This window comes from Pinus tabuliformis, chromosome J (genome assembly GCF_031772625.1).
Source record: "Pinus tabuliformis cultivar Carrire ecotype Pingquan chromosome J, CPIR1, whole genome shotgun sequence".
Lineage (NCBI taxonomy): Eukaryota > Viridiplantae > Streptophyta > Pinopsida > Pinales > Pinaceae > Pinus > Pinus tabuliformis.
Window position 1 is genome coordinate 945,043,537 of NC_142295.1, and position 144,179 is coordinate 945,187,715.

The 144,179-nt window shown below is 39.3% G+C and overlaps 1 protein-coding gene across 2 annotated transcripts; it reads right to left on the minus strand.

The window, feature by feature from the left end:
- Positions 1–6,367: 6,367 nt before the first annotated feature.
- Positions 6,368–104,893, minus strand: LOC149229906 (uncharacterized). Of its 2 annotated transcripts, none has more exons than XM_089378783.1 (6): positions 104,156–104,893; positions 96,599–96,746; positions 83,205–83,381; positions 83,033–83,116; positions 7,470–7,551; positions 6,368–7,347 (listed from the first exon to the last, which is right to left on the minus strand). In XM_089378783.1, the coding sequence occupies exons 1-6, from the start codon at positions 104,515–104,517 to the stop codon at positions 6,926–6,928; spliced, it is 1,275 nt and encodes a 424-aa protein (XP_089234909.1). In that variant the 5' UTR covers positions 104,518–104,893; the 3' UTR covers positions 6,368–6,925. The 2 variants fall into 2 exon arrangements, with proteins under 2 accessions (XP_089234909.1, XP_089234908.1); XM_089378782.1 differs by having other exon boundaries at positions 96,599–96,758.
- Between the last annotated feature and the right edge of the window lie 39,286 nt (positions 104,894–144,179).

Genomic DNA, 144,179 nt, shown 5'->3' on the forward strand with positions numbered 1-144,179 from the left:
TAACAATCAAATCCCATGGAACACCCAAAACACCATAGGAGAAATTCTTTACAAATGGAAAAAAAACTACCCCTGGCAGCACAAGAAAAATAACACAGTGAAGAGAGTCTGAGATATTCTTCCCCACAATATGCTATGGAATATTTGGCTGGCACGAAATCAAAAGGTTTTTAAGGATAAGGACTCGACTGTTAGAAGCCTTTGCACCAAGGCAAGGAGTCTTGCCCTTGAGATCATCTCAATTAAGAATCCAAGAAGTATAAATGCAAGTGAACTCAGCATAGAAGAACGCATTTTCATTGGACACCTGTTAGACCAAAACACCAGCAATCAGAAGGGCAACGCTGCTAGAAACAAAAACAACAATGTTTCCCCTAACTGGAAGATCAGGCTAAAAGAGGAAGAATTTGCAAGTTGGCTTAAAAACAACAATAAGCATTATCTCTCTTTCGATGGGGCCTCAAAGTCGAATCCCGGGGCAGCAGGGGCGGGAGGAGTTATTTTTAATGCTAATGGGGATAACATACTCTCATACGAGTGGGGTCTTGGCCACACTTCCAATAACAGAGCAGAAGCCCTGGCCCTTTACCAAGGTCTTATCCAACTTGGGAGGCTTGGTATAGACACAGTCACGATATTAGGAGACTCGACAATAGTCGTCAATGCAATGGTTCAGAACAGGGATCTTCCCAATGCTCTCCTTCAACAGATTATCAGACGGTGCCAAATCTTAGGACACACCATGAAAGATGTGCGCTACTATCATGTTTTGCGATCGCTCAATAAAATTGCTGACAGTCAAGCCAACAAAGCTTGTGCCAGATCACTTGGATGCCTTATCTGCAATGCGTGGAATCATTTCAGCATATACCATAATGAAGAGACCTCCTGGATCTGAACAACATCTCAACTCATCCGATATGATAGCCTGGTCAAAGATTGTCCTCATTCCCCCTGTGACTAAGATCCGCATAGATCTAAAGGAATAACACCTTTGGTTTCTGTTGTTCCTTTTTCCCGAAGGAACAGCAGAAAAAACGGAACAGCAGAAAAGAAAAACGCAGCTCCAACAAGTTCGTCAAGCTTGAAGCAAGTCGGCGCCGACAACAAACGTGAAGAGTCCACTGCTCGACACATCAGCCACAGTGATATAGATTGATATGCTTTGTAAATGTTGTTATTTATTACTGTAGTTTGTTAGGATTTACCTTTGGTCTTTGGTTTTTAGAAGCCCAAAAGGCAGGATTAAGGAGGAATTTTGTTTAAGCTGTAACGTCTTCTTCCCTAGCTCTTCTTGGCACCTCAGCATGTATTTCAGGAGCTCAATCTCCCTCTTTTTTTCAGATTTATAAAAGCAACCGAATTTGTCAAAAAAAAAGAGGGAATATTAATGGATCTTGGGACCTGGTAGATTTTGGAGCAAAATGAAGCTTACAATGCTTTATATAATCATCCATTGATGGAAAAGTCTCTAGGGGACTGATTTTCATTATGGTTTACTTCGCTTATGTTCATTTCACATAGTGTCTTTATTGTCTACAACATGCTTTTTCGTTGCTCTCTTTTAGAACTATCAATGAGATGAATCTACATGCTATATAACATTGTTAAGCTTATATGTTACTCTTTGGTCTTTTTTCTAAAAGTTGGTGATGCCATAGGCTATTTTTTTCTTAGAACAGTAAATATATGCAAAGGTTATAGATCATCCATGTAAGATCTTTCTTGGGATCCATATACCAGAATGCATGCATGCCATGTATAAAAATATGTAATTTATATCCTCATGATAATGAAATTACAATTTTTTTTCCCGAGAGGAAAAAAAGCAACAATGGCAATGGATGTTATTCCTTATGCGTGTGCGAACAATTAAAAAACAACTCCCTCCTATTGCATTAATTAACTAACCCAAAATGGAGTTGTGTAGTTAAAAATGGAGCTAGTCAATAATGGAGTTGACTAAGGGTAACATGAGTTATAAATAAGTGAACTCAAGAAAAAACCCACAAATGCAGCTCCTAAATATAGAAATACAAATAAACCCCAAAAACATGACTAAAACTTGGGAGATAAGATTTCTAAGAATAAAAAGATAAGTGGATAAAATAGATGAATAATGTTTGCGCCGAGAAGCACTCTACACCCCAGTGTAGGAGATATGTTGTTACTTAACATTACATTTAAAAATAATAAAATAGTACTTATATTAACAATTAAAAATAGTAGAAACAAAAAAAAATTAATATCAACCATAAATAAAATACTCCAATTTCACTTTAATTTTACATCAATTTTATAGAGAAATAAAGTAATTGAAAGTTTAAAAAACAAAGTTAAGTTTTAGTATAAGACGGATATGGAGTTGACATAAAATAATACTATTGATATTACATGTGTAACTATGGAGTTGGCATAAAATAATACTATTGATATTACATGTGTAACTCATTCTATGTTCAGTTTATATGTAATATTTAAAACAAAAAATATTTTAATGTTAACCATAAGTAAAATATTTCAATGTCCATATTAAACAAGTATTGTAGGTAGCTTAATCCATGTCACTCAAGTTAGCCCCTATCACTCAAGTTAGAAATTATGTTTTATGAAAAATTGCATAAAAAATATAACCTACATTGGTAAATGTTAAATTAATAATAGTCAATAAGAAAATCAAATCCTATGGGTTTGCTTTGGCGAGAACTAATAAATTTTGATGGGTACCAACTACTAGTAAAACTACACATTTACAATTTTACTCCTACATAAGTGTTGAGGAAAACATGAATAATGGTGGAAAGTAACTCTTGGAAGTATATTTATTTGGATGGTTTTCTTGCAGAACTGAAGCATAAAACTCCAAAAATATTTAAAACTAATGCATAAAAAAGAGAGAATATTAACAATAAAAAATTGCTTATAGTTGAAATATTGTATTTGTGTGTTGATCAAAACTAGCATAGATCCATCTACCTCTAGTCTATCTACCAGCAACTGAGAGGAATCAAATCTATCAAGGTGAAAACCTTTCCTCAAGTTTTGCACTCAAAAAGATATTTGCATTTTGAGATATTTGATCTCTCTCAGCGCTTGATAAACCCAGAGATAGATCCATCTAGGCCGATATATCCTAAAATAGGAAAGGAAGCATGCACTTGTGTAGGAGTAAGATAAAGATAATGAAATACATTGTAGGCATCATGTCACTACCACATGTCATCCTACATAACAAATGTTAAAAATAAATAATACTACAAATAAAATAAGTTATAAATATCATTCCTCCGTAAGGGTAAATATAATTGTCGCAGGAACAAAACAAAAAACAAAAAAACATTTTTATCATATTTTCAACTCATCTCCTTACAAGTTTACTCTATTTTTAGTGTAGGCACTCAGTGGACACAGAATTAAACTCGGATCCATTGTGTCTCCACTTTGCATGCATTTTATGAAGTGAAATGAACTAGAAATATATGAAAAGTATTAGAAACATGTTTTTTCATATAATTCTAGTTTATCTCATTGTGGATCTATCAAACGTATGTGAAGTGGATATTCATTGGATGTGAAATTTAAATATGAGATCCCCAAAGTGCCTACACTTGAAATTTGTGTAGATTTATAAAGGAGTAGTCAAAAATACGACTAAAATATTAGTGTTTTTTTTTTTAGATTTTATTATCCTTAATTTATAATTTTAACTATTATTTTATTATTTTCCTTGGGAGATTTTTGTTAAGTCTTAAAATCTCTTTAAGAATCTTCCTCATAGAAGCAAGTCTTTAACCCATTGAGAGCATGGCTATAACTCTATACATAACATGCAAAAATAAATAAACAACATCGAAGACTACACTTACTAAGGTTTCATCAAAATCTAGTCAAACTCGCTTATAGTCTTGCATAAAGATGCCACGTCTTGGCTAAACCACAAGGGATGAAAAAGATGTCTTTATGCAAAATAACAATAATATAAAAATCTTATTGTATCTAAATTTGGAAAAAATTGTGGGTTGATAAAGAATGAGAATAAGAGAATATTAAAATACAACAAATACATAATAAACTCTAATTTGGAAAATCAAAACTATCTCTGTTTTAACAAGAATAAAAAAGAAAATCAATGTTACTTAAATGAGAACAAAACTAACAAGCTCCATAGTAGGGCATTTAACAATTCTTTAAACGTGTGAATGGAAAGAATGTCATTTTCATGATACTAACAAGGTTGAAGATAAGAAGTACTTTCTCTTCCAATGTCCTCCATATACCTATGCTAAATCTCAATTTCAAACATTTGTTATGATACATTTTTTAACCTTTTACTTTATCAGAACTATAATGATTTAAGAATGTTTTTATTACTTTTTGAACACAAAAGTAAATGTTTAAAGCAAACCAAGTAAGTCTTCACCAATGTTGATTTTAGTGGATATAAATAACATCTTCATTGAAACTTTAAATTCCAAATCATTGATTTTTTAACTCAAACAAATTATATATATATTAAACTTTAAATGTAGATTCTATGGCATCTTCCTAAAATTTGGAAGTCGAAGGAATACCATTTCAAATTTTAAAAAAAAAACAAGTTGCATCTCCAAATTGTTTACGTTATATCAATAGCTCTGAATAGTTTATATATATTGTTTTGAATTCGCTCAATCCAAACTTAATACCAATGTGCTAGTCCCAGTATTTCTCACAGATAATGAATGGAAAAGTTGAAGCAATTAACGGGTAATGATAAAGTAATTAATGAACAATCAATGGATACCAACAAGAAAATTTAGTTTAAGAAATTTTTTCACTTTGCGCCAACAAAGGTTTTGCTAAGCACTATATTAAGACATCTACCCAATTAAGAGATGTTCCAATTGATCTAGAAGAAATGAAGTATCTTATTCTTGAGATCTCTCAAAGATATATTTGTCTCCACCTAGGAATATATTAAAAATAAGAGATGTGTTTCATCATTCAAAACAAGTTATATTAAAAATGGATTTTTTAATGAAAATTTTGGACAATTTCAGTGGACTTAATGATTAAGAGCGTGTTTTTTCCTAAAAAATCACAAGTTCAAATCCAGCGGTGGATAGAATATGTATGCCTTTGTAGACTTTAGCAGTCAAATTGCCCTGTGAAAGTGGGTCCCTTGTCCCACAAACAAGGTGGTCTCATACACTAATTTGGTGTCTGACTTGGTTGTGACCTTAAAATTGGATTATTATTAGTACAACTTGAGTGGGCGTAATGGTTAATAACATGTGTTTCCTTGTAAGAAGTCGCACGTTCAAATCCAAAGGGAATTAAAATATGTACACCTCCATAAACTTTAGCAGTCAAACCATTGTGTGGACCACAAACAAGAGAATCTCATACACTAATTTGGTGTATGGCTTGGCCGTGACTTTAAAACTAGATTATTATTTTTCTCGATAAATAAGAATGCTGAGGATTTTGTATATTGATTCATAAATGGCAAAGTTACAAATTAGTTGTCTCCATGTACCTTTCAATTTAAAAAAAAAAATGAAAATATACCTAATAATACAAAATGTAAAATGCTTTAAATGAAATATAAAACATCTCATGGAAATCCACAAACACAGATTTTCTCTATTTGGCAAGTTTCAAGAAAATTGTAATTGTAGGCTATATGATATGTAAATGCAGTAAATGAAATATGAAGCTTTTCACCAAAAAAAGCAACTTTATTATTAATTTGTGTAATGCCATGGGGGTGTATCTCTAACATGTATCATATTCACAACAATGTAAAATTTCAAGAGGAGTGGTTGGTTGACTAGTGAAATTGGAGGTTACGGGTTTACAGAACACACATGGCATGAGTTTCAAAGGAATGAGATTGGGTACAACTTATGCAAAGCTTTTTTTTTAACTTTGTAGTTATCAAGAACAACAAATTTCAGGAAAATAGTCATACCTTCACGATCAATGGTACTTGAAGCACAAACAAAAAATACCATATTATAGCAGAAGTCCAGAACACCCAAAGGAAGATGGACACTACATATATCCTGGACAGTTTTGAATATAAGAATCATCTGGAAATCATAAAAAACAATTTACAGGTACCTTTCCATACTGTGTTGTGAGATAAGGACTCTTGTAATCCAAATGATGGTGATGTAAATTGGAAAGGCAGCCTGGCTGGTAATGAATATCATGTACATGCATGATACACATGACAACTCTTTGAGTTTTAAGACACTTGAAACTACAAATAGCCTTTCAGGTGCTTAAAAAATCCAAGGACTAGAGAGGAAAATCTTTAACCACAGAGCATCTGAAATGTGAAACTCTCTACTCTCAACTAGTGATACTCGGGGCTCAAACGTAACCCTCCAACAAAAATAACAGATATTTTCTAATTATAGATGTATGCACACGATTCTACAATAGTAGAACATCAAATAGGTTATTTCTAATAATACCTCCCATGTTGCTGACAACTAGAATCAATTGTCATCAGAAAAAACGAATGCCAAGAGACTTAGGTCTTCAACCATTTAAAAATCTTTGCCAACTCTGCTTTACACAATGGGAATTTTTACAAGTATCACGATTCACAATGGAGCAATCGTGCAACAGCCTGATAACTCGCTAACCATTGCTGCTGAACAGAGTCAATTTAAGACTTTGTACTATTACCAAATTGGTTTGTGCAAATACGAGGCACAAGCAACCAAGTTATCTGTGGAAAGAATCAAACTTCTCCATAAGAGATAGAAAATAATGTCACTTTCATAGACTTAGTACATGTCAAAATTAGCAAATCGGTGAGAGACTTGCACTTGAAATGATGGCTTCCTTAAATGCAGAAACAATGCCAATGCTGCTTCCTTTGTACCAGAGTCAAAGGCCATTAGTGCAAACAATTTTTTAAATGAAATTATCAATGCCGCCTTTTCCCAAGATTTCCAAACCTTCTTGCCACTCCAAATATCAATGCTTTGCTCACTACACCCCTATCAAGTCCACATGCAAGAGCCACAGCTCCACCAACAATAACCCATCTCCAAGGAAAACCTCCTTGTGTTTTTGTAGCCACTTCCTCTGCATCCGATGGAATTTCCAAGCTTCCTAAGTCACTTACAGGCGTGTTAATCCGCGCCATGAGTGCACTTCGTGATAATGGAGCATCTGATTTGCGTGCCATCTGATAGGCACGTACTCCAGGCTCTATTTTCTTGACTGCTCCCCACATTCCTTGACGAACTCCAATTTTGGCAATCTCTCTTGGGATCCCCATATCTTCATAATGAAACAGCACCACCTCAACAGCAGTCATTTGTCCATCTCCTTTTCTTGATTCCACTTTTTTTATTTTAATTTCAAAAACAGAAAACAAGAACACATTAACATAATTTTCAGGAAATTAATGGCAGATGCTAACTAAAAGCAATCCTACCGAGAAAATAGTTGGTAATATTGCCAACCTGGTCGTATACGCCAACTAGAATGGTAGAGATCAACACGCCTCGGCTTACTGTGCCTTGGGACTGAGGGATATGGAATGCCCTGAAAACACAACCCACAATAGCCACGAAAATGAACAAATAACATAAATGATATTTATGTAGTTTAGTAATTAAATGCCCAGTTTATATGAAAGATACTCCTATATTTAGTAGTTGAACCAATCCAATACCCTTAAATACAGAATATAATTTAAGAGTCTTTTAACGCAAAGAATTGGCAAATAAACTATTAAATATGAATCGTAAAATAGTTGATTGCACAATAAGATGTTAATCTTGAAATAAAAATTAAAAATCTCTTAGAAGTCTCCAGAATTCCCCATGTCGCTTTGACAGCCTATGAAAAACTACAAAACAGAATGAGATATGCACTTAGTGTAAATGTAAGAGCAGCATACTTCTGTTCCTTTGATATTTCCAATATAGGCTCACTAGAGGCCCCTACATTAAGACTGCATCACTACATTTTGAAATTCGGATAAAATTTCATGTCATCTATAAGAGTTGAAGAATTTAACAGAAATTGTGATTTGCAGTATCATGGAAATGTATGGATTACTGAGATCGCATAAGCAAATTCTGTAGTAAAACGGGACATGCAGTTACCTTGGGATAGTGTCAAATCTTGAAGAAATACTAGTAAATATCTACGTACCTGTTGCATGATATTAAAATGTGAAAGAGGATATAAGTTGCCACGACTTTGACTTCAAATGCTGCTTTAAAGTGATGCCAATGAGCAATATTTTTCAGACAATCCATACTAATCTCCACATTCATATTTACTCGTGCTATAATTATCATAGTCTGCAAAGTATTATTTTGTCCTTCTTTAGATATCCATCTAGAATTCTATTTCTCACATCTCACAGTTTATATAATCATGCTTAAGCTTCATAACCTCATATGAAGCTACCTACATTAACTCAGGACAAGGTTAAGGGTAATAACTTCTTGGATGGGGACTGGCCTCTGATTTATCCTCTTTAAGCATAGGATCAAACCTTTACCCATAAAGGTCACTGCTAAGGCTTGGGGTAAACTGGCCTCGGATTTACCCTTTTTATTCTCAAGGATGAACGTTTGCCCATAGAGGTAAGCAAACAAAAGAGATTACAAGCAAAAAATATAAATGCCTTTCCTTGAGTCAGCTCTTTCAGAAAAACTTAGGACTTGGGTGTACTTATGTAGAATTCCTAAAGCCCATTTACATTCTTTTCTTCAGGTATGGGTTTGCTAGTCTCTTCAACTTCTTTGTTACCAAATTCAATTCTATATCCATGACATGCTTACTGGATAAATTTCACTACATAAGCACATATTCTCTGAGCCACAAATTGTCTAAATTTTCTCAAATACAACACTCTAGAGTCTAAACTACCAGTTCATAGATTCTTTCTTGAAGAATCAAGGAACTGACTAGGACTAAGTTTCCCGGCCTCTCATAAGCTTCCATGACAACTCTCAAAACCTTCCACTCATATCAAGTTAAATAAAACCTGTTCTTGACAAATTCTCAAACCTGTTCTTGACACGGTAAATTCTCAAACCTGTTCTACATATGTCATATCAAGTTAAATAAAACTAAAGTTCTTGACAAATGTCTGCTCCATCCATTTCTGCTGTCAGTTAATAAGGTTTGATAAATGCCATTAATTTCAAGGATTCGATTGAAGTACAACCTGGTATTAATAACCCATTCTTATATGCCATAAGTCAAGAAGTGATGATACCTAGGGATTAACAACCCATAAACGTGACCTCTAGTTATTTCAACGTGTTCCTCAAATGCCCTTGAATCCCAACAAAACATTAAAATTTACTCTACATGTTTAATCTTATAGTGTACCTGTTGAATTTTGTAGCTATGGTCGGTCTTCATAATTTACATTTTAGCCCTTGTATAATGTAAATGTAAGACATGTTCTTCATGTCATTTTCATTGTTTAGCCCTTGTATAATGTAAATGTAAGACATGTTCTTCATGTCATTTTCATTGTTTAGCCCTTGAAAGAATTATTATAAGACATGTTATTCATGTGGGATTTATGAGAGAAATTTTGAAATTTGAATTTTGAATTTTTGGCTCCACACTAGTCAAGTCAGCCTTCCATCAAGTCAAGTCGGCTCCAGTGAAGAGACGCACCCATATGTGAAGACAGAACACTATATAAAGGCATTCGACCTCCTCCACAAAGGCACCATTCAATCTCACACAAGCAAGATAAGTTTTGGGCATCCAAGCGAAGGACGAATGAGGAGGACGAAGATCATCTCTCTCTCTCTCTCTCTCTCTCTCTCTAAATCGCTCTCTCTTCTGGCTCGCATGTGTGTTTCTCGGCAGGCCAAGTTTTCTGGGCATATTCTAGAGGCCGAAATTTGGCCTAGGACAGAGCAGAGAGGGCCGAAGTTTGAAAGACAGAAGTTTGACTTGACTTGACTAGAGGGTTGTTTGACCAAATTTGACCATAGATTGTTGATCAATTTGATCTCATAGTTGACTAGCAGCATTAGATGTATCTCTTGTTGAACTAAAGAATTTCATTAAGGAAAAGGTTGTTGGTTTTCCCCCAAGTGGGTTTTTCCAGGGTAAATCTTGTGTTCTCTTTGTGCATTGTGATCTCTACTATCCTTATAATTTTATGGTTGAATTTCTGAAGTGTAATTGCTTAATGATAAACTGAAATTGTTAAAAGAAGATCTATATCATTAAAAATAATTATCAGTACGTTAGAAATTTGTGCTTGTATCTATTGGACTTGAAAAATCAACATGGTATTAGAGCTTTGGTAGCAAAAAGGACATTGAGATCACTCTTGAAGAAGACCTATATCTACAATCTACTTGTTTATCTGTGATCATGGGTTCCTCCATGAAATCTGAGAACAAATTGGAAGGAGTTACAAATTCAGGGCATGGAAGACAAGGATTGATTTTATCCTTGCAAAGAATGATCTATTGGGTATTGTGAAGGGCAAGGTCACTGAACCCGAAAAAGATGAAGAAAAAAAAAATTGAGAAAGATGATATTACAGCTAGAAGCATCATTGTAGATTCCACTAGAGATCATTTGATCGCATATGTAGCAAATCTTGACTCTTCAAAGAAGTTTTATGATGCCCTAATTGGATTATATAATATACACTATCGCAATATTGGTCAAGCAATGAGTTTGAAGAATCAGCTTCGTGATGTTAGAATAACAAGAAATGACACTATAGCCTCATATTTCACGACAACTTATCAATTGAGAGATCAACTTCAAGAGATTGATGGAATCATCTCTGAAAGAAAACTAGTGACTACAACACTTAATGGTTTACCTAAATCATGGGACTCATTTGCATCAGGGTAATTTGCTAGAAAAGAAGCTCCAAAGTGTGATGAACTATGGACTGCAGGTACTCAAGAAGAATCAAGGCTCAGGTCTAAAGGAAAGATTCAGAGATCCGATGAAGGTGACTCTCAAACTTATGCAGGGCATTTCAAGAAGGCTGGAAGAAGAAAGAAGTTTGGATTCCATAGAAGAAATGAAGGAAGAAGACCTGAAAGAAGTCATTCCACTCCTCAAGTTCAATGCTATCATTATCATAGATTTGGTCATTATGGAAGCGATTGTCCTAAAATATTGAATGATAGAAAAAGAAAGGGAAAGCAACATGCTACCACAGTAGACATGGATGAACTTCCAAAGAAACCTAACACTAAAGATCCAGGTACCAAATATTTCTTTTATTTCTCTGCTCTTACAGGTTCTATTGCAGACATCTTTGTGGCTAGTAGATAGTGGTGCCCCAAGACACACAATGGGAGATCATGACAACCTCACAAGCCTAATGGAAAGAGGACTACCTGAAAAAGTAGAAAAATTAGAACTTTGAGACAATAACAGTTATGTAGTAAAAGGCAATGGGAAGACCTCTATTGAGCTGGAATCAGGGGAAAATGTTCATCTCAACAACATACTATATGTACCAGGTTTGAAAAAGAATTTGTTTCCATTTCATGCTTAGGAGATAGAGTAGTATTTGTTGATGGCAAAGTTCTTGTATGGCCTAAGGGCTATAGATTCTGCAAGAGTAATTGGAGTTTGTGAAGGAAGGTTGTATAGACTTTTGAAACAACCTGCTCAAGCACTTGCACATAATGAAATTAATCCATGTGAGCTTTGGCATAGGCAATAAGCACATCTTCACTATAGAGTTTTGCCTGCTTTTAAACAAATGGTTTCAGGTGTTCCAGATTTGCAGGTAGAACATGAAGAAGTTTGTAAAGGATGTGCACTTAGGAAGAATGTCAAGAAACCTTTTCCAAGCAGCAAAAGTAGATCTAAGGAAATCCTAGATCTAGTCCATTCTGATGTATGTGGTTTGATGCCAATAAAATCTCTTGGAGGCTCTTTGTATTATGTAAATTACACTGATAATTTCTCTCGCAAGACGTGGATTTACTTCATGAAGACAAAAGATGAAGTCTTTGACAAGTTCCAGGAATTTAAGATTGAAGTAGAAAACTTGAAGGGAAAGAAGATCAAGATTCTAAGATCTGCTAATGGAGGAGAATATACCTCCAAGGAGCTCGTTGTCTTTTGTAAAGAAGCTGGGAATAAGAGGGAGTTGATAGTCCCTTACAATCCACAACAAAATGGAGTTGTTGAAAGAAAGAAAAGAACCATCAAAGAATTCATTAAGGCAATAAGGCGCGATCAAGACTTGCATATGTTTTTATGGAGTGAAGCATCTATGACAGTTGTCTACATTCAAAATAGAAGTCCTAAAGAAGCTTTCACCAAACAAAACCTCAAGTTGGTCATTTGTGAATATTTGGTTGTCTTGTTTATATTCATGTACCTAAAGATAAAATAAGGAAGCTAGAGCCTTCAAGAAAGGAAGGAATATTTGTTGGATATAGTGAGTCTTCAAAGGCCTATGGAATCTATGTTCCTAGACAAAAACAGGTTAAACACCCTGATGATCATCAAGAAGAGACAAAAGGACCTAGAGATCCAGTGGACCTAGTTGTTGTTCCTGAAGATAGGAAGAGGCCAGCCTGGCTGAGATCCCTTTGCAGGTAGCAAAAGGACATGCAGCACCACATGGCACCTTTAGGGAAAGCAAGAGACAAAAGAGGTATTTTGGATATACAACGTTAATGACTAATCTTGTTGATTCTGAACCTTCCACCTATGAAGAAGCAATTAGCTAGCAAGTTTGGAAGGATGCGATGTTGGAAGAATACTAATCGATTATGAAGAATGATGTATGGGAGATTGTGTCGAGACCTGAAGAAAAATCAGTGGTGGCCTCCAAATGGGTATGCAAGATAAAGCATGCAATGGATGGCAATATTGACAAATATAAGGCTAGATTTGTGACTAGAGAGTTCTGTCAAAAACAGGGAGAAGAATATGATGAGACCTTTGCTCCAATTACCAAGTACACTACTATTAGATCTATTATTTATATTTCTTCTTCTATGGGTTGGAATTTACATCAGATGGATGTAAAGACTGCTTTTCTTGATGGCATAATTGAGGAAAAAGTGTACATTAAACAACCTCAAGGTTTTGAGGTTCATGGAAGAGTTCAAGACAGTGTCACAAGAAAGCTTTGTATGGACTTAAACAAGCACCGAGAGCCTGGTATTCGTGAATTGATAGTTATCTAACCAGCCTTGGCTTCTCCAAAAGTGTTGTTGATCCAAACTTGTAGTTCAGGTTTGAGAAGAATTAACTTGTGATCCTACTATTATATGTTGATGACTTATTTCTAATAGGCGTGGAGCATCTCATTATTCGATGTAAGAGAGAGTCAGCTTATGAATTTGATATGAAGGATCTTGGGTTAATGCACTACTATTTGGGGCTAGAAGTATGGCAGAAGCCCAATGAAGTCTTTCTTGGTCAAGGAAAATATATTATCAAAATCCTACAGAAGTTTGGAAAGATGGACTGTAAGTCAATGTTGACTCCCATGGTGACAAATCTAAGAACGCTGAGAGACTCTGAGTCTGATTTGGTAGATCCACCCATATACAGAAAGTTGATTGGCTCGTTGATGTATTTGGTTAATACCAAGCCAGACATTTGCTTTGCAGCAAACACGTTGAGTTAGTTCTAGATGGAAAGGAGACATGATCATTGGATTGCAGCAAAGCACATATTGAGATATTTGCTTGGTACAATTGACTATGGTTTGAGATATGTCTCACCCAGTGATATACAAATGCAGATTGGGTAGGGAGTGTTAAAGACAAAAAGAGTACCTCCGGAGGTTGCTTCAGTTTGGGCTCCGCTATGATTTCAGGGATGAGCAAGAAGCAAACATTTCCTGCACTCAGTACTGGCAAGGCAGAATATATTGCAGCAACTTAGCGAGTTGTGAACCAGTATGGCTTCGAAAGCTACTCGCAGGACTGTTTGATCATGTGCTAGAGCCCATTGTGATATATTTTGATAATCAAACTTGTGTGAAGCTGATAGCGAACCCAGTGTTCCATGACAAGTCGAAGCACATCGAGATCAAGTACCACTACATCCATGACATGGTGCAGAAAAGAGCAGTAAATCTCCAGTATGTCTCTATTGATGAGCAGATTGATGATATTCTTACAAAGCCTCTATCCAGAGTGAGTTAATCTGATGATATTCTTACAAAGCCTCTATCCAGAGTGAGTTTGTATACTTCAAGGACAAGATTGGACTTGTTGAAAATGCCTCCCTAATTGAGAGGGAGTGCAATGAGATAGCATCATGGACTAACATTCTCCTTGTGTCATATATGACCAAAATTAGGGAGAATGGTCCAGCAGAGGACAACCATTCTTCTTGTGTAAAGTATATTGACCAAAATTAGGAAGAATGGTCCTACAAGCCCAGAATTATTCAGAAGAGTGTAGCCTTTCAGCATCAAGTTCATTACCATCAAGCCCATAATTACTCAAATAGAATGTGGCCTTTGGGGATTCACCATGTGTTAGGTACCAACCACAACGATGGTGAACCAAGACTAGTCTATGTATTATGTGACAGATAGACCAAAATTGTGGTGACTAGTTGATGCTAATGATGTGCCACATGTTAGAGGTGCCAACCATAATTATGGTAGTCTGTTGATGGTGTTGATCTACCATGTGTCAAAGTTATTTGGCCGGAATTATGATCGCTGAATGATGTTGATACTATTGATGATTTGTTATAACCTTTTCTTAGAGAAATTCGTCAACATGAAGAAAATTTGTCTAGTCATTATGAATACCTACCTAACTAAGAGGGAGTGTTGAATTTTGTAGCTATGGTCGGCCTTCATAATTTATATTTTAGCCATTGTAATGTATAATGTAAATGTAAGGCATGTTCTTCATGTCAATTTCATTGTTTAGCCCTTGAAAGAATTATTATAAGACATGCTCTTCATGTCAGAATTAAAAGAGAATTTTGAAATTTGAATTTTGACTTTTTGGCTCCAAGCTAGTCAAATCAGCTCTAATGAAGAGACACCCATTCGTGAAGAGTGAACACTATATAAAGGCATTCGACCTCCTCCTCAAATGCACCATTCGATCTCACAAAGGCATCACAGTTTCTAGGCATCCAAGTGAAGAACAAGAAGGACAAAGATCATCTCTCTCTCTCTCTCTAACTCGCTTTCTCTCTCTTGTAGCTCACACGTGTGTTTTTGTGCAGTTTCTAGGCGGCATATTTTGGAGACCAAAATTCAGCCTAGGAAAATCAGAGAGGACCAAAGTTTGAAGGGCAGAGTTTGGCTTGACTTGACTAGAGGGTTGCTTGACCAGGTTTGATCATAGCTTGTTGATCAATTTGATCTCATAGTTGACTAGCAGCATTAGATGTATCTCTTGTTGAACTAAAGAATTTCTCTAAGGAAAAGGTTGTTGAGTTTTTCCCCCAAGTGCGTTTTTCCAGGGTAAATCTTGTGCTCTTTGTGCATTGTGATCTCTACTATCCTTATGGATTTATGGTTGAATTGTGATCTCTACTATCCTTATGGATTTATGGTTGAATTGTGATCTCTACTATCCTTATGGATTTATGGTTGAATTTCTGAAGTGTAATTGCTTAATGATATACTGGAATTGTTAAAAGATCTATATCATTAGAAGTAATAATCAGTACTTCAGAAATTTGTGCTTGTATCTACTGCACTCAAAAAATCAACAGTACTTATACCTCCTTTTCACAAGATAATGTTTGCAACTTTGCCTCATAAGAAGCAAATCAAATAAAAATTAAAATGTATCACAAACTATATATTAGCTCAAATATCAGTATAGGCAAAGTCATTGTAATATAAGATTTAAAATAGGTTGCTTCCTATAGCCATTTGGCAGTTATGGTGTTATACTACAAATACTTCTGACAATTTAAACATAAGCAAATCTAGAGGAAAATCAAAGACAGCATCCAGTTAAAATTCGCAGCAAGGGAGAAATTCCGCTGGCCTCCTCGCACTTGCAAATAATCATTATTTTCAATTAATGAGAAATTCCAATGTCGGATAAAGAAAATTACCCTGGATAAATGAAATACTAATTACATCAAGTCGGCCTCAAATTCTTGGAAAGAAAACATAAATTTGATTTTGGTTTTCATTTAGATCATGTCGGCTCAAATATTACAAGTTGGCTCTCAAAATGGACGTGCCCCTTCACACCCATCATCCACTATAAATTGGCACCAAACCTCATTTGTTTATATACAAGAATTTGGTGATCTTTCTGAGATGATTTCGGAGGCTCTATGGCAGATCCAAGAGGCCCTCTTCTGTGTATAGGCAAGGCAATTTCGAAGGACCTTTCTGTGATTTACTGAGGCAAAAACACGAGTCTTCTAGTGATGGAATGCGAGATTTCTGGGTGGTTGAAACGAGTCTTCTTGGCACAATACAAGCTCTAGACATGGATGTAATGCTCCTTGGACTAGGATCATGATACAAGGTTCCTATTGGCATCCGAGTTGATGACCATCCAAAGTTCCACAAGCAAGTTTCTTCTGTACTTGATGCAAGTTATTCTTGGCATGCCCTGGATGGTAAAGAAGATGGTAATATACATTGGATGTGGATCTCCTCCACAGTAATGTCATTTGAATGCTAGTAACTAAGGCATGCGTAAAGCATGACTGTAGTACATATATATGCAAAGTTACTTGGGTTAACAACAGTATATAACATCAGTCTGAATGCCTACTGTGATGTGAGTTGTTCTGAGCTAAGTTACCAGGATTCGGATACGGATACGGATACGGATAAGGATCCGGATCCGGATTCGCTAGTTTTTTGAAAATCCAGGATCCGGATACGGCAAGGATACGGCAAGTACAAAAAATATAATAATATTAAAAATATAATAAAATTAATAATAGACACAAAATCATCCATTTATATATATATATTAAAGCTAAATCATTGTCATTCATTTTGTGCTTTTACCATATATTCAAGTTCATCTTTAATTATCTCTTCAAATTAACAAATTGTTGTTTTTTAAGTTTGCATTCATAAAACACCATCATTAGTTTATGCCCACACACCATACAAGAGCCATTAAATTCAAATATATATATAATTATAATTATTAAATTTGTAATCCTTTATATACACATAAACATTATTATATTTAACATAAAATTTAATTGAACTTAATATGCATATTAATATGATATTTTTTAATATATATAAATAAAGAAAATAAATTATTTATAAAACAATTTTAATGAGAAAATATATTCAAATAAAATTTAATATATAATTCGTTATTATGAATATATTATTGTTTTTAATATGTATAAAAGAATATGTATCTCAAAGAAAATTATAAAACCATATGAATTAAAAGAAAATTATAAAACCATATGAATTCAAATTAAAAAAAAGGGGTAAAAATGAAAAAGTTAAAAGCTTGTTGACTGAATTACCATCGTGTCTTTCGAGGGCATAACCTACCGAAGTTTGCAGTGGCGTCTCTATGCGACTGTAGTTCCGTCAATCATAGTTTTTACATTTTTGATCTACAAATCGTCAAAGGCCAATACATTGAAGGCTCTCTTATGATAGCCAGCATTTTTTGGGAAAACCGCCCGATGGCTTCTGAAACTGCCGGAGTTTTTTGGGAAAACCGCCCGATGGCTTCTGAAAACCGCCCGATGGCTTCTGAAACTGGCTTAGATGTATGCGCACATTTTACGCGGATTCGAATGACGCGGATATATGCGATGTATGCGATGTATGCGCACATGTTCCCGGTTCTTGGGCGTATTTACGCGGATCCGGATCCGAATCCGGATCAGATCCGTGGATCCGTGGATCCTGTACCCCAGAGGGCCGGATCCGGTAACTTAGGTTCTGAGTCATGGCATCACTATAATATGAATTTTCTTGGGAATATATAATACGAGTTACAAACCTTGTTATGAACATATTACAGTATAGCATGTGATCTGAGTCATAGGTAGCATGTATTCCGAGCTACAGTATAGCATGCAGCATAGTATGTATGGGATGCGAGTGGTATGCATATAATACGAGCCATCTCCTAAGGTATGACAATATATGATGTGAAGTATGCTAGAGTATGTATGTAAGTATGTTGTAGCATTGTACATGATCCAAAGTTGCTATTGTATGGTTGATTTATATGGTCCGAGTTGCTACAACAATTGCTAAGTAATGATGCGAGTATGTGTACACCCTTATAGTATGTATGTCAATGACAGTGATTCGTATAGCAGACATGGCAGACACCCTTAATGTATGTATGTTTGTGACATGGTATAGTATGTATGTCTACGAAAGTGATTCGTATTGTAGACATGGCAAACACCCTTAATGTATGTATTTCTATGACATGGTATAATATGTATGTCAATGAGAGTGATTCGTATAACAGACATGGCAGACACCCTTAATGTATGTAAGTCAGTGACATGGTATAGTAGACAAGGCAGACATTTTGATGTATCACAGTGATATGATATGGCTTGGACCTTGATCTATGGCAGTGATGATATCGCAATGGCTTGGTATGACTGTGATCTCATGTGGCAGTACCTTCAATATGGTGGTGACTTTGATACAACAATGATGGATGGCTCATCTCCTTGACAACATGATATACTTGATATATGCTTGGCCCTAGGGGCTCTGATGTACTTGATGCTGGTGAGACTATGTCTCTGTGTAATTGATCATTGTATCTCTTTTTGCTAAACAATGATGACAATCTAATGGAAGAAGAATTTTGGTTGGATTTTCCCCCTTGTGAGGTTTTGCCTTGGTCTCCGACCTAAATAATGATGTCTCTATTTGTGCATATTTTTCTTCTGTTGATCCTTATTGTTCCGTTGCATTGTTTATGTTATTGTTCTCTCTATATAATTGTCGATGTTGATAAGATGATATGGGGTGAAAATAGTGTAATGGAATTATTGTAAAATGTCTAAAATGCAATTATCTACAGCAGAGAACAATCTAAGCCCAAAAATTAACATATCCCAATAGCCAATTTTATCGAGATTTTATTTGTCTTGTGAAACTGGCAAAATTGATGTGCTTTTTCCCACCTAGATTTTGCATGTACAAGACTTGCCAAGTTGAAGCATCCAAGCTAACTAAATAGGTGGTAGAAACATAAATGTAAAGAAGTGGGCAGATATCAAGCAATGATGAAAATGGTGTGAGTCAACTGGGCTTAATATGATTGCACCATATACTCCAATGTTGTGTCTCAAATTTTAAAGAGCATAAAGTTGTTAGTTTGACCTAAGATTTTAAAGAGCACAAAGCAGCTAGTTTATCCTGATCTTTATCGCATCTCTCTCAAGGTTAATTGCTAAATTGCACGTTTTTTAAGGTTTCACATTTGATTTCAAAACCTTATTATATAAATATGGGTAGCTCAAGTTTCTAGTTGTCGCTTCTACATTCAAAACATCCAACAATAATTATTTTCTTCTGTCTAACTCAAAAAAGTAGTCATCAAGGTTGTGAAGAAATATTGATAGGCTTGGAGATTTATCCCACCCCTTGTAGCATCCAAAACCTTTCATGTTTTTTGTTTTATAAGGAATGATCCCAGTCTTGAAAGGTAAAAATATAGTAAAGTTCAATACTTCTCTACTGTTTAACAATAGTTCTCTATTGTTTAACAATGGAAAAGCATTAAAATTTAACATATATTATAATATTTTTTGTGACTAGTGGAATCGACAAGTGGGGCAATCTCATACTCGGGTGACATGGGGTTAATTCCACCCACTATCACTATAACCACTAGGTACACCACATCTACCCCTAGCGTGAACACGAGTTAATCGAGGGATTGATCAAAGGGCCTCACAATATTTTGTTAGATTTTACATGAACCCAACAGCCGATATTTAATTCCAAGTAATTAATTACTGAACAAATACACGATTAAGTTCCTAACACATAAAAATTCAGTAAAAGCAAAATTACTTTATTTGAATCACAAGACAAACAAATTTATGCCCAACAAATCAGTTCATCATTAATAAAACTGAGAACCTAATTGGACTCCCATCTTCACATAATGACCCAACCAAGGAATTACATATACAACAATAAACCTGGATTATCCAATTGATCAAGCCCTAGATCTGTCCTTAAATCTCCCTCGGTTGATATGGATTTGTCTCCCTCATTGTTCCTTGCACCTTCCTTGGACCTGGCATACTAGAGTATCACACTCCTTCTAAGGCTAGTGTCGTTGTTGTGTACTTGGGCTCTCGTCCTGGGATAATGGCCAACTGAGGAATTACATATACAGCAATAAACCTAGTGTTATCCCGCTGATCAAGCCCTAGATCTGCCCTTCAATCTTCCTCAGCTAATCTAGATCTGTCCCCCTCGCTGCTCCTTGCACCTTCCTCGGACCCAACACACTAGAGTATCACACTCCTCCCAAGGCTAATGTCGTTGTTGTGTACTTGGGCTCTCGTCCTAGGATAATCGGCCAATTGACAAATTACATATACAATGATAAACCTGGAGTTATCTAGCTGATCAAGCCCTAGATCTATACGTTGATCTTCATCGACTTATCAGGATCTGTCTCCCTCACTGCTCGTTGCACCTTCTTCGGATCTGGCACACTGGAGTATCACACTCCTCCTCCTCCTGAGGCTAGTGTCATTGTTGTGTCTCTACCTCAACCCTTAGGTTCAATTTATAACTTTTCTAAGCTAAGATCAACGGCCAAAATTAACTCGTCAAGTTAACTGAAGATAGGTTACTTAACTTTAGTTAACTTTCTTATCTTTAGCTTTATTTACCTTAACTCAAGCGTCAGCCATAAATTTCACTTGCATTACATGCATGTCACATGCAACTCATCTGCATGCATGCAATTCACTTGCACACTCCGCATCTCGCATGCAACTCACACACATGCCTTGCATGTCACATGCAATCTCTGCATGTCGCATGCAACTCACATGCATGTCACATGCAAGCTCCTAAAGAGGCAAAACAAGGTCCTTCTAGTCAAGACACAAGACTAGACGTACCTACTCAAGCTACAAAAATCAACACTCCCTCTTAGCAAGGGAGGTACTTCTAGATGAATCTCCTCTACCTAGATCTATCTCCAACACCACCACGTCATCCGTTGTTGTAGTTGCTCCATCTAAATTGGAAGACTTCTCTACTACCTCCTTCGGAATCTGATCTGAAGACATGTTCCTTCCAATCATGCTCCTAGGATCCTGCTCCTGAGCATCCATTAATGTTAGATCATACCATCTGGTCCTAACTGATTTGGAAGAGGCCTCCTGCCCATCTTCCAAATTAGAACGTTGAATTCCCGGTATCAATTCAATCTTCAAAACTTTCTGCTCAATCTTTGTCACTAACATTGATCCTATGTTGAGTCCTTCTAGCACTGCCATGGGTTTGTCTCGGTCCTTTGAAACACCCACGAACACTATTGCCAATCCCCCAACTAGTACAGTCTCCCTCTCTCCCTCTGAGAGCTGACCTTTGTCAATCCTTCTGGCTATTGGTATTGTCCTTTGTACCTGTTGTTGGCTACTACCAACTCTACCAGCAACTACTGAACAATGGCTATTGCGGCAGATCCTTTTCCCAATGACTCTGCACCCTCTCCCAGTTGCTTGATCATGCCCAACGTGACACTCTACCCACAATATGATCCTCCTTACTACTATGATACCATGTTAGATTTTACACGAACCCAGCACCTGGTATTTAATTCCAAGTACTTAATTACTGAACAAATACACAACTAAGTTCCTAACACAAAAATTCAATGGAAGCAAAATTACTCGATCTGAAATCACAACGAGACACAAACAAATTTTTTCCCAACAAATCAATTAATTATTAATAAAGCTAAAAACCTATGAACAATGGGCCAACTAAGGAATTACATATGCATCAATAAACTTGGAGCTAGCTAGTTGATCAAGCTCTACATCAGTCCTTCAATCTTCCTTGACTAATCGGGATCTATCTCCCTCGTTGTTCCTTGCACCTTCCTTGGACCTAGCACACTAGAGTATCACACTCCTCCTCCTAAGGCTAACGTCATTGTTGTGTACTTGGGTTCCCATCTTGGGATAATGGCCCACTCAGGAATTACATATATAGCAATAAACCTGGAGTTATCTAGCTAATGAAGCCCTAGATCTTTCCTCCGATCTTCCTCAGTTGATCTGGATCTATCTCCCTTGCTACTCCTTGCACCTTCCTCAGACCCAGAAGCGGGGAGCAGAAGTGGAAGCGAGAGCGAGGAACAACAAATTTCAAAAGCTTCCAAGTTAGGAGCGAATCAGGAGCAAATTTTATATAATATATATTTTTATATATTTTGATGCATATATGTCAACAAAAGCATGTAGAATGATGAAATAGTTATAGAGAGCATAAAAACATGGAGTAAACCATACAACATCAATCATCTAGTAGTTAGAATATTCATCAACCACAGGTCCACAAATTACAGGTTCTCATTTATATAGCATGTAAGGGTGCACATAACCAAAATAGCATCGAGTGCAATCCATCTTTGAACCGAAAATACATTACAAACAGGCTCTAGATGGCCTCTAGCATCCAAAAAAATCATGCTACAACAAATACCTACATATCATCAAAATCATTGCCTATTTTGGGATCTTTGTCATTAATATCACCCTCTAAGCATTAACATAAGATAGAAAAAAAATAGCATGTCAAGTCAAGAATTTTTTTCAGTGATGGGTACATTTTTATAGGGCCATGATAGAGGAGTTTGACAACCAATGTCACTAACATCAAGGTACATAGAGGGCCTAGTGCTCTTGATTAAATACGGGTTCCATACCCTAGTACATGACAAATTCCAATGGGAACATTGCAATCCCCCCAATCCTGAAACCTTGAAAAATTGTTACATTTAATGGATTTTGAATGAGATCTAAAATTCTAGTTTCTCCATATGAAGTGCAATGAGATCGAAACCACTCCCAAACATCCTGAGTCATTTCATGGTAATGTTAAAAATTTAAGTAAAAGGATGAAAATGAAAGATAAAGGAGAATGTCACTTTTACATTATGAATTTAACATTACCATGAATTGCATGTCAATACTAGGGCTATGGGCTTGAATATTAGGCTGCCCCACTCAAAAATTCTTGTTTCCTTGACAATAAGTTGCGTTTGGAAAATCTTTGCGATTTTTTTTTTGCGAAGAAAAGCCAAGTAGAAATTTTTTTGCAGAAGCGATTCGAGAGCACGCTCCCTGAGTGCTTTCGTCTAAAGCACACTTCAAGAGCGAGAGCGAGGAGGGGTGCTCCACCTCAGCACTGGTCCTTTGATCTTTATCAACTTATCTAGATCTAAATCCCTCGCTACTCCCTGCACCTTCCTTGGACTCAGCGCACTACAGTATCACACTCCTCCTCTTAAGGCTAGTGCCATTATCTGTCTCCCTTGCTGCTCCTTACATCTCCCTCGGACTCGGCACACTATAATATCACACTCCTCCTCCTCCTCCTCCTAAGGCTAGTGCCACTGTTGTGTCTTTGCCTCAACCCTTAGGCTTAATTTATAACTTTTCTAAGCTAAGATCAATGGCCAAAATTAGCTCGTCAAGTTAACTGAAGATTGTTGAAATTCTAGTGTAGCTAGGACTAGAATAGTTTTTCACAATTGGGAACTACTTCTATTGATGCAATCAGCTTTAATCAACAAGTATCTATACATGAAAAACTTCAACCATTCAAATCTTCAACAAGAGAAGTAAATAGAGATCACAATGAACAATAAATAATAAGAGACGAGACACCAAGGCAAAACCCACAAGGGGAATACCCAAAATTCTTTCCATAAGAGAGAGATTTTGTCCATCAAAAATACATCAAAATGTTCCAATAAATCCAAATTACTCTTCAATGAGAAATACCAATCAACCTCTGTCTATGTAGACTGAGAGTCAACTTCAAATCAGATGCACTAGACTTCACAACTAGGTCAAATATCAGTCCTATAATCACTGTAACAAGAGGCCGAAATGTAGTCCTTAAGCCACCACAGAAAACTCATCGAACAGTCACAAAAACTCAGCCCAAAACCCACAGTCAACTCAAGTCAACATCACATCAAAAGAGCAAAATTACAGTCAGCGAAAGTCAAGGTCCTTTTGAAGTCTTCGGCCTCCAAAATGAACAAAACATAAGCCAATTCGATGCCCAAGTCAACTGTAATCAACAAGCCTTAAAGAGGTAGACAACGTAGCCAAAAGAGAATCCTTTTCTGAACTTCGCATGTGTGAATAAGCTCTGAAGTAGTAGACCAAACTTGTTGAGTTGTGTTAATGAAAATGAGAGCCAACGAGCACATATTTATATGAGTCATGTGTGGGCTAATTAGCCCTAATGGAGCCGACGTGTAGGTTTCTTGAAGCCGACTTGTAGGAGACAACAAATTAAATTCTTCATGTTTCAGAATGAAAAAAGCTCACCATAGCTACAATTTTTTTCAACAAAGATAAGTTACTTAAATTTAGTTAACTTTCTTATCTTTAGCTTTCTTTACTTGAATTCAAGTACCAGTCATAAATTTAGCTTGCATTACATGCATGTCACATGCAACTCATCCACATGCATGCAACTCACTTGCACACTCCGCTTGTCATGCAAACTCCACATGTCAAATGCAACTCACATGCATGCCTTGCATGTCAAACACAATCGACATGCAAACTCTGCATGTCACAAGCAACTCACATGCATGCCTTGCATGTCACATGCAAGATCCTAAACAAGCAAAATAAGGTCCTTCTAGTCAAGACACAGGCTGAAGGAACCTACCTAAGCTACAATAATCAACATATTACATAACGTGTTTACATGCTTTTCCAAGTGAGCTACCCCCGGTGACTGACATATATTATAATATTAGGAATTCTTTGATATTCGCAATCTTGTATTAATGCCTTTCACTTAATTTGCATTCAAACAAAATGGTTTTAGTTTGAGGAAGTTTTCCAGCATTATGAATAACTGCACCAATGTCAACTCTGGACCAAATGCAGACAGAAATAAAATCAGATATAGATTAGTGAAGAAACCTCAAAGAGATTGCAGGAATTTTTCAAGGTGTCACATGGCCAGACTCACACAAGCTTTATGGCAAGACCTATGGCATTTGGATTATCAATGTTAGAAAGATTCTCAAGGTGATAAAGCTTTGGAGCATTGTAGATGGAAAGGAGCAGAGGCCAATAAATGTGAATAAACAAGCAGCTTATGAAAACAGAGAATAAAGCATTTGCAATCATTTGTACGGCAGTCTCAGACATCATACCACATGTGCAAGATGCGGAAACCTATAAAGAAACATGGAATAAAATGAAAGCTTTTAACAAGGCATATGATGGACAGAAGGTGATTTAGTCATACACATAGTAGTCAGACTCAAAAGACTCAATAAATCCTCTGACTCAAAGTCTACTTGGCAAAATTAAAAAATATACATACATACCTACATACCTTAGAAACAGGAGCTGTCCTCCCCCATCCCCTCGTGTCACGTATCTCACGTGTTGGAAACAATGTGTGCATGACACATGTCCAACATGAGTTTGAATCGTACCATGTTTGCAGGACACAAGTCAAACTCGCATCGGACGAGCCCTACTTGTGTCCTGAAATTCGAACACGTGTCCAGTGAAAAAAGAAGCACATGGCTTCTTAAAATAGATTTTTTGCCTCATTCTCGCGCAATTCAGTCACAGGTTTGGAGCTCTCAAAGGATATGGACTACAGCGAAGGGCGATTAAGCAAAATGTTAGAAGGGATTCCAAGTGCTAGAAAGAGGACTTGTCCATGCCCTACTAAAGCTATGTAATTAATGGTAACGTTAAATTCTTAAAGTAAAATATTTTAATCCTTTTAATTATTATTTTTTAAATTACCATTAATTGTTTCAAGATGTTTGAGAATGGTTCCAACCTCATTGTATTTCAGATGGAGAAAGCCACTCAAAATCCAATGGGCTTAACAATTTTCAGGATTTTAGGATGTGGGGAGAATCGGGATTACAATGTTTCCATTCGATTATGTCAGGTATGAGGGTATGGTGTTAGAAAATCAGAAAGACAGAAAGATTTTCTCTAGATAATTACTTGCGATATCCTTGAATTCTTATTAATTTTCTTATGTTCCTTTTTATCTTAGTTTATCAAGCAATTACCAAAACAAAAAGCACAAAGATCAGGGACACCAGATATAGGCACTCAGCCAGGGCTAAAACCCCTATATAAGGGAAAACCTAGTCAAGAAGTCTTCCTTCAATAATTCAAATTGAGATGGACCAAGACCCTAGACCAGTAGACTTTCCTCCTCCACCAAGTCAACCTTCTAAAATGATATAGTAGTTTCTTCTTATCTAGTAGCTTCAATCCAATAATTAGACTTCCCAGTGGTAGAATTTGACCCCCAGCAGTAGAATTTCAGTCTCCCACTTACTGCAAAATTGCGGCCTGCTTCCAACAACGGCACAGCTTCAAACGTGTGGGTAAGAGAGAAAATTTTGACTTTTGTGCTTGAAAGAGTCCTCCTTCGCTATCCTTCTTCTCCTTCTTCCTTCAAATTCGCACTTTTTCTCAGCCCAAACACTACAAATCGAACTTCTTGTAAGTGGGTGACAAATGAGGTCGAGTTGTTGCCTTCATATAGTGATTTTGTTGCCCAGTTTTAGGCCGACTTGGTGGAGGAGGCCTAGAAGACTATTTCAATATAAAATAAATTTCTTTATTGATAAATAATTCCCAAGAAGGGTTCTTTACATTATGACATGGACAAGGACACTTGACACAAACCCTAGAAGCCTACAATGGAGGCTTTGACCTAAAAATAATTGACCCAAGCATGAAGCCCATGCTTTAATAAGTCAACTTTAATAATAATAAAATTTCATTTTTTTTTCTTTTGACAAATACATTATATTGTGACTTAAATACATTTATGAAGACCGAACCTAGTTACATTTTTCAACACTCCCTCTTAACTAGGGAGGTATTCATAATTACAACTATATAGAGGTACATGGAAGATCTCCAATATGAACTACAAAGAGTTCAGGCACACTCAGCGCCACAGAGTAGATACCTGACCAAGGTTATCTATACAGGTGGGACTAAGATGGACTAAAGCTTTCAGTCAATTTAGGTACCATCAGGCTTACTAACTAACCATCACCCAAGGATATAGGTGTGTATCCAAGGTCAAAGCTCCAAGACCAACACCACCCTCCCCCTTTGGGATCTAGACATCAACACACAAGCCAACCAGATGTCCTCCCAAGCATCCGCCATTAGATGCTTCAACTTTCCCTAATAAACTAGATATATCCATTTGTCCAAGCATGCTTCTCAAGTGATCATCCTTCTTCATGGAGAGATTTACCTATACAAACCCCAATCAACAATAAACTTTCAAATATATATACAAGTAAACACAAACCTTCGGGGTCCTCAATAATCTTGATCCTCCTTTCATCATCAAGTTATTCATATATAATTTGTCGGAAGCTTTCTTCTTCTTTCACTTCTTCAGTAGCACCAAATACACCCTTAGATCTTCTCAAGTCTTTTGTTTGCAACTTCATATTCATCAATAGCGCTTTTGCTTACTTTGAGGTATTCATTGTCATAATATGCCCTCCCTCTTAACTAGGGAGATATACCTTTTCTTCTATCTTGGCTCCCTCTCAACTTAGGGAGATCAACTGCTTCCTTCTTCTATAACATCAAAGAACGATATCAAGGTCATCTTGATCATCATCATCCTTATAGCTTTCTTCATCAAGCTTATACGGACATCTTCATTATCTTGAAGATTGTGTACCTGCAAAACTTTAATAGCAAGTACAACCAAATACATATACATATACAATGAGCATGAAGTTTAACTATATCAAAGTTATGTCAATATAATGAAAGCATCAAAATAATCAAATACTTTGGACATCAAATACCTAAACCTAGATAGGTTCATAAGGGACACATACTAGACTTCAACTTCTTGCTAGGGTTTTATCACAAACCCTAGACTATGTTATAAAGCAACTTAATTAAGAAATCAGTCTCATTCTATCTAGGGCCTCATTATTAATTTCAAAGATATATTGACATATTCTACTATGATCCAATACAAGCCCTAGGTTCCATCTTAACGACACAGAGCCTTAGATATCAATAATTTAATCGAATAACAATTCTACTATACATTTTAGACGCTACTAGGGTTTGTTGCAAACCCTAAATTTTATCCACAAAACTAAATCATATTGGAAACAATATCATTATATCCTAGAATATCAATATTCTACTAAAGTTTTGTTACAAATCCTAGAATCCACAAACTATGAGCATCAATAATTAGGTTAGCATACTCACATATACATATCTAGGATTTCATAATCATGTACTAGCATATCATAGCAATATTTACTAGGTAAACCCAAGACACAAACATCAAAATTAGGTGTGTAACAATTACATTCAAACTAGGGTTTCGACAGACTAAAATGCATCTAGAATCTTACTTACAAGGAGTTTGTTCATAAACCCTAATTCACCAAACCATAAAGATCTAGGATTTCATAGAATAGACATTAACAGCAAACCCTAAAGGGCTAGGGTTTTTATCATAACAATACCAAAACATCAAAAGAATAAGAATTCTAGATTTCATCAACAACCCTAAGTAGACTAGGGTTTCAATATTAGCATACCCTTAGGTTAGGGTTTTACTATAAACCTTTGTAGGGTTCCACAAGAATGATAATATAATGAGGGTATATTTAATCTAATGATTAATCTACCTAACAAGAATCTTTGTGATTCAAAACCCTAGACATAACGATGTCAGTAATGTAAAGAAAATTTAAAATAGAATGAACATACCTTTTATGAAGAGAACTTTATAACAAAGTTTATAGTCTAAGGCTTACCTTTGAGTTGTTCCTCAACAAACTTTGTAGGACATCAAATCTTGACGGACTTCAGTAGAAATTCTTTCATGCTTCGAGTCTATCCTTTGAAGTCTTCTTCATAGCCAGGATAAATATTAAAAAAAAAAATTATTAGCTTACAATACAAGCATATTTTGAGGAGAGAGAAACCAAACATAAAGAGGAGACAAGGAATAAGATAATTATCTTTTGGTAAAATGATGAAGGCTCCCTCTTAATCCAATCTTCGAGGAATACCTACAACTTATCAAAAATAGTTCAAAAATATCCTAACACAACATGTTAAACCTACAAATTTAGAAATCAAAAAGGAAAATCAGAACTTAGAATAACAGACCAAGGGAGGATATGTGAAAGGGCGGACTTAGTAGTATAAGTCCTTTACTTCTGATTCTTCTTTAATCTTGTTTTTCTTAGATGGAGCTTCATCGGTGACATTTTCTTAATCCCTATTTCTCTTCTTATTTCTTGGATTCTCAGGACAATGACTCTTGTAATGTCCCTTCTTGTGGCAACTGTAACATTCAACCTTGGATAGGTCCATTTTCTTCTTTGGTCCTTTGAACTTCTTGAAGGTTCCCTTCTTCTTGTGATGAGCAGAATAAGCATTTGAGGCGTTTTCTTCTTCATTCTCCTTCTTGTTGTTTACCATCGATATTTTGGCTTCTTTTTTGCTACATGCATTTCACATTTGTTCAAATGTTGGCGTATTCTTCCAACTGTTAAGTGTTGACGCAAAAGCATTCCATGATTTAGGTAGTCCTAGAAGGGTAGTAATTACAAGCTCATTTTATCAAACAACTTCATCTATTGCTTGGAGTTCATCCCTGATTCTAGATATCCTTATAAATTATGATGAAACAATATCATCATTTGTCATCTTAACAATTCTTAGTTCATCCTTGAGGCTTGCTATTTGACCAATATTCTTGATTGTAAATAACTTGGAGAGAGTCATACATTTCTTGAGCAGAATTTATGTTGGATATGGAATTAAGTTATCCTTAACTCCATCCACTATTAGTTTCATAGGGCAACATTGTTCTTTGCTTTGATAATTGCATTCCATCATTAATACATTAAGTTCACCCCATATCATCATTACATTATTCAGATCTACACCATTATACATCAGTGTATGCAATTATACAAAAAGAAACAACATCATCATCATCATCAATGCAGCAGAAAAGGAATAGTAGAAGAAAGCATGCACACATATAAAGACACCAGGATTGGTCTGAGACCAAGGTAACACCCACTATGGGGAAAACCTTTGCAAATCTTCTTCTTCTTAGATCGTCATCAAATGATGCAGCAAAAGAGAGTACAATGATCCATAACTTTATCTATGCAGCAAAACAATAACGATATCTATGAAACAGATCTAATCATGTTAGGAATAAAAACCCTTATACTGATGGTTGTAATGTGTTGTCACAAACTGATGTCAACTGTTGTATACCGTTGTCATGGTGTCGAACACTGCTAAACATTGTTGTCATTGAGCAGAAACTTCAGAATACTGAAATCTCATCTCTGAGTCTCAGACGCAAGGAGAAAGAACTGTGCAAGCGACTATAGCAGCCTTAGACGCTCTCTAAGAACTGTGTGCCAGCGACTGTGGCAGCCTAAACACTCCCATACCATTCTATGCATGCGTCCGGGGACCAACTCATCAGATCTACTCAAAAACCCTTGGTTGCTCCCTTGAAGTTACTGTGTGTGCATCCGGGACAGCCTGGACGCTCTCAGGGCCACTCTGTGCGAGCATCCGGGGACCGACACCTCCAGATCTGCCTTTGAGGCCTGGACGCTCCCATAAGCCTTTATGCCAACGTCCAAGGATCTCTAGATGCTCTCATGACCACTGTATGCTAGCATCCAAGGACCAGAATGCCCTGTTCTGTGACAGCGTCCAGAAACCAGAAAACCCTAACTTAGAGCGAACCTCATGCCTGTGATTTCGGACCCTTGCGCAAACTCCTTCTGTTGAACCTATGCGAACCAAGACAAAAGAGAAGAGAAGATGTGTCCAAATGATCTTGAGGTCTCTTCTATTTATAGGCTTTCCTGAGGGTTCACTTGGTGTTAAGGTTGACCCAAGCAGTTACTCATGTGGTTAGGTCCGACCCATTCCATAATACATGTATGAATAAATAATTCATAGCTCAACTTCCACTTGACGAAACTGGGTGATCTTGGTCCTCTCGAAAAGAGGAATCTAATGCAATCATTATCTCAGACACTTGAGTTGTCCAAAGTGGAATTTTACCGCAATTGCAAAAATTAACACTCCCTCTCAACTAGGGAGAATTCCACCTACCAATATTTGTCCATCAATCAATATGCCATTCTAGAATCTTCAAGTGTCATCATGTATCATAACGGATCATCTTTGTCATGTAGTCATCGTTCCATGTCCATCTCAAGTGTCTCATCATCACAAATCATCATTGTACATCTCGATCTATCCTTTGCTTATTCTTGCTTATCTCTTGATTGTTCATGCTCGTATGCTAAACATTCTCGGATCTAGAAGAAGAAGAATTTGTTATCGGAGGGGAGCTCAAGCTACCACCCTCTATCCATTAGGCTATTACCTGGAATCTCTTCCAGCAGGCTACTAGCCGAAATATCATCATCAATCGTCATCGAAAAGCATATCATCAAGGAGCACATCTCAACCTGGAACCACATTGGGGAGCAATGGCTTCCACCCATACCGTGCAATAGGATAACTCATCACACATGGGAGTACACCCTCAACCCTAGAATTTCATCGAGGAGCTTACCCTCAACCCGGAATCATATCGAGTTATCTCAACCCATCCTATTGCCTGCTAATCTTCCCATCAATGACCCTGAATAGTCATGTGGTAGAACACCTGCATCAAATCGACTTGGGTTGTACACCCCAAGTACACTCTCAACTCGTTGACCAAACAAGTAGTGGTACTTCCGACAAGCTGGCCTACTTGTGGTTATGATGCCAACTGGGGTATACTCTGCAAAGACCAAACGGAGGAGCAGCATTCTCTGACCCTATGAAGATAGGGGAGCAGCATTCTCCAACCCTATGGATAACAGATAGGGGTAACACCTATTGTCAAAGTTCCCTCAACTCCAGGAGCCCTTCTCCCTTAATTCCTCACCCTGGGAGCTCAAACAGGGGGGAAGAGTTGGCTCAGTGTCCTCGATCAGTGTTGCTCTCATCATACTCGAATCTGGTATCTGCTTGTCTTAATAGCAGTTGTTTCCTATTCATACAGAACATCAAATCAAATGTCATGTTAGATCATATATAATCATATAAATCACAAAAGGATACCATAATCATCCTCCCTCTCAAGGAGGTGCCAACCACAAGCCTGAGCTTGTTTCAAATAGCTGCACTGTCTCAATATATGAGAGTATTTCAGTGTCAACTATATATATGGGATTCTTAGTCATCGTAATGTAACCATGTCATATCTAGATCATGTTCAAACAGCTCTCTAAGGAGCTTATGTATCCTTCCTCACAACTAGCCATATTAGCAGCATCATGATCAACCTCGGTCATGTTATGGACCTCTCATCCAAGATATCATGGCAGATCTCATACTAAAGCAACATCCAAATGTGCTTATCAACGATAATCTCAAATATCAACAATACATCTATGTAGACACATATCATAGGAGAAATATCTCATTCTCAAAAATAGAACTCCTCATGCAGATATTTCAAAGCATGTTTGGTGGCGACTCTATGTGAGTGAAGCAACTCAATCATGAATTCATTCAGGTTCTATGCACATCATATATATACAGATGGATGTTCAAAACGGAACATCAATACAACTGTCGGATGCCATGTCAAGTTCAACATCTTGAACTGCAAATCGAAGTATCCAAGGATTTACATTTTCATTATTCAAAAACATTTTCCAATAGCTTTGCAATATGGAATTTCTTTCCCAAATTCCAGAAATCGATTCATCATGTCATGATACATCATTTCGAGCTTCAGAATTCATCTCCCTCTTGTTTAGATCATCAAAGGCTCATCACCTGTCAAGAGTAGTCCACCAAGATATAAACCAAAACCAAAATCAATATTAAAGCCATACATCGGAACTCATCATCCTGACTTCATTAGATAGTTGTCAAATATAGACATATCAGGATCAGGAAGCTTGCTTCATGCAATGCTCTAAGCATAATGTCTTGCTCAGCCTTACGTAAATCAAATGTTGTACCATCACATCAACAAAGTCAGCTTATCGGAGTTTAGAAGTCAGATAACAACCATAATCAAAGTCATCAGTGTCACATTATCAATTCTTTCAACCAGGAGACAAGTAGAGCTCATATCAAGTCTAAATTCAATTATTATCATGTCAACAAGTTGCAATCAACCATGCAATATAAGTTTGAGGCTTCATCAAGTCATTCTCATAATCATAACATGTCATTTCTGTCGCTAGGTGCAAATGCATACACCAAGGATGAGTCATGCAGGTTCCATTTTCATGTTGAATCATAGTTATCAATACCTCAACCATTATGCTAGGAATGAGGAGGCTAATACAAACATCATTTTTCTGAATACCCACATAAGTCATTATGCCCACATAGCATAGACATCAGGGCAAATCAACAATCGCCAAATCAGTGTATTAGACATCGGGTCAAGTCCAAATTTGCTATCATAGAGAGATCTATAGTCAAAGCATATCTCAATGTCCAATTCAAAAATCATGACACAACACTAAAGATTGCTCATCTATATCAATCCACCAAACCGTGCCAACCTCTTGTAGCACAAACATAGTGACATATCTATATGTATGTCCCAGTTACCTGCAAACACAAGTTCAATCTACATGCTCATGTTATGGGAAACATTCGAGCTTTTCTTGCTAGTAGATCTTGTTGTTATCGGTAATACATCTATGGTACTGACATCTTCTAAGTGACCATCTAATTTCATGCACAATGCTTCATTATATGATCAGCAATTTAACTCAACAACTTTAGAAATCAGTTAACAGTTGCAGAATATATCAAGGACATCATTATTCGAAGTTCAGACAGTTTCAGAAAGCTTCAAATGATGGTCCATTGTAGTCAAACCTCTAGACACTCCCTTCAAGTTAGCATGGGAGCATCTTTAGCTGCCTAGATGTTCTCTAGGCCTTAGCATGCATGCGTCCAGGGATGAGATCTCCCAGATCTATGACTACGTCCGGAGAAAAAACCCTAATTTACGTATGGGCTTCAGATCTTAGATTCTACTGCATATCAATACTGTCAGGATGTACATAAATCATACTTCAGCGACACAGAATGCAAATAATAGTATGAGTAAAAGTTTTGAAAATAGATTCTCCCTCTGACTGGAGATCTACATCATTCATCTTCATTCATGTCCTCAGCCTGTCCCTACTAGGGTCAAGCAACAACAGATCTATTAGGACATATATCTATCATGGCTATTAGCATCATGACATCAATCTTTCATCAAAGGGTTATACTCAAAGCAACAGATAGATACAATATCATATCTCAAATATTATGAACACAATAGCACTTTCTATCACATCACTTCATCAAGTTAGGACATTCAGTTTAACCATATACCATCAAGACAATACCACAGGCAGTAAGAGATCTGGAATATCAATCTTACACTTATACCTCTCACATCAAGGTTATCATGCTCTTCATGACCAATGAGATCAAATTAGGTCATTCAATAAAGTTTTATCAAAACAACAAGAGTGTCAATAACTCTTTCCATATGCTTTCATCATGCTTATCGCAAGCATTACTAGCAAACTCATGTATAAGGGTCAATGAGCTATCCTTCTATATATGAAATCCATCATGACAAGTATCAACAGTATCATTTACTAGAGTCAAGGTGCTAACCTTCTTTATAGGATCAAGATATCCAACAGATAGATCATAGATGTTAGCCAAACATCAAGTGTATCAATGTATCAACATTAGATAGCCTCATAGAATTCAAGAAGATCAAAAAGTTCAACACCAGGTGCATCATTTCATCATAGGAAACATAAATCCAAGTCACTTTCATATAAATCTATGAGCCATTGAAGAAAGAGACATTATCATCATACCTTAGGGCTTACCGAGCCAATAGCTGAAGCATACCATGCATACCTTGTGATATTCAAATACTCCTGCACATTCTCATTAGACATAGGGCGCTTGAAGCACTTTGTCATATTTTCATCGAGTGACTCTTTCCAGATTTGCATCTTAAAATGATCCTCAAGAAGGATCTACTCATCACATCTCGTCAAGGAGGTTAGAAACATCCATATACTCAAATACGTATGTAGGAAGTACAAGCAATAAACATAATCATCAGATCTATAAGTTTAACAAGTAAGAAGCATCATAAGAAATACTTACCTTCAAATAGAGGTGATCCTCTCCCTCTTGAACCAATCTTCAAGAGCCATCAATGTCCATGGTCCATATACCAATGTTGCCTTCAAGTATCCAACCAAATCTGCTAGGGATTATCCCATCTATGGCTTCATTGAATCTTCGTCAAGTGCTTCACATAGACCATGCTAGAGTTTCATACATCAAATCTCAAGCCTTAGCCATAAACCAGGGTTTTCTCTCCAACCCTAACCTCATATAATCCATCAAACCAATGTTGCACTAATCGTTATCAGGATAATATCAACGCAAGGAAAAAATCGGAAAAAATCGTAATAATCGGGAAAAAATCGGTAATCATCGGGAAAAAATCGTTTGGTACAAAAATATTCATTTTTTTCAATTTTTTTAATATCTAAACCATCTACAACATAAAATAAATACATTGACACAAATATGATAAAGAACTAATATATAAGATGTTTAATATCATTTCTAGTGCTAAAATCACACACAACAATGAATCATGTCCTGAATAGTAAGTCCTGACTCCCAAGTCCCAACTCAACCTCAAAATATCAACAAAAAATATAATAATGTATCTCATATCATGAGTCATAATGTCATATACAATGAAATGAACCAAATAACTAAAGTCTAATACTACTGATTTCCTTTGCCCCTCTAGATGTAGATGTCGGTGGAGTTGGTAGGCCGCAGTAGACTATAGAGTCTGCTATGTTCTAGAAGCTGAAGAACTAGGAGCTACAGGAGGTAGACCACGTCCTCTACGTGTGACAGGGGTAGCTTGGGTCACCTCCTCCAAAAAAAAAAAAAAAAAAAAAAAAATTCCCCATGGATTTTTCCCAAAAAATCGCGATTTTTTCGAAAAAATCAGGCAAAAAAAATTCCGAGTACTACTCGCGATATTCTCATTCTGATGAAAAACTCGCGATAAAACGATAAAATCGCGATAATATCGCGATTTTCACAACACTGCATCAAACCCTAATCATCAAGATGCCTAAGGTTTTCTTCAAACCCTAGAATTCTTTTAGGTCTCCACCATCCTCTTCTTGCTTCCATCAAAGGTGTCATCATCGGGGTGATCTCCATGACTTTTCTTCAGCTCAGCTCTGATACCATGTTAATTTTTCATAGGGCGACAATGTTCTTTACTTTGATAATTGCATTTCATCATTAATACATTAAGTTCACCCCATATCATCATTACATTACCCAAATCTACACCATTATATATCAGTGTATGCAATTATACAGAAAGAAACAACATCATCATCATCATCAATGAAGCGAAAAAGGAACAGCAGAAGAAAGCATGCACACATATAGAGACACCAGGATTCGTCCGAGACTAGGGCAAAACCCACCATGGGGAAAACCCTTGCAAATTTTCTTCTTCTTAGATCATCATCAAATGATGTAGCAAAAGAGAGTGCAATGATCCATAACTTTATCTATGCAGCAAAACAATAATGATATCTATGAAACAGATCTAATCATGTTAGGAATCAAAACCCTTACACTGATGGTTGTAATGTGTTGTCACAAACTGATGTCAACTGTCGTATATTATTGTCATTGTGTTGAACACTAATTGAGGATGAATTGGTGAAGGAGACCTAGAAGACTAATTTCAATATAAAATAAATTTCTTTCTTGACAATAATTCCCAAGGGTTGTTTACATTATGACATGGACAAAGACACTTAACACAAACCCTAGAAGCCTACAATGGAGGCTTTTACCTAAAAATAATTGAACCAAGTATGAAACCCATGCTTTAATAAGTCAATTTTAATAATAATAAAATTTCATTATCTTTATTTTGACAAAAACATTATATTGTGACTTAAATACATTTATGAAGATCGAACTTAGTTACATTTTTCAGCATATGGAACTAGCATTTAATCAAGAGCACCAAGCCATCAGTATACCTCAATGTTGGTGGCAGTGAGTGTTGAATGTCCTTAGTTAAAATGTACTATCCATCACTCAAACAAAATCTCAATTTGACATGTTAAGCTTTTTCTATCTTATTTTAATGCTTAGAGGGTGATATTGATGATGAAGATTCCAACATAGGCAATGATTTTAACGATATGTAGTACTAGTTATTTGTTGTAACATGATTTTTTGGGCTCTAGAGGCCATTTAAAGCCTCTTTGTTAATGTATTTTTGGTTCAAATATGGATTGCACTAGTTGGTATTTTGGTTAATGTGCTAGTTGTATGATTGAATTTGTATCATCATCATGAAAAATAGTAAATGTTTTAGTTTCTAAATTCTAAATAGATTTGAATCTTTGTCTATATTTAATTTTTTTGCATGTGTGATATTTCACTAATTTGTTCTACACACACACATAATGTGTCCTCCGTGTCATGTTTCCAGGCTAGTTGGGTCCCATGTCGGACACCCCTTGTTCTGTGTCCTCCATGTCTCATGTCATCATATCAGGTGACTTAGATACATACATATATAAATAGATAGTCCATCGGGCTAGCAACTTCGAGAAGTTGTTGTAACTTCTGACAATAACCCAGGTTCAGATCCTAACAGGCATGCTCCTCCCCTGTGTGGGGTTTTTTGGATGTGGCTATTGATTATATTGAATATTGTTGATGTAGCCTTTGGGCAGAGTAATGTATGGCATTGGCAAGGTACCATCAAACCCTATTCTTTGGTCAATTGTGTGAGAGTGGATCTAGCTTATTTCCAGGTTTACTATCTGTTAGAAAATCGGAAAGGCAGAAAGATTTTCTTATTATAATAATTACTTGTGATGTTCTTGATTTGTTATTACGATTCTTTATATCTTCTTTCTTTTAGTTCATCAAGCAATTACCAAAGCGAAAGCACATAAAACAATGGACACCAAATGTAAGCACTATGTCAGGGCAAAACCCCCCTCCAGGGGAAAACCCAGTCAAGAAAATTCTTCCTTTCAATAGTATTATTTGAGACTCTTCACCCTAGACAAAGACCAGACCTTCCCTCCACACCAAGTCAGCCTCCAAGAACTTTGACCTCTTTAAAGCAACTCCAACTAGGCAGCGGCTTCCGACATCACCGAAACTTGGAAGACTTTGATCTCCCAATCTAGGACAAGAAACAGAGAAAGAGAGGCACCAAAATTTCATTTTTCTTCTTCTCCTTAGACTCCACCAACCCGCACTTATTTTGGCTTCCCGACTTCAGACTTCGCACTACCCAGCTTCCTTAGAGATATCAGCCTTGTGTGTGATGAAGTGCTCAAAATGAATTTGACTTGCTTGTATTTATAGGCTTCATGTGAGGTCGAATTAGTGTCCTTAGGCTGACTTGATCTCTTCTAGACCGACTTGATGTGGAGGATACATAAATTATATTTGATTCAATACTTAATCTTTTTACATGATTCAAAAGTAAAAGTACAATGACTCTATAGACTCAGAATAAATCCTAGAAGTCCTCAATGGGGACTTTGACCTAAAACATGGTGACCCACGCATGAAACCCATGCTTCAATAAGTCACAATAATAATAATAAAAATTATTTTCTTTATTCTTTTGACAAGTACATTACACGATGACTCAAATACATTAAATGAAGCCCGAACCTAGTTACATTTTCCAACACTGTCCAGGTTTCCATTTCAAAATTAAACTTACACAAAAAAATTAGACACCAATAGGCAAATAGGCAAAGCCATATTGAGATACATTAATAATAAGTTCTGAGATACATAAAAATAAAGTTTTGAAAAAGTAGCTGATATACTATTACTAACATAAGGCATAAACATTGAAGCTCTAAATGACATCCAGAGACTGAAACTCATCAAATTCTAATCTGATAAATAACCACCCAGCTGATTCGTAACTCATCAAGACCATCATCATACAATGAATCCCCATGAATCTCTTATGGATCAGCCTCTGCATCTGTTTCACTCCCCTCTTGAGGCACTGCCCCTTAACATAGGCAGATTTAGTAAGGCAACTTTTAAGGTTCAAGTAGTTCAGGGTCCTTCATGAAAAACTGCTTCTTATATTAAGAAAAAAAACAAAGTACAGATCAGCTTGCATCTCTGCCTAAAGGGCAGCAAACAGGTTCCTCGGATAGATTGAACCTGAGAATCACAAATCTTTACATCTTTCATAATGAGAGTACCCTCGGCTGTAAGTTGGGCCTCAAGTTCAACATAAATCAACCCACAAAAAGATTAAAGAAAAACTGAGTTGTTTACTGCCTTAATCTCATCCTCTGGATGGATTACAACCAAACTATTCTAATGCAATGCCAGACTACTCAGAGGTAGAGCAACAGCATCAAAATTCCCTAATAGGGCATCCTTCCAAAAAACAAATACGTGGATAAGATATGGTTCCAGGAGGTCCAAAACAGATCCCAGCATACTCTTAGCACATCTACACTTCAAAAAATGTGCCAGCCTGTCCCAGTGACACCACAACCAGAACAGAGTGTGTACGTAAAACAAGACTTAGCAAGTCTTAACTTTCAAAGGTAAAATCGCCATGAAACACCATCCATTCAAAAGCCCTAAAGTAGTAAGATGCTCTCTGTTCCCAGACTTTGTTCAAAATTTAAATAATCAATTCACTTCCTTTCCTCATACTCAGTGCCCCTTCTATTGTTGACAACCTCCTTGAAAGGATGTCGCACATGAAGAATCTAATATAACTAAAGCATCTTGTAAATCCAAATTGATCTATAATGGCAAAATGGCTAATCCCTCCAGTTAGAACCCATGTCACCTTACACACCTCCAGGGGGTCATGTGTCATAAATCCCATGTGTCGGACACAGATTCGTGAGGGCACATGTCATATACTAGTTTGGCACATGTCCTTTTAACAGAAAATGTGCCCTACACATGTCCCAGATTTAGGACACATCTCCTGTCAAAAAACAGAGGTGGGATGTGTTCACAAGAAGAGGGTGTTTCAAGTGTCATGAACTGTTACAGGATATTGATGATTGAATACAGACCCACTCCACTAGCTTCATGATCTGAATTTGAAAGCAAAAGAAATCATGTTTTGATATTTATCACTGCTATTCTGATCATGCACAGGGGTTGAGTTCAGGTTTGTTGAAATGGTAGTTGAAGGGGCACTCATAAATTTACAGTGAAGAAGAGGCCGAGTTCCTCATCAGTTTTTGGAGACCGAACTTCTCTTGTGAAAGCCAAGTCATTTTCAGAACTGAAGAATTTTCTCACATTGACCAGCAGTTTGACTGAGTTTTCTGTGGAGCAGTTTGAACGAATTTCAGAGAATGTTTGACCACAGGTCCGAGGCATAGTTTGACCGAACTTTGGAGGGTGTTTGACTGCAGGCCTGAGGCAGTTTGACCGCAGTTGACTAGGGTATCTGAGGCAGTTGCAGGAGGCTGTAATTCAGCCTATCTGACCTGAGTTGACCAGCTATTACAGGAGGCTGAAAATATCTCTGTTTGACCAGGTTTGACCTGGCGTTTTTGCTGGTCAGTTTGACTTTATTTGACTGGAAAAATCAGATTGTATCTCTTGTTGAATTGGACAATTTCTCTAAGAAAAGGTTGCTGGGTTTTTCCCTAGTTAGGGTTTTCCCAGGTAAAAATGTGTCTCTTGCATTTGGCTGTCTCTTCATGATACTACTGTCATTATTGTTTTACTATTGAGATTTTCTATGTATAATTGCTTAATGATGAATGTGCCATGAGATGAATTGGTTAAAGAATCAACGGAAAGTAATTATCAGATTAAGAAATCATGAAAAATCAACAACGGGATAGAACCAGGAATATTGTTATTCAATTTGAATTCATGTTCTACATGGATAAGGCTTCGTAAGCTTGGAAACTTGGAAGAAAGTAGAGCACCTCATCTTTTATGGCAAGATTTGCAACACAAAAAAGGCCATGATGTGACTAGCCAAACAATTTGGTGATCGAATATCCAAGAGCTACACTGGTCAATTGCACAAAAATTGGAAACAGGTATGTGTTTCAGAAATGGGAATGTTGTGGAAACATAAACCCTGCAAATGGATATGTTGAGGGAAATGCAGTGTACAAAAAATAAAAATAAAAAGGAAAATAAATAAATAAATAAAATATATATATATATAGAAAGAGAGAGAGAGAGAGAAAGAGAGATTTAAATAACACATTAAAAGGGTATGCCACAAGAATGAAGAGCCCTTGTCACTCTTGTCTCAGTTTGTTCTCACTCTTGAACATTGAGCATTCCAACCAATCTACCATATTGATCTGTGCAGCTGAAGCCTTTGATGACTCTTCCCGAATTTCTTCCGCTCCCCTCATCCTTGCTTTGTGGGTAATCCTAACTCCTTCCCCACAGCCAAGTGAGTATTGGTACCAATAGCAAGATTCTTTCTTCAATCTTTCAACTTTTGAGCACAGTTAACCTCTTTCTCATATTTGGTCCTCACTGTCGAATCAGATGTATGTTTACATATATTAATGAACTGAGTGTTTTCTTGCATTATATGAGTCCTTACTCTTGTGTAAGAGCCCTTGAAAATCTTATCTATTTTGCATAGACCACCACTTCATTCACATGAACCCCCTGTTGAAATGTAACTAGTGTTGGTCTTCATAAATTGTACTTGAGTCATGACTTGATGTAATTATTGGTGTACTTGTCAAAAGAAAAGAAAAGAAAAAAATTTGTAAAAGAAAATTATTATTATTGAAATGGGTTTCTTGCCCATCATGTTGTGGTCCTAGGTCAAAGCACCCATTGAGTGCTCTAGGGGTCTTGTTGACAAGTCAAAAGGTCAAGGTCATGATGTACTAGCCCTTGGATGGATCATGTAACAAGAAATAAAAATAATAAATGTAAATTGTATTCTCTAGAAGCCTCCAGGTGATGGGTCGGTCAGCCCTCTGCAAGTCGGCCCAAGGTTGCCCAATTCATCCTCAAGCAAAGCCCATATAAAGGAATTCAGTCTCCTCATTTGGAGAGATAATTATCAAGTAATATATCTCTGATCCAGCAAGAAAATTAGAAGAGATCTGATCCAGCGAAGAAGGGAAGGAGGAATGAATTTCTGTGGAGGACAGCTAAGGACGAAAGGAAGAAAAATCAGTATCTGCAAGTTCACATGTGCGAGTTCTGGAGGAACTAGGGTTTCCTCAGTCTTGTTGTGCATAGATATTCTTTGAGGTTTTGGCTGGCTCGTCACTTGGGATTTGGTCAAGGTCAAGGTCAAGGTCTTGGAAGTCTTCATTGAAATTCTATAAGAAGAGATTTTTGTGGGTTTCCCTCTCTGGGAGAGGTTTTGGCCTTGGCTAGCGCTTACATCTGCTGTTCTTGTGTTTGTATTGTGATTTTCTTATTGGCATTTTTCTTGATGATAAAACAGAACTAAAAGATAATAATAATGTCACAAGAAAACGTCATAAATTAAAAAGAAATCAAATTTAAAATAACCCTGACTCCTATGCCCTAGATTTTTCAATATCATATCAGAGCTAGGACTTTGAACAGAGGGCACAAAGAAGATCAGTTTGGCATCATTTCATCTCAAGGAAATCATATACCATAGACCGAATTTGTGGAGGAAAATAGATCAAAGTTCTGGGCATGATTACCAACTCTAACTGTAGATACAAGGCTGCAGACCCATCAAGAAGAGCAAGGGCCTAAAGAGGCCTATTCATAAAGATCCAAAAGGCTAGACTAACAGATCAAGGGATGCTGCACTTCTTGGTGGAGGAGCGAAGGTAGAAAGAGACTTCACAAGGTCTGCAATCTCTGAATTTTCTGAACATCTCCTATCTCTGGTATGTTTGAGCTTTATTGAAGGTATGTTTTGAGTTTTGTAAGGCATTTAAGGCCTATCGATTATCAACTTCAACAACCCTATAAAGGCACCAAGCCTTCTATCAAAAGTGTGAAATTCTGGAGTATTGTTCTAGGCATAAATGTCACTTAATAGCCCTGTAAAGACAGTCAATAAAGGAATCAAAATTATTGCCCTACATCTGTGCATAAGTAGTAGATCCAAGACAAAATTGATTAAGGGTTCTCGTACCGAACTTCTGAAGCAAAGTCTCATCGAAAACGAAATTCATACCCTACTTCTGTATATTCAAAGAATGTTCTGAGCACGGTTTGCAAAGTCAAATCCGAATTAAAGAAGCCAAGATTCTGAAGTCTCAAATCTATCATTTTTAAAAGAAATCAAAATTGTGAGCATGTTTGTGAAGAAGCCGAAAGCACTATTGAAAGAAGACCTACCTGTGCATAAGACCAAATTCATTAAAGGTTTCGTTAGAAGGCTACAAGAAGGAAGCCGAGATTTTCTTCACTTATGATATAAGCATGCCTACAGTAGTATAGATCCACATAGAATTGACAACTCTATGTATAGAAAATGAGTTTTTTGATCCACTGTTCTGAGTATACAGATACAGGATTTGAGCCTAGTCAATCAAAGGATGAACCGACCTGAGGAGTGGCAAAGAACCTGTGGTACGAGATCCACAAAGGTATAAAGGATCTGTGCATGCATGAGTGACAAAATAAGCATATGTAATCAATCCAAGTCTACAAAAGTCAGTAAGCCAACCTACAGTAAAAAGGTACATTCATTTATCTTTGAAACACACTGTGCAATTCTTTCGGGTATCAGTTTTGAGTATGGATCTATATTAAAATTCTGGCCCTAAGGTATAGACATCAGTGAGGAAGTCACATATAGACCAGACATATAAGCTATAGGCAGTAAGTAGTGCCACAGTGACGAGGATGCCTCGTAAGTAGTGCCACAGTGACGAGGATGCCTCGTAAGTAGTGCCACAGTGACGAGGATGCCTCCTTGGAGTCAGTGAAGTTCTGACAAGAAATATTCGAAGTCGACATTTTTATTTTTGAAGACTTTATAGTAGCAGTCAGTTCTGTGACAAAATTGAAGAGATAACAGTCCACTTTGAAGAGATAACAGTCCAGAAGCAGTAAGTAGGGTCATGAAATTTTGACAAGCCATCTCTTTGAAGGAAGGTTCTGATCAAAGGACTATTGTTTTGTCAGTAGCTCACAACAAGATAAGTTGTGTTGACAGTCATTGTCAACATATTGGAAACTTCTAGAAGTTCTTGGGAAAATGATATATCGTTACAAACAGGTCTCTAGATCTGTGCATCACTGTTAAACAAGCAATAGAGCAGTAGCATACTGATCCTGGAGCAAGAAGAGGTCAGCAGATAAATACATTGAACAATATCTTGAGCTGATGCACATCTGAAGGAAAAATGATGAAGAGACCATGGCATCCGGAATAACAGGTCACTACGACAAAGGTAGTAACTTTGAGGTATATATGAAGGATTCAACATAAAATATTGTAGGGTTAGGTTCTAGGGTCTGTTGTTAAATTGTTAATATAGGTAAATCCCTAGACATATGAAAACCCTAACCCTGTTCCCTCATAGAAACCCTAACCTTTGGTCCTTAGGGTTTATGCTTTGTATACTTTGCTTGGATGTACTTGTCAATGAATGCTGCAGGTACAGGAAGAAGGATGAGCAGATCCTCTATTTTGGCAAGCATTGTTGATTTTTAATGTACCTTGGACAAATGGTTTCCCATGGGTTAGTCTCTACCTAGGGAAAAATCTCCAAAATAATTATTTTCCTAAGTGTGAATTTATAAAGTGAAAGTGACTTTATAAGTGGTAAAGTCAATGTTAAATTATAAAGTGAAAAGTGACTTTAGACATAAAGTACAATGTGGGTACTTTATTTAATGGGTGAGTTAAAAAATAGAAAGTGAGAATTAAATGCACGTTGATTCTCATCCCTTGATCTAAATGGATCTAAGCCATTAGATCTTAGGGTTGCCCAAAAGTCGCTTAGGGGAACAAAAGGGGGAAAAGAAAAGAGAGACTGCATTCATTTCTTCATGAGCAGATTGGAGAAAGGAGGCTGATTTTTCTTTGATTAACTGCTCAGGGTTGAAGGGATAAGAGCATGATGTGTAAGGTATAGCAATGGATACCCCCTTTAGGGTAGGGCGGTTCATTGCCCACCAGGGGTTAGGACAATCATGGGTGCCTGAATGATAAAGGAGGTTCATCTAGGGCCTGTAAGAACCAAGGTGATGGCCATGATTGTTGATTTGGGGTAGCATCAGATGTGCTCTAAGCCTCAAATTTTGCAAGGAGGTTTGGGCACAAGTATTCCAAAGAACCCAGAAAGTGTTTTGGTAAATTCCACCCAAAAGTGATTTTATTAAAATAAATAATATTTTTAATGGGGTTCTTAAGTCTAAACTTAAAATATTAATGGGTATTAATCTAATCATGGGTGAAACTTCTAGAAAAAGCCAAGGATCAAGCCAAAACGATCTGAGCCTTTAATTATGTTTTAATCTAGGTCGTTGGTTGTCCAACAGGAAGATATAAGAAAGGGCTTCAGGGTCATTGGGAAAACACACCGAGAGATCAAGAAAATTGATTTTTCTGAAGTGAGAAGTTCTCAGGAGGAAGACTGATTGAGGAGAACTTGCAGCACAAGGGCAGTGAAAATCCGAGAGAAAGAATTTCCGAAGAGTACTAGGCAGAGGGAGAAGAGAAAGATGTCCAGAGGAACGCTGACACTGGCCCATGCAGTTCTGACGCAGAGGCGGTGCAGTGCTTGAGGGGAAGTCGAGCTCCTGCTCAGGGAAGTCGAAATTCAGTTGCCAGAAGCCAAGGTGTGAGTCTAGGAGGCAGAAAGTTGATTTCTCAACCAGCAGAAGATCCAGAGGAGAGGCAGTGTAATACCTAGGAGGGGTGACGCAGTTCTGCGCATAGGCCACGCAGAGGATGACACAAATCCTCTAGAGCAACAGGATCAGTCACTGACTCTCCAGTGACAGGATGAGATCATTTCACCAGTGTTAAAATTGGACAACTAGGTCCAAACTCCATGTTCTGATGCTCAGATTAAGAGGCTAATATTTTTGTTGGATTCCTCTTTCTGAGAGGTGTAAAATCCATATAAAAATAGTCTTAATCCGATGAGCAGAACCTATATTTTGAATTTATTATTCTTAATAAATTATATGTGCAAGGTCAGCCAGTTTTGTAATGTAGGCTCACATGCCCAACAGATGTGTCACACACCCTCATTGATGGATATATATACAGGAAAAGTTGGAGAGAATTTAACACACATCTTCCTCTCTCAACTGACTTGGGTTGACTCATCTACTGGTTGGAGGGTTGTTGTGACACATGCTGGGCTGGCTGACCAAAGGAGACTTTGCTGGTTGAAGCATCCTGTTGACCGCCGAAACGAACACATTCATCTTTCTTGTTTCTGATTTGTCTTCTGTAAGATCTGCTTATATGTTCTATCTGCATTTTGCTTATCTACTTGTATGATTGCTGTGAGAAAAGTGAAATTGCTCTTAGCATAGAACATCTACAAAACTTTACATGGTATCGGAGCCTAGGTGAAGACAAACTCTATCTATAGCAATCATCATCGAAGAAAATGGATTCCTCTAAGCTTGAATTCAGGGAGAATGACAAGCTGACTGGAAGTGATGACTTCCATGCTCATAAGCTGGACGCGTCTTTTGGAGGAATGATGCGTGTATATATATGGCATAACGATATGCCATTCGATCATCAACGAATCGGCAAGGTCTCTTAACTGTATTTCTAAACAGTTGATGGCGCAGTTCTAATGCGCATGATTCGTGCGGTGAATGCGCAGATTAATGTTTGGGATCGGTCGGTTGCACAAGGCGGTTCGGGGATATCTACAGCTGTTCTTTCAAGCGCTCAAGGCAGCAGACGACGGTGCAGATTGAGGGTTGAAAGGCGGACTGAAAGGAACAGGATTCGGGCAGTGGATCGAGTATATGAATGCGCAGTGAGATATATGGTCACGGGCTGCTAAGTTCTGGTTCGACGAAGGTATAATCAGAGTGAACTCGCGTGGGTATTAGCTCTTGATACGGCGTAGAGACTAACGGGTTGTTGGATCGATTAAGCTGTTGGTAGAAGAGTTGTCACGCGGACTGCGAAGGCATATCTGAAGACTGTTACGCTGTCGGGTCTTGGTGAAACGGTCAGGCGTTACCAAGCGGGCTGACGCGTGGACAGAGTTCTGTCATATAACGCCGGATTATATAAGTGTTTTAAAACGCTTAGATAATAGCGTTGGAAGATCATATCTACGCGGTAGACTGTGTCGATTCTCAGTGTTCGAGCAGCGACCGAGGATATGAATGCGTAAATGTATCCGAGCGCTGGAAGTTATAGATACAGTCGATTGTCGAATTGGATCAAGCAGATCATCAAACGGGTTGACACGTAGGCAGAGATATCTGATACGTGGACAGCAGTGGATGTGTTTATGTGCAGGGTTATGAGAGCGTGGAACGCTCGAATAAACTGCACGAAGATTATGTGACAGATGTCGATGGACTGACAGAGGTCATAAAATAGCGCAGATATACAGAAGACTGCCGCGTGGGTTCCAACCCTCAGTGGAGGCGCAGGAGATTACAAGTGGCAGCGGACTGTTAGATCTCTCCGGAGGGCTGTTACGTGGTGCTGATCTACCAGAGATCAACACGTAGACAGAGGAGTACAACATAACTGCGCCGGAATTACATAAGTGCTGGGGCGCTTAGTCAATCACGCAGAAGTTGTACACGTGCCGGGTTTCAGTTTTATGAATTCGGGCAGCTAGTGACGACAACAACAACAACCGAAGGAATGGGAATCGAAGAAATGACAAATCCAAAGGAAAGAGGAAAAGGGACCTCGGTGATGCTCTTAAGTTCTTCGCCTCGTGCAAGAGTATGCCCCAGCAGAGGTTTCTGTGTGATGTCTATAGTCTTAGAATCGCTAGAGAGGTCCTTGATCTGCCGTCTGGCCTCCCTGTTCCTGATGGGCCAGGAGCCTGCCGAATAAAGAATTATAATGAAGATGCCACAGCTGGGTCGTGGCTTCGAGCATTCGGCATTAAGAAAAAGACGGGATTGAAGTCTTCTCTGGAGTCTGTTATGTGGGAATTCTATGATGCAGTCGGTCGTGGAGAGTTGCTGCCTGAGGATCTGCCGTACCTCACAGCGCGTGTCGGGTTCCGCACCAAGCTGTTGGAGCGGAAGAGTGCTATGGAGAAGCTTAGTCAAGGTGAGGCAATGGGTCGGGCGGTTGTGATGCTCGATGCTCTTGAACAGGCGGCCTCTTCTCCTCTCTATAATGTCATGTCTGGTCTAGCTGCTCATAACCATGAGAAGGAACGCGGTGTGTTCCGGAATTATGTGGTGAGAGCTTCTTCGCAGTGGCGCAAGTTGTGGGATGAGATCAATTCTTGTCCAGTGATGGTTGAGCTGGATTGGAAGAAGTGCGATAGGGAGCGGCCTCCCGAGGACCTTCTTTTCATGATAGATCTGGTTTGTTCGTGTTTTAAGCCTCGTTCTCCGCGCGAGGAGAGGCTCCGTGCTGGTTATAAGGTATGCATGAGGAGGGCCCTTGTTGAACGAAAGTTCATATTGGACTCTGGGTCAGTGTTTTCTGTTCGAGGTATGGTGCCGAGTGGGAGCCTTTGGACTGGATGGATCGATACAGGGCTCAATGCCTTGTACTTGACTCATGTCTTCCAGGACTTGGGTATTCCTCGCTCTCTCTTCTGTCCGAAGTGCGCTGGAGATGATAATCTCGCCCCTTTCTTTAGGGACTATGATGACAAGTTTCTTCTGAAAGGGAGGGAGCTGATGAACGAATATTTCAATGCTGGAATCGAGGAAGAAGAATTTCTGATTCATCGTCCGTCGTTCCATGTGGGCACTGAGCAGGCAGTGTTCCCCCCGGGTCTCGACTTGTCGAAGGGCACGTCGAAAATCATTGGTCAAGCTAAATGGGTGGCTTTTGAGGGGGCGGTCCAAATTAATGAATCCAAGGGATTCTCCCACCGGTGGGAGTATCGCTTCAAGGGGCGTCCCAAGTTTCTGTCTTGTTATTGGTTGAAGGATGGGAGGCCCATACGCCCCACATCTGATTGTCAGGAAAGGTTGTTGTATCCCGAGGGTATCCATAAGAGCTTTGATGAGTATATGGAAGCTGTGATGGCCATGGTGGTCGATAATCCCTTCAATTCCCACACAGTAAATCACATAATGCACAGGTTCCATATCGCAAATGAAATGAAGAGGCAGGTCGCTGGCGGCTGTTCTGCAGAGCAGGTGCTCTTCTATAGTGGTCTACAGGGTGAGTCTGATGAAGTAGCGCCATTTCCTTCGGTGGGTTTTTTTTTGGAGGCGGAGGGAGGAATATATCCCTCTAGAGGAGGTCCATCCTGAGAAATTCTGGCTCCAGGATTTCTTGCATTTTGCCAGCGGTGTGAGTACACTGTACGTCAGGGACAGTGGGGGGCACATGGATGCATGAATGTTCATGGAGATTTTGCGGGGTGAGCGGACTCTCCATCCTGATCAGGTGGGCAGTGATGTAAATGTGTGGCTCTACAAGATTAAACATGGATCTGATGGGAGTGCTGAAAAGTTTAAGGCAAGATTTGTTGCCCGTGGCTTCTCTCAAAAGGAAGGAATTGACTATGACGATATATTTGCACCTGTGGCTCGATATACCACCATCCGATCCATCATAGCCCTTGCTACTACGCAAGGATGGAGTCTTCATCAGATGGATGTCAAGACCACTTTTCTGCATGGTGCAATAAAGGAAGAGGTGTATGTAGAACAACCTCTGGGATTTGAAGTTCAAGATCGAGACACTTATGTCTGCAGGTTGAAGAAAGCCCTCTATGGGTTAAAGCAAGCACCCAGAGCTTGGTATGAGAGGATGGATAGTTACTTGATGAAGCTGGGCTTCACTCGAAGCAATGCTGATCCAAACCTTTACTTTAAGGTTGAGGAAGGAAAGCCTCTCATTCTAGTGCTGTATGTGGACGACCTCTTCCTGACAGGTGATGACCCTCTCATTCATGAATGTAAGAGGGAGCTTGTTGCTGAGTTCGAGATGAAAGACCTAGGACTGATGCACTATTTCCTAGGCCTGGAGGTCTGGCAGAGACCTGGAGAGATTTTCCTTTCTCAAGGAAAGTATATTGTGAAGCTTCTGGAAAGATTTGGGATGGTGGACTGTAAGTCCGTGTCGACACCAATGGAACTCAACTTTAAGAAGTTGAGTGGCAGCGCTGCAGGGCCTATCTTGGCCAATCCTACTGAGTATCGTCAACTCATAGGAGCTTTGATGTTCTTAGTGAACACCCGTCCGGACATATGTTTTGCAGTGAATACTTTGGGTCAACAGATGGTTGAGCCTCATCATTTTCACTGGGTTGGTGCCAAGAATCTTTTGAGATATCTTCGGGGCACGATAAACCATGGGCTGAGATACACTGCCGGGAGTGTGATACTCCGGGGATATACTGATGCCGATTGGGCTGGCAGTGTGGTGGATCGTAAGAGCACATCTGGATGCTGTTTCAATCTTGGTTCTGCTTCGATCTCATGGATGAGCAGGAAGCAGAAGTCGGTGGCTTTGAGCACCGCGGAGGCCGAATACATTGCTGCTAGTATGGCCTGTTGTGAAGCAGTTTGGTTGAGGAAGCTCTTTAGTGAGTTGTTCCAACATGTGCTAGATACCACTGTAATACTCTGTGATAATCAGAGTGGGATTCGTATGACTGAGAATCCTGTGTTCCACGACCGATCCAAGCATATTGATATCAGGTACCACTTTATCCGGGATATGGTACAGCGAGGCGCCGTAAGGCTCGATCATATAGGAATTGATGAGCAGGTCGCGGATATTCTCACTAAGCCCCTGGGGAAGGTCAAGTTCCTAACCTTCCGTGAGAGTCTTGGTGTCGTGGAAAGACCCTATGATGTGGGTCCTGTTGGACGATGAGCTCTGGGAGCTCTGGGGGGCTTTGGGGATAGCTTCTCGGAGCTATAAGCACTCATAATGCTTCTACCCCACCCTTGTGATTATTGAGCTGGTTCGCCACTCATTTAATCTGTGCCCCGTATGCATCCTACCCATTGAGTTCAGGGCTCATGGGAAGTACCTCTCATTTGGCCAATGAGGTGTGGAAAAGCTAGAGACTATTAGCAAAGACTGATGGACGCATCAGAGATTGCCGTACTCTCTATCTAGGATGGCATGGTCCAACCACTTGATCTGGGATCAAGATTTGTGAGGTCTGGGACCTCTGGACTGATTATGTCAGTCGGGGAATGATGTCTTTGTGACTGACCCACTTCTGTTCTGAAATAAAGAAGCCAGCAAAGCAAGTTTCGGCGGGATGACTCACGATGTTAATTGCACTAATAGATGGAGTTCTCCCTAGTTGAGAGGGAGTGTTAAAATTGGACAACTAGGTCCAAACTCCATGTTCTGATGCTCAGATTAAGAGGCTAATATTTTTGTTGGATTCCTCTTTCTGAGAGGTGTAAAATCCATATAAAAATAGTCTTAATCCGATGAGCAGAACCTATATTTTGAATTTATTATTCTTAATAAATTATATGTGCAAGGTCAGCCAGTTTTGTAATGTAGGCTCACATGCCCAACAGATGTGTCACACACCCTCATTGATGGATATATATACAGGAAAAGTTGGAGAGAATTTAACACACATCTTCCTCTCTCAACTGACTTGGGTTGACTCATCTACTGGTTGGAGGGTTGTTGTGACACATGCTGGGCTGGCTGACCAAAAGAGACTTTGCTGGTTGAAGCATCCTGTTGACCGCCGAAACGAACACATACATTTTTCTTGTTTCTGATTTGTCTTCTGTAAGATCTGCTTATATGTTCTATCTGCATTGTGAGAAAAGTGAAATTGCTTTTAGCATAGAACATCTTCAAAACTTTACAACCAGTCTTTTGTTTAGTATTCTCTCTAAATCGGATTGCTAGTTGAGCATCCTAGAACTGTACTTAGATTTTCTCCTGCATAATAATAAAACCCTCAGAGTTGTTGCACCAGTTTCCAACGTTGGATTTTTCCGGGCACTATTTGTCCAAAAATAACTGTCCTATGTGATGTATTTTTCTTTCTTGCTCAGTATTTTGTTTACACATATATGTTAATTAAGTGAAGGCTGCAAATGTATTTGCTTCGATATCTACATAGAGCACAGTAAATAAGTTGCATGAATTAACAAGTAGGATAAGTAACATCAGTTTGCTGCAGTAGGGGTTCCTCTTGTGGAATTTTCACATGGTATCAGAGCTAGTGCAGGTGAAACAAGAAGAGCAGAACCAGAAACCCCAGCGTTGAGCAAAAGGGGAAATCGAAAAGTTGCAAGAGGCAGCAAGTCAAACCCCCAGAGGGTTCGCGCAGTTCTAGCCGGAGGGTTGAAAATTCGAGGTAATCTCTCTCCGAGTGATTTGACGAAGAGAAAGGGATTCCAATTTGAATTTTGTCGTGGCAGAGGGAGCAGCGTTGAGCCTCAGCGTAAGGAGCAGTTGGTACGACGCATATTTTTCAGTGGGCAGTTTTGTCGAGCTGAAAGCTGTCAAAAGAAAGAAGAAGAGAATAGTGAGGCAATACTTCCTCAATGATTTCTTGCCAAGTAAATCAACATTTCTCAATTGCTGAGTAGCAGCGGAGCAGCAACTTACCAGCTTCATCAGGGAGTGCATAAGTTAGCCTAGGAACTACGCAATAGGGAGAAAGAGGGAGTTGTTCGACAGTTTTCGGAGGAGATGGCAACCAGTGGCTTGAGGGTTCAGGACAGGTTGGACTGGGCTTCCAATTATGCCATCTGGAAGGCAAGGATGACTTTCCTTCTAGATGAGTATGCCCTCAAGATATATGTTGATAATGTGGTCGTTGTCCTAGTGGATGCAGACCCGCTAAAGAAGTACAGAGCTGAGATGGCTAAGGCGAAGAGAATGATCTTGGATGGAGTCAAGGATCACGTGGTGTGCCACATTGCTCGCAAAGGGACCGCTAAGGAGATGTGTGATGCCTTGGCCACATTGTATCAAGGATCTTCTGAGCAACGGAAGAAGATTTACTTACAGCAGAAGCTGAGATCTGCTCAAATGCAGAAGGGAGAACGTGTGGATCTGTTCCTCACGAAACTGAAGAAGACCCGTGATGAGTTGTCAGCTGCGAGACATACACCTCAAGACTTGGAGTTAGTGAGACTATCTCTGAACTCCATCTCAGATGATTAGCAAATCTTTGTCCAAAGCATCTTGGGCAGAGCAACATTACCAAATTAGGACGATATGTGGGCAACTCTGAAACAAGAAGAGCTAAGGAGAGACCTGCTCAAGGTCAAACTTGACGGGAGCAACAGCAGCAATGGGTCGAAGCCCAAAGTGGAGGAAGAGGATAACGCAACCCTTGCATTGAAGGGACAACAGGGGCAACAGAGACGAAAGAAGGATGTCTCCAAGGTGAAGTGCTTCAGATGTGGCGAGATGGGCCACTATGCATCCCAATGTCCTTTGAAGAAAAAGGACAAGGATGAGAAGCATGATCCTAAGGTTGCAACCGCAAAGATCGACGAGGAGGAGTTCACCATGACAGCCGAGATACCTCCAGGAGGGAGGTGGGCTGATATAGAGTTGTAGTCAGGAGGACTGCAAATGGGCAAGATCCTTGAGGAGCCCACCTCTTGGATCATCACCTTGCTACGAGAGCCCATGATCAGGAGTAGCAGGATGGTGGAGTTTCAGTTGGTGCCATGGAGTGTTGATTCGACAGATGCAGTGGCTAGAAGAGCCAGAGACTAAGCAGCGCAGAGCAGAGAGGCAGCAATGCAAGGAGGCACAATGTAGAGCTTCAGCAGCGCAGTGGCTTCAGAGGCAGCATGGGACTAGCAGCAGTCAGGATTTCAGCACCGAGGTGTATCCACTGGATACTTGTCCAGTTTTGGATGTTTTCAGTTGCTTCTCTCAGCAACTGAGATGCGATGCAGATGCAGCGTTGGGAGGAAGGACCGGCAGTAGCACGGATGCTGAGGGAGTTGCAAGACAAATGTAGCATTGACAGTGGCAGTGTCAAAGGCAGCAGTACAGTAGTAGCAGCAGCGCAGTGGTTGATGGACAGCATTTCAGGCATCAACAGCGCAAGCACGATGCTTCAGAGTTAGAGCAGTATGTAGAGAGGCAGTGTATTGCTAGAGCACATTCCTTGCTAAGAGGGAGTGTTGATTTGGGGTAGCATCAGATGTGCTCTAAGCCTCAAATTTTGCAGGGAGGTTTGGGCACAGGTATTCAAAAGAACCCAGAAAGCGTTTTGGGAAATTCCACCCAGAAGTGATTTTATTAAAATAATTGATATTTTTAATGGGGTTCCTAAGTCTAAACTTAGGAATATTAAAATACTAATGGGTATTAATCCAATCAGGGGTGAAACTTCTAGAAAAAGCCACGGATCAAGCCAAAACGATCTGAGCCTTTGATTATGTTTTAATCTAGGCCATTGGTTGTCCAACAGGAAGATATAAGAAGGGGCTTGAGGATCATTTGGAAAACACATCGAGAGATCAAATTTTCTCTGAAGTGAGAAGTTCTCGGGAGGAAAATCGATTGAGGAGATCTTACAGCAGAGGGGCAATGAGAATCTAGGAGAAGGAATTTCCGGAGAGTACCAGGCAAAGGGAGAACAGAAAGACGTCTAGAGGAAGGCTGACGCTGGCCCACGCAATGCTGACGCAGAGGCAACGCAACCCTTGAGGGGAAGTTGAGTTCCTATTGAGGGAAGTAGAAATTTAGTTGACAGAAGCCAGGGTGTGAGTCTGGGAGGTAGAAAGTCGATTTCTCAGCCAGCGGAAGATCCAGAGGAGAGGCAACATCATACCCAAGAGGGGTGACGCAATTCTGCACAGAGGCCACGCAAAGGGTGACACAGAGCCTCTAGAGCAGTAGGATTAGTCACTGATTCTCCAATGAAAGGGTGAGATCATTTCACTAGTCTTTTGTTTAGTATTCTCTCTGTATCGAATTGCTAGTTGAGCATCCTAGAATTGTACTCAGGTTTTCTCCTGCATAATAATAAAACCCTCGGAGCTGCTGCACCGGTTTTTCCACATTGGGTTTTTCCGGGGACTATTTGTCCGATTTTCCCACACTGGGTTTTTCTTTCTTACTCGGTATTTTGTTTCCGCATATATGTTAATTAAGTGAAGGTTGCAAATGTATTTGCTTCGATATTTATCGCAAAGCACAGTAAATAACTTGCATGAATTAACAAGTAGGAGAAGTAACATCAGTTTGCTACATAGGGGTTCCTCTTATGGAATTTTCAAAATGATAATGGGGTGGAGCTCATGTATTGGCTTTTTCCCACGTGCTAAATGTGTTTGTCCCGACCATCTTTTGCATTTTGTGGTACATTTTCCTGTTGAATGTGGCCAATTATGCTTTTACTTTTCCTTTTAGCTGCATCAACCTCTAGGGCATAGTTCCAGGCCCGACCCAAGGTGCGGGCAAGGTGAAGGGGAAGGCTAACCCTATGTGGGCCTAGTGGAGGAATGTGGACCCAGGTGGGAGGATGATGAATTGATCTGAAATTGATCTAAGACAATTAATAAGGTATTACAAACTCATGTGCATGGATGTGTCTATGTTATTTTATGCAACAGATCGATAAGATTGCGAAATACACAGACACTGAAGAAGTTAAAGAAAACACAACAGGCAAACATATAAACACAATAAATTTAATAAGGAGTTCACCCAATACTCCTAGGCTAAGTCTCCTGGTCCAACCTTCAGTGGTGGCCTCTCTATTATGTTTTCAAAGAAGAATTTTTACAGCAGTGAGCTCAATTTGAGTCTCACACAACAGATATAAATCAGCAAGACTGTACTTGGATCCCCCAAGTCTCTGGAGTACACAGAATCTCTTTACTAATTCTGAACCTATATTGGTCACAGTAGTATAGCCCAATCTGAGACTCATACATGACAGACGTTACAGAGGAGTGCGCTTGAATCTCTCAAGCCTTGTCTGGAGTACACAAACTCTGACTCTCTCTGTCTCTGTCTCTAGCTCGATGTTGCCTTTGCTTCTGCAGGTTAGCTCGGCTTCTTCTCTCTGTTCTCTACTCTCTGCTCTAACTCACTGCTTGCTTCTCTCTCTGTCAGTTCGTGGCTTTAAAGTCAATCTGCTTCTTGACTGTTCGTTTCCGCTTCTCGGCTTTCCGGTTCCCTGCCTCTGTCCGTTTGAATCCCTCTGTCCTGTGTCATCAATCACTGCACAACGCCTCATAGGGAGGTGGCCACCTATTTCATAACGGATGAGTGTCAATTCTCTTGGACATACTCGAAACGACCGTTTTTACCGTTAACTCCAAGAATGCCTGCGAAACACGACCTTTTGCCAATGCATCATCCATATCAGACTTCAAATCCTATACAACTCTGCCTGTTAACCTCGTCAAATCTGGTCATCCATCGGAACGCGTCTCCGTCATTGATCTAGAGCCTCCAAATCCTACGGTCATCATCCATATCGGGCGAATAAGTAACATGATGTTTATCCGTTCGATGTGAGTGGTTTTCTCTCTCTTCTGTCGGATGCGTGGCAACCATTGTGTGGCATCGAGCGGGACTCGGTTGAAACCGCTTACCGCTCGAAGCCCTTCCGATATCCTGCCGGTTTTTGTGGGACCCCGCATGTGATAGAATCGGAACGATATCCGTTGCATTTTATGATTTTTCGAGTCCAGGTGCTTGCGGCGTTTCCTTCTTTGAAGGGTTTGCCCTGCGATATGCGATTAGCGACTTGGTTTCTAATCGCATATCAAAAACTACCCCCGTTTCTCAAAATGGCCTTTGGTTTTGCTAATTTGCGATAGCGCACATTACCATGGACCGACGGTCTACGCGCTTGACCGACGGTCCTCATTGCTCTACGCAGATCACAAATTGCAACTGTTACGAGGATATCTCTGATAAGCTTGATCTTTATAAGACTTTGAAACTTTGGCATGATTTTTAAAGAGTTCATGAAAACTTAGAGAGTGTTCTAGGATCCAATTTGGATCATGAATGGGGTTATAATGAGCGAAAGGGGAGTGATATATGTGGGTGAGGGAGCGGGACCATGCAACCAAAATCAGGGTTTCCCATGAAATACCATCCCTAAAGTCCAAAGGTCAGTAAAAGCGATCCCACGAGACTAGTGTCCATGGTTAACATCCAACATAGGTCTAGGGGACAAGAGCACAAACCTATCCCACTCTTTCTGCTAAATCCCCCCATTAATCCATGCCCAAAAGTTTCCATGATAAAATAAACTACAATACTCAATTACCAAATGACAAGGCATAACTTCAGGTTTGGGAGGCCCAACTTCAAACATACAACCATGACAGATGGGTGAGGGAGCACATGGTTGGCTCAGGTGGCAGAGAAATGGCACAACGAGCTAGTTGGTGTCTGCAAGGGGTTGTTGATTGTCGGTTGACGAGCATCTTCTAGAAAAAAAATCTAGGGATATCACCCACAAAATGGTGGGTAACACTACCCATATGTAATATCCAAAGGTGAAGTTGGTAAATAACCAAAACAAATTTCAAATGGGGACTTAAAAATATAAGTGTGGACTGATTTGTTATAAGAGTGTTGTATCTACACCAGATTTTCATCAATAATCTTCAAATGGCTTTGATTGTAACCCTTCAAAAGTTGCACCAAATTCATGTTCGCTACTTCTGCTTACCCCATCTGTTTGTGGATGGAATGTTGTAGACCTTCTCAACTTTATGTCCGTTTTATCTCACAATGTAGTCCAAAATGCACTGAGAAATCGTGTGTCCCTGTTTGAAACGATGCTCCTTGGTATCCCAAAGTGCACCCAAACATGTCCAAAGAATAAGTTTGTTGCTTCTTGCCATTGATGGTCTTTTTACAGGGCATTAGAACACACATCTTGTTGAACATGTTAACTACCATGAATAGGTAGTCATGTCCCTTCCTAGTTGTTGATAAACTTCCCACAAAGCCCATGGAAATGCCTTCCCAAGGACGAGTGTGTACAAACAAGGGAACTATAGTGGTTGGTGATCAGTGTGGATTACTGTCTCATTTCCCATCAAATAGTATTCCCACTTCTTAATAGCTTGTACCAGGGGCATAGAGCTCCTTGTCATAGGTAAGGTAGTTAAGAACCGCCCCCATCAAATACTTCAGAATGGTAGCCAACAAGCCTTCCTCCCTGCATCAAGACTACACCAATAGATACCCACCCATATTTGTCTCCACTTCGAAGGGATATTGCAAGTTTGATAATGCCAAAACCAGTGCTTGACATATCTTCTTTAACTCCTCAATAACCCTTTGTTGACCCTTTCCCAGTGGAAACTCTTGCCACTACCTATTATGTCATGGAGAGGTGCTACTACTGGCTAGGCTATGAATTTCATTAGGTATTGTGCTACCCCAACAAATTCCTAACCTAAGAAACATTAGTAAGCATCAGCCACCTTATGATGGCATCCATCTTGGCTAAATATATCTTCAACTCTCCTCCACCTATCATATACCCCAGATACACCAAAGATTGTTGTGCAAACTCACACTTACTGAGATTTTCCAAAAGTTGGTGCTTATTTAATGTCTCTAGCACCTGCATCAATGTGAGATGTGCTCCTCCTAGGTAGCATTGTATACCAGTATATCATCCAAATAAATAATAACAAATGATTCTATAAAACGGCGCAATATATCATTCATTAACCTCATAAATTTAGTTGGTGCATTGCATAGGCCAAACAACATGACTAACCACTCAGACAAACCTTTCCTAGTTTTGAAGGCGGTCTTCCAGGTATCTTCTTCTCTAACCCAAACCTAGTGATATCCTAACTTTAGGTCCAGCTTGGTGAAGTATTTTGCTAGTTGCCCCTGATCCAACAAATGATCTATCTTGGGCAAAGGCTACCTATTCTTAAGCATAGTTTCGTTTAATGCATTGTAATCAATGCACATTCACAAAGTCCCATCCTTCGTAGGTACAATTATAATGGGTGACCCACATGGTGAGGTACTTGGTCAAATGACACCCTACTCCAATAGTTGTTGCAATTGTTTCTTCACCTCATTTGCCTCTATAACAAATTGCTTGTCTAGCCCAATGTTTGCCAATGGAGAGTCCGAAAACAGTTGGATCTCATGCTCCACTTCCCTCCTAAATAGAGCCTTTTAAGTGCCTGGAACACACCCCTATATGCTTGGAGCAACTCTTCTACTTGTTTCTATTCCTTAGTACACCCCACCAGGGATGACATAGCTCTCATAGACTCTTCTAAAGACTGATTTTCTCTTAAAAATAACAAAACAAAACATATTTCTTGCTAGAACTAATCAATTGTTTGGCCTGGTTGGCATTTACTAGGGAGATCTTTGACTTGCCCTTGCACGCATTAATGATGATGGATTTTCCATCCTTGATGAATCGGTACAATTGCCTCTCTGCAAGAAGAGCACCCACATGTACATATAGGGGCACCCAAACACAACTCCACATACATCAAGCGGAACTACATCCAATTCTAGTTCATCAATAAATTCAGCACTAATAGCAAATTTGATTTTGCATTGTTTGTTTACCTTTATCTATGCATCTCATTGTTGACCCATCGCAATGGATATGGGTTAGGATGGTCATGAGTCTCCAGTCTCAGCACTAATAGCAAATTTGATTTTGCATGGTTTGTTTACCTTTATCTATGCATCTCCTTGTTGACCCATCGCAATGGATATGGGTTGGGATGGTCATGAGTCTCCAGTCTCAGTTTCTTGACCAGATCTATTGCTATGAGATTTGCCTTTGATCATGAGTCGAAGAGAGCATCAATTTTCATCTTCTTGACCTATATCTTTATATGGAAGAGTTTGGTAATTTCATCTTCTTTGACCTATATCTTCTTGACCAAGATGTGCTTTGCATCGAAATATATGTGTGTGTACATACTGGGTGTTTTATCCCCACATTAAGGATATATCCAATTAAAATGTCTGTGTAAGGATATATGTGTATGTTCATGTTGTTGGTGGTGTTATTATTGATGTTGTTACCATTATCTAAATGAATCACCTCGATTTGCATACCATTTAGTGCCAATGGGCAATTTTGACTTACCCATTGGAGATAGATCAAAGCTCATTGTTGCCTCAAAATCTAGCAAGCCTTGTGAGGCAAAATCCAAACTAAGATACAACAATGAGGTGGATGTTGTAGTCACCTCCACCTCCTGGCCTTTAGTGGAATTTCACTACACAAGAGGCTTCCCAGTATAGATCACCTAAAGATATTTTAAGTCGATAGGATCAAGGTGGTAACTTCAAGAGGCTAGATAAAGGTACTCAATATTAGGAACAAGGCACAATTCTTTGTAGCAAGGAACAACGTACCTATGAAGAAGCATATGGAATAGGGCTCGTGGCTTAGGGTTTCAAGATGTATCTCAACATGGCACATCTAAGCATACAAGCATAAGGAAAAGGTTTGTTTACAAGATATGATCAACCAATGGAGTGACAAACCTTCAAATAGCCCTAAGTTGAAGCTTTTATATAGAATTAGGGTTTTGCAAGACCTAGAATTACCTAGGGTTGATGACATCAAACCTATTGAAACTCTGTGAACCATGCAAATTGCTAGATTTTGATGTTTTGAGGTCAAGCAAGGTTGGAGAGTGTCTCATCAGCACCAACATTCAAGCCCTAGTTGAATTTGGCATAAACCCTAGCCCTGGCGGCTTTCCTTGAAGGGATGAAATTGTAGAAAAGGAGGAAAAAGGTAAGATTTTGAAGCTTTTGATCATTAAGATGGTTGTCAATGCCTTTTCTCTACTTGGGTAATGGAGTCTTAGGAACATTAACCATGGAAATATCAAAACTTTGAAGGGGGTAACGATAAAAAACCTAGTTTTCACTTGCTAACCCTAACTATCATTTTATGAGGGGAGAAATTCACTAGAAAAAATGCTCTCTTGGAGGTTTTCTAGGAATTTCAAGGATACAAGATTAAAGCATTTCAAGTAAAACATATGGCAATTCTGACTTACCCATTGGAGATAGATCTAGGGTCATTGTTGCCTCAAAATCTAGAAGGCCTTGTGAGAGGCCTCACAAGGCAAAATCCATACTAAGACACAACAATGAGGTGCATACGATTGTCACCTCAACACTCCACCTCCTGCACTTTAGTGGAATTTCACCACATGGATGGCTTCCCAATATAGATCACCTAAATATAATCTAATTTGGTAGGATTAAGGTGATAGCTTCGGGAGCCTAGATCAAGGTACTCCACATTAGGAACAAGGCACAATCCTTTGGAATAAATGAAGAAGCCTATGGAATAGGGCTTGTAGCCTAAGGTTTCAAGATATAGCTCAAAAATGGCGCATCTAAGCATACAAGCAAAGGGAAAAGGTTTGTTTACAAGATATGATCAACCCATGGAGTGACAAACCTTCAAATAGCCATATGTTTAAGCTTTTATGTAGAATTAGGGTTTTGCAATATTAGAATTACCTATGGTTGATGACACCAAACATATTGAGATACTATGTAGTATGAGCCATGCAAATTGCTAGATTTTGATGTTATGAGGTCAGGCAAGGTTGAAAAGTGTCAAATCAACTCCAACGTCCAAGCCCTAGTTGAATTCAGCTTAAACCCTAGCCCTAGCTATTGAAGTATGTAACTAGGTTCGATCTTAATAAGTATGAAATGTACTCTTGATTCTTGTATATTGTAAAAAGAAAGAAAATTTATTACTATTATTCTTGTAGCACGGGTTTCATGCTCAAGGTCAATTTATTTATAGGTCAAGCACCCATGTGTGCTTCTAGGGTTTGTCATAGAGTCAAGAAGTCAATAGAGTCATTATCATATATAAAAGACCCCATTGGGCATCTTGTAATAAGTCAAAAGAATTTATTTGAGTCAAAATTATGTCAAAAGACCCTCCAAGATCAAGTCGGCCTACGAGAGATCAAGTCGGCCTAATGAAGGCAATTTGTACCCCTGGGAATCCTATATATAAGAGGCATTCAACCTCATTTGAAGCACACATCCAAGACATTCATTCAACAAAGAGAAACAGTTCGATCATAAGGAGAAGAAATCTAAGAAGCAAGCGAAGTTCAAGAAAGAAGCTAGAATTAAAGTTTTTGGGTCTCTGTCTCTCTCTCACATGCAAAGAAGTTGCTAGGTCAAGATGAAGCTGCAAGATCGAAGTAAAGCTGCAAGTGAAGCTGCTAGGTCGAAATTCTGAAGCTGCATCAAGGTCAAAGCTATGAATCTGCATCAAGGTCGAAGCTATGAAGCTACATCAAGGTCGAAGCTATGAATCTGCATCAAGGTCGAAGCTATGAAGTTGCATCAAGGTCGAAGTTGTGAAGCTGCTAAGTTGAAGTTGTTGAAGCTGCTAGGTCGAAGTTGCAGAAATTGTTGTTGGGGGTCGAAGTTGTTGGAGAAGTTGTTGGAAGGTCAAAGTTTGTTGTTGGAAGTTGTGTAAGGAAAGCTCATCAAGAAGGAAGGTTGACTTGGTCTTGGAGGGGTCTTTGTCAAGGGTCTTAGGTCTTGGAATTCGTCATTTGAAGATTCTATGAGAAGAGAAGAATTCTTATGAATTTTCCTCTCAAGAGCAGAGGTTTTGGCCCTGGCTAGAAGCCTACATTTTGTGTCCTCTTGTCTCATTGATCTTCATAGTTTGGTAGTTGTTTGATTATAAGAACACAATAATAATCAAGAGAAAGAAGAATTTAATTATAAGAAGATCAAGTTAATTAATATCACAAGCAGTTATCAAAGTAAGAGAAATCACCCTAATCTAGCTGCCCTAGATTTCTCAACATGGACTTAGAGCTAAGGTAACAACAACAAGGAGAGGCAGCTTGAAGATCTTTGATTGAATAAGGATACATAAGGGTCGAGCATAAGAGAAGCCTCAAGGAGGACTATCCATCTCATCACAAGGATCATATCATCTAAAAGGAACAACACTTTGAAGAAGAAGAAGACCTCGAGACCCTACCTCCACTCTAAAAGAAAAGGACTCTACAGTCTTGAAGCATCCTTGTGGAAGCTTACACATTCTACAATCATCAACCAAAGAAAGCAAAAAGAATACTCCTATCGTCATATAAGGAGCATCTTCACTTGACAAGTATTCTATATTTTATGTCTCAATCTACAATAACTTCTTTCTGCAAGGAGAACAACAAACTTGTTGGGTCACTAAATTACCTTGCATGGAAGAAGAGAATAGATTTGATCCTCATAGAAAATGAAGTTAGTGAATATGTCACGGGCTCAATTACCAAACCTTCTCAAGAGCAATCTCAAGCACTATCAAAGTATATGAAAGGAGAAGTAAGAGCTCAAAGAATCCTTATTGAGTCAATCAAGGATTCCCTCATTCCCTATGTAGCAAAGTTGAAGACAACGAAAGAGATCTATGAAAAATTGGTGGAATTGTTCTTTGTAAGTACTGTAGGAGAAATTATATCATTAAGAACCGAACTATACAAGATGAAGGTATCAAAGGAAGAAGGGGTAGCCTCATACCTTATGAGGGTATCTCAAATAAGAGATCAACTACAAGAGCTAGGAGAAGTAATGTTTGATCGAGAGATGACCACCATTGTGCTCAATGCACTACCTGATGAATGGGGCAACTTTGTGTCAAGTATCTATGGGAAGAAGGAAACTACCCCATTCAATGATCTATAGTCATCATGCAAGATTGAAGAAACCAGATTGAAGGCAAAGAATGATGTTGGATCAAGTGAACAAACTCAAGCATATGCAGCAATGGCAAAGAAGAAAGGAAAATCTCGAAAAAGATTTCAAAAGGAGATTGATATGTCAAAGATTCAATGTTATAAATGTAATGAATATTTGCATTTCAAAAGGAATTGTCCTAAACTCAAGAAGGATAACAAGAAGAGAAAGGAAAGAAATGGAGCTCATATCACTAAAGAAGTAGAAGAACCAAAAAAGAAGAAGTTGAAGAAGGAAGAAGTGCTAGACCTCCACTATTAGAAGGTCTCTCACACACTTAATCTATTTTTCAAATGCATGGAAGTTAGCATGTCAAAGTAGGAAGAATCTCAAGTATGATAGGATGCATTATAGCCGAGATTGAGATGACATCTTCATAGAGGCATCAAAGGATAACTGAAGTAGAAGTTTACATGGTTGAATCAGTCATAGTACATAATGGAAAGGAAGTAGCTCATGGCATCTTCATTGGAAACATATAAGGACAACCAAAGTAGCAGTTTATATGGTTGAAGCATGGCATCTAGCAAGATAGGAAGATAAGAAGTTATCACACATCATCATCATTAGAGAGAAGCATTCGCAAAATGAGGATCATCAAGATCCTCCATTGGAATCTTTGTTAAAAGGTTCACCTCTACTTAAGCAAGTGTCTCGCAGATAGTCTACATTCCACTTTCTGTGGGATCCACTGGTTAGAAGGATGATGGTATGATGACAAAGATGTGCAGCATGTCAAGTTGGTTGAAGTATTTTCATCTTCAAGCAAGGAAAGGAAGTCGCTAAAAGAAAATCTAGATGACCACATGAAGGAAGAGGTATGTATATATTTGATTAAAGATAAATAAATTCATGTCATCATATAGTTGCAAATAGAATGGTTGAGTACTCTATCTCATGAGCATGATGAGAGAAAAAGAAACTCTTCCATTATAATGATGCATGAAGGCATGTCGACAATGTGCCTTGAACACTTCTATATATTAACATGATATGACTTCATGGAGAATATGAGGTGGTTGGCAACTATGGTTCCTATAATGAAGGAGCCATGTATGGAAGATCCTGAGAAAGAAATATGTGAAGAAGGTGAAAGAGGAGTTGTTGAGAGATGTATCTATAGTCACGTAAAATGAGATGAGTGATCAACATCCAATAAAAAGAAGGATTAGCTATGACATCTCCACGAAGAAGGTATGAAGACCTTGATATGTATGAGAAGAAGAACCTTGGTAATGTATGTCTTGGAGATGGATCCATACGGTATGTGAAAGGATGTTGATGTTGCAAGAAGCAAATGTCATGACAAAGGACCATCAGAAAGAGGTAACATTTATTTAATATTCATTTTGATTTTGAGAAAGCATTTGGTTGGATTGAAACAGGGCTACCCAAAAGAGGGTTGTAGAAAGTCACCTACAACTAGTACTCATGAGATTCAATGGAACATCTTGAAAGAAACATGACTTGGTAGAGGTAGTTGTATGAAGAATAATCAGATGTGGACTAGAAGATCACTTTTCAATGAAGAGAAAGATGACATGACTATTGGTTCAACACTATGTTTCGTTGAAGGGAAGTGATGGAGATGGTTGAAGCCCTACAAAGAAGTTCTAGAAGAAGAGGGCTTCATGATGAACAAGTTGAAGTTCATCCATGACATGACACAGAAAGGAGGAGCTCTACAAGCAACTGATAGAAACATGATCTCCACCAAAGAACAGATAATTGCTACTAGTAACAAGTCCATAGTTAAAAGAGAGTTTGGGTAGGTCCCTTGTTAAGAGGGAGCTTGGGTATATTCCTTTTATAGGAATGAGCTGATCCTCCCTAGTTGAGAGGGAGAGATAGACACATCTTTCTTGTCTTTTTTATGAAGAAAGAATGGAGGATTGGGTAAGCATCAAAATTCCGATACTCTTTGGGGATGAGGTAGGGCATCCAATAGGTAAGAGTAATTGAAGAGGAAATTCCATGAGGATGTGTTAATCCAAGATAGGAATGGTCCTAGAAGGACATACCTTGTGAACATGCGAATGGGGTACGTGCCTTGAGAGACAATGATGAAGGTGTCTATTAGTCATTGTCTCCCCAGCATTGTGCTCTAATCTAGTGGAGAGAAGTCAAGGCCTTGCTATGTGACAATGTTGGTTGATATGATGAGATGCATTGATATAAGCTGATATGATAGCTTATAATATGGCTTACTAATCTGACCCTTCTTATGAGAATTCTTCAGTATGAGAATGTCCAAGTATGTTGTATGTATTATGAATACCTCCCTAGTTAAGAGGTGTTAAACACAATAATGGCAGGGACAGAATATGAAAGATAAGCATTGAATTACCTCTATTATTCACATGATATACCTTTATAATACATTTTGATGACCCTTGGTTTCCATATACCAGGTCTTGGACTCCCTTTCACTGTTTACATTCCACACCAACCCTTAGAGGATTAGGTGTCCAACATTCCCCCCCTTAATCCAAAGGGGTATGTATGAGTCCAAGAAGAGAATTGTAATACAAAATGTACAAAAATGCATGGCAGCACTAGGCTGAATGTGCTCTCTGAAATGTTGGCATAAGGTGGTGGTTTAAGGATGACCACCAACACTGGAACGCTTAGTGCAGTTCCCGGAACTCTTCCAAGTCTAGCAAGAAGTTGAAATCTTCTGCTAGAGGAAGTGTCCCTAATGCTTTGGAGAGGGAGACCTTCAACCTGAAAAAGGGAGGTCTACAACCTACGGTGGTTTAAGGATGACCACCAACTTTGGAATGCTTAATGCAATTCCTGGAACTCTTCCAAAACTGGCAAGAGGCTGAAGTCTTCTGCTAGAGGAAGTGTCCCCAATTCTTTGAAGGGAGGTCTCAACCCCACATAGATGGTTTAAGGCTGACCACCAACCGAAGGCATGTTCAGTGGCATCTCTGTCTCTGACTACAACTCTAAATCTGGTATGGCAGGATGTGGCTCAGGCTTGCCTGATGTGACTTTGAGACTTGTAGATGGCCATCATTTCCCCCCTGTCAAATACAAGGTGAGAAGATGGCGAAAACTCAGCTGCAAGACTTTTCATTATTTGAGAAGAAATCTCGGTGTATGAACGAAATATCTTTTTGGTTGTTGAAGCCCATTGCCAAGAAGCAATCCATCCAAGATGAATCTTTGTCCTTGCAGGAGGCTTGTTTTTGAAGCATCTGTGCAAAGAATGAGTACGCTGACCACAATGCTTGCACAGATGAAGATCAAAACAATGATCTTTCATATGGCCAACTCGGTCATAGTGTTGGCATTTAACAACTTTTCGCTGTGAATGTGGAGGATCAAAGTCTGGAACAGGTGAAGGTGTACCGCCATGAAGATATCCAACACTTTGAAATTGAATGGGCTTGGAATAGTCTGGAATATGAAAGGACGCCTCCTTATCATATCCAAGACATGTTCTATGCTTGTTGTGGACAAACTCTTCCCAAGGTCTGATGATTTGCTTGGGAAGTGCAAGCTGAATTTTTGCTTCTGCATGCAATTATGTTGCTTCATTGGGCATTGGATTTGAATCAGCTTGTTGCTTATGGGAGTCTGTTTCAATGTTCTGAACAGAAACAGGTTCAGAATGATGACTCCACTGCTGTAATTCTTCTTGCTAGAGTTGAGATTCAAACTGCGAAAAATCATTCTGTTCTTGTGCATTTTGCAGAGAGGTTTGAATATCTGTGAGAGTGTCTTTGCTGACTTTAGCGGTACCAAACTCAGCAGTGGAAAGTATGAGTGTATCTAGAACCTTTAATAACTCACTAATTCCAACCATTTAGTAGAAACCAAATGTACAGTGTTGTTGCAAATCGGCATCAGAACAATAGGCCAATCAACAATAGTTTCCAACCACCAATTGTTGCAGTACAAAATGATAATGCTCATGGGAAAGTGGTAATGAATCTTCTAAGAATTGTTCTTCAATAATAGACTCAAGCTACAAAAGCGCTTATCAGATTGATAGTTTTAATAGGAAATACTATCTCCAAAAATATGAGTGTCCTTCACCTATGAGAAACTCAACTATGAATATGATGTTAAGGACAACTTTAACATGCCCTTCTACCAAGGATTGCTAGGGCCTTTTCTCCACTCGAATAACCTTTCCCTCTAAGTTCAGTCGACACTGCAACTCTTATGTGTGTTGGCAGCTCCATTGTTTGACCCAGCTTAACGATATCAGAACCGAGCAAGTGTCATTGTAGTGGAAAATAAATCTTACAATAAACAGTATGGACACTGCGTAGAGGATCTTCAGCGACAGGTCCAAAAAAATACAAAACCATTCAAGATTCTAGATCATACGCTGCTCACCAAAAAACGACCACCAGAGTTGACCACGCTGATCCAAATCTCATATGTGCAGTGGAGAATTCTGTGAAGCATCTTGAACCATTTGACACAACACTGGTAGAGTACACAAGCTATGCCGATACACATCAACAATACCTGGTCACAACGTGTTGTATTGGGAACTTGGTTTCAACAACTACAGCAAAGAAGTTGCAATCTCAATTCGTGCATCTGTGTTTGAAGATTGTTGTTTAGGTTGCTACATTACACTGCGAGCCTTTCATTCACAGTGAACGACCAAGAGTGCACCTATGAGAATGTCGAATACGAAGGAGATAGCGTCTCTGGCAATTTCATCGTTGTCGATCACGAGATCTTTTGGTCCTCCAATCACCCTAGAAATGACTTCATAGTAACAGCACCAAACCAAAAGTACTGGAATGCTTCTTCCTCCGTCAAGAGATAGGTAGTCGTGGGAAGTGCCTGAATCCAGTGCTTTTGACAGAAGGGGTGCTCTCCTTCTCCCGGAAAAACAACCACCAGCGCAAGCACTGCTGAAACAACTATCCTCACTCAAGAAAGTGATTTCTCTAGTATATTATTATGGTGCTATGAATTTATGTGTTGGGGCCTTGTCGTCTTATTTGGAGGCACTGCATTTTTCTTAAGGCACAAGGCAGTTGTCATTCTTGATGAAGGTGAACATTATGGCAACCTCACAGTCATGAAGGGAGTGGAGAGAGGTAATTTGCAACAGTCACGGAGCCACGATCACTATGTGCCACCAATAATCTTAATGTCCAAAAGAGATATAAACATATATAACAGCACCGCCCATACTAACCCTATATAAATATCAGCGATAATCCCAGGGTTCTTAACTTACAGATAATAGCACTTAAGAGTCACTTAAAGAATAATGGTGTCGTGAGTGCAGTAGAATACAGATTGCCAAAATTCGTTGTAAACAGAGAAGCAAATTCTAATATTTACACTACAATCTTCACAATGCCAAAATATTATTAATAAGGGCCAAAGCTACTCGACTTTGAGCATCAATCCATCTCACAGTCCACAAAATCCTCTGGAATCGATTTGAATAATGAATAATCAACACTCACTGGAATCCATTTGAAATGTGCTGACGAGCTGCAACCGATTTGAGATGAGATGCACCACGGGCAGTCTCAAATTTTCCCATATACTTCCTCAAAGCCTCCAACTGTGAAGAGTTCGATCCTCCTTATGACGAGCCACAGCTCCACTCATACAATTCCTTGTTTTTTTTTTGCTAGCTTCCCCAAGCTTCACGTTGGGTAAGAGGAGAGTGTCCCTTTTTTTTTGCTATTTCAGGACTGTGGACAATGCTGACATGCACAGAAGTCAAACAATCATTTGAGAGAGGAGTCGAAATAGGAGCATTAGGTAGAGGACTGATAAAACAATGAATTGCAGAGAAGTTGTAGTGGAGCAGTGGAAGGAAAATGACAAAGGCATTACAGTCAGGCAGCAGAAGGAGAATTTAATTTGTCACAGTGGAAACGGTTTTACAAGTCAGGTAATGTCAGAGAAACAATCATAAATCAAAGGAACTACACCAAATCTAACAAGTTCAGAATAGCATAGGTATATTGAACCAATCTGGCTCTGATACCATGTTAAACACAATAATGGCAGGGAGAGAATATGAAAGATAAGCATAGAATTACCTCTATTATTCACATGATATACTTTTATAATACATTCTGATGACCCTTGGTTTCCATATACCAAGTGGTCTCTTGGACTCCCTTTCACTGTTTACATTCCACAGCAACCCTTAGAGGATTAGGTGTCCAACAAGAGGGAGTGTTGAAGTATGTAACTAGGTTTTATCTTCATAAGTATGAAATGTACTCTTGATTCTTATATATTGTAAAAATAAAGAAATATTGTTATTATTATTATTTTCGTAGCATGGGTTTCATGCTCAAGGTCAATTTATTTATAGGTCAAACACCCATTGTGTGCTTCTAGGTTTGTCACAGAGTCACGAAGTCAATAGAGTCATTGTCATATATAAAATACCCCCATTGGGCATCGTGTAACAAGTCAAAAGAATTTATTTGAGCCAAAATTATATCAAAAGACCCTCCAATATAAGTCGGTGTACGAGAGATCAAGTCAGCCTCATGAAGGCAATTTGTACCCCTGGGAAGCCTATATGAGGCGTTTGACCTCATTCGAAGCACACACCTAAGACATTCGTTCAAGAAAGAGAAGTTGATAAATCATAAGGAGAAGAAATGTAAGAAGCAAGCGAAGTTCAAGAAAGAAGTTGGAATTAAAGTTTTTGTCTCTCTCTCTCTCTCACTCTCTCACGTGCAAAAAATCTGCTAGGACAAGGTGAAGCTAGAAGGTCGAAATGAAGTTGTAAGTGACGCTGGTAGGTCGAAATTCTAAAGCCACATCCAGGTCGAAGTTATGAAGTTGCATCCAGGTCAAAGTTATGAAGCTACATCAAGGTCAAAGTTGTGAAGCTGCTAAGTCCAAGTTGCAGAAATTGTTGCCGGGGGTCAAAGTTGTTAGAGAAGTTGTTGGAAGGTCAAAGTTTGTTGTTGGAAGCTAAGGAAAGCTCATCAAGAAAGAAGGTTGACTTGGTCTTGGAGGGGTCTTTGTCAAGGGTCTTAGGTCTTGGAAGTCGTCATTTGAAGATTCTATAAGAAGAGAAGAATTCCTGTGGGTTTTCCTCTCAAGAGGAGAGGATTTAGCCCTGGCTAGCAACCAACATTTTGTGTCCTCTTGTCTCATTGATCTTCATAGTTTGGTAGTTGTTTGATGAAAAGAACACAATAATAATCAAGAGAAAGAAGAAGTTAATTATAAGTACATCAAGTTAATTAAAAGAACATCACAAACAATTATCAAAGTAAGAGAAATCATCCTAATATAGCTGCCATAGATTTCTGAACACTAGAGACTTTCCTTGAAGGGCCGAAATTGTAGAAAAGGAGGAAAAAGGTAAGATTTTGAAGCTTTTGTTCATTAAGATGATTGCCAATGCCTTTTCTCTACTTGGGTGATAGAGTCTTCGGAATTTTAACCATGGAAAATATCAAAACTTTGAAGTAGGGGGGAAAACCTAGTTTTCCCTTGCTAACCCTAACTATCATTGTATAAGGGGATAAATTCACTAGAAAATATGCTCTCTAGGAGGTTTTCTAGGGAGTTCAAGGATACAAGATTAAAGCAATGCAAAATTACCAATCATTTCATGTAAACATATGCATTTAGACAAGGAAAATAGAAACCCTAGCAATATTTCATTACATGCAATAACCATAAAAGATATTCAATAAAAATACACACAATATATCCAATAGAATACTTTCTTTCAATCCCAAAATGACGTCTCCACAACAAAAATTAGTTTCCAATAGCCAAAATCCACATAAGATCACATCTCCACAAGTAGCAAAGTACAAAGAGCAAAGTCTAGCCTTTTTAAGAGAGGTTGAATTCCACGCAAGTGATGATGATAAAATGAGATAGGTGATCCTCTGCTTAAATGAGTCCTAACACCTCTAATTTATGACTAAAAGCTCCTACACAAGTTTGATTTTTGAGTAGACATGAAGTAAAATTGGGTTATCGGCCAACCCATTAGCTCAACAAAACCCACGTGTGTGAGCCATAAGCCTAAAAGGGTGATGACATCATGCCCTTTTAGGGCTCCAAATACTCCATCAATGCAAAGGAAGGGCTAAGAGTGTCTCCAAGCATCAGGATCATCTTCCATTTGGGGATCAATCCTTAAATCAAGCCTCAAAGCAACTCCATGTCTCTAAAATCTAGCTACAAGTTCCACATGTCATCTTCATGAGAGCCACATAGATAACGTGGTGCCTTCTCTCTCCAACATCAGGGCACCATCGGGTGCAACAAGCCATACTCAATCATCCCAAGGGATGACCATCCTCATTTGGGTTCTGGATCAAGGCATGCTCATCAAGTAGTGTCAAGGTCAGCGTAGGGGCATGGTGGGTCCACTAGTACATCATTAAGAATCCTCTATGCTAAGCAAGAGAAGCTTAGTGTTCTAGCTTCTAGGGGTGGTCTGAAATGTGCATCAACTGCTTAGTCATCAAAGTGTTTAACGCTCTGCAATAAATGAACAACGAGGCATCTGCCAAGTCATCACACTCTCTGAAAGTGTATTGTATAGCCTAGGAAACATGTGAGTAGGGTGCCCTCAAGGCCTCTGCTACTCTGGACCACCCGGAAAACACAACTCAAACCATTAGAGACTAAGATCATAAATGCATCTACTTGGACCATACTTAAGTGTTAAGGGTATATTAATACTTCAAACCAATATCACCTTCAAATATCTAACTAGATCAAGTCCTGTGAAGGTGTTCCCTACCTTTGTAGGGGTGCTAAGTAGTCAACCCTATTATGTGCTTCCACCCGGCAAGGGGAGGTGGCATTTCCAAGGTCAACACTTCAATACATAGGTATTGATGAGAGCAGGTGGCAATGGAGGGGAAAGGGCACCATGTCCAAGTGCCATGGTTAAGGGGCCGGCTAATGGGAGTTCCACATCCTCAGTGTATAGATGTAATGGAGGGAGCAATCGTGGAGGCATGAGTGACCCTTCTCGGCCTACTTTTCCCACCCCTCTAGTGTGACTTTTACTTCTTTTTTATAATACTTTTTATTTTGCACATAGCTCAAGGGTAAAAGCTTTCTCTTTATGATATAGCATTTGTTTTACCCCTTAAGATGAGGCAGTTTACCCCCTTTGATGGGTGGAGCATCAAGTGCTCAGGTTAGGCTTTTTCCCACACGCTAAATTATGTCCCGACCATCTTTTGCATTTTAACTTTTATTTTTATTTCATTGTGGCCATCTTATGCTTTATCATTTTTTTAGCTGCATCAACCTCCAGGGCAATGTTTTCCAACCCCATACAAGGATATGGATAAGAGAGTGCCAAATCCCAAATGAACCAATAATAGTTAGCCAAAGAATGGAGATGATATCAAAGGATAATAATGTGACATGGAAAATGTTAAGTATGGTAAACGGGAACAGGCATGTTATTTCAATCTAGGTCTTCCAAGTAGTGCCCCTCCTATAACCCTAAGTCCTTGGGGGAAGTCCCACTAGACTAGAGCTAAAGATGACCCACCTAATAAGGTGAGAGAACAAGTTTACAATCAATATCAGTCAAATCATCCAGATCACCCCTTTATCCATACTAAATGCCCAAAACATTAAGTAAAAGCACTTTATTGCAAAATAATCAAAGTATCAATTGAGTGGTAGTCCACTTTCATTCGAGAGGAATGTCAGATGGTGAGAGGTGTGTGACTAGTGCAGATGGCGAAGGAACTAGCGTATCATCATCAATGAGCAAATCTGTAGGGAAACTAGCTAGTTTGCTATCCAAGATGGGAGTAAAAGTTTTCTCTTATAGGGTTACCTATTTTGGTGGGTAATAATCATTAGGGAAGATGCTTTTAGGAGATGGGTTAGGATGAATGAACTTGAATACATAGTTAATCCTGAAAATGATATTTCATAATAGACCAATGGCATCAAAGCATTGTTCCACTAAATCGTGACGGTGTTTTAACAAGTCACCCTTGAGTAAAGCTTTGAAAAGAGAGAGACTCCAAGAGTCGCAAGATAAAAATCAACAAATTGAAGTTGAATTCAAGATGGGAATCAAGAACTAAGAATATTAGTTGAGCACTTGGGGGAAGAAAATGAAATGTTGCGAAAGCAATTGGTCAACAAAGCCAAACTCCTCACTATTGTCATGGACAAGATTATGACATCTTGTGGTTTTTCCACAATACTGGTGTCTACTATAGAATCTTAAATCATTGACGCTACCAAACCAAGTATCACAACAAGTCTACTTTGCACAATGGAATTATAAACAATAGTAAATCTACTAGTGCACAAAATATACACAACTTTTTACACAAATATGTACAATAACCCGACTCGGCTATATTAATCCAACTGATATAATACAACAGTCTAGGGCTCCCATACCAAGGATAATGGCCCTCAAATATCCACTAGTACAAGAACACAAAATACAAGATAAACTGACGGCCTAGCTGATGTAGCATGCAATCACAACTTCTTTGTCGTATCCTGTAAACTGCGGGTCCTCCGCTTCCGTTCTGCAGCACTTGCCTCTATGTTAATTTTAGGTATGTTCTACACTTAGAGCAATTTATTTCAATTTTCACAGTTAGCTCAATATCTTTTCCAGATTAGCAATCACATCAACATTAAAGTAAATTGCAGGTAGAACATAAACATAAATCGCAGAAGACAAACCAAGACAAGAGGACACAAGATGTGTCACTAGCCAGGGACAAACCCCAATGTGGGGAAACCCTTGATCAATTCTTCTTATATGTTCTTTAATAGTTCAGCACAGAGAGAGAGAGAGATAGTACATCTACAACAGAAGTCAACACTTTGACTTATCTAAATAAGAGCATAGATCATCTCTAAGAAGATGATACATGAGATCAATTGAAGACATACTGCTTCAACTGATTCTCCAAGGTGACTCCTTCACCTATCATTGTGTTGCATCTCGTCATCATGTTGCACCCATCATCACAATGCTGGACCTCATGACCATGTTGTAAACATCATATTGTTGCACCTATGTTGCATTGTTGTCCCATGTGCCATTGTTGCACCATGCTGCCACAGTTGTCCCATGTGCCATACTGCACCTTGCTATTGTCCATTGAGTTTGCAGCACCATGCTTTTGTTGTTGTCCCATTGTAGCCTTTGCTGCCATGTCATAGTTGTTGTCCCAATTGTGCCTTTGCTGCCATGTCTTAGCAGTTGTCCCAAATGTGCCTTTGTTGCCATGTCTTAGCCGTCCATTGTTGCTCCTATGAGTGCTTGTTGTCCCATTGTTTGTTGCACCAAGCACCATGCATAGTTGTCCCATTTATCTTAGCATATCTCACTGTCCCATTTATTATACAGTTGTCCCTTGCCACTGCTGCCTAGATATATATGTTGTAGCTGCTGTCCCTAACAATCATACTATACCTCGTTGTTGTCCCCTTAGCCTTGCCATACCTTGTTGTTGTCCCATGTGTCTTAGCAACACCATGTAGCCCAATTGTACCATTTACTAGCACTGTTGTCATGGGCATGTTTGAGACCTCAAACTCTCCTCAAACAGTCCTCCTTTTCAGCCACATTAGGCTTGTGTCTAGGGCACCTTATGCCTATGGCTAGGGCATCATTGGTGTGTTTAGGACAGCATCTATCTTCATCTTAACAACGGCTAGGATACCCTTGAGATAGCGTAGGTTAGGGTTGCCTTAGGATAGCGTTAGGGATGCCTTCTTGGATGCATTAGGGTTGCCTTTAGGACAACGTTTAGGGCAGCCTTTAAGACTGTGTTAGGGCAGCCTTTAGGTCTGCATCTAGGGCTTCCATTTACAGATATAGAAACCTGCGTAGAGCCTTCCTTTTGATTGCGTCTAGGGCTAGCGCATCTCCTCTAGGGCAGCTCCCTTAGTCTTCTTTCCTCCTACATCTAGGGCTTCCACTCCTAGATTTTTCTTCCACTAAAACCCAAGACAAGTGGAGAGAAATCAAGATAGAAGTGTGTGTGAAATGACTCTCAAGTCATCTCCTTTTATACTAAAACATTGAGCACACATGGGGTTTATTTGGTTGCTAGCCGACCTTGACGAATTGTCTTATATCACAAATAAATTCATAACTCCATGAATACTTATCGGAATCGGATGATCTTTAGATCAATCCTACACCTCTCGATGAGAGGGATCCAAGAAAAATATCAGTTGCCATAAATAAGATGACCCACAAGGAGTCTGGCCCTAGTTGCGAATTTTAACACTCTATCAATGCTCCAACTCCTTTAGGCCACTGAACTCGGTCTTCACAATCTGCACTCTAGTTAATCATAAGTCCATCTATCATCAACAAATAGGGTCTTCACGCTCACTAGTTGCTCCTTCATCCTTCAAGGCAACAACACATTGAAATTTGAGACTTATGCCCACTGTCACTCCTCAGCTCTTTTGGGACTTGTCTTCCCACTAAAGTCTTCTAGATTTTCTCCAATGAAGACTGACATAGGGTGGGAGGGTTGCCACCTATCATCATCGAATGTCGCTTCAACAATGAGCTCCTTCAACTTTGCCTCCTTTAGTAGCCACTAGGCTCTTCTTGCTCCACTCTCACGCTGCCCTCCAACAGTCCACAAGCATCCAATACCAAGTCCTCTCCTAGGACCTACTCATCCACTAGCATCAACCAAGATGACATTTGCAACTCACTATTGTTGCCTCTTGCCTAGGAATTCATGCATGTATAAGTCTGGTTAGGGCACACCTACAGACATAAACCAGTACCCTAAACTTCTCCAATTAGGTCACTTCCTTCAACTATTGTTTCCTAGGCATCCATGATGTTGTTGTAGGCCTTGGGCACCTCCGCAGGGCTCTCTACAACACTCATATCAAATCAGAATTAATATGCCCACACCAGCACTACAAATAATCCCAAGACACTAGGAGAATATCCTTGTTATCCTTCGATGTTCCAAGAGATGACTACCTGGTTAGGAGGACCTTTTTATGGCTCTTCGCCCTCTCAACTTCACCTCCCACACACTGTTGTAGCAGCCCCTCTCTACAGTCCTGTAAATAGAGGTATGCACACCAAAAACATGCACAAAACAACACCCAACTCCCCTGAAATTTGCAGCCTGGTCTGCAAGGTAAGTCTGCTCCATAACAGTGATATAAACCGCCCTTAAGCCTCCTCACTAGCTGCCTAAAGGTTGCAGCTCCTCCTCCAAAGAAACTCGCACCCAAACAGAGATCTTCCTTGACCAAACTCGAATCCCTACCTGAGACTTCCTTACCACAGGTTCGTACTAAATTTCAGAGTTGCTTTTGATGATTGAATGCACTTGGATGGTGTTAAATGATCCTCAACTCACCTTGTATTTATATCCAATATAAGGGATTCAACAAATCATCCAAGAGGGCTTGACAACCTGTCATTAGGCCTCCAAACACTAGGCCGACTTGAACCAAGCCCATACATATACTTCAAAAATTAATATCTTAAGTTATACGACTCAGGTTTGAGTGATTTTTTATGCCTCTTTCTTCTCTCAAGGTCCTCTATCATCTCAAATCATCACATACCAAAATCTCCTTGTTGTTTCATACGCACAAGCTTGGGTGCAAAGCCCACACCTTGGGTTCCATGCCCACAAAGTGCTTTTGTGGAGTACCTCTCAAGCTACCAAATCTCAACACTCCCTCTTAGCGAGGGAGGTACTTCTAAGACTAGGAAGTAGCTCGCCATCATCACTGTCACTTCTTGCAACACTCACCCAATTCCTGGTGCCCAAAACTGCAACAAATCCTATAGCATGGACTACACCTCTCTTGAAAGTGTCACTGTCATTGGAAGCATCCTGCTTCTTCTTCTTCTTCTTCTTGAATGTCTTCCACTCTCTCCATTATTCCTTCTTAGTAGATGTAGAAGCATCCTTGCTCCCCATTGACCATGCACTCTTCTTGGGTTGCACAATCTCCCTCTGAACCTACAAACTGCCTCTGAGCCTCTGGAACTTGTACATGCTCCTTCGAAGCTTGCACCTACTTCTCTGGAACCTGCACCTAGTCCTCCTCCTTTTTCCCATGATCTATAGGCTTGCCCGTCAGCCTGTATAGACCATGCTCTCTAACTCCAATCACCACACTTGTGGAGTTAGAGTCTATAGGCCTGAGCCTTACCTTCCCATCCTTAAACAAGACCTCAAGCCCCTTCTGCTCGATCGTTGAGACAAACATCACGTTATATCTGAGTCTTGGTACCAACAGTACATCTTGAACTCGCATCACCTGACCTAACTTCATCCTGAATGGCACAACTCTCGATCCTCTGATCTTTTTCTTACTCTTTTTGCCCAATACCATGTGCAACTTTGAGTCCCACTCAGCTAGAGTCTCGAATACATCTTGTGACCCTGTCATATGCTTCAACACTCCAATGTCCACGTACCATGCAGTCTCGTCGATGGTACCCTACATGATATGAGAGAGATCATCTATCTCGGCAGAAGTGGCGACACCTACAACCTGTTTCCATTTCTTCTTCACATCATCTCCCTTCTTCTTCATTGGACATCTTGTCGAAAGATGACCTATCTCGACACAATTGAAACACTTGATCTTACTCAAGTCCTTCTTCTGCTTGCCCTTCACTCATGCGGCAAGTGCCACGTCGTCATCAGAAGCCCTCTTCTTCGAATGAAGATCCTCGTCTCGCAACTCTTCCTCAATAAATTCATCCCATAGCCTATTCCAGTATGGCAACTTGTCCCTGGCAACAATCCCCTTGATGAATGGCTTCGAGTCTGGAGTAAACCCCTTCAAGGCAATCCTTACCATCTAAGGATCTGAAATAGTCACACCGACGACGGCAAGCTCATCTTTGACCTGAGACAACCTCATTAGATACGAAGTCACCCCTTCACCTTGTATCATCTTGGTGGAATTCAACTTATCCACTAATACCAACACCCTATTCTCATTCTTATTTTGGAACAAATTCTGAAGAGCTACCCAGTCCCACATTTCATGTGTAGTGTTCTTCCCGGACAAACAAGGTATGAAGGAGTCCTTTACACCATCTAGGATGATTAACTTCACCTTCGTATCCAACTCTTCGTACACTTCCAGCTCCTTAGGGTCAGTTGGCTTCTTGATTGCTTTCTCAGCAAATTCCCAGATCCTGTTGACTTGCAAGACCAACTTGATCCTTTCCTTCCATGGACTATAGTTGGATAGCCCTTCCAACCTGTCCTCATACCGAAGACCAACCTGCAACTTCGACATTATTGTGAGCCCTTCACCAACAATGTGACCAACTCCCTCTTAAGTTGTACTTCGTTGTGCACACTCTGATTCACTGACCCTTCAAAGTAGCTCTGATACCATGTTGTTTTTCCACGATACTGGTGTCTAGGATAGAATCTTAAATCACTAACGCTACCAAACCAAGTATCACAACGAGTCTACTCTACACATCGAAATTATAAATAGTTGTAAAATCTACTAGTGCACAAAATATATACAACTTTGTACACACATATGTACAATAACCCAACTTCGTTATATTAATCCAACTGATATAATACAACAGTCTAGGGCTCCCGTACCAAGGATAATGGCCCTCAAATATGCACTAGTACAAGAATACAAAATACACGATACAGTATGGTCTAGCTCATGTAGCATACAATCACAACTTCTTTGTCGTGTCCTATACACTACGGGCTCTTTGTTTCCGTTCTGCAGCACTTGCCTCTATCAATGCACCAACTCCTTTAGGCCATTGAACTTGGTCTCCACAATCTGCCCTCTAGCTGATCATAAGTCCATCTATCATCAACACATAGGGTCTTCACGCTCACTAGCTGCTCCTTTGTCCTTCAAGGCAACAACACTTTGAGACTTCTGCCCACTGCTGCTCCTCAACTCTTTTGGGACTTGTCTTCCCACTATAGTCTTCTTGCGCTGCTCCAATGAAGACTGGCATAGGGCAGGAGGGCTGCCACCTATCTTCATCAAATGTCGCTTCTCCAACAATGAACACGAGCTACAACAAACTGCTCCTCTAGATGGCCAGCCCCAAACCTTGAGCTCCTTCAACTTTGCCTCCTCTAGCAGCCACCTTAGTCCATCAAGGTGCTGCACTAGGCTCTTCTTGGTCCACTCTCACGCTGCCCTCCAACAGTCCACGAGCGTCCAATACCAAGTCTTCTCCTAGGACCTCCTCATCCAATAGCATCAACCATCAACCAAGATGACATCTGCAACTCACTGCTGCTGCCTCTTGCATGGGAATCCGTGCATGTAATATGTATAAGTCTGGTTAGGGCACACCAACCACCACTAAATCAGTGCCCTAAACTTCTCCAATTAGGCCGCTTCCTTCAGCTGTTGTTTCCTAGGCATCCAAGATGTTGTTGTAGGCCATGGGCACCTCCACAAGGCTCTCTACAACACCCAGATCAGATCAGAAGTAATCTGCCCACACCAGCACTTCAAATAAGCCCAAGACACAAGGAGAATATCCCTGTTATCCTTTGCTGCTCCAAGAGATGACTGTGGCCTGGTTAGGAGGGCCTTTCTAGGCCTCTCAGCCCTCTCAACTTCACCTCCCACATGCTGCTGTAGCAGCCCTTCTCTGCAGCCCTCTAAACAGAGATATGCACACCCAAAAAATGTTTAAAACAACACCCAACTCACCTAATTTGCGGCATGTTCTGCAAGGTAAGTCTGCTCCAAAACAGTCACATAAACTGCCCTTAAGCCTCCTCACTGGCTGCCTAAAGGCTGCGGCTCCTTATCCAAAGAAACTCACACCCAAACAGAGATCTTCCTTGACCAAACTCAGCTCCCTGCCTCATACTTCCTTACCACAGGTTCATACTAAATTTCAGAGCTCCTTTTGATGATTGAATGCAGTTGGATGGTGCTAAATGATCCTCAACTCACCTTATATTTATATTCAATACAAGAGCTTCAACAAATCATCCAAGAGGGCTTGACAACCTGTCATTAGGTCTCCAAACACTAGGCTGACTTGAACCAAGCCCATACATATACTTAAAAAATTAATATCTTAAGTTCTACAACTCAGATTTGAGTGATTTTCGATGCCTCTTTCTTCTCTCGAGGTCCTCTCCCATCTCAAACCATCACATACCAAAATCTCCTTGTGGTTTCGCACCCACAAGCTTGGGTGCAAAGCCCACACCTTGGGTTCCAAGCCCACAAAGTGCTTTTGTGGCACTCTAACCTCCAAACCCCAAACCCTAGGGCTTGGAATACCTTCCAAGCTACCAAATCTCAACACATGCAACATGCAATCCATAGCGAGTAGAGAATATTTCCTCAAGGAGTTGAATCAGCATGAGGAAAAGAAAGCCCAAGCCATGGTGAGGAGGCAAGTGGATAACCTTTCCTCAAGGAGTTGAATAGGCATTAGGAAAAGAATGCCAATCAATGGATAAGTTATAGGAATGAGTTGGCAGCCAAAGAAGCAACTTAGGCTAAGTTTCAAAAATAACTTTGCAGAGGTAAAGACTAGAGGGCAAGAACCATCCATTCAAGAAAGGTTGTTGTTTCCATTCAATATGCACAAACTATGACCAAGACAAACATGATAAGCACTTCACCCAAAACCCTTATTCAATATGAATCAGAAAATAAAACTTTTGGTAATTACCCATGAACAATGACATAATTATTTTATTTTTTCTTCATGATCTTCTCTCTTGTGCATATGGTGATTGGCTCTTCAAATCTAGGAACAGTACATGCAATTATCATGCCGCTACATTTCCTAGAAGCTCTTAGCACAACTGCTATTGGAAACACAATGATTATCTCCACATTATTTATCAATTATATTTCAAGTCTCTGTTTCTACTATACTATGCATTCCAATGGTTCATCAGAACTGGTGGGCTAAATGATTCAATGATGTCAGTCCACCACAGTTCAAATGTTAGAGCAGAATCTGAATATCTGATTTTATGCTTAACTGAGCCGCATGTTATCATCGTGGATTTCTAAGTGATGGTTTTCCTTGTGTTAGATCTGCCACAGCTGATATTTGCAGCAGATTCCAAAAACTTACAGATACGCTGGATGTCTCCCTTTGTTTCCTCAAGGACTATTGCTTTGGTGATATCTGGAAGAAATTTTCAGGAGTTCTTAGGTGAAGGTTAGTACAGAGCTAGATCATTACTTGTTGTGACCTGATTTTGGTTTATTTTGACAATGTATTAAAATGCAAGTATTTATTTGAAAGACATTGCATGGTAGAACTCTGAATGTCAGCAACCCTAAACTTAAAAAAAAACATCCAATCTTATGAAGGCTTGGTTAAAATAAGACAATCTTATAAAGCCTTGTAACCAAGGATCAACTGTTCGGTTCAGCTATAAACAGGAAAAGGAAAGAAAAAGCAACCCCGTCATTTTTGCACATCATATTTCAATCAAAAAAATTAACTAAAACATGTGTAAACCACTAGCTGAGGCAAGTTGCTCTCAATCAGAAAACTAAGGTAAGGTTCTAATCAAATAAAATCTAAAACTATACACAAATGCAGACTGATCCAGTGGCAATGACTCAACGCTTCTAACAGAATTGAAAAGAATTTTTAACATAGCAAATGAACAACTCAATTTCCCCACTTGTATCCCAGATATTTATCTTTGACTGAGCCCCTCTTTTAAAAAAGCTCCCAAAATTTCCATGTCTGATAGGTGAATACAAGCAGCCATAGAAAATAATGTTTCCTGTAGCTTGAGGAAACTGCCACATATAAATTATGGTCCATGAGTCAAAAAAGAAAAATAATTATTCAGCCAAAACACATATATATACCTTTGTCACACAGAAGAAAGTTCTTCCAGACTCCCAAATCCGACGTCCAATGATATATTCTCGATCACTACAGAAGAACGGAAACTGCAATATAAGACATCTATAATCATTAGATACTATACTACTGAAAAAAAGCAAAGCAAAGACAATTCAAGTACAGCCAAAGAATGACCTTTCTAATCCAGTGGACAATCATGGTTCCTGTAACTGGGCACTCCTCAAGAGTCTTGAAATAAGTAAGCATGTCATCCCATCTGGGTCGAAAATCATCATCCCAGAAGAAGTCTCTCATCAATTCTGGTGTGACATCTTCCATGACCGTTCTGTTACAATATGCTGTAGGACCAGTCTGGGCAACAATGATCAAAGAAAAGTTAAAACACGTCACTCAAAACTGTTGATTGGCACATCTTACTAGAATTTATTACAAAATAACACCTAAAACAGAGTAATAAGAAAATCATTAGAGTAATATGGGTCTAAAATGGGCCTCATATTTGTTGATGAGTTGGAATTGGTCAACAATAATCATCGAGTTGGAACTATAAAAGTCAGATGATTATGTATCTATTTTTATTTAGCAATAATGAACTACATATAAACTCACCTTCGTTAAGATTTTGGTAAGGTCATCTTGCAATACAATAAATATTCTTAAAATACTAAATATAGAGTATAATTCAAATCATAATAGAACCACTTAGAGATACAATAAACATTTTATATTATATATATATTAGTCATATGTCAATTCAGTTCAGTTCAGATGGTTGGGAGGACTGACTCTTATCCTATCCACCCAGGTTAAATTCCCACAAGTGACATGCTGAGCTCTTAACGAGTATCTTGTTGTAATGGCTTCAAGCACTGTTGCTGATTAGCATTGTACACTAAAGATTCTAGGGTCTACCCTAGATACCATCAAATGAGGATAAGTACGCAGGGGTTTTCTTTGGGTAATGTAACCTCGAAATTTTTTTTAAAAAAGGCATTATATATAGTCATTATATAATATACCATATTATATAATATATCTTGTTAGCTGTAACTAACAAGCTATATGATCTTTTCTCGGAGAATTACAATCTCGACAAACATCCAAGCTTAAGCTTATGCCCTACTACAACATTTAAATATAGCAATTACTTCCAAAATAGAACCATCAATCATCAATTATTCTAGAGTAGTTATCAAAACCTTGATTCATCATATACATCTCCAAGAGATAATAGGCTGCCTTCCATTGTCTCTGGAATCAACAAAGCTATTCAATCGTTGTCCAGGATCATATTATCATGTGTTAAGATAACATAATGGGCTAACTGATTGCTGAGCAAATGAGGCTAACCTTCTGGCAAAAAGAGTTTTGATTAAAAACAGGGGGTCTAATATGATTCACATCCCCTAATGTCTATGACCCAACAATCTTTTGAGTCATGTAGCACCTTTGTTGATTACATCATCGATTTTTCAATGATGTGCCAAAACATCGTGATTTTTCCCTTAAAATAAGCATCACGCGGTTTACAAAAAATCATGATTTTTTTCGACTTTTCACATGGTTTACTCGAAATTCATGATCTTGAGTCATAATGCCTTATTTTTTTGTCATTTCACTTAGCAAGTTGGAGCAGTGAGACAATTTGGAGTGTGGTTAGCGGTTATTGGAAGTGTTAGAAGGGATTCCAAGTGCTAGGCAAGTGGATTTGTTCAATCCCTATTAATGTTGTGTAATTAACGGTAATGTTAAATTCTTGAAAATGAAAAATAAAGGGGAATGTCACTTTTACTTAAATTATTAACATTACCATTAACTGTTTCAGGATGTTTGATAGTGGTTCCAACCTCAATGGATTTCATATGGAGAAAGTAGAAATTTAGATCCAATTACAAATCCAGCAGACTTAACAGTTTTCAGAATTTGGGGGATTGCAGCGTTCCCATTCAATTTTGTCGTGTATGAGGGTATGGAAATAGCAATTAATCAAGAGCCCCAAGCCTGCTATATAATAATACTAAAAACCAGAACCTGGTTTTGAACCAGCCACCTATCTAACCGGGGTTTGAACCGGAACTGGATCAAACCAGACTGAACTGGATTCAATGGACCAGATTTGAAAAAAATACATAAAATAATTATTTTTTAATGAAAAAAATATTTTGAAGATTTCAAACCACGATTCCAAACCATTAGAGACAAAATATGCAAAGATTGCTCATATGTATACAATGTAAGGGTGAATATATCAAAATGGCACAAAGTGCAATATATATCAACAACAAAATACATAATCAATGAGGCTCTAAGTGGCCTCTAATGTCCAAAAACAATGTTATAATCATTGATCAACATGACCACTTATCAAACTCATCACTAATTCACCACTACTAGGAATGGGATCATCAACAAGAGCTACATAAACATCATTTGGCTCAAAGTCTTAGGACTTCTCAACTTTATAATATGGTAGAAATTGAAAAAGCTTAACATGCCTAACCAATAATTTTGGTTTGAGTTAAGGGTTCATCTCTTCAACCTTATAACATAGTAGAAAAAGTTTAGCATGCCTAACCAATTATTTTGCTTTGAGTGAAAGGTACATTTTTGTTGAGGCCAAGGCAAAGGAGTTCAACAATTAATACCACCAACATCATAGGAGTTCAAAAATCAATACCACCAACATTAAGATACATAAAGGGCTTCATACAATTGATTAAATGACAATCCCATATCCTCATGCATGACAGAATCAAATGGAAATGTTGCAATCCCCCAAATCCCGAAATCTTAAAAACTGTTAAGTCCACTAGATTTTGAGTGGGATCTAAAATTCTACTTTCCCCATATGAAATCCAATGAGTTGGAACCACTCTCAAACATCCTAAAACAATTAATGGTAATGTTAAACATTTCCTTTCTTTCCTATTCTAAAGAATTAATGGTAATGTTAAACATTTCCTTTATCTTTCATTTTCATCCTTTTACTTTAAAATTCTAACACTACGATTAATGCCAACATGGCTAGGGTTTAGTTAGGTTTTTTGTTTAGGTTTAGGGTTTATGAGGGGAAGGGTTGGTTTATAGCCAAGGTCTATTTTGGGAGGAAAACAACCCCTAGTTTCCTCCAAAACCACCTAAAAAAATGTCACTAGAGGTCCCGAACTCCCCCCATGCATGTGAAATCTGATCGGGTCGATTAGGGTTGGAACCAGCCGATTAGTGCTAGTTTGTACCAATTAGGTACGAAACCGACCTTCCAACTGGATTTTTGTACTAGTTTACTACCTAGAGGTTAGCCCTTTATCTTTGTTAATTTTTGGTATGTTCTATGGTTAGAGCAATTTATTTCAATTTTCATACTTAGCTCAATATCTGTTCCAGATTAGCAATCACATCAGCATTTAAAGTAAATTGCAGATAGAACATAAACATAGATCACAGAAGACAAGCCAAGACAAGAGGGCACAAGATGTGGCGCTAGCCAGGGATAAACCCCAATGTGGGGAAACCCTTGATCAATTCTTCTTATATGTTCTTCAATAGTTCAGCAGAGAGAGAGAGATAGTACATTTACAACAGAAAAACACTTTGACTTATCTAAATAAGAGCATAGATCATCTCTAAGAAGATGATACATGAGATAGCTAAACTCAGTTGAAGACATGTTGCTTCAACTGATTCTTCAAGGTGACTCCTTCACCTATCATTGTGTTGCACCTTGTCATCATGTTGCACCTCACCGTGCTGGACCCATCATCACTATGCTGCATCTCATCATGCTTCATCAATCATTACTGTACCCATCACTGTATTGCATCATGTACCATCATGTGCCATTGTTGCACCATGTTTGCCATACTGTCCCATGTGCTTGCTGCACCATGCTTGCGACCATGTGCTTACTGCACCTGGCTTACCATACTGTTATTTCATTGTAAGCATGCCTTTGCTGTTGTCCCATGCCATCATTGTAACATTGTTGCTATCATGTTGTCATTGTAACATGCTACCCATGCATTCCGTACTGCTGTCCCAATTGGCTATTGTTGTTGTCCCATCAATTGTGCCATGCCATAAATGTTGTCCCAATTGTATGCTTTCACAGTTGTTTACACTGTGACAGTTGTTTTCACAGCCCTTAACCATCCACTAAAACGGCTCTTAATCTCTTCGGCCCTACTAAGGAAGAGTCCTCCACATACGTGTGTGTGCGTGCTGCTGTTCTGGGCACAAATCTAACCCAAAACCTCTCCACGTTGTCCCTGTTTTGAAGTGGTCCCACGTTGTCACCTACAACCCACTCAAAACAAACTTCCCTTACCTTTTCGCTGCCGCAAGCAGTCCTGCATTCACCCTTCTTCAACTCAGCCTCCAAGCTCAACTCCTCGGTCCTCTAACAGCAGCTCGGTTAGCCCTGAAATAGACCTTCACTCCCTCGTTGTCCTAGCCTTTTTGCTACGTCTTCCATAGAGTTACCTCTCTCCCTTAGTCGGGTTCCTTGGGCTCCTTTGATGAGCTCTTGTGATGCACCAATGGATGTGTAGAGCTGTCATAGGCTAGGGCTTGCAAAGACTGCGGCTAGGGCTTCCTTAGGACTGCGTTAGGGCTACTTTAGGATTGCGGCTAGGGTTGCTTAAGGCCTCCTCCATAGTTGTGTTAAACTTCTTCCATGAGCTCCTTTAGGTCAACGTAGATTCCTTCCATAGCTTCACTAGCCTGTCTTCTTCGCTGCATCTAGGGCAGTCTCCTTTCCTCCAACGTCTAGGGGCTACTTCCTCCTAGATTTCTCTCACACTAAAACCCAAAGCGAGTGGAGAGAAATCAAGAGAGAAGTGTGTGTAAAATGACTCTCAAGTCATCTCCTTTTATACTAAAACGTTGACTCTCAAGTCATCTGGCCGACCTTGACAAATTGTCTTATAACACAAATAAATTCATAAGTCCATGAATACTTATCGGAATCGGATGATCTTTAGATCAATCCTACACCTCTCGATGAGAGGGATCAAAGAAAAATATCAACTGCCATAAATAAGATGACCCACATGGAGTTTGGCCCTAGTTGCCAATTTTAACAATCTTTCATTTCCATCCTTTTACTTTAAAATTCTAACACTACGATTAATGCCAACATGGCTAGGGTTTAGTTAAGTTTTTTGTTTAGGTTTAGGGTTTATGAGAGGAAGGGTTGGTTTATAGCCAAGGGTTATTTTGGGAGGAAAATAACCCCTAGTTTCCTCCAAAACTAAGTTTAAAACTGTCACTAGAGGTCCCGAATTCCCCCCATGCATGTGAAATTTGATCGGGTCGGTTAGGGTTGGAACCAACCTATTAGTGCTAGATTGTACCAATTGAGTACAAAATCGACCTTCCAACTAGATTTTTGTACTGGTTCACTACCTAGAGGCTAGACCTATTCGATCGGCCGGTTTGATTGATTACCAATTCAAACCAACCAATTTTTAAAGCTATCCTCTATATACCTTAGTGTTGATGGTAGTGGTTGTTAAACTTCCCTTTTGTGACCCTAGTAAAAATGTATCGATCGCTCAAACAAAATCTTGATCTGACATGTTAAGCTTTTTCTATATTATTTAATGGTTAGAGGGTGGTATTGAGAATGAGGGTTCAAGATTCAGTGTTGACTTTGATGCATCATTTTTTATTCGACATCCATTACATCATATATATTAGTGCCTTCTCCATAATGATGTGTCAATGTGTTAATATGATGTTGTTGTTGATTTATACGTTCAAAATTTTGGAAAATTTGAATATATTTTGTATTTTTTTTAATTTGTGTGATTTGCAAATGTTTTCGAGAAAATATTTTTCAAACTCTAGTTGATTGTTTGCAAATGCCAATGTTATCAACATTGTGTAGCACCACATTTAAGAACCAAATGGGTTGCCATGCGAAGTGATTAGATGACTTACAAGCCCTTGCCTAAAGCATCCAAAATTTCTCACTTGTCATGAGTTTTTTCCCCTCATTATCATTTCTTGCATGCAAGGAGGGATATTATCAGAAATGGTCCAAATGGTATTGCAAAAATTATGCGCTAGCTTCTATGCATTTTTCTGAATTCCCGGTTTGATTTTATTTCATGGATTGCTTGCCATGGTGGAGGTGCTTGAAGTCCCTGCTTTGGCTCGCTTCCTTTTTGGTTTCACGATTCTTGGGAAGCCCGGTGGCCTTCTTCCTTAGGTAAGACTCTATTTGGCGCCTTGGTCATTTTTGGCCATTGTTTCATTGTTGGAGGCATTTTTCCAGTTTCTCCAAGGTCTACACACCTGGATTTTGTTTTCAACTCTATCCTTCAATGATAGTTTTTGAGGGTTGGGGATTGGGAACTAAGTCACCTGGTTCAAATTCGAATTTGAGTTCAACGCCATTGAAATTCGACTGAAAATTTCCATGACAAAATTTAACATTAAATTCAACATATTGTAAAATTTATATATATATATATATATATATATAATAAATGAAAACCAGCATGGAGAAAAGTTAAAACTTGTTGGCAATTGGGAGTACGGGTTTATAGAAAACACAGCCGAGTCTGTAGGAGGTCAGAGCCATGTCTACATGTCAGCTTCAAGTCTTCAATGGACAGGTAGACTCACGAGCTTGTGGAGGAGGGTCGTAGGTGCACACAGCAGTGTCGACAACTCAACAGTCAGGCAGAGTTAAGACTCTGCAAAGGAAGGTCAAATGCAAAGTCCAGAGTTGCAGAGTATCTCAAGAAAGTTGCTATTACAGCTGCTGCATGACGCTGGGAGAGATGAAAACCACATATGTGGGAAAAACCAGACAGAAAGAGCCTAGGGTTTTTTCATTTTTTCTTATCTTCAGTCAAATTCTGAGCATTGAATTTGAAAATTCAGTCAAATTAATTTGCTTCAAGTTCGGGCTCAAGTTTGAAATTGAATTCTGCTTGTAATTCGCCAAATCTAAGCCAAATTAATTTGATTCACCTTAAATTTGGCAAATTTCAAATTTCAAGCTTCAAATTTGCAAACTGTGATGACTTAACTTGGGAAGATAATTCCCAGTCCCAAGGCTCAATTTCTTTGCTCAACAATCTTTGGAATTTTCCGTTCTTCTCTCAGCATATTTTGGTAATTCAGGGGTTGGCCATCAAAATCTTTTTCCAGGCTTCTCCAGAGTCCAGGATCTACATACCTGGCTTTGGTTTTGGACTCTGTTCTTCAGTGATAGCATCCAAGGGCTAGGGCTTGGCAAGATAACTCCCACCCACTGGGTTGAGACTCCTTGCTCAGAATTCTCAGGATTTTCCAGTACTTTTTTAAGTGGCTTTTGGTTCAAGTTATTCCCATGTTGCTTGGGAGCGGGAGCGAGAGCGGGAGCGGGGAGCGGGAGCGAAAACGGGAGCGGGAGCGACCATTTTCAGAAGCTCCCGGTTTGGGAGCGAAACCGGGAGCGATTTTTTAAAAATATATATATTTTTTATATTTTTTAATTTTTTATACATCTATGTCAACAAAAACATGTAGAATGATGAATTAGACATAAAAAACATAAAAAAAACATAGATTGATCATTGAACCATATCACATCAATCATCTAGAAATTATAATCGTCATCAACCATGTCCACAAGTTAGTAAAATACATATTACAACTGCAACAAATTGAGTCTCATGAATCATGATTCATCAAATTCAATCTTAAAGTTTCAACTTCAAGCTTTCAAAATTGAAAATTCAATAACATTTATCATCATTGATCACCAAAGTTGTACTTGTAAGCTAAGTTTAATCATTACAAGAAGTAATATCTAAGATATTTCTAAGTCCTAACTTCTAACTGTTAACATGATATGAAATGCTATAAATTTATAACATGAAACATGAATAATGAAATGAAATGAAACAACTTTAGTCTTTCACGAAGCATCATATTCATAATTCACATCATTACCAATGAGTTATAATTGCCAAGGCCCAACTTCAAACTTCAAATTTTCATTGTCACAGTGATATATTGTTTACAAAAAATATCATTATGATATGAAAAAGTCAAGAGTCAAGAGTCAAAGACTCAAAACTCAACAATTATGAAAACTAAAGTCTAATAGAAACTAAAAAAGACAAGTAAACTGTAAATCTACAAGTGGCCCTTGCCACGAGAGTCTCCAGGAGTATAAGCAGGTCGTGGTGGTCTTCTAGGAGTCTCCCGCACAAACCGACGACCAGAACTAGAACCTCCACGTGAGGGTGTAGATGGAGGTGGCGACAGCAAAGGAACAAGACTCGAACCTCGAGCACTGCTACTGGATGGTGGAGGTGGAGGTGGAGGTGGCATGGCTGCTGCAACTGCTTCAACTTCATCCCTTACAAGTTCCTCTTCCAGTTCTTCAATATGTACAATGCCATCCTCCAAATTGTCATCCTCTGGGTGATTGTCCCAAATTTTATATGTGGGATCCTCATAAGCCCGATCACAGTAATGACTCAACAACCTCAAGTTGTAGTGCACATAAACCAAGCTTTCTGCTCAGTTTTCATTGAGTCTGTTTCTTTTCACATTATGTATGTAGCTGTAGGTGCTCCAACACCTCTCTGCAGAAGAAGTATTTACAACCTGTGAAAGAACTTTTTTGCCAATTTTGGCAAAAGTCCGTGGCCGCCATATGTTTCCCACCATGTGAGAGTATCAAATCTATCTCTGTCGTCCATTGCATGGAAGTTACCATACAAACCAGTGCCACTGAAGTATCTGCCTATTTCAAGGCGCACAACTGCACATTCCTCCCTATCAGGTACCAACTTTTCTAATGCTTCCAAATATCCTTTAGTTACCTCTGAATCTAAATGGGGTTTGGTCCTAACCCCACCCCCTGCTACAGGTTGGCCCAACCAAGATGTAGAGTAGTATTTTGGCGTAAGGATATACGCCAAGCAATGTAGTGGAAGATTAAGTCTATTCCACCGTTCACACACACAATCATGAATCAGTTTGTACAAGTTGGGATCTCTATTATGAACAGTATCTTTTATTTCCCCCAACATGGTATCCATCTGCTCATACACCTCGCCAATCACTGGTTTGTCTGTATCTGCAAACCGAATCATGTGATAAATGGGCTTGGTGAAATCCAATACTTGCCTCACACTTGTCCAAAACTGACCATCAAGAGTGGCCTCCTCCACCATTTCAAAAGCTCCCATGTCAGCTGCATTTGTAGCCCTTTCCTTTAATACCTGCCAATGTGGACTTGATACCATGCTAGCCAATGCCTCTCTTACCTTCAAAAGGCGCTTGAAGGTGAGGTAATAGCTATCAAATCTGGTCTTCGCAATCTTCAACAACTCCAATCTCGAGTGACTGCGGAAAAGGCCATGGGTATTGCTATGATTTGTAATAAATTTTATCATTTGTTTGCCTTTCTTGTACAAATCACCAATCCATTAGTATTGTTCATTTTTGTTCTTGACAATATCATGCAACAGAAGGTTCAATGTGTGAACCAAACATCCAGACCAAAATATGTTGGGGTATTTATCCTCAATAATTGCTCCCGCTGCCTTACAATTAGGAGCATTATCAGTGATGACTTGGATGACATTGTATGGGCCAATGCGCTCAATTGTTTCAAGTAATGCTTCTGCAATGTTGATGGCGGTCTTGAACTTGTCTCAGTAATCATGTGCAGTTAGAAAGATGGGACCACTAACAGACACAGCAAGAACACTTATCAATGGCTTGCCTTTTACATTTGTCCATCCATCAGATACAATGGACACCCCATGGTCAATCCAAGAACTTGTCATTCTATTCAAAGAATGTGATATTTTTGCTTTTTCATGATCAAGGCCAACGGTTCGTGCCTTGTCATACCTAGGGCTCTTGTATCCTTTAGGGGCATCATTTATGGGAGAAACCATTTCGTGCCAATAAGGTGAGCGAAGAACATTGAATGGTATCCCACATGCATAGAGAAACCTGTAAACCTTTGAATCCACATCATTCCTACACCCCTCATCAAAGAAATCTGATATGGTTCTACGCCTTAAAGATGATGACCCTGTGCCTCCATATCCACTGCCTTGGGAGGATGCTGAAGGAGTTCTTTGTGATTGTGAGCTTGGTTCAAAGAAACCCCTTGATTTTTTTGATCTGTATTGGGCTTCCTCCTCTTCCCTTATGTATTTGGCTCTATCCGCTGCTGACACCGCTGTACAAGTTTTAATTCCTATTTGTTTGTCTCCATCCCATGGGCTTTTCCCGCAGAGGTGTCTTCTAGCACGGGTGTATGAACCTATGTAATCAGTGTTGCAATGGGGGCAATGAAATTTAGTGGTTCCACCCCCTCTCCCTGTTTCAGCCCTGTTAACATATTTCCACAATGGAGTTTGGTCTTGTTTAGTTTTTTGAGGGTCATGTTCACCCTCCTCCAGCTCCTCCTCACCGGGGTTTTCACCAATTTGACTTTCTCCAGCTTCTTCATCCCCCTCTTCAGTTTGGCCCCTCCATTTCCTACTCTCCAGCACCATAATAACCATAAAAGAGACCAGGAAGAGGAAAATGCCAAGAAATATAGCCAGGTCCATGGTGTTTGATGTTTGTAAGGTTTTGATTCTTGAATCTGCAAATTAATTTAATTTATTGGGATTAATTAATTTAATTTATTAATTTAATTTAAATTCATGATTTTTAAACTCAATAAACTAAATTAAATTAACTAAATTACTACCTAACTAAATTAAACTAACTAAATTACTAAGTTACTTAACTCTACAGGCTTGCCCCTCACTCCTCGGCACTTGCTCCTCGCTCCTCAGCACTTGCTCCTCGCTTCTCCTTGCTCCTTTGCTCTTGCTCTTGCTCAATGAAGTGATAATGAAATTTTTTTAGGCCCATTGGGCTTTTAAAACAAAAACAAAAACAAAAAAAATTAAAATTGGATTTTTTTTGGCATCCGCTGATTTTTTTTCCGCCGGATCGCTCCCAGCACCCGTCGAAACGCTCCCGGAGCGATCGCTCCCGGACGTTAAAAATCGCTCCGAGAGCGACGGACCGACCGCTCCCTGCAACGCTCCCGAAAATGGCAGGGAGCGCAAATTTTTTTCAGGAGCACGCTCCCAAAAATCGCTCCCACCCGGAGCGCGATTCGGGAGCGGGTTCGGGGGGAGGCGCTCCCCCGCAACTATGAGTTATTCGATGGTTAATTTGCAAACATGGCTCATCTTCGTCTTACTGCTGGTATACGCTATCTTTGTTTAACTCTGTTATCTGTGTATTTTGTCGATACGTATTCAACAGACCTGCTCGAAATTCTAAGGATTTGATGAAGGCATGAGGAGACACTTTAGGGCAGCAACATAGTTCTTCAGTCAATCTCTATTCATGCCCATGGCAATGAAAAGTATTCTGCATTCCAGAATGCAAATATAATGACTCTGCTGATTCAACAAAAGCAAAAAATAGATGAGCTCAAAAAAGAGTGTTGTATGCTAAGGAATTTGGTCCTTAACCTGCGTAAGGAATCTGTCTACAACCTCAAATCATCATGTCTCCATCAACTCAGCTCAGGGTGACCCTAATGAGGAAGAGGCCGTACACCAGTCCAAATAAACTATGGAAGTAGACTGGCAAATCTACCCAGGATGAAGCAATCAGCAAGCAAGTTTGTATTTTGTCTATATGTTATATAAAGCAGTATGTATTTTGGGTATCTTTTATAAGCAGCATTCTTGATTTAATAGTTGGACTGTAGCAATTTCTGTTATCAGCAAACTTTCTTAAATAGTATCTGAAAGTTGCAAATTTTGTCTGAAAACACAGCAAACTTTATGTAAATTTCGCCAATAGCTATGCTATGGCACTTTTAATACAATATCTCCCAATTCTGGTTTTAAAAAATGAAAAACAGGTTATATTATATAATATAGCATATAATTGTCATTTGAGTTTAGCCTGAGTAGTTGGGAGAAATTGTTGTGATCCCTCCCCACCCAGGTTCAAGTCTCACAAGCTGACATGTTTAATCGCTGACATGTTTAACCTCCCGAATAAAGTAATCAATGTGGCACTCGTGAGGATATAATGTGGGCTGGCCTGGTAACAGCAACCTCTCTCTTGCCTTCGGGATGAGAGGAAGGCTGATTCTTTCCCCGAGTGGTCCCTAATGCCCAAATGTTTTCCTTGGAAAAAATAAGATAGAAGTCAATTGGGTTTAGCTCAGGTGGTTGGGAGAAATGTTGTTATCCTGCCCACCAAGGTTCACTTCCTACATGTGACATGTTGAGCTCATAAAGAGTATATCTTTTAGTGGATTCAAGCCTTTTTGTCTGTGCAGTCCCTCGACCACCAAAACATGCATATTTCTCATACAGAATATGAGGATATTTCTCATGGAATGAATGAATGAATATATATATATATATATGAATTAACAATTAACTAGTTAACAGCTATCCTATATGTGATATATAATATTTAACAATTAAACAGTTATATTATATACAGTAATGAATTATGTAAATATTTATTTAAGCCGCAAGGGTTAGCTCAAGTGGTTTCAAGTGGTTTAGAGCCAGACGTGAAGTTCTTTGATATTGTTGCTAGTTGTTGCTGATCACGGGTTGCACTCTCTTCGATTCCCTTGGGGCAAGGCCCCATAATCAGGGCCAACGGTTTACCATCCATGAAATGTGGAAAGTACTCCAGGGTTTCTTGTGCTTTCATTCTAATTAAAAAATAAATTAAAATTTTAAGCATATATATTATTATTATTAAACTTCTATAATTATTTAATTATAATTTTATTTATTGAGTTTTAAATTTAGAATTTACTATGTCAAAAAAAGGTAACAGTATGTCAAATTAGTTAATAATAGTTTTTACATAAAATATAATATGAATCCAAATATTTTGCCATTACACCATTTATTGTGTGTGCACAATAAGCTTTAAAAAACATTATTATTATTTTTTACTTTCATCTCTTAAGTCTACACTAAACTAACTAACTTCTCAATCATTAATAAGACAATATAGATTAACCTTGACCAAATAACACCTCTATCTTAACGTGATGTGGCATATGCTTTGCATGATATGGCATTTACTTTTGCTATTTTAATATTTTTGACCTAAATTTACTCTAATGCAAACTTGATTTTAAAAAAAGACTTTATAAACCCTAAATGAACAAACCCAATGATTAAAATAAATTAAATGGACAAAACATAACTAGCCAAGATATGCTCACCCTGCTATGGCCTGCCAAAAAAAGAATGAAAGCAGGAACGTGAAAACCATAAAGCCATCCAACTCTCCCCAAACCAATGTATTTTTGTGAAACATTCAATGAATTTTACTTTCCCGTTCATTAAAATAAACTAATATCAATTCCCACATGCAAAAAAATGCCATTGGATCCATAATTTGGTATCTTGAAAGTTGAAACAATGTGTCTTGGGTGGTAAGCTACGCCTGTAAAGTCTACAACATGCCCCATTTTATACATCCATTTTGTAATCCACAAAAATGTCTGGAAGAAAACTGAAACTGCTGAATACTAGATGAAAGACTACCTCTTGTTCATAACGCCAAGCTTGAAAGGTCATGGTTGCTGTTGAGCGGTTCATTATCTGTTGCCATGCAGGGCCTTTATCTTTTACTTGCAGCATGTGCAACAAATTCTCTAAATCCTCATCAGATACAACTGCCTGCTCCTTCCCTCTGAGAGATGTACTGGAAAGCATGGTAATTGTCAGATACCATATAAAATATATGTCATATGCTTTTAATCACCTTTACCAATGCAGAGATGCATGTAAAAGGATAATGAAATATGAATAACTACACGTCTACCTGAGTCAATATATGAACACAACTCAATTCTAGGTTTTGTTTCTTTTCGACTCCACAATATAATAATTGCCATGTTGTGCCCTAAAACTGGAATTTCTAGATTTAAACCCAACCAGATTAACAGCAGAATTTTTTACTGTAAAGAGGAAGAGAAAAATTTTGGAACATGTGGATAAGATACATAATAATAAACGATTCATTACATTACAACTGCATTACTGTGAATGAACAGGCCTTAAAAGAGAGGGATGCTAATCAAGAAAGAAAGTCTCTGCCTGAAGGGTGAGTCAAGACGAATGTTGCACGAAGAGGGAACATTTTTTGGAAGTATCGAAAGCATCATTTTCCAAAAATCTAGGAAGCGAAGCATCTCGGAAGAGTCTATTATATATATATATATATATATATATTCAAAAAGAACATCCAAAATACCAAATTAGTTGTAGAAGATATGAAAACATGCATATGTGTACATAAATCAAGATTCAAATAGATATGGCTGTGTATTTTTGTAGCTTGGGAGGTATACTGCAAGCCTTGTGGATCGAAGGTTTGGAGGAAGGAGCGCCACAAAGCACTTGTGGGCTTGAAACCCAAGCCTGGGGTTTTGCACCCAAAGGTGTTGGGCCAAAACTGTGACGAGATTACGACGTGTGATGGATGAGGATGAGAGTAGATGATGAGATAAATCCAACGCATCGAGAATCGTACAATTCCGAGTTCTCGTTGAAGAGTTATTAATTTTTGAAGTTATGTGTGGGCTAATTTGTCAAGTGAAGCATGTCGGCTAGGGCTAGTTTAGCCCTCTTGATAAATTCGTTGGAGACCTCTTCTTGGATATAAATAAGAGGTACAATAGGAGTTATTACACAAATCCAAAGAGCATCCACATCAAAGAAAGCTCTGAAATAGGGCAGCAAAGAAGGCAGTTAGGTTAGGACGCAAGTGTGGGAGCACAAGTTTTTGAGGGAGACCACTTCTGTTAAGGGTGCAGATTTCTGAGCAGCAGAGCCACAGCTCTGAGACACCTTGCATGGAGGCAAGGAGGATGGTTTTAGGGCTGTTCATCTCTTGAAGAAGTGCGAGTTCACTTGGTGAAGCAGCCGCAGTCAAAAGGCATGTTCTGTGAGTGTTTTTTGTAAAGATTATTTCTGTTCATGAGGCCGCAGGAAGGAGATGCTACAGCTGTGTGTGAGGGCAACATTTGAGAGGGCCCAAGGCCTACAATAACACCTTGGATGCCTAGGAAAAACAGCAGAAGGAAGCAGCCAGATTGGAGAAGGATACACTGTTTTAGGGCAGTGGTTTAGGGCTGGTGTTTGCCCTAACCAGTCTAGTGTATGCACAGAAATCGAGGTCAAGAAGGCAGCAACAGGGAGTTGCAGATGTCATCTTGTTGACAGATGGATACTAGTGGATGAGGATCCTAGGACAGGACAAATTGAGGAGTCTGTTGGCAGCCAAGAGGAGGGGTTTCCTAGATGATTGGATGCCCTAACTAGGAGAAGATGCTACAGCAGACTTGGTCACTTGTGGTCTGTCGGAGGGCAGCATAAGAGTGGACCAAGTATAAACGTGAATGGGCATTCATGGTTTGCTGGAGGACAGTGTGATAGTGTCCAAGTTGGAGCCCGGTGTGCACCACCTTCATGGACTTAGGTGGTTGCTAGAGTGGCAGTTGTTGAGCTCATGGGTCTGATCAACCAGGAGCAGTTTGTGCAGCCCTAGACTGGTGTGTGGAGAAGGACTTCTACAACAGATGATGGGCAGTCCTCCTAGCACATGTTCACTGTGTGAGATGGACATGTTGTAGTGATATGTGGTGGCACTTTGTGCCCTATGTTGGTCTTCAACGGAGCAGCGTAGGAAGACCATAGTGGGCTGAAGTCCCTGAGTAGTTGAGAAGCAACAATGGACAGATTGAGAGTTGTTCACAAGTGGAGCTGTGAACAACTCGACAGGAGTCTAAATGTGTTGTGCCATTCATGGACTAAGGCACAACTAGAACGCAGATTGACAGCCGAGGTTCAGTGGCCAGATGGACTTGGAGTATTTGATAGAGGTAGGAGCTACAGATCAAGAGCCGAAGGACCGGGCAGGTACAGGGTAAGACTAAGAGGAGTTGAGAGAGTGCGCTACAGCCAAATGGTCAGAGTATCTTGTTAAGGGTAGATTGGTTGTTGATGGATTGACACAAAGCCCCAGTTTTGTATCTTGTATCATTGGATGTATGAGGGCCATTATCCCTGGTAATGGGAGCCCTGGACTGTTCTATTATATGTTCATTAACATAACGAAGTTGGGTTGAAAATTGTAAAAAGTTGTCCATATTTTGTGCACTAGTAGATTTATTGTTGTTTATATTCCGTTGTGCAAAGTAGTATCGTTGTGATTCTTGGTTTGGTAGCGTCAGAGATTTTAAGATTCTATCCTAGACCCAAGGTCATGTAAAAACAATATGGTATCAAAGCGTATCTAAGCTACTTTGAGGGACAGTGAATCTGAGTGTGCACAGGGAAGCAACTCAGAGGGAGTTGAGGGTATCTATATCATGGAGCAGAGGGTTCAGCTGTAGATATGGAGATGGTCTTGACTGGCTTGGCAGCGAGATTGGCTGGGAGTTTTGGTGGATTGGTGGTGAGCCTAGTGAATTACAATTTGTTGTAGGGCAAATTGTTGATCATGGACTTCCATTGATTTGTCATGGATGGTTGGGATAGCTCGATGGTTTCTTTGGCTTGGACGAGATCAGATTGATCAAGATGGCTTCATGTGATGGACTACAGATTGGCAGGCTAGAGTCTTCATCGGATCGTGATGTTGCATATCCGAGATTGAAGGGATTTGCACGAGTGGTATTTGATCCAGGAGGATGAGTGTTTGTAGGACTAAGCCAGTGGAGATCGTGTAGGCTCAGAGGGAGTCTAGCCTTAGAGGGAGCAGCCCTATGGAGGTTTGAGATCTTCAGGTTCAGATGTGATGAGGCAGAGGCACTACCAAGATTGTCGGGTTCATTCTACAGAGTATGTTGCAGTGATGGACGCTAGATGGGCTAATGTCGCTAAAGATGATGATGGTTACTTCCTAGTCTTGGAAGTACCTCCCTCGCTAAGAGGGAGTGTTGATTTTTGGGGCCTGGGAGGTACTCCAAGCCTTGTCGATCGAGGGTTGGGAGGATGGAGCACCACAAAGCACTTGTGGGCTTGAAACCCAGGCCTGGGGTTTTGCACAGAAAGGAGTTGGGCCAAAACCGTGACGAGATTACAGCATGTGATGGATGAGGATGATAGTAGATGACAAGACGAATCCAACGCATCGAGAATCGTCAAATTCTGAGTTGTCGTTGAAGAGTTATTAATTTTGAAGTTATGTGTGGGCTAATTTGTCAAGGGAAGCATGTCAACTAGGGCTAGTTTAGCCCTCTTGACAAATTTGTTGGAGACCTCTTGTTGGATATAAATAAGAGGTAAGCTTGGAGTTATTATACACATCAAAGGAGCATCAACGTCAAAGAATATCTCTAAAATAGGGCAGCGAAGAAGGCAGCTAGGACCCAAGTGTGGGAGCACGAGTTTTTGAGGGAGAACACTTTTGTTAAGGGTGCAGATTTTTGAGCAGCAGAACCGCAGCTCTGAGACACCTTGCATGGATGCAAGGAGGATGGTTTTAGGGTTGCTCATCTCTTAAAGAAGTGCGAGTTTACTTGCTGAAGCAGCCGCAGTCAAAAGGTATGTTCTATGCGTGTTTTTTGTGGAGATTATTTCTGTTCATGAGGCCGCAAGAAGGAGATGATACAACTATTTGTAAGGGCAAGATTTGAGAGGACCGAAAGGCCTAGAGGAGCCTTCTAACTCAGCCGCAGCTATCTCAAGAGACAGCGTAGTTGTACAGAGCCTTTCTCCATGTGTTAGGGCTGCTTTCATGAGCACTAGTGTGGGCAGATTGTGGTGTTTGATCTGGAGTATTGTTAAGTGTCTTGTGAAGATTCCCAAGGCCTACAATAACACCTTGGAAGCCTAGGAAACAACAGCAGAGGAAGCGACCAGATTGCAGAAGGATACACAGTGTTTTGGGCAGTGTTTTAGGGCTGGTGTATGCCTTAACAAGTCTAGTGTATGCACAGAAATCAAGGTCAGGGAGGCAGCAGCACAGAGTTGCAGATGTCATCTTGTTGATGGATGGATGCTAGTGGATGAGGATCCTAGGAGAGGACAAATTGAGGAGTCTATTGGCAGCCAAGACTTGGAGTTTCCTAGATAATTGGATGCCCTAACTAGGAGTAGATGCTACAGTAGACATGGTCACTTGTGGTCTATTGGAGGGCAGCATGAGAGTGGACCAAGTGTGAACGTGATTGGGAATTTATGGTTTGCTGGAGGACAACGTGATAGTATCCAAGTTGGAGCCCGGTGTGCACCATCTTCATGGGTTAGGTGGTTGTTAGAGTGGCAGTTGTTGAGCTCATGGGTCTGATCAACCGGGAGCAGTTTGTGCAGCCCTAGCCTTGTGTGTGGAGAAGGACTTTTACATCAGATGATGGGCAGTCCTCCTAGCCCATGTTCATTGTGGGAGATGGACATCTTGCAATGATAGGTGGCAGCCCTCCGTGTAGCGCGAGAAGACCATAGTGGGCTGAAGTCCCTGAGTAGCTGAGGAGCAGCTGTGGGCAGATTGAGAGTTGTTCACAAGTGGAATTGTGAACAACTCGATAGGAGTCTCGATGTGTTGTGTCCTTGATGGACTAAGGCACAACTAGAGAGCAGATTAACAACCAAGGTTCAGTAGCCAGATGGACTTGAAGCATTGATAGAGGCAAGAGTTGTAAATCGGGAGCTCAAGGACCGGCAGGGACAAGGTACGACTGAGAGGAGCTGAGAGAGAGCACTAAAGCCAAATGGTCAGAGTATCTTGTTAAGGGTAGATTGGTTGTCGATGGATTGACACAAAGCCCCAGTTTTGTATCTTGTATCAGTGGATGTATGAGTGCCATTATCCCTATTATGGGAGCCCTAGACTGTTGTATTATATGTTGATTAATATAACGAAGTTGGGTTGAAAATTGTAAAAAGTTCTCCATATTTTGTGCACTAGTAGATTTACTAATGTTTATATTTCGTTGTGCAAAGTAGTATCATTGTGATTCTTGGTTTGGTAGCGTCAGAGATTTTAAGACTCTATCCTAGACCCAAGGTCATGGAAAAACAACAATGGCATCTATAGTACATCAATATAGCGATCCTATTATGCTTCCCCGAAATATCAAGCACATAAGACAATAACCATGCTTGTATGCTATGTGCAAATAGAACACTATTTATGAGGAGGATCATCAACCCTGAATTACAATTACAATGAATGTTGCATTGCAAAATTTTATGGAAAACATCTCCGAATACTAAGAATAAGAAAACACCATGAATTGATATGTTTGTGTGTTAAACCATCATACATCTATGTCAACCCCAAATCTATCAAGCAACAAGGATCAAAAGGGTTTTTGAAAATCTTTTATTTTTTCTTTTTTAATTTAACATGATGCAATCATCTCAGTTTCCCAATTGCCCAACAGGCATGCCCATGCTTAATAGATGCTGGGCCCATGGGTTGCCACACTGAATCTGCATTTCTTCCCTTGACAAGATAGAATGACACACCAATACACCTGTTATGTGTTTTAAATCTTTGTATCTTTTTAAACATGTTAGTATTTTTTTTAATTTAGCATAGGTAATGTTGGCATCAATGGATAACATCATCTGCTCATGTCAGCATTATCCACGTTACATCATCAGCCTAATACGAGACTGTAGAAGCGCCTATCAGCACAATGATTGATCGCGTATTTATACTAGTATATCAATGCTCATGAAGGCCCTAGCTTTTGGGATGATGTACTCCATATTGATTATTACATTGAGTTAGAGCAATGAACCTTCAACCTGCACCTCAGCCACAGCAACTCTCTTCCCTCTCACAGAACTGCACATGCTTCATGAATCAGCTAATTTCGCAATAATTTCTCCAAAATGTTGGTCAGAAATGGATCTTGATTCACCATCCGATTCGAGATTTCTGATTGTTACATCCATGCCATTGTTTCCAAAGAACAAAACACAATGGGATGTTATGCCTAACTATTTGCATTTGACATTTGGATTATGATCAATTTAATGTCAATGAAATTATTTATGCGTAATCCAACAACTTAAGGACACAATGTTGGCATGACAGCCAGGATTAGGGCCTACACGAAAAATGTTGGAGAAATTAGTGCTTATAAGAAATATTAAAATCTCACAGTAAAGAGAGTATAAAAAGTTGTTCTTATTTCTACAGATGTGTTTCTTCCATTCCTTATTGTGCTCTGTGACCAATGTTCCCCTGCTATCATATGTATATTTGGCATATTTACGACATTTTAGGTTATTTGTGGGTAATTTGTTACACGACAGCATGAGCATACACAACACAGGCTCAAATGCCACTCGAAAATTAATAACTTGCAATGGGGATACCGGGCATCGGACCACTTCTGGAGGCGAGTCAAATGCTGTTGTTGATAAATTTAGTCCCCCTAACATCCTCTTGGTGTGAAAAGGTCCAACGGGACCTGAAATCTGTCCACTTTAAGATCATAGGCTTGCCCTGTCTTCAAGGCACGAGGAGGGGACCAGTGGGATTTTACGAATCACCCCCTTTTACAGGCGTCTTTGTTAGTTCATACTTGGGACGGATTTGGATGGGCTTGCCCTCTCTTCAAGGCACGAACAGGGGACTCATGGGCTTTTACAGCTCACGCCATTTTAAAAACAGCATTTCTCGGTTCCCTTTTGGGAGTGATTTGGAGAGTGCGCAGTTCCCGGCTTTGTTGATTCCTTTTTGGGAGTAATTTCGAAACTGCCCAGAACACTGTTATGAGCACCATCTCATAGAATAAATGTGATGATCGAAAATTAGTGAGCAATGAATGCAATTTTCCCAAGCCATATTACAAATATCAGTACTCAAAAAATATGGAATTATGATTGAGCCATGATCTTCACCGGCTCAAAATCAACTTAATCGAGGGGACAAAATCAATCCAGGCCAATTGTCAATCATTCTCAAACGCCAAAATTAATCCAGGTCTTAATGTATGTGAATTTTTCCAGTGAATGTAACAATACTCAACCATTCTCAGAGGCCAAAATTAAACCCGGTAAGGCCTTGTACAATAAAAACTAAAAATGTCAATTAACAATTTCAAACAAAACTATCAAGAAGATTACTGTACTTACCCCTCTGGAGGGGTCAGCTCCGTGGATGCTGGCTCTTGCAATGTTGGGTCATCGCCCTTGGCCTTTGAATCGCTAAAATTAGACCACAATTTTCTCAACACAGGGAACGCAGTGAGTGCAGTAATAGCAAACCAAAGACGTCGAGCACCGAACCCAGGGGGGGCAGTCCATGCAAATCGAAACTTGGACCTCATTCCCAAACAAATCAGACCAGCCCACCTGGGTTTCCATGACCACCCAACAAGCAGGCCTATCATAACCGCCAACCATAAGGGCACCAAGCACATTACAATGTTAACAAATGTCTCTACTAGTGCTGGTTTTCTGAAGATCTGATAAACATCCATGCCCGATGGTTCCATTTCTAATACCCAACTTGCCAATTCTGCTGTGCCTTCTCCACACTAGAAAATCCCAAAGCTCTGATGCTAGGTTTCATGAGAAGAATTGGCACCCGAAATTCCGTTATCTCGGCATCATATGACTTCGGGCTGCAGAGATGTCGCTGGCGATATGCTACCAGGTTCAGATCTTGACCGCAGGTTCGCTAAATCCTCTCCGGTATGCTGCAAACGAAACTGGAAGTATCAATTTGTTTTCCCGTCGACTAGATTACTTGCTTTCCGATGAACTCTCCGCGGAACAGGGTCACATGAGGAGAGTCATGGACCTTAAAAGGCGCGTCAGTTCTTGATCGGTTGGTTGCTACCGTTTCCGCATACGGGAAGTCATCGATTGAGGACTAGATATTAATGAGGAAAAAAATCCCAAGCATACGTATATACCATTTAGATTTCAGTGCCTTTTATTTTATTCTTATATATCATTTAGCTTTCAATATTTTTTTAATATTATTTATATTTTATTCTATATGCCATTTAATTTTTAATAATTTTTTTATTTTTGATACCATTTAGCTGTCAAAGTTTTTTATTTTAGATATATAATTATTATAAAAAAACTAAAAGACAATCTGCATTGTAATTACCATGAGGATATATGTATTGTCTTATCCTAGTGAATTTGGTATGCTAAGAGGATATGTTTAATAAGATTTATTAATTTTAGATTTATTAAATTTCAAATAAGATTAAATTTAAAATGTAAAAAAAAATTGAGTGGAAAATTTGAAGAAAAGTTTGCACTTTAAGAGATTTGAATTTTTTTGGTTCATGGTAGGTTTGGAGTTATCATAGATCTATTTTGATTATGAACAACACACTACACACTAATAAAATATTTTAACTATATGAAATTTTCTTTATAAGACTACATCTTCATCATGTCCAATTTTTACTTGTTTTTTATAATATATAAAATTATTTTTGTTATTAATATTTTTTAAAATGTTACATCTCCATTTCCCCTTAGTAAGACTACATCTTCATCATCTCCTTAGTAAGACTACATCTTCATCATGTCCAATTTTTACTTGTTTTTTATAATATATAAAATTATTTTTGTTATTAATATTTTTTAAAATGTTACATCTCCATTTCCCCTTATATATTGAATTATTTTTATTATTAATATTGTTTAAAATTTACATGTCATAATAACTTATGGAATAAGAACACACTCACTCTCTATTAAAATATATAATATATAAAATTATTTTTGTTATTAATATTCTTTCAAATAGTACATCTCCATTTCCCTTATATCTATACAATTATTTTTATTATTAATATTTTTTAAATGTTACATGTCATGATAACTTATGGAATAAAAACACATTCACTCTCTAGATAAATGTCTTTCGGTTAATTACATCATTAGGATTTGGTCGACATTTCGAACCAATTAATGTGGTTCATCCTCAGGACAAGGTGAGAAAATATTAATCTTGAAGAATAAATAGCGTGGATGCATCATTTTCGAGAGACTCTCTATTAAAATATTTTACTCAACATGATTTATTTTGTTAATAATCTTTTTAAAATATTATATATGAACTCCATATTAAAAATTAATAAATTACACATCTGAAAGAATAACTTCGGCGTAAATCACATGTAGACATACATTTGTCGACGCGTTTCGAACCAACCAGTGTGGTTCATCGTCAGGACAAGTTGAAGAAACAGATCCAGCTTAGCATGAAAAGTAAAAATATATATGGTTCATGGTCAGGACAAGTTGAAGAAACAGATCCAACTTAGCATAAAAAGTAAAAATATATATAATAATTATTATTATTATTATTATTATTATTTTATTTTTCTAAGTGTAAAATCTATATAAAATTGTGTTATTTATAAGTGATAGTAGAATATTTTTTTTGTTATTAATGTATTTTTGTTTTAAATGTTGCATGCCAACTAATGATAAAATGAATTGGACATCATGTAGTATCAACAATATTATTTTTCACAAGCAATTTATCAACTTATGAGCGAATGGCATATCTCCCTAAAAAGTAAATTATTTTTTTATTTTCAATTACTTTATTTCTCTATAAAGTTCGATAAGGTGGAAATTGAAGTATTTTATTTATGGCCAACATTGATTTTTTATGTTATTAATATTTTTCAATTGGTTTTTTTTTTTTTTAACATAATCGATTGCTCTTTGTATTTCAAAAAAGATTGAGGAGACTGAGCTCTTGAGTTACAAGGCATTATGCCCAGGAAGCAAAGTAGGAGGACACTACAAGGAAGACAAAATTCCTCTTTGCTCCTGCCATTTCTGACTTTTGGAAAACCTGAACAAGTATAGATTCTAATGAACTGGAATAAGAAGCAGAATTTGCAGTGCATGCTTAATCTATATTTATATGGCTGATCTAGTGCCCTGTAGATTCTTTTGGCTTGCTGTCGATTTCAATGTTTCTTAGGCTTGAAGAGCTGGTGTTGGGAACGTTTCTTTTCTCCAACATAAATTTCTTAATGTCAATGGATTCCTGAGCATGGCTGCATATGTTGGAGAGATCGTTAAACTGTTCCTGAAGTGAAGTAACTCGGTAGAGAAAAAGGTTGATGTCAGCCTCATGCTTCTCACTAGTGATCTTGGCATGAATGTCAATTTTAGCATCCAAAATCTTCTAGTGAGCATGGATTTTCTCCAGCTCTGCTTCCAAATCAGCGCAATGAAGACAGTCTTTGTTTCTAGCCATTGAAGAAACCCGAACTATGATTTTGATGCTCTATGGGAGGAGGGCTTTGCGCTGCTGCAGATCCGGCCAGTCTAAGCGAAAGGAGCTTGAAGGATGAGTGAGGGACAGCAGGGAGGGGGATCGAAGGCTCAACACATAAGAGGAGCAGGGAGCTAACGAATGGGGAAGCGAAAGCTGCCAGAGAAAATGGGAGATGCGGAAGTGAGGGGAGAGAGCATTAAGAATGCGAGGGCAGGTGAGAGGCTAAGGATGAGGGGTGAAGTGAACACGAGAAAAGTGCGGGGAAGATCACAGGGGGCGATAGGACTAAAAGGATGATAGCGGATCGGATTCAGAGATTTTACTACAAGGTCAAGATTCTGAAGGCTGACAAAAAGGATTTGAGTAGTGTTCAGATCCTGACAGTTCTTGAGGATGGTGCAGGAGTCGGGGTCAATTGTTTGGGCACAGTCCATTTTGAGCATTAAAAGGATTTTGGTCAAGGAAGATAATGACGGGATTCAACATAGTTGCAGAGAAGATTTCCTATGGGTCTGCTACAAGCACTATTGGCACAAGTGTCAGCTTCCTTATTGAAAGTTCGAAGAACATGAAAGAAGCGAAGGTCAGCCATTTGTTGAATAAGAGTTTGACAGCAATTGATAGTTTGTTGGAGAATCACATTGGAGGCACTTTGGTTGTAGACCATTAGACTGATAATGGTAGCTAAGTCACCAAAGATCATTGCTGAGTTGATTCCTAGCTTTTGAAGTTGTACGAGTCCTTGGTAAAGAGTTAGAGCTTCAACCCTATTGTTGGAGAGGGGATCGAGCCCCCATTCATAAGTGGCTCTGATATCTCCATTGGTAATGTAGATGACTCCACCTACCCCTGCTATTACAGGGTTGGATTTGGAGGCTCCATCGAAGAAGAGATAGTTGGAGTTGTTGTTTCTCAGCCAAGCTGAGAACTCCTCTTCCTTCAATCTTACTTTCCAGCTATGAATAGAGGTGTTAAGCTGGCTGCTAATGCTGCTCCCACTCTGGTTACTATTGCTTTTGTCCAATATATAGCCTATGAAGTTCCTTTCTTCAACACAAAGGCCAGTGATGTCAATCTGCTTCTGATTTTTAGCTAAGATAGTTTCTAAAGTCAGACTTTTTGCCTTGTTACAAAGTTTCCTTGTGATGGTTTCTTTATCTTTGAAAACCATTCGATTTCTTGCCAACCAAATGTTCCACAGAAGAGAGTAGGGAAGAGTATCCCAAACCCTTTTGACTATGTTGTTCTTCTTTTTTTGCCATGGGTAACTCTTCTTCCAAAGGTGCAGGACTTCTCCAATGGAGTTATGGGGGTTCCATGGGAGATGATCGTTGAAGGATATTTCTTTCCAATAGGAAGTGGCAAAGGGGCAGGCGATAAAGAGATGATGAATAGTTTCTTTAGCTGTTTGGCGGTTTGGGCAACGGGAAGGTCCAATTATGCTTCTCTTTTGCAAGTTGTCAAAAGTGAGGATTTTCCCTTTTAGATGTGCCCAAATGAAGAATTTAATTTTTGGGATGGCCTTAGACTTCCAGACAGTTTTCCAATGAACCAAATAGGCGTTGGATGATCGCTGCTACAGATATACTGATGGGCAGCTTGAATTGTGTATTGGGCACCTGAGGGATCCCAACGAAAACTACCAATATCATTTTTTTTAATAGGATCAATGTTGTGGAGGTGAGCTTGGAGAATGGTGAAACTTGCCTTGAGGTCCATGGGTATGACTGGAAAGGTCCATCCCATCCAAATTTTAGAATGGGTATCCCATTGGGAAATCTGATCAAAGTAATGAATCCCTCTGTTGTCAAAGAAAGAGAGAATTTGATCAGTTCTAGGTTGGCTGTTGTCCCATAATTTTGTCTACTCCAATTTTGATATTGCTGCCACTCTTGGGTACTTTGGAAATGTTTTTGGTCATTAAAGGGATTGCTTTCTTACACAATCTCCATATTTTGGAGCAAACTCTATTGGCGATATCGCTGTCCAAGAGGTGTTGCCTTGGAAAGTTTAGATATTTGGCTTCCAACACTCTTTTCCACTAGGTGGAGTGTCCGCTGATGAATCTCCAAACGATCTTGCCACCAAAGGCCAGGTTTAGGTACTCGGGAGATCTGATTCCTAGCCCTCCATGATCATGGGTTTGAATGACCTGCTTCCAGCTAACAAGATTGAACTTCTTTTTTTCGTTTTCCCCCCTTGCCAGAGGAAGTGGTGGAGAACGATTTCCATTTTATGATGGAAAATGGCAAGAGCTTGTAGAAGTGTAAATTGGTATAAGGGAAGAGAAGAAAGACCTGATTTCAGTGGAACAAGGCGACCTGCTTGATTGAGCCAAGTGGAGCCCCATTGCTGCACTTTCTTTTTCATCTTCTCTATTATGGTATCCCAAACTTCAGCTTTCAAAGGACCAACACTCACTAGCATGCCCAGATAAGTAAAGTGTTCCTAATCTAATTTGCAAGGGACCCCAAAGGTGTTGGCGATGCTATGAAGGACTTGAGTTGTAGTGTTCCAACCATAAATGCAGCTTTTTTGTTGGTTGACCATACCTCCTGAGTAGCTCATGTATTTGTCCAAGAGGGCTTTGAAACGGTGGGCTATTATATTGGATTTTCCTCCTATCAACAGAGTATCATCAGCAAATTGAGAGTGATTGATGTTTTTGACCCCGTTCTCAAATTTAATGCCAGTAATGAGTCCGACCCGCCGCTTGTAGTCCAAATCTCTACTAAAGGATTCAACCATTAGGATGAACAGATAGGGGGAGAGGGGGAAGCCTTGTCTTAGCCCTCGAGAAGATTGGAAAGAAGGTCCAGGTCTGTCGTTAACAAGAGGAGAGATCCAAGGACCTGAAATGCAAGCTTTAATGAGATCGAGGAAAGGGGTAGCAAATCCCATTTTCTTTAGAACAACAATGAGGAAAGAGTGCCTGACTCTATCGAAGGCATTGGCCAGGTCCAATTTTAAAATAAAACCTTTTTCATTCCTAGATTGGCTGGAGTGAATAGCTTCTTGGACGAGGAGGATTGAGTCAGACATTTGCCTGTTGGCTAGGAATCCTCCTTGGTTTTCAGAGATGAGCGAGGGAAGTAGAGGTTTGAGATGAGTAGCAAGGATTTTGGTCAAGATTTTGTAAGAAGAATTGCAAAGAGAGATGGGTCAAAATCGGGAGAAAGATGAGGGCCGGTTCTCTTTGGGAAGGAGGGCAAGATGGGTAGCATTGGTGAACCCTCCAATTTTGCCTTTTCGCTGAGTCCATTTCATCATCTTGACTAGATCTCTTTTTATTGTTCCCCAGTAAGCTCTGTAGAAGCAAATTGGGAAACCATTTGACCTAGGAGCTTTATCTGGTTGAAGAGTCCAGATAGCTCCTCTTATTTCTTCTTCTTCAATCTCCTTCACCAAGCTATCATTTATTTCCTTGCTGATCTCAGTGGGAAGATATTGCAGCAAATCTGAATAATCTTCCTCCTCTTTTGATTCTGTTAGGAGAGCGCTGTAATGATCTGAGGCTGCCTATCTAATAGCTCCTTGAGTGACTTGAAGATTGCCTTCTCCGTCTATGATAGATGTGACATTGTTCCTAATTTTTCGAACAGCAGCCTGCTTATGGAAGAATGTTGAGTTTTTGTCTCCTTCTTACAGCCATAGCTGCCGAGATTTTAATCTCCATTTCTGCTCCTCCTCTCTGTTGGTGCGGTATAGCTAGAAGTAAAGTTCACTCTCACGATCTTTGTCTTCCTGCAGAAATCCGCGCTCCTTTATTATGTTGTGAATGTTTTCCAATTTGGCTTTTATCTCCTTTTTTTTTCTTCTCAGGCTCCATGTAATAATTTTTTGCCCAATCCTTTAAGGCATTTTTTTTTCTTTTTAACTTGTTTTCCCATATGTACCCCGACGATCCTTCTATATGTTGACACCAAGTGTTTTGAATAATATCTTTGACAGTTGGGATGTTGTTCCACAGAGGGCTGTATCTGAAAGGAATGGGCCCTAAGGGACAGTGTGCTTCAAGAACAAGAGTTGTGGGATAATGATCGAAAGCATAAAAGGGAAGGATGGTGGCATAGGCAGAAGAGAAGGAGGAAAGGAACATGATATTCACCAGAATTCTATCCAACCTCTCGATGATGTTGCCTTTGCCCAACCTGCGATTGCTCCAGGTGAATCTTCGATTTTTTGGAACAACATCAATAAGATTGTGTTCCTGCATGATGGTCTCCAATTGTGTTCTACACAGATCTGGAGAGAAGCGTCCTCCTCTTTTCTCATTGGAATGTAGAATGAGATTGAGGTCTCCCCCAAGAATAATGCTATTGTTTTCTTCTTCATCTATATTTACTTTGAGGGCAACCCAACACTGCTCTTTGTCTCTGTAATGATTTGGTGCATAAATGTTATAAATGACTATCCTTTGGCTATCTATAGTGCTTTCTAGAACGGTCTTTATCCAATGCTGGCTAACTGTGTCTGATATGAGAGTCCATATGTTGTGGTTCCAAAGGGTTGTGATTCCCCCGGAAGCACCTCTTGACTCACAAATGCTGCCATTATACTGCTTTAGTTGGCCAATAATTCCTTTCATTTCTTGTTGTCCTTGTTTTGTTTCTTAAACCAGTAGAATTCTAGGTTTCTCAAGTTTTATTAAATCTTTTAAGGCAATTATTTTGGAGGGGTGCCCTAGTCCCCTACTATTCCATGAGAGAACTTTCATCATTGAGTATGAGGGGTACGGAGAGTTTCTCGCCCTCCTTGCTCCTTGTATGTTGTTTCTTTATCGTATTGCCCCAAGATGTATGACTCTATGGGATTCTGAGTGCCCATGGCAATATCCTTCTGAGCATTTTCATCTCTCTGCTGCTTGGCAGACTTCCTTCCTGGCCCATGCTTTTTTTGTGTATCCAAAGCTGCACCATGTTCTTTCGAAGTGCTCCTGGTAAGTCTAGATGAGGGTGGATCTAGGGAGAGGGAGGAGGAGATAGGCAGAGGGGGGAGGGGATCAGAGGCATCAACTTGGGACAAGAGGGATGGATTATCTTCAGGGGGGAAGGACAGAAAAAGGATTAGATGAAGAAGGAGGAGGGGGGGGATGGGCTAAAGAGGGGAGGGAGGAGTTAGAGAGGGATGAGGTGGAGGGAATGGGAGGATTATTAATGGGATGGGATGGTTCAGAGAATGTCTTGGAGGAGGGGCTTGTCTTCTTTTTTTTTTTACTATTTCCTATTGCTCATCTTGTGAAGCATTCTCTACATCAACTAATTTAGTACAACGATTAGAAAAATTGTCGTATTCGTGACATACCTTGCACTTGAACGGTATCTGTTCATAGTCCAGTTGCTGAGTGTGTGTCCAATCGTCCACTTTGAGATTGATGGCCTCAGGAAGGCCTTTGCCTAGATCAACTTCAACACATATGCGAGCACAACCCTGCATATTATCTTTCGACTCACTACGATCAATGAATCTTCCAATAGCATTCCCAATGGCTCGAACCGATTCGTCTCCCAACAATGGAGGGGAAGATGAGGGAGACGAACCCAGACCAGAACAACGCTCAGAACATCCAACTCAGGATTGAAATCCAAGGTCCATTTATTAAGGTATAAGCCTCTGGAGTCCATAAAATATGGTCCGTTTCTGAAGATTAGATCTTTGTCTTCTCTTGACTCAAAATGGAAGGTGAAATACCCTTTCCCGCAGAATCGGATGGAGATTTTTCCTTGAATTTTGTTAGACTAGTTTTGCTCGACCCATCTTTGCACTGTCTTCGGGGATGGCCAAAGGCCAGTAAATTGACCAATGAGACCTCGTTCAGCTAATGAAAGAGCGGCCATACAGGGCAGAGCTAGAGGTAGATTAACTTCTTGCAGGACATTGAGCTTCTTTACGAACTTGGAGATTACAGGACGTGGTCACTGAGGAGGTGAAGATTTAACCAGATCAGAAAAACCCTGTTGGGCGGCGGCCGCCTCCGGTGAAGCTTTCGGAGGGGCCATGGCTGAAAACTGAGAGCTGAGGGCCAAGGCAAGATCCGGGGTGGCTTGACCTAGCGAGAGCAGGGCGCTAATCCGCAAAAAAAATAAAAAAATAAAAATAATAATAATAATAAATAAATAAATAAATAAATTAAATTAAATTAAATTAAATAATAAATAAATAAAAATAAATAATAAAATAATAAATAAATATAATATAATATATATATATATATATATATATATATATATATATATATATATATATATATATATTTCAATTTGTTAATGTAAGTATTATTTTATTATTTTTAAATGTAAAGTTACATCTCTTTCATACTCGTTTGTAGAGCACCTCTTGGCACAACGAACTTGACTTCATTTTAACCATGTCATTTTTTTTTCATTTTCATAGTTATTGTTGATTGTGAACTTCCCATCGGTTAATAGTTGTTTTAAATTTAGTATAGAATTTGTTTGAGGATTTTATCTAGAGATTAAGTAAGACTATTCTACAACCGAGTATAAGGGAAATGTAACTTTACATTTAAAAATAATAAAATAATACTTACATTAACAAATATTAATAACAAAAAAGTCAATGTTGGCCATAAATAAAATATTTCAATGTTTTAATTTGTTATTGTAAGTATTACTTTATTATTTTTAAATGTAAAGTTACATCTCCCTCATACTCGGTTGTACATCACCTCTTGGCACAATGAACTTGACTTCATTTTAACCATGTCATTTTTTTCATTTTCATAGTTATTGTTGATTGTGAACTTCCCATCAATTAATAGTTGTTTTAAATTTTAGTATAGAATTTTCTCTGTTGTAAAGCACCTCTTGGCATAATAAACTTGACTTCATTTTAACCATGTCATTTTTTTTTCATTTTCATAGTTATTGTTGATTATGATCTTCCCATCGATTAATAGTTGTTTTAAATTTTAGTATAGAATTCGTTTGAGGATTTTATCTAGAGATTAAGTAAGACTATTAAATGAGTATAATTGATATAGGGTGTTATGTTGGTTAAGTTAAATTTTAAATGTAAAGTTATGTTTATGTTTTAAAAAAAATAATGTTCAAAGCATTTGTGGATGGTTTTGGAAAGCAAATGTTATCTAAAGTTAATGGAAATGTTATCTAAAGTTAATGCAATTAAATTTTGTAATTTATGAATTTTTTATTCACACAATATATTTTTAGAGCTTGTAAGTTTTGCATTGCTAAAGATGCAGAGGCTAATCTTAGCTCTAGATGGTGCCTAATAAACCTTGTTCAAGAGGTCTTATTGTGACCTCACCACTTCACTTACCAATCTCTAAAAGAGGGAGATGTCCAATTTGTATAAGGTGGCTAATTCAAATATTTTATAATATATGCAAGCAGTTGCAAGTGATTGCTAAAGAAATTGAATTATTGGGTGTAAGTGCTAATGTGGGGAGAAACAAGGACTTCTAAATTCTTGGCAACCTCTTCTCTCACCATTATTTATACGTTAAATGCCTAGACAACCTAGTAATTTTTTAGTCACCTTTGGTTGTCATTCCTGCAACTTTTGCTTATCTTAAAATTTTGAAACAAGTTGTATGCTCAATACGAAGTAGCCATGAGCTTAATGCATATTTCAAACAAATAATGCATTTCCTCCTCAATAGTTTCTTTGATTTTTTTGGAACTAGTGATTGTGAAGCTAGATCCTTGATTTTATAGGCAACAATGCTAAATCCTCATATATTGTGATTTCAACAAGAAATATACATGTTGAAGAAGATTCATTAGTGGAAGTAGCTAATGAGTGCTCACAATAAGCATAGAGAGCAATCATGTCATAATGTTTTATTTGATAATCACTCCCAAATTCACATAAGGACAAAACAAGGATGAAGAATGTATTTTTTCTTCTCTAACATCTTTGTTAAAGACTCTCTAGTGAAAACTTTAACATTAATTGCATATAGATATTCAGGCAAATGATTCATTTAAATGTTCTGCGTTGCATTTAGACAAACACATCCAAATAAATTACAACAAGGCATAGAAATGGGGAGTACTCAGAAGTTAATGATAATTATGACCAAGACACCTAAAGACAAGTATTCTAGCTTTATTTCTCAAAGTATATCAATAGACAATTATTCATGGTAATTTTGCCTTGGTATATGGATGAACAATAAGATTCCATGGTTCTGTCATTTTGTCAAGGATAAACTAGTTTTTTAGAGGTTCTACATTAGGATATTTAACATGTGGGAGTTAGTTAAGTTGAACTTGACCTAATATATGTATAGGTAAAGTGCATTTCTATAGTTTCTTTCTTAGTGTGCTTTTGTAATTGTGTAATTTGACTTTCACAATTATGTTCTACACATGAAGTAATTTAACAAATTTCACACAGAGATGAAACATGGATGAAGGATGCCTTTTTCTTCTTTAACATCTTTTTTAATAATTAGTACTTGATAATCTCTCTAGTGAAAACTTAAACGTCAATTACATACGAGGGATAGAGACAAATACTCTTTATGTCAATCCACCATTAACAATTGTGTTTATGTAAATATTCTCTACTGCATTTAGACAAACACATATGAAAACATGCAAATAAGTTGCAGCAAGGCATAGAAGTGGAGAGAACTTACAAGTTAATGATAACTATGATCAAGAAACAAAAAGAAAACCATTCTAACTTCCTTTCACTATACATTTATTCATGGTCTTTTGTCTCAGTATATGGATAAATGATAAGATTACATGGTTTTGTTATTTTGTCGAGAATAACTATGTATTAGAGGGTTTTAAGTTAGGATATTTTACATGTAGGAGTTAGTTAAGTTGAACATGACCTAATATGTGTTTAGGTAAGATGCACTTAGTTAGTTTGGTTCTTACCATGCTTTTGTAACTATGTATTCCAACTCTTGCAATTATGTTCTAGACATAAACTGATTCAACAGTTCATTTTCTCCTTCATAGTAATGACACTTGATTTGTAGCTTAACACTCAATTGGTCTATGATCTCTATTTAGAGAGTATATGATATGGGTTGTACAATTACTGAAATGAAAGGAAAGAAACCTTGATGGTTCTTCTTCCTTTACTTGCTAGGTACATTTGGCATGTAACAAAATACACAAAGTGAAATATAGTAGAGAACACATTAATATGGTGAAAACCCAACTTCTATTGATAAATAAAATAACAAAATGTTTCAGAACGACAAATTGGCCATAAAGGTCATAATATCTATGAAGGGAGAGAGATGGAAGCTACACACATTCAGAAAAGCTATTACAAGAGGTTGAAAGAACAACCTTTGTTGGTACCATCCCATGACCTCCTTTTTCCTCCTAAAACATATCATTTGCCTACTTCTTTTCATCATATATCTCTTAGATTCCTTGAAAATTGATTAGTTAATAGTCCTATAGTTATTAAAATGCATTGAAATTGATTTAGGAGTTTTATGTTAAAGAATTAGAAGTTTTTGGTAAAATGGTTACAGGAAGTTCCAACATCCTATAATTGGCTCATTGTTTGACATGTGGCACAACAGCTAGGCTAGAGCGAAAGGTAGGGATGAAAAGTAGAATGTCCAAGCATGGACAAATACCTATCCTACAGCAGAATCGACCCTCCTACATGCGCGGTCAACACAGGTCAAAGTATGGCATACTGGCGACAAAGGCAGCAACAGCAGAGCATTCTAAATTGATTTAGTTTTTGTTCCTTTTTGAAATCAGTTTAGGATGGAAACATTTTAAAAATCTCGACATGGTAAAAGCGGCAGCAGCCATATCATGAATGTACACTCGTTTTCGAAATGTAAGGGTTGTAAAAAACATATGTAAATACAGTCCTGTGTAATCAATGTATGGGTAATCGTTGTATCATTTGAAACAGAGTTTGAACTTAATATCAAGAACACAGTTACGGTCACGATCCTTGTCTTGTTGCGTTGATTTGATAACCGGTTGAACACAGTCCAGTATACCTCTGGAATGCGGACGGGCCCTGCGTTAAACTGGTATACTGTCATTTCCTTTTTATTCGCAACTTAGGGTATTACATGACATGCACAGTAATTAAGATTGGTTTCCGATTTCAATAGTTAAGATTGGTTGTTGATTTCAATCGAATGCATATGGTTTGTGTTTGTGATAATGCTTGAACAGTCCATCACTGAGATTGTGAATCGTATCCTGTAAGGGATTCGATCCCTTTGTTGTCTTTTAAAGCAATGTCATGAACTTTGTTTTCATTTCAAAATCTGTTTATGATCTCTGTATATTTTTATCTTGTATGAATATTAGTGAATGCTGAGTATTTGCTAAACAAGGGTTTTATGTATAATGTCTCTGTAAGGAGATTGAAATCTTGGTTTGCAGTGATACACAGTGTTTAATTTGGTAAATGAATTTAATGACAGTGTTGTAATTAGGTATATTAGCAGAGTGACCTAAGTGTTTGGATGATAGGTAACATACCCCAATCTTCCGTAAAGAAGTTCTGTGACCTACATCATAACCACTTAGCTAATAATCCTTTATGTCTATATACTTTAGACACATGCCTCTAAGCTTACACATCCTGGTCGATAATAAATATGGTCTAGTCTAGTACCCTAGATAGAACACTACATTTTGGTGTCGTTGCCGGGGAGGCGTACTTAAAGGATTCAAAAAAAAAAAATCAATACACAAAAATAAACAAAAACACAGTTAGAAATCATGTTCATTTATGCCTAGATTTAGAGACAGTCAGGGTAGATTTGTAAAAACCCCCCACCATCTAAAAGCTAACCCATCATCATCAGGAGCAAACTCTCTAGGGAATACAACACCAGCTGAGGAAGTCATCCAAGCATTAGAAGAAAAACAAAAGTCAGGACAGAGACTTACCCTCATTGAAAGGCAAACTTTATTCACACATAAATCGCAGAAGAAGCACTTTCCTAGATCTTCCACACAAGGAGAAAGTAGCACAGTGACCGAACAATCTTTCTTTAATCTCCTCTATCAAACAAGTGACACTGACACAGAGAGACCTATTAGAATGGCTGAGGAAGGAGTTGGATCAGTACCACATCAAGGACAGGGAGATGAAGAGGAGTCAACTTTTAAGTTTCCTATACATGAACCACAGGAAGATGATGAGATCAAAATGAAAAACATACCCCCATCCGTGCTACCAAACTTCTATGGTATGGCTTCAGAAGATCCAGACTCATTCTTGTTCGAGTTTGACATTGTATGTCGAACATATGGCTATACAGATGATGCTCATAGGCTTAGACTATTCCCAACGACATTAAAGGCATCAGCCTTAAGATGGTTCATGAGGCTTGGTGAGCATGCTATAGTTGATTGGGATGGCATGAGGAGAATATTTCTAAGGAAATATCAGCCTTATTGCAGATCCAAAGATTCTTAAGATGATATCTTTAGAATGAGCCAGCAAGAGGATGAAACCTTAGAGGAATATTTAGAACGGTTTGTCTACAACTTACAAAAATCTAAACACCGAACTATGCCTCTTGATCTGATCCGCACAATATTCTTGAAAGGTATCCGAGAGGAATACATGGATGATCTTAACTTGATGGGCAAAGGTGACATTTCTGCCTTACCCTTTGAAGAAATCGCTGAGTTGTGCGAAAAATATTCAAGGAGTAAAGCTAAAATGGGAAAGAGAACCCTGTCATCCAAAGTCACAAAATCTGCCTCTGCAAGTGTCACAAGGGCTGAAATAGGGAATCTTTTAGAAGAGTTTAAAACAGATCTGTTAAGCACCCTAGGGAACCAAATTGACACTTTAAAAGCTAAGAAGAAACAAGAAGATGAAGATCATATAATGGCTATCTTCTTCCCAAAATGCCGGAAGAAACATGCATTAAAAGACTGCCCTCTAGAAAACATCCAAGTTTGTGCTTTCTGTACTGAACATCATGATATGTTTAACTGTCCTAAAGTTAAGGTTTTGCAGAACTGTAATATGGCAGCCAATACAGAGATGGAAAACGTGTATTACATGGGCACAAAGCGACCATGGCAGCCAAGGCCAGCACCTCAAGGTATGTTTCCAAATCAAAATTTGCAATTTCCTATAAATGATCAAATGTATGCACAAAACTCATGGAATGTACCCATGCCATGGCACCACCAAAACCAACCACAACACCAATGGAGACCGTCTCAACAGTACTCTCAATCTTATCATACATATCCTCAATCATACCCACCATACTCACAACCATATCAACAATACCAACAGTCGTATTCATCACATTCTCAACCATATCAGCAGTATCCTCAGCAAGTTGTTTATCAGCCCCAACCTCCTCAACAAGCACTGCCTGCTCCTCCACCAATAAATCCACCACAACTACAATTTCCAGCTAACTCACAACCTCCCAGACCCACTCAAATTCCTGCTCAAACTGTCCCAAATCCAAATAATATAGCAGAGAGGCCAGCCTACAATGTAGAAGAGGGAACCTCATATTCCACACTACCTTTGCAAAATATTAACTTGAGGTCTGGTAGGGTACTCCACAAAGATTCTCCAATAACAGATAAGCAAGAAGAAAACACTGAAAATGAAAATGAAATGATAAATCAAAGAAAACCAAACAATGATACCAAAGATAAACAGATGCAACCACTGCATCCACCTTTTCCAGACCGATTGGTCCAAATAAAACCTCCACTGTCTATACCACAGTTTGATGTCTTAGATGAACTCAAGAATGTCTACATAAAAATTTGATTGCTGCAAGCTATAAAAGACATTCCCATCTATACTAAGGCCATCAAAGACATATGTCTCAAGAAGCCTGCTAGAAAAAGGATTGATCCTCAAACCATTCATGTCATAGGACATTTAGCAGGCCTTATGACCAATACCATCTCCATGGAAAAGTATGTTGATCCTGGCATTCCCAAAGTGACCACCATCATTAACAACATACAAATTCCAAACACTTTGATAGATCTTGGGGCCGCAATCAATGTCATGACTCTTGAAACCATGAGAACACTCCAGCTCATAAATTTGCAACATACAACGATTGTTCTAGAACTAGCTGATAGGTCCAAAGTGATTCCTGAAGGGATTTTGGAGGACATAATTGTCTCACTGGACTCTTGGGAGTATCCAGTGGATTTCTTAGTTCTTCAACCCAAATCCAATTTAGGAGGGCACCCTATCATCCTTGGTAGACCATGGTTAGCGGCTGCTGATGCATTCATAGGATGTCGATCGGGCAACATGATCATTTCAAGAGGGACCGAAAGAAAACAACTCACCCTTTATCCATCGGCACAATCACCAGCAGTAACACACAATTTGTGGCTTGATGATAAATTTAATGATAAAGAAGAAGTACAATCTGTTTTTAGCATTGACCAAATCTATGATTTCCAAGAACAAGACAATAATGATTTGGTAGAATTATTCCTTTCTCAACCTGATATGTCTGAAAATTTGAGAAATGAACAATATCATGCTGCAGATGTACTTTTGGCCCAAAACTTTTAGGAAACATGCACCATTCAATCTTTGCAAACCACATTTCACGACATTTTTCCGGTTCAATCCATCACCAACACACAGAGTCAGATCATAGAGATTAGTCCAGGGAAAAATCTGAACATAGGCAATCACCTAGACTCATCTCAGCAAGAGAAATTGATTCGACTCTTGAGAAAATACCAAAAAACCTTTGCTTGGGACTACACCGATATGCATGGGATTCACCCTGACACATGCACTCACCATATCTATATAGATAGCACCATTAAACCAGTGAGGCAACCACAGAGAAGAATGAACCCCATGCTCCAAGATATTGTCAGAGAAGAATTGCAAAAACTTTTGAGAGTTAATTTTATATATCCTATTTCTGACAGTCAGTGGGTATCCCCATTGGTTATAGTGCCCAAGAAAAATGGTAAGTGGCGCATTTGTGTTGATTACAGACAGCTGAACAAAGCAACGCTCAAAGATTATTTCCCACTACCATTTATTGACCAAGTGTTAGACACCCTAGCTGGCAAATCATCATTTTCTTTTCTTGATGGTTTCAGTGGCTACAACCCGATCAGGATAGCCTCCGAAGACCAGGACAAACCACATTCACCTGTCCTTGGGGCACTTATGCTTACAATGTTTTGCCATTTGGACTTTGCAACGCTCCAGCTACATTTCAGAGAGCTGTGTTAGCTATTTTCGCTGATTTAATTCATGATTGTGTTGAAGTTTACATGGATGATTTTTCAGTATATGGCAATTCATTTGAACATGCATTAGAAAACCTTGAGAGAGTTTTGAAAAGATGTATTGAAGCTAATCTGTCCCTCAGCAATGAAAAGTGCTTTATGATGTTAAACGAAGGGATAGTGTTAGGCCACTATATTTCTTTTCAAGGCATCAAGGTTGACCCAGCAAAGATCCAGATCATTGCTGATTTTCCAATTCCACAGAATTAGAGAGAGGTAAGAAGTTTCCTTGGGTATGCAAGCTATTACAGAAGATTTATTGAACATTTTAGTAAAATAGCTTTACCTTTGTTTAAACTTCTAACCAAAGATGTACTTTTCAACTGGAATGAGAACTGCCAACAAGCATTTGAACAACTCAAAAAGAAGTTATCAACCGCACCAGTCTTGAGAGGGCCTAATTGGAGCCTACCATTTCATATCTTCATGGATGCATTTGACACCGCAGTGGGTGCCTCATTAGGCCAAAAAGAGGAATCTTGTAATTATGCCATTTATTTCATTAGCAAAAATCTAACACCTGCAGAGTTAAACTACACAGTCACAGAAAAGGAAACACTTGCTATCATATATGCTGTGAATAAATTCTGACATTACATAACTGGTTATGAAGTCTTTGTACATACTGATCATTCTGCCATTAGACATTTAATGAATAAACCAATAACTAGTGGCAGAGTTACCAGATGGTTATTATTGTTATAGGAATTTAACATCACAGTGTTAAATAGACCAGGCAAAGAGAACCAGGTGGCAGATTTTCTTTCTAGACTGCAAAATCCAGGTGAGGTTGTTCCGGTTGAAGATTCTTTTCCAGATGAAAATTTATTTGCAATTTCCATAGTAACTCCTTGGTATGCTGATTTGGCCAATTATTTGTCTACAGCAAGGACACCTCCACACTTTACTGCAAAGGAAAAGAAGAGACTAGTCAAACAAAGTGCTAGATATTCATGGCTTAATGGCGATTTATTTTACACTGGTTATGATATGATCATTAGAATATGTGTAAGAAATGATGAGGTAATTGATATTTTAAAATCTTGCCATGATGAACCGTGTGGTGGGCATTTTGCAGCTAAGCGGACAGCATTCAAAGTTCTTACTCTTGGATACTACTGGCCATCCATTTTCAAGGATGCCAAGAAGTATGTAAAGAGTTGTGACAGCTGCCAAAGAATGGGCAGGCCAACAGCTACAGATGAGATGCCCCTTCAGCCCCAAGTTCACCTAGAGCCATTTGACAAATGGGCTCTAGACTTTATAGGACCCATTAACCCAACCTCCAATGGTAAGAAGTACATCTTAGTATGTACTGATTACGTCACAAAGTGGGCTGAAGCAAAAGCACTGGTTAGAGCCACCGAACACACAGTAGTCAATTTCCTTTTTGAAGAGATTTTTGTGAGGTATGGAGTACCAAGGGAAATTGTGACTGATCAAGGTACTCAATTCACCTCAAAGCTAGTGAAGGACATCACAGGCAAATACCAAATCAAGCATAGGAAAAGTACCCCTTACCATCCACAGGCCAATGGGCAGGTGGAATCCACAAACAAAACCTTGGAAGGGATCATTACTAAAACTGTTGCAATGAACAGGAAGAATTGGGAAGAGAAGCTCAAAGATACACTTTGGGCTTACAAAATTACGTGGAAAGATACTACAGGATTTACACCATATCAATTGGTGTACGGCAAAGAGGTAATGCTTCCTATTGAGTTTCAAATACATACTTTTAAACTGGCTGCAGATTTGCAAATTGACTTGGACCAAGCACAACAAGAAAGAATTCAGCAGCTGAATCAGCTGGATGAAATGAGGCAGCAAGCAGAGGAAACCACAATCCTCATGCAAAAACAAAGGAAGCAGTGGCATGATGCACATATCAAGAAGAAGCAGTTCAAGGAAGGTGACTGGGCTTTACTTTTTGACTCTAAATTCAGAGATCATAAAGCCAAGTTTACCACCCATTGGATGGACCCATACCAAATTGTTCAGGCTTACGACAATGGTTCAGTCAAGCTCAAAACTATTGATGGAGAAGGCCATTCCTTTACTGTCAATGGTCATCGCCTGAAACTATACACTAAGCCCATCAGCAAGCAAGATTTTCTCCAAACAATATCTCAACAAAGAGAGGTTGAGATACTGCAGCTATCACTGCCTTAGTTCATTTCCTCTCAATTTCAGAGTCAAAAAGAAATATAAAAATAATAATAATATAAAACAAAAACTAAAAAAATATATATATATATATATAAATAAAAAAAAAACATATAAAAACTAATGGGTTAGATGTGAAAACCAGCCTCTGGCACACTCTAACCCCGAATTCTTACTTGAAAACCAATTCGTTGGCGGGTAAGAATTCTCTTTCTTTTGTTCACTGTTTGATTTATCAACTCAATAATGACTTGAGGACAAGTCAAAACTTTAGTGGGGGAGAGCAGCATCAGCATTTTGTTCTTTTATCTCTCCATTGTAAATTCTTAAAGATTTCTTATCCTATCTCTTCACTGTAAATTTCCAAAGCAGCTTGTTCCAACATTCCAGACTTCAATAAATAAGTTGTTTTGTCATTGTTTTATCTCAGAGGGACCTGGTTATAAACATTATGCAGGGGGACCTGTTCTGTCCAGAAGACCATGCTATCAACACCAGCAGTAATGGGACCTGTTTAAGACACATCAAAGGGACCTGTTAAGAAACTGTTACTTCAGGGTTACTTCAACAAAGCTTCATTCACAGGTTGCTGGGCACTAAGACTCCATCAAATACCCAGGCTCAAGGAACCTGTATACATATAAGGAGCTGCATGAACATCTTCAAATCTTTCTCAAGGGACCTGTTGCATTCAATCTTTCTCAAGGGACCTGTTGCATTCAATCTTTCTCAAGGGACCTGTTGCATTCAATCTTTCTCAGGGGACCTGTTACAACAAGCAAAAGAATAGTCAAAAGAGACTAGTCCTACTCAGCATGTCAATACAACAACAACCAACAAAAGAGTAATATGTTTCTTATTCTTAACATTTAATTTCTTAGATTAATTTTTAATGTAAATTTAATGACTGTGACTGTTATGATCGATTTCAAGGACACCTACATTTTCCATCATCCCTTATCCCACTGATTCTTATCATTTTTCATACTTCAACCTATTCATACCTCTAAACCCATTACCAACACATCAACCTTGTTATGCTAAATGCATCCTACAGCCATACCAACATCTTCCATTTGACCGAATGCCAACCGAAACAGGACACGTGGTGGATTGTGTTTTTTAAAAAAATAAAGGGGAAAGAAACAAATGTAAAGCAGCCTATTCATTGTATTCCACACGGCCAAATTATGACTCCACCACCCGACGTAGCCAAATGATTCAGAGGACTCCCTGAAATCATACCCCAGTATTGCATATACACCTTCAGCGCTCCTATGATGACATCTATACAAGCGGTACAGCACTCCTCTGTTCTAAAAGAATGAATACGCTATGAAGTAAGTGCAGTGGTTATTCCACCATCATTCTCAGTTATTTCACGCTGGCAGTTAACTCCCGTGACTTCCACAGTAAGGATTGAAAGCAGTAAGTGCCACAAGAGAGAAATATAGCCATTTGGGTTCGACTTACACAGTGAGGATTGAAAGCAGTGAGCGCCACAAAAAGGGAAATATAACCATTCGGTTTCGACTCCCACCAAAGTCACAAGACAGTCAACCTAGCATCATATTGGAGCGACACCACCAAGTAACAAATTGAAATTTCTTTGTTGAAATTGCAAGACATAAACAGAGAAGAGTTAGGGCACGACCCTCTGCCAAGATGACTAATAGGGTCGAACCGAGCATGTTTGACAGCTCTCAATATCATGAAGATTGCATTTCCATTCTCAGAGAGATACAGTGGTTACCCTTTTTAGAAAAAATTCATGGAAGTAATGAAGAGGTTACCAAACAATTTGCTTTCACATTCAATGGAGAGAAAGCCCTGATAGGTAACTTCTCATTCAGGGTTTCAGAGGACACTATAGCCCAGTCAATAGGGATTAGCCCAGAAGGGGAGAAGTACTTTAAAACAAAGCAATTTAAAGAGAAATCGTGGACGCAGTTTATGTCTAGATCTAGAGTCTCATCAGTTAACTGGAAGAAAGGTGTTCCAAGAAGTTGGTTGATGCATCCCTGGGATGAGATGGTCTATATCCTTCAAAAATTCATAACCTGCGAAGGCCGTTACAGTATTGTCTATCTATACGATATTAAATTACTGCTCCACTTGAAAAGACAATGTGTTATCAGTCTACCATATTTTCTATTACAAAGCCTAACTAAGATGTCGAAGACCATTCAAAAGCAGAAGGGAAATGAAGACAAGAGCCTATACCACTGTGGCTTAATTAAAATTCTTATTGAGCATGAATTGCAGAGAAGAGGGAAAATGTGGAAGGAGTTCTTAGCTGCTAACCAAATTAGAGATGAGGAAGACAAAGAAGAATTGCAGGAGGACTCAGGGTTCATGAAGGATATTGATGAAGAAATCCCAGTATCCAAAGCCAGCAAGGCACCTCTACCTGTGAGCAGCATAAGGACTAGGAAAATGAGAAAGGAAGATGCTAAGAGAGCAGAACAAGATAAAATTTTCACCACTTACTCACGAAGAACAAGGAGGACACCAAAAGCCCAGTTACAAGAAGACCAGCTTGAATCCAATGCACCTATACCAATGGATGTTGAGAGTGGTGACCACTCACCACCAGGGCCAGGAGTTGATATAGAGGTAGAAAGCAATAACAGGCAGGAAAAAGGTTCACCACCTCCCATTAAGAGACAGAAGAAATTGGAGAAACAAATTGAAAAATTAAAGGAAGAGCTCATGGAGGCTAATATGCTAGAAAAAGTTATCAAGAAAGAAAATGAAATGCTCCGAGCGCAGAGTAAAGAAACTCAAAAGAAGAATGAAAAGTTAAGGGAGAGAATCAATGAACTGGAGGCTGAGCAAACGGATATTTGTAATTGGGCCACTAAGTGGTACAATCAGAAGAAGACCCTCAAAGAAAAATACAAAAGATTAAAGCAGGAGCTCAAGGGTCAGAAAGATACCCAGGTGAAAAAGAATGTGGACACATTGCTAAAGGCAACAGAGATCCAGGCAGGGACAGAGTTCAAGGGAAGCACTTCGGGGTTAGCATGAGGACATGCTAATTCCTTAATTCGGGGAGAGATGTTGGTACCATCCCATGACCTCCTTTTTCCTCCTAAAACATATCATTTGCCTACTTCTTTTCATCATATATCTCTTAGATTCCTTGAAAATTGATTAGTTAATAGTCCTATAGTTATTAAAATGCATTGAAATTGATTTAGGAGTTTTATGTTAAAGAATTAGAAGTTTTTGGTAAAATGGTTACAGGAAGTTCCAACATCCTGTAATTGGCTCATTGTTTGACATGTGGCACAACAGCTAGGCTAGAGCGAAAGGTAGGGATGAAAAGTAGAATGTCCAAGCATGGACAAATACCTATCCTACAACAGAATCGACCCTCCTACATGCGCGGTCAACACAGGTCAAAGTATGGCATACTGGCGACAAAGGCAGCAACAGCAGAGCATTCTAAATTGATTTAGTTTTTGTTCCTTTTTGAAATCAGTTTAGGATGGAAACATTTTAAAAATCTCGACATGGTAAAAGCGGCAACAGCCATATCATGAATGTACATTCGTTTTCGAAATGTAAGGGTTGTAAAAAACATATGTAAATACAGTCCTGTGTAATCAATGTATGGGTAATCGTTGTATCATTTGAAACAGAGTTTGAACTTAATATCAAGAACACAGTTACAATCACGATCCTTGTCTTGTTGCGTTGATTTGATAACCGGTTGAACACAGTCCAGTATACCTCTGGAATGCGGACGGGCCCTGCGTTAAACTGGTATACTGTCATTTCCTTTTTATTCGCAACTTAGGGTATTACATGACATGCACAGTAATTAAGATTGGTTGTTGATTTCAATCGAATGCATATGGTTTGTGTTTGTGATAATGCTTGAACAGTCCATCACTGAGATCGTGAATCGTATCCTGTAAGGGATTCGATCCCTTTGTTGTCTTTTAAAGCAATGTCATGAACTTTGTTTTCATTTCAAAATCTGTTTATGATCTCTGTATATTTTTATCTTGTATGAATATTAGTGAATGATGAGTATTTGCTAAACAAGGGTTTTATGTATAATGTCTCTGTAAGGAGATTGAAATCTTGGTTTGCAGTGATACACAGTGTTTAATTTGGTAAATGAATTTAATGACAGTGTTGTAATCAGGTATATTAGCAGAGTGACCTAAGTGTTTGGATGATAGGTAACATACCCCAATCTTCCGTAAAGAAGTTCTGTGACCTACATCATAACCACTTAGCTAATAATCCTTTATGTCTATATACTTTAGACGCATGCCTCTAAGCTTACGTATCCTGGTCGATAATAAATATGGTCTAGTCTAGTACCCTAGATAGAACACTACAACCTTCTAACGTTAAAAGAGAACCACATAGGTTCAAAACCCTAACCCTAGAAGATGAAGTGCCAAAAGTTGTGCGAGCCCCAAGGTGGTTAGTCAGTACATTAACTTCCTACGGGTGCAACTTTTACATACAATGTCTGTTTGGGGCACATAGTAGTATGTTGGAAAGAAGTATCTAAGGATTACAATGTTTAGTTGGGCCAAAAAGCATGTCATGGCAACCCATATACCCCAAATTGCCAAAAAACATCATTTAGGGCCTCAAATGACCCTAAAAGTTTGGGACCTGTTAAAAAAAAAAAAACAAACAAAAAAACAAAACAAAACAAAAAACAAGAACACAAAAAAAACAAAAGCACAAAAAAATCCAAGAATATGGAGAATTGTTGAGTCGGGTGGCCACCAATATCCACCTGAACCAATCCTCCTCCCTTAAGAAGCAATGATACCCATTGTGTCAAGTTCCATTTTTAGATGGGGAAACTTCTTGTTAGCAAAAAATGAAGGACATGTAAAGACCCCACGTTCAGGCACAGGGGCGAACAAAAGGGTTCGTTGTAGTCTAGCGTAACACCGACATTTTCACCTTACTCAAGAAGAATAAAGCATCTAACCTGAGGCGTGTCGTGACCTTAGTTAAGGGATTGGAACCAGGCATCGAGAAGAATCGTGCAAAGGCTGACAATACTCTTTAACTTGGAAACATTGCATTAGACGCATAACCTTTTCCAAAGACAACAACTAAATCATTCGAAGGAACATAGAACACGCACATGCATTCATAATAAAAATTATAAACGGTCACATAAAACCAACATAGATAAATCCACAAACATCCTTGAAACTCTCTTTCATTAGCTTCAAACATTAGTACATCATTTCATTTAGGTTATGATGCCTTTCCAATAGAACAGGAAATTGGAACATAAACTAAGACAGGACCAGGTGAACATAGGATCATGCGAAGCTCAATAGGCTATGCGACAACATTTTGATACACACCCTTTCTCCTCCCTTGTTTTACATGTTCCTTCAGCTTTTATGCATTTCACTCGCCTGGACTGTTGGTTTCTTCCTCAGATGCCCCGCCCTTTCCTTCTCGGTTGCTTCTATTGCTCAGATACTATTTCTTCCTCTATTGTTGATGGTTGTTTTGGCTCGGTTGTGACTACATGTGTCCCTATATCCATGACCAACCTTCCACAACTTCTAGACCTTATCAGATTCCTTCTCATTCCTTGATTGCTTTCTCCGCAACTCCCCGTTAGTCAGATTTGGTCAAAATATGTGAAACATTTGTCCCCAAAACGAAGGACCCAACATGCCCCAACCACAATCAATTGAATCATCCTCGAGTAAATAATTTGTTGAAGTTGTTGGTGCTTCTTCCTACTACAGAGCTACTACTGGTGTTACTCCTTCTTGGTTTGTTCCTTCAAACGAAGGACCCAACTCTGGGATGGATTAGATGACAACATTTTTAAATTGTGTGTACTCAGCAAAGGTACACACAAGGGTTGACTACCATGAACCTATGAGAGTGCTAGCTTGTTCGATGAAGTGCGCAATGAGTTCACCAATTAGTTGAGTTGGCCTTGTTGTCAAGAGAGCATCCCATTGAGTTTCTGTTGTTGCGCTTATATGTTGTAATTTATGGAAGTGGACTTATGAAATTGGCTTAAGGTTGCGAAGCAAGGTTTTTCTGGCGCGAATTCATCCTCAATTTATTGAATATGCTTTTTGAGGATGTTCATCAATGCAAAAAGATTCTTTTGTTAGTTGATGTCTAGGGTGGTGAGAGCTTCGTTGAAGAGTTGATTTTCTTGTTGGCGCAGAGCATAGACCGGTTATTTTTTCTTTGTGAGGAACCCTGACTAGTCACGAATGTAACACCTTGCTCCCACATCTACCCAAGAAACTGGCCAATCGGGGTAAACAAGCAATGAGAGGCCACTATGATGTGATTTGACCTCCTAAATCACATTAAGGAAGTGGAACCGATGGATACACGCCATACACACATTCAACATCAAAATTAGGACCTTCTTGTAGCGGCTACAACCACCCTCCTAAATTTTGCCTTAGCCTGTTTTGGAGCCTCCCTACCAACCTTCACAACAGTTTGCCTTGCTTCGTCAAGTCCTCAAGATTTAGTGTCTTTCTTACTCAAAGGCAGCCCTTTGATCACGGTTTGATCTTTTCCCTTCACAGGCTGCTCACCCAGACTTGGTCTAGCTACAGGTTGATCAGCTTCCCCTTGAAAATTGTGCATTTATGGAGGGCAACCAACCTTCCCTCCAGAAATTGCGCAATCCTCTCTAACAGCTTGCTAGACTCCAGGATTCTACAATCATGCCAGCCAAACCTCCTAGTGGGATTTGCGAAAATTTTCCCAGAAGCAGGTTGTTCATCCCAGGATTTACGCAAATTTCGGCAGCAATCAGCTGCTCTGCCCAGAAATTGCGCAAATCTCCTGGGCAGCCAACCCAGCTCCCAACCAGAAATGCGCATTTTTCTCCAGCAGTCAAGGAGTCTCTCGCATGTGCAGCTGAGTTGACCGGTTCCCTCCGGGACCGAGCAAAACTAACTTGCATGCATGGGTTGCTTCTCCCAAGGCAGCTTGCAAATGCATCCCTTGTTTAAGGGATCTATGTTTAGCAGTTGGAGGTTACACACAAGGATCATTTCAAAAACCTCCCACCAAGTGTCGCTTCCCCTAGATTTGTGGCATGCGCGTCACAACCTCGATATTATCAAAACTCATCAACCAGATGATGCAAATCTCATTCCTCACATCAACATTGTAGCTCTAACATCGCACATCGCATCTAGGAGTAGTCGGCACATTCAACTCAGCTGCTTTGGGGTAAGGTCGCTTCCCATGCCTTGTGCTGCATTTCTGTCACTTTTTGTGTTTTCTCTTGTAGGAGTATTGTTTGCTTGATTTCTTTGAATGCTCGATGTCGTTTACATATATACCAGCTTTTACTAGCTCTATTTCAGTTTTCCTTGCTATCTCACTACTATCGCATGCATGAAACTGTTTTGCATGGACGTTTGCCAACCGGCACACTGCCTCACCCACATGCATGTTGATCTGTTTATTGAATCTTTCATTCATGTTTTGCATGAACTGTCAATCACTTCTACTTCTACTACCACTTAGTGTCGCCATGCATTTACTGTCCTATTTGCTTTGAGTTGCCCGTTGGCGAGCCGGGCCAACCTTGGCCCGGACTCTGCCTTCACCAAGGCTGCATTGCACAATCTAGGGAGGGAAGGCTCACCTTCCTCTCCAGATTTATGCATTCCTGTCCAACACTGGCCTCCAAGACTGTTTTGCGCATTTCTGTAGGATAGTGGCTGCCTGGCCCAAGAAATTACGCAAATCTATCCCTAGGCCAACAATCCTTCCCAGCTGGAATTGTGCATTGCACAATCCCAATAGGCAACAGCCAAACTGGACTGTGCATTGTGTAGTTCCAGCAGTCAGCCAGTCTCCCAACAGCCCAGATTGTGCCTTGTGCAGTCTTGGCAGTTGGTCTCCCGACCTCCCGGCCAAAATTGCGTAACCTTCATGATCATTCACCCAGGTATGTTGCAAGTCAGTTCTCATGTTCATTTTGGTTTTCGACTGACATATTGCTTGCTATGAGTGTTGTCATGTCTTCAGGTATCGCAGGTGTTCATCAACCTCTCAGTAGTACAGGTACAATGGCTTCCAGGAGAGCAGAGAGGAAGACACCGTTCAGAGCACGCTTGGGGATGTAGTCGATCAAGTGTCTATGAGCTTGCCTACTCGCGAAGACATCAATTTGTTCATGGACAAGGACATCAAGCAGCAACATCACAGTGAGCAGCATCATGAACAACAACTGAAGTCAACATACCGAATGCAGCGAACGCAACAAATTTAAGAGTAAGGTTGTTGACAAGATACAGGCGGAGAAAAGTTGCAAGATCAAGCATATCCACTGATAATGAAAGCAACTTTGGAGACTCAGGCTATGAAGTGGCAGCGCAACATGAAGATCGCGCGAAGGCAGAAGATGGAACAAAGAAGGAGTTGCATGTGTTGAAGCAGCAACTCAGGAAGAACATGAAGCTGCACATACAGATGAATGACATGGAGAAGGAACAGGAACAACAGTGGGCGCATCGTGCACTCACAGATGAAACTGTGCCCGTAAAAGTTAAAGATCCATCCCATCAGCTAACACAGAGCAGACATGGTGCGAAGTGTTGGTGATCGCATGCAAGGGATTCAACAGCATGCATGTCATTGTGCGCATGCATGTAATCCAACCCATTCAACACACTCACCAAGGCGAAGATAAGAAGCAAGTCGAACTGGAGCTGAACATGTACTTCGGCAAGTTGATGTGCATGACCACCAACACACACTTGAAGATTAGCATAGACATATGCATCAGTGTGTTTCCAGTTCAGCTGCACCTAAGAAGACCATGCGCATGTTAGCAGACGAGTTGGATGAAGGGGCCGAATAAATGCACCGGTTGCAACAGAGGCAAGAGTTTGCTTCAACAAGATGTCACCATGAGGTGCATGCACACCATCACGGATGACCAAGTTTAGCATCAACTCACCACCTTCACCATCACAAGCATGTCAAAGATTTGGTCTCATCTCAGCGGGCCGAGTGTCAGTGATGTCTTGCAAGGCTTTCTTAAGCCATGTTGTCTCACATGAGTACATGTGCATTGTAATGTTGAGTCATGTCAAGTGTAAGTCAAGTGTCAATGGTTGGATGTAACAGTCATAGAGTAGGTGAAGAGTCATGAGGGTAGTTGAACTATCACAAAGGGGAATGTCAAGGGTCACCCCACCATTTGCTATAAATAATCCCTCATAACTCATTGTAAGGGCTTTTGGTCAGCCAAGCTTCTACTAAGACTATTTTTAAGAAGGCTTGGACAATATTGTAACGTGCCTTGGCTTCTCCACTGTACGGAGCTACTACATCTCTTTGGAGGAGCAGGTGGATGTGGCTATAATGTTCCACTGTTGGGGATAGCAGGTTTACATGGATGTATTGTATGATTGTGACTTACACTTCTTTATATAATAAGAGCCAACACATTTTCATGCATATGTTGTTATTGTAGTTGGACTGCTCCGGTTGCTTTAATGATATGTGTTGTTTAACTTACGTACTTATGTATGAACTGATTCACATGCAATTATATGAATCTTGTTGTTAATGTGTTGCATATGTTGTTAATGTTGTCATCGTCCATGTTGACTGCTCTGTCAAACATCAGACAGACCTTTCACTTGAACCTTGCTATAAAAATCGTCACACTCGTCTCAGACTGATCCATGAGTGTTGTACATGTTATCTTACCTTGTATGATGTGACTACCACATCTAAGTGGACTGCTTCGCCGGAAGCTGTGCATGTCCTTTGTGTTGTGTGTTCCTAGCCGAGTTGGGACTGATCCCTTTCAACCTGGAACTCACCTTCACCTCCTTCCCCTTTTGAAGTGTTGGAACCTCTCATACACCTTCCTTGACTCACTGCATCAGTCACACCCTTGCTACTGATAGAGTTATCTTACTTGCCTCTGTGCGACATCGCAGTCAAGGCATTACCTTATGACCCATTGCTGGGACTCCTGTGCCAAACGGTCTAAGGTCTAATTGGGACTTCTTATCGGGGAGATTCCCTTGACATGTTGGCAGGTCCAACACCGTCAATAGACCCTTAGAAACCAACCCAACCTTTCTTCCAACCAACCCTGGATCCCACTGAAATTTTGGACCACTTGACCCCAAGACGCTGCCATGCTATAGGCTTGCCAGCATCTAGGAGGCTCTGGGTGCTCTCATGATAAGGCATGCCAGCGTCCAGGGACTATTTTGCTTAGTGTTGTGCTAACTTCCCCAGGGTTTGAGCCACTTTTTCAGGCTCAAAGCCCAGGTCACTACCCAAAATTGAATGACACCTTCAAAACAGTAAGATAACAAGGAAATGACAGTACAAATGCAATTTCTTGAATAAGACCTTAATTAGACCCCTACAGGCCATGACAAACATTTCGTCAAACATATCACGAATATGTAATCTATAGGTGTAAATAACATATTTGAGCATAGGGGTCCCATACTTAGATGAGAGTCGCTAAGAAGCATTGATGCCTCAACATATTAACTGCCATTTCATCCATTAGGTCATAGATACATTGTTCATTCATTTACTAGTAAAAACATGATGAGAGCCATACATAGCTACTATGATAAAACATATACATAACCAACACAATAGTAACATAAATACCAATGAAATCACAACCATATGATCCACATATAAGCCAATATAATACTCATATAAACACAAGGAGAAATAACCTCATATTGATGATGCAAAATGCAAACCCGAGATGGGACTTCCTTGTTCCACCCGACCATAGAATGGTTGAGTCAAATCTCTCTTCAACCATTGACTCTCGTGCCATATTCTAAGCATGAATATGGGATCTCATAGAACACATCAATCCAAAACCATCTAGGGCTTATAGAGGCCATCCACCTTAACCCATCAAACTGTGATTCCACCTCACGGTCGGACATCACAAAACCATCGTCAGGTTGGTCTCTATCCAAGCCTTCTAGGGCTTCCAGAGCGTTTGTCCAACCAATGCTTCCAGGACTAGTAACTCAACCCACAACTTATTCCAGGCTTCCAGAGTGTTTGTCCAACTAGGGCTTCCAAGACTAGTAACTCAACTCACCAAGGGCTTCCAAAGCGTTTGTCCAACCAAGGCTTCCAAGACTAGTAACTCAACCCAAGCTGTTAGAGGGATTCCAGAGCGTTTATCCCACCAGGGCTTCCAGGACTAGTATGTCAACCCAAGCTAAGGAAACATGAGAACCAACCAAAACAAAGCAAGGAAATAAACCCACAATCTCCATGGCTATCCAGAAAATGGCAAGGCTAGGCATTCCATTATCAATCCAGGAAATCCTCTATGCCAGTGACATATCATGACCAATAAACCACATGCATATGCCATGCATGCCAAAACTAGTGAGGAAAACATACATGCAACTCGGTACCTGCAAGCAAGATCTGCTATAGTTGTTGATCCTAATGTCATCTCGTGCTTTCTTGTTTTTCCTTTGGTTTCTTGCTCAAAAAATCCAAGTATGCCACACCCTCCAAGAGTTCTCCAAGAAAAATCTAAGTATACAAGAGTATGAGAGAGAGAAAGAATAATGAGAGAGCTCCAAAACTGAACTGATAAAAAGTCTCTGCACTAATCCTTAGAAGCCTTTTTATGAATGAGGCCTCTATTTTCTTCATTTTCCATTATTTTCCTTCATTTTCCTCCTAACATGCAACCTGCGACCTTTCACCTCCGTTTTCTCCTAATTTCCATTATTTTCATAAATAAATGTGCCAAAAATGTTATTTTGCCTTTCCAAAGCCTTAACCATTGCCTTTGTCAATATCCTTAGCCATTAATAACCAAATTAACACCCACACTAGGATGTCTTTCCCAACATTCAACTTGGAATAAGTGTCCCATCAACCGTGGTTATTATTTTGCCTTTATTAACTTTTATTACATGGAATTTTCACCAGGGCTATTACAGAACCCTCCCCCTTGGGGGAACACCATCCTTAGTGTTCAACAACACCTATAACCACAAACCTGTTGTAAGCAAAACATACTGCCGATGGAGCTTTATAACTTAGCTCTATGGAGTATTTACAATGATCAACCTGCTGATAAGCAAACCAACATGAAAGCATAACATCATAATGACATGACACCCATACTGCTTATTGGAGCTTTATAACATAGCTCATGGCGGTATTTACATCCATATACATATGTACATATACCAAATATCACCTAAACATATTCCAAGATATATACCAAGACATACACCAAACACCATACCAAAAATGCCTTGCATGAACCGGTAAACAAGGAAGGATACATAACCCGCATCTGATCCAACATCTCCCATGTAGCTTCTTCAGCCCCAGAGTGTTTCTAATGCACCTTAACCTACTCGATTGCTTGGTTACAGAGCACGAGCACCTTTTTCTACAATATACACTGAGGCTTTGGCTGGAATTCTCCATCTGGTTCCACCTGCAATACAGACCAGTCAATCACATGTCAACATATTTAACATACTTCTTAGGCAATGACACATGGAAAACATCATGGACTTTCACCTTCGGAGGCAGTGCAAGTTGATAGGCTACTAGCCAAATCCTCTCAACAATATTTAAGGGTTCACAAAACTGTGGTGCCAGTTTGGCACATGATCGAATCCATAAGGAGCTCTTCTTCGGTTTGATGCACAAGTACACTTATTCCCCAACCTGAAACTCCTTGAACAACTTGTTCTAATCTGCATAGCTCTTTTTCCTATCCTGTGCCGCTTTCACATTCTTCTTTATAACCTACATTTCCTGTTCCATGTCTGCCAACATTTCCGGTCCAATCAACACCTTGTTAACTGGATCACTCCAACTGATAGGAGTATTGCAAATCTACCCATACAACCTCAAATGGACTCATCCTCAAAGATTCTTGATACCCATTGTTGTAAGAAAACTCTACCGGTGGAAGATACTCTTCCCACTTTCATTGTTGATGCATCACATACATCCTCAACATGTCTTCCAATATCTTGTTTCCCCTCTCTGCCTGTCCATCTATCTGCGGATGATTAGCTATACTGAAGGCCAATTTTGTGCCCAAACCTGCAAACAAATCGTTCCAAAATTTGGAAGTGAACTTTGCATCCCTGTCTGACACAATATTCTTCGGAACACCATGCAATTTTACCACATCTTTGATTAATACTTGTGCTACATCATTAGCTGAGAATGTAGACTTCACTGGAATGAAGTGTGCAACCTTTGTCAACCTGTCCACAACAACCATGATGGAATCATGTTGTCTCACTATCCTCAGCAAAAATACGATGAAGTCCATGGAAATGACCTCCCATTTCCATTATGGAATCACAATCGATTGTTGTAGTCCACCTAGATGCTTACACTCTGCCTTCACACATTGAATATTGAAACACCTAGCCACAAACTCTACTACATCCTTCTTTAGATTCGGCCAATAATAAAACTTCTTTACTGCCGTCAATGTCTTTTGATAACCCGGGTGACCCAAATATGGTTTGGCATGAAACTTCCTCAAGATAACCTTGTTGAGCTCACTGTTGTCTGGCACATATAACATGTGTTTGAATCTAACCAATCCATATGTTGTAATGCAATAGTCCACATCTTGTGCACCTGCACCTATACATGTGCATGTACCACTACCTATACATGTACCTATACTAACATGTAGTGTACCTGTACTACTATCTAGACTCCGCTGCAACCTGTGCACAATCTCCATATAGTTGACATCATGCAGACCAGCTTGCAAAATCCTATCATGTAAGCTTGTCCCATAGGAGCTCACAACTGCTAAGTGATTTACCTATACTCGCATGATAAGAGCATCTACCACCCTGTTCTCTTTTCCTTCGATATATCTGATCTCGAAATCGAACTCATTGAACGTAGCCAACCACTGAGCCTGCATACCATTCAAATTCAATTGGTCAAATAGATACCGCAAACCACTGTGATCATTCATCAACACAAACCTCCTACCCAGAAGCTAGTGTCTCCACATATTCAATGCATGTATGATCATTGCCAACTCAAGATCATGTGTGGGGTAGTTCTGCTTGTGCTCATTCAGTTTTCATGACTCATAGCATACCACATGTCCATCCTGCATAAGGACTCCACCAAGTCCTTATTGCAAGCATCTGGGCATACTACAAACTCTTTGTCCGAATCTGCAATCTTTAACATTGGTGCATGTGTCAACAATTACTTAAGTCGCTCAAAACTAGCCTCACACTTCTCTGTCCATTCAGACTTATTACCCTTTCTCTGTAATGATGTAATAGGATAAGCAATCTGTGAGAATTTTGTGATGAACCTCCTATAATAACGTGCAAATCCCATGAAGGACCTCACCTCGTCTACATTCCTAGGAGCTACCCAATCGATTATGGCCCTTATATTTTCTAGATCTACTGCAATTCCCTCCTTGGAGACAACATGCCCCAAGTAATGTACCTCGGTTTGAAAGAAATTGTACTTGTTGAGCTGCATATAATTGGTGCTCTCTCAACAACCTCAACATTGTTGCTAAATTCTCAGCGTGCTCTTCCTCAATTCTAGATATACCAATATGTCATCACTGAACACAATAACAAACTTATCCAAATACGAACGCAACACACTATTCATCAAGCACATAAATGTAGCAGGAGCATTAGTCAAACTGAATGAAACTACAACAAACTCATAATTCCCATAACTAGTCCGAAAATTTATCTTGTAAATGTTCTCCTCTTTGATGCGTACCCGGTGATATCTGAATCTCAGATCAATCTACGAGAACCCTGCTACTCTCTTAAACTGTTCAAACAAGTCATCAATCCTCGGCAATAGATCCCTGTTCTTCAGGGTCACTTTGTTCAACTATTTGTAGTCAATGCACAATCTGAGAGTACCATATTTCTTCTTCACAAACAAAACTGGTGCGCCCCGTGGTGATACACTTGTCCTAATGTATCCTTTATCCAACATTTTCTCCAACTGTTGTAACAACCCTGGTGAAAATTCCATTTAATAAAATATAATAAAGGCAAAAATAATAACCACGGTAGATGGGACACTTTTTCCAAGATGCACATTGGGAAAGACATCCTATGGGGTGTTCATTTGTTTTATTATGGCGATAAGGAAATTGGCAAAGGCAATGGCTAAGGCTTTGGAAGCGAAAAATGGCATTTTTGACACATTTATTTATGAAAATAATGGAAATTAGGAGAAAAGGGAGGTGAAAGGTCACATGTTGCATGTGAGGAGAAAATTGAAGGAAAATAATGCAAAATAAAGGAAATAGAAGCCTCATTCATAAAAGGCTTCTGAGGATCAGTTGGTAACCTTTTGTTAGTTCAGTTTTGGAGCTCTCTCATTATTCTCTCTCTCTCTCTCACTCTTAGACACTTATAGTTTTCTTGGAGCACTTTGGAATTGGAGCAAGAAAGGCAAAGAAGGCAAGAGGAAGCAAATATCAAGTAGGGAAAGGTAGGATCAAGCAACTACAACAGGATTCTTTGTAGGTATCGATTTGCATGTGTATTTTCCTTGCTAGATTTGGCATGCATGGTATTGCATGTGGTTCTTTTGTTGTTATGGCATGGGTTTTGCCAGGTGTAATAATGTTTTCAGCCTAGCCTTGCCATTTCTGGATAGCCATGGTGTGATTGGGATTTCATGTTTTAGTTGTGTTGGATTGCCGAATGGGTTCGAAGTTGAGTGGGGTGGATCTCTGAATGATAGAGCACATGGCCTAGTGGTCCCTGAACCAGACTGTGGATCACAGTAAAGCCACTGGCATAGTGACCCTTGAGCTAGACTATGGGTTGCGGTAAAGCCGGGATTTTGTTGCCTCGGTGGGCCTATGAATCCTTGTCGATGAATGGCATGATATATAGTAAAGCTAAGAGGTGGTTTTCTCTCCGTTGGGCCTAGTAATCCCAATTTTGGGATATGCGGTAAAGCCTAGAGAGTGGGTCTTAGTTTAGGGCCTAGGGATCCGGGTTTGGATTGTGGTAAAGCCTGAGAGACTAGGAGACATGAAAATTCCTCACAGTGTAGTTGGAGAAATTTAGTGGAATCCATCTTGTTTAGCCTAGTGATTGGGTGGATATCACGGTAAAGCCTGTTATGATGTGTTCATTGTGTTGGCCGAGTGGTCCGGGATGGATTACGATAAAGCCACGCTTCTATTGATGAGGGTGAGGTGGTTTAGCCTTGGTATGCCCTGGTTGGTTCTTTTGGTTTGAGTCTCACATTCATGCTTGGAATATGGCATGGGGGTGAATAGCTAAAGAAAGATTTGGCTCAACCATTCTATGGGCGGGTGGAATGTGGAAGTACCATCCCGAGTTTGGTTTTTGCATCATTAATAAAAAGTTATTTCTCCTTGTATTTCTATGAGCATTTTATGTGGTATATATAGTTGTACTTTGATAAGTATTTATGTTGTTATTGTGCTAGTTATATGTGTGTTTTATGACAATAGCTATGTATGGCTCTCAACATGTTTTTACTTGTGAATGAATGGATAATGTATCTTTGCTCTAATAAATGGTAATGCAACAAATGACATGAGGGAACAAGGGTTCTTAGCGATCCTCAGATAAGTACAAGATCCCCGTGTTTAATTATGTTGGTTACACCTGTCGATTAAATGCTTGTGACATGTTTGACAAAATGCCTTTCATGGCTAGTAGGTATCATATTAAGGTATTGTTCAACTTATTGCTTTTGTATCATTATTTCCTTGTTCTTTAACTGATCTTAAGCTATCATTCCATTTTGGGTAGTGACCTGGGCTCTAGGCTTAAAAAAGTGGTTCAAATCCCGGGGAAATTGGCACAAAACTGACAAATTGGGTCTGGCGGGCAAGCCTATGAGAGCGATTATGGGTTTCTGGAGGCATGAGAGAAACTAAGGCTTAAGATATCTAGAACATCACTGGGACCCAGGGACATGATGTTTGAGTGGCTGACATGTCTCCTGAGGTTTATGTTGCTAATGTGGATAGGTTGGCTTATGTGTTCCATCGATTCCACTTCCTTAAGGTCACAAAGGAGGTCGAATCCAATCATAGTAGCCTCTCATCGCATGTTTACCCCGGTTGGCTGGTTACTTGGGTAGATGTGTGAGGAGGGTGTTACAGAGTGGTATCAGAGCATAGTTCGCCCCTTAGACTGGATGGGCGGTGTGTGTTGGCCATGCATGCATGTAAGTTGCATGTGTGTCTCTTATGTTAGGGCTTGAAATTTCACCTCAAGCTGAGAAAGGTAAACTCCAAGGCAACATCAAACCACTTAGCCTCGTAGCTAGCCCTACGGGGCAGGAGAGGGCTCTCTCCGGTCTATCTCGGTAGGGATCTTCAACGGGCGAGATAACCAATAAAGAACACTGATTTTAGGCTAGTAAACTGATAAAAGGTTTGATTTGAGATTTTTAGGATTTTGGTGGAAAATCGGGAAAAGGCAATTTTGGGTGCGGGGATTGGACACAGTTTTTACAGGGGGTTCTTTGGGGCAAGGTAGGAGACTGTATTGATGCCTTTGAATTAAGTGAATGGATAGGAATGACCGGTGAGGAGCTAAAGAGAGAAAGAAACCTTCAAGAGTTCTCTTTAGACAGATGAAAACATAGATATTAAGCAAACTTAAAAGCAGAGCATGACAATCATGAATTCTACTTTAACACTTCATTTGCCTAATTTGCAGAAGGAAAAGTAAGAAGATGATTCACATAACAAACTTACAAGTACAAAGAGAAACACACCATCAATACATGTAACCACAGGAATCCCAAAAAGGACTGCAAAACCCTGGTCTTTCTTCCTTTGCCAAAATTGCAGAGATACAATGAGTAATACAATAGAGCTTTCTCCCTTAAGAGTCCAACCATGAAAATGACCAAGAAAGTACATAATATATGCAATCTAACATATTTCCTTGCCTCTAGGGGTCGAGCTCAGTATCCTAGGAGCTGTTTCAACCAATTCTAAACTGAGCACTGAAAACTAGGCAGTCAAAACAACTTGCCTCTATAAGCTAGGAAACCAATTCATTCATTAAATTTTTGCCTATCTCATGAATGAATCTCTAGAAGAGATAAATAAGTGTCAAAATATCATAAAATTACATCATTTACAACAAGGAAGATCAAAATCTACTCCAAAAAGTCAAATCCAGTCAAAACTGCGTTTTGCTGAGCTGTAGGTGAATTTCTGTGAAAACTGCCCAACACGTCGCGCCCTGATCCTGAACGTGTCGCGCGCCTTTGGAGATGTTTTTGAGGCACTTCCAGGTGTCCAAATGAGGCAAAAGTGGGCTTTTGGAAAGGTCTAGATGTCTACTTTCCAACCCAAGTGGAATTTCTGAATTTGGTGGCCATTTGCCCCTCCAAAATTGCAATCTCCCAATACTACTTCCTGTGTGTCAAAAAGGTGGCAGAAAGTCATTTTTTGCTTGTTTTTTGACTTTCTGGAGGCCCAAAACTTGGTGAAATTTCTTGGCAATTGCTGAGCAAGTGTATCTTTGCATGAAAAATCCAAAAATGCTGAGTTTTCCTGAAAAGGAGTTTCCCATCGAAAGGGTCGCGCGCGGCGCGCGACGTGTTGGTGGAGAAAACCTGTTTTTTGCCCAAAAATTCACAAGTGACCAAAAATGCTCAATTTTTTTTGAAATTTGTGCTGGAGTTAAGTCATTTAGCATCATGCTCCTTCAAGGAAGCCTCAACCAAGATGTGGAGGGGATCGGGCCTTTTCCTTCGTTTTAGTGCTTTGGCCAACCGTCTTTGGAGCACCTTCATTCTTGCCTTGCATACGTGCATTCGGGCCCAATAGTGGTTCTTCATGTTCCGGAGCAGGTCCTTATCTTGGTTGGCCTTGGCCAGCAACCTCTCCAAATGAGCATTGACCCGGAGAAGCATAGCCTCTTGCTCAACGGGTACCAAATCACCGGGTCTCTTTCGAGCCAAGTTGCGGTCCTCATGAATCCTCCGCAACTCATCAAGAGTGTGCTCATCTTCCAATTGCTTGTTGCGTTGCTCCAAATATGTAGTTGTCCATTGTGCCATCTCTAACTTTTGCTGCAACAAGCGGTTCTCAGTCTCCTTTTGCTGAATGATCTCGTGAAGCTCCGTGCTAGGAGAATGGATGTCAAGATCAATGATGTCGATATCTGGATCACCTGACGGTCCCTCCTCAATCATGGGTTGTTTGCCCCTCTCTGATACCTGTGTTGCTGTCGGAAGCGAGGCCCCTTCCACCTGATGTGGAGATAACACTCGCTGAGCTGATGAAGAAGGCGAGACCCCTTGCACCTGATGTGGAGAAAATACTTGTCGAGCTGATGCAAATAAGGCCATGTGGCCTCTCTAATATGTGACCAATGGAGGAGAGCTGACATGTTTGGTCTCAGGGATATCATGCTGCTGTGATGGTCCTCCTTCCTCATGAACAACCTCAGGAGGTGGTGGTGGCGCTGTGAAGAAATCACGAGAGATAAAATCCTCCCATGGGATACCCTGCTGAGCCAACTGATGTATGACCACAAGCTGGATCAAACCATAATGATAGATGCTCCTGTGTTGCTGTGCTGGGCTCTTTCTCTGCATCAAGGGCACCATCTTCTCAATATTCCGACACATGAAAAATGGTATGTTCATCATCCGTACCCGTGTGAAATGCATCAACAAGCGAATATGGTACGAATACAAACATGAAAATCTGCCCTCACAGGTGAAATAGCGCATGATGAGCCTCATCAAGGGAGCATACTCATCCCTAAAAAATCTGAAAGGAAATACACCAGTCATGTGCCTCATATATGCAGGTTTAATGTAGGGCTCATACTGAAATCTGTCCAATAGTTTGTGCTTGTTCCACTCTTCTCCAACATTAGGTATCCCTGTTGCTTGAGCAACTATCTCAGGTGTCAATTTAAAATCCACCCCTGCAAGGTTCACATGTTGGTCATGCAAATGCAAAACAAACAAGCGGACCAATTCCCTGCGATGCTGAATTTGAGAGATCCTCTCGCAAAACTCATAACATGACAGGTGGCGAAAACATGTGACTGCAAGTGGACAAGCCTGCAAATAGGTCAAAGAGGTGGGCTCCTCTCTCACATGGTGACCACTCTTACCACCCCTGTGAGGCCTCCTTTGTACCTCAACCTCTAGTGTTGACTCACGGTCATCACTTTGCTCATAGTCGGTTTCGGTTTTTGACATGGTTTCAAGAGCAAAGTGGCTGAAATGTACCGCTGCTTCTGCTCAAAAATCTGTTGTTTTAATTGTTGAAATGCTGTTTCAAGGGGACAAATAACACAAGGGAGATGTTAGGGAGGGGAGACTTTTAAGGGAAATTAGGGAAAATATATGAAATAGGGAATTAAGGGAATGAATCATGACATATACACCATCACAC

Coding starts and splice junctions, on each gene's coding strand:
- LOC149229906 (XM_089378782.1), bottom strand. CDS start 104,517: ATGGAACCATCGGGCATGGATGTTTATCAGATCTTCAGAAAACCAGCA. Junction 83,117..83,204: donor TTGTCCACTGGATTAGAAAG/GTCATTCTTTGG, acceptor CTTATATTGCAG/TTTCCGTTCTTCTGTAGTGA. Junction 7,552..83,032: donor CTTTCTTCTGTGTGACAAAG/GTATATATATGT, acceptor TTGTGTTTTCAG/GGCATTCCATATCCCTCAGT.